We start from the raw sequence: 144,179 nt of genomic DNA, 5'->3' as shown, positions 1-144,179 counted from the left end.
AGTTTTTGCTTTTGTTCCTTATGCTTTTGGTGTCATATATAAAAAATCACTGTCAAGACCAATGTCAAGGAGCTTTGCTCCCATTTTCTTGTAGGAATTTTATGGTATCAGGTCTTGTGTTTAAATCTTTAATTCATTTTGAGTTAATTTTTGTGTATAGTGTAAGGTAAATGTCCAATTTCATTTTTCTGCATGTGATTATCCAGTTTCTCAACACGATTTGTTGAAGACACTGTCTTTTCCTCATTGAGTGTTTTTGGCTCCCTTGTCAAATAGTCATTGACCGTAAATGTGGGGAGTTATTTCTTGGCTCTCTATTCTGTTCCATTGGTCTATGTGTCTATTTTTATGCCAATATCATGCTGTTTCTATTATTGTAGTTTTATAGTGTAGTTTGAGATCAGTAAGTGTGATACCTTTGGCTTTATTCTTCTTTTTCATGATTGCTTTGGCTATTCGGGATGTTTTGTGGTTCCATGTAAATTTTAGGATTGTTTTTTCTATTTCAGTGAAAAATGCTATTGAAATTTTGATAGGGATTGTGTTGAATCTATAGATGGCCTTGGTGTATGGACATTTTAACAATATTAATTCTTCCAACCCATGAACATGGGATATCTTTTTTTTTTAAGTTGGCACCTCGGCTAACAACTGTTACCAATCTTCTTTATTTTTTTTTCCTGCTTTTTCTCCCCAAATCCCCCCAGTACATAGTTGTATACTTTAGTTGTGGGTCCTTCTAGTTGTGGCATGTAGGACACCGCATCAACAAGGCCTAATGAGCGGTGCCATGTCCGTGCTCAGGATCCGAACCGGTGAAACTCTGGGGGGCCAAACCAGAGCACATGAACTTAACCACTTGGCCATGGGGCTGGCCTCAAACATGGGATATCTCTGATTTGTTTGTGTCTTCAATTTATTTTATCAATGGCTTGTAGTTTTCAGTATACAGATCTTTCACTTCCTCAGTTAAATTTATTCTGAAGTATATTTTTTGTTTTTGATACTAATGTGAGTGGGATAGTTTTATCTCTTTTTCAAATGCTTCATTGTTAGTGTATATAAATGCCACCGATTTCTATACGTTGATTTTATATTCTGCAACTATTCTGAATTTGTTTATTAGTTCCAACAGTTTTTTGGTTGAGTCTTTAGGGTTTCTAGACATAAGATCATATCATTTGCAAATACCGACAATTTTACTTTTTCTTTTCCCAATTTGGATGCATTTTAGTTCTTTGTCTTGATTAAGTGCTCTAGCTAGGACTTCTAGTACTATGTTAAGTAAGAGTGATAAGAGTGGGTACCCTTGTCTTATTCCTGATCTTAAAGGAAAAGCTTTCCATTTTTCACCATTGAGTGTAATGTTATCTGTAGGTTTATTGCATATGGTCTTTATTATGTTGAGGTATGGTCTTTCTATACCCAGTTTGTTGAGGGTTTTTACCATGAAAGGGTGTTGTATTTTGTCAAAAGTTTTTTCTGTATCTATTGAGATGATCATATGATTTTTATCTTTCATTCTATTCATGTGACATATCACATTGATTGATTTGCGTTTGTTGAATCATTCTTGCTTCCCAGGGATAAATCCCACTTGGTCATGGTGTATAACCCTTTTAATGAGTTGTTGAACTTGCTTTGCTAGTGTTTTGTTGAGAATTTTTGCATCTATTTTCATCAGGAACATTGGTCTATTGTTTTTTATTCTTGCAGTGTTCTTATCTGGCTCTGGTATCAGAGTAATAATGGTGTGGTGAAAGGAGTTTGGAAGTGTTCCCTCTTCCTCAGTTTTTCGGAGGAGTTTGAGAAGGATTGGCATTAATTCTTTAAATGTTTGGTAGAAAGCCATCTGGTCTTGGACTTTTGTTTGTTGTGAGGTTTTTGATTGTAGATTCAATCTCGTCACTCATTATTGGTGTGTTTGGATTTTCTATTTTTTCCTTGTTTAGTCTTGGTAGGTTGTATGTTTCTAGGAACTTATCCATTTCTTGTAAGCTATCCAATGTTGGCATATAAGTATAAAAGGATCACAAGAGATCCTTTGTATTTTTTTAGTATCAGTTTTAATGTCTCCTCTTTCATTTCTGATTTTATTTATTTGAATCTTCTCTTTTTTTCTTAGTTAGTCTAGTTAAAGTTTTGTCAATTTTGTTTATCTTTTTGAAAATCCAGCTCTTGTTTTATTGATTTTTTAATTGTTTTTCTGGTCTCTATTTCATTTATTGCTATTCTTTCTTTTCTCGTTCCTTGAGGTATGAAGTTAGGTTGTTCATTTGAGATCTTTCTACTTTCATAATATATGCATTTATTACTATAAACGTCCCTCTCAGAACTGCTTCTGCCACATCCCATTGGTTTTAGTATGTTGTGTTTCCACATTCATTGTTTCAAGATATTTTTTGTATTCCTTTGTGATCCCTGTATGACTCATTGGTTGTTCAAGAGTGTATTGTTTCATTTCTACATATTTGTAAATTTTCCAGCTTTCCTCTTGTTGATTTCTAGTTTCAAACCATTGTGGTCAGAAAAGATACTTGGTATGATTTCAATCTTCTTAAATTTCCTAAGACTTTTTTTGTGCCCTATCATATGGTCTATCCTGGAAAATGTTATATGTGCATTTGAGAAGAATGTGTATTCTGCTTCTGTTGGATGGAAAGTTCTGTAAATGTCTATTAAATCCATTTGGTCTAATGAATGGTTCAAGTCCAAAGTTTCCCTATTGATTTCCTGTCTGGATGATTAATTCATTGCTAAAAGTAGGATGTTGAAGTCCCTTACTATTATTGAGTGTTGTTTATTTCTCCCTTCAGATCTGTCAGTACTTGCTTAATATATTTAGGTGCTCCAATGTTGAGTGCATATATCTTTATGACTGTTATATCTTCTTGATGAATTGACACATTTAACGTTATATAATGACCTTCTTTGTCTCTTGTTGTCATTTTTGGGTTAAACTCTGTCTGATGTAAATATAGCTTCCCCTATTTTCTTTCGGTTTCCACTTGCATGGAATATCTTTTCCATCTCTTCACTTTCAGCCTATGTGTGTTTTTAAAGCTGTAATGAGTTTCTTGTAGGCAGCAAATAGTTGGGTTTGTTTTTTTTATCCATCCAGTCACTCTGTGCCTCTTGTTTGATGAATTCAATCCATTTACATTTTTAGTTATTATCCATATGTCAGAACTTACTAATACCATCTTATTATTATTTTTTTGGTTGTTTTATATTTCCTTTGTTTCTTTTTCACTCTGTTTCTGCCTTTTTTTTTTTGAGGAAGATTAGCCCTGAGCTAACTACTGCCAATCCTCCTCTTTTTGCTGAGGAAGACTGGCCCTGAGCTAACATCCATGCCGATCTTCCTCTACTTTATACATGGGACGCCTACCACAGCATGGCTTTTGCCAAGCTGTGCCATGTCCACAATGGGATTCGAACCGGCGAACCCTGGGCTGCCAAGAAGTGGAATGTGTGAACTTAACTGCTGCACCACTGGGCCAGCCCCTCTGTCTATTTTTGTAAATTGGTGATTATCCATGGTGATATGCTCTGTTTCCCTGCTTTATCTTTTGTGTAGCTACTCTAGCTTTTTGCTTTGCAATTACCACGAGGCTCACATAAGATGTCTCACAGATAAAACAGTCAATTTTAAGCTGATAACAGCTTAACGTCAAAAGTCTACAAAAGTTTTACCCTTTTACACCCCCTTTTAACAGTTTTGATGTCATTCATTACCTCTTTTTATATTGTGTATTCATTAACATGTTATAGTGATTATTTTTGATTATTTTAATACTCTTTTCCTCTGACCTTTGTACTGTAGTGAAGTGGTTAATATATTATCCTATTACAAATTAGACTTTTCTCAGTCCAACTGTATATTTACCTCTGTCAGTGTGTTGTATATAGGCATATCTCAGAGATATTGTGGGTTTGGTTCCACACCACCCCAATAGAATAAATATCACAACAAAGTGAGTCACACAAATTTTTTGGTTTCCTAGTGCATATAAAAGTTATGTTTACACTATACTGTAGTCTATTAAGTGGGCAATAGCACTATGTCTAAAAAAGCAAGGTACATACCTTAATTAAAAAAATACTTTTTTGCTAAAAAATGTTAACTATCATCTGAGCCTTCAGAGAATCAATCTTTTTGCTGATGGAGGGGTTTGTAAAAAAATGGAATATCTGCACAGCACAGTAAAGCCAAGCACCATAAAATGAGACATGTCTGTTCTTCCATGTTTTCATGTCACTGATTAGTGTCTTTTTATTTCAGCTTGAAGAACTCCTTTCAGCATTTCTTGCAAGGTCTAGTGGTGATGGACTCCCTCAGCTTTTGTTTGCCTAGGAAATTATTTATCCTTTATGCATGAAGGATAACTTTGCTGGTTAGAGTATTCTTGGCTGGCAATTCTTTTCTTTCAACATTTTGAATATGTCATTCTACTCTCTCTTGGCCTGTAGAGTTTCTGCTGAGAAATATGCTATTAGCCTAATTGGAGTGGGGGGGGGGTTGCTTTGTAGGTTACAATTTTTTTCTCCTCGCTTCTTTTAGGATTCTTTCCTTATTTTTGATTTTTGACATTTTCTTTATGATGTGTCTTGTGGAACATCTTGTTGCACTGAGATAACAGGATTATCTATTAACTTGGTGAATTTGGATGTTCAATTCTCTCTTCAGGTTTGGGAAGTTCTCAGTTATTATCTCTTCAAATAAACTTTCTGCTCCATTCTCCCTCCCTTCTTATTCTGGAATCCTAATTGTTCTAATATTTATTCTTTTGATAAATCACATAGGCTTTCTTCACTCATCTTAATTTTTTTTCTTTGTTCTCCTCTAATCAGGTTATTTCAAAGTTCCTATCCTTTAACTCATTCTGTCTCCTACTGCGCATGTTCTCTATTGCAGATTTCATTTCACTCATTGAGTTCTTTAGCTCCAGAATTTCTTTTTGGTTCTTTTCTATGATTTTTGTCTCTTTGATAAATATCTCATTTTGAATCTGTGTTTTTTTATGATTTTCTTGAATTATATTTCTTAATTTTCTTGCAACTTGTTGAGTTTCTTCATGTAGAAGGAAATTTATGGCATTAAATGCTTATATTAGAAAAGAGGAAAATCTCAACTCAATAATCTCACCTCTATCTTAAAACCTGAGGGGGCTGGCCCTGTGGCCAAGTGGTTAAGTTTGCGTGCTCCGCTTCAGTGGTCCAGGGTTTTGCTGGTTCGGATCCTGGGCACAGACCTAGCATTGCTCATCAAGCCATGCTGAGGCAGCATCCTACATAGAAGAACTAGAAGGACTTACAACTAGAATATATAACTATGTACCAGGGAGGCTTTGGGGAGAAAAAGACAAAAAAAAAGATTGGCAACATATGCTAGTTCAGGGACAATCTTTAAAAAAAACAGAAAAGGAACCTTTTCTGGGGATGTTGAATGGTACTCAGCTGAAGAAATGAGGTGGAGCCTTTGCTGATTTCTGGAGCTTCTTTCTATGCAACCTTCTCCTTTCTGGCACTGTGCCCTGCAAATTCTAGCCGTTTGGCCTTCCTGAGCTGCTAGCTATATGTGTTCTACTCAGAGAGACCACCAGACTCTTCCTGCATTCTCCTCTACCTGTGCAGTGGCCTGGAAACTCTTGCTTGGGCAATTGCAGAGATCATCTTATCTGTTTCCCCTCTCTCAGAGGTCACTGCAGTGCTAGGTATCCAATGTCTGAAAATTACTGTTTGTTATATTTTATCTGTTTTTCAAAAGGAGTTTTAGGTTAGAGGGTAAATATGGTCTTTGGTTTCTCCATCTTTGCATAAGTGAAAATCCTATTAATTTTTAATAGAGAAAAGATTCTTCAACTTTGATAAAGTAAGAATTATTTGGGAGGCTTTTAAAAATGCTGATTCCTGGTCTCTACCCTATGGAGATCTACTTGGTCTGACTCTCTTGTAAAATTTGGGTATTTGCATTTTTACATAATTTTTTGAAGATTCTGCTGCAGATTGTCAAAGAATCAAAATTTAAGAAATGTCTGGATAAGGGGCCAGCCCAGTGGAATGGTGCTTAAGTTTGTATGCTCCACTTCGGTGGCCCAGGGTTCACGGCTTCTGATGCCGGGTGCAGACCTACACACCACTCAGCAGGCCGTGCTATGGTGACAACACATATACAAAATAGAGGAACATTGGGCAGATGTTAGCTCAGGGACAATCTTTCTTATGCAAAAAAAAAAAAAAAAAAGAAAAAAAGAATGCCTGGATAAGAAATTTGAGGGGTCAGCCCCACAGCCAGTGGTTAAGTTTGCACATTCCACTTCGGTGGCCCAGGGTATGCCAGTTCAGATCCCAGGCGCAGACCTACACACCTCTCATCAAGCCATGCTGTGGTGACATCCCACATAGAAGAGCTAGAATGACTTACAGCTACAATATACAACTATGCACTGGGGCTTTGGGGAGAAAAAGAAAAGAAATTTGAAAGGAAGTTGGACAGAGGAGTTAGAATCCCCTTGTGAGAATTATCCAAGAAAAGTTTTATAAGGCTATTCTATCAGCTTTCCAAATTAAGGTCAACATTACTCAAATGTATACGCTTTAGCCATGGATGACAGGAAGCCTATATACAAATGAAGGTTCAGATGAAACTACTTATTTAAATTAAGAAGGTTGTTAGTAACGTTTTTGTATTTTATGTGTTGCTCAGTTAGGATATTGTTTTTATGGGGCTTCATTTAAAAAGATGCCACAACCATATGGGTGTCTTTAATTAAACTTGACTTTTGATAGATTTTTATGTATTTAATTATACTCATCTATTACCAGTGGTGATAAGAAGGAAAAAATTAAAATTTTCTTTCTGATGAAGACATCAAAGATAAAATATTTTCAGTATTAATTAATAATCACTTGGAAGAATTACTAACATGAGCCTAGACAGTTATGAAATAATTAAAATACACAAATCACACTTCGTTTCATGGCTCATGCCATTGAATGCGAGACTCACTCATTAATGAGACTCATTCATCAAATGAAACGTCTCTGCTTCAATTTGATTACTTAACATTTTCCTCTCCTCTGTCAGTGTGTTTGTTTCAAGATAACTTTTAAAAGACTTGACAGATTCTGACAAAACTTGGAATATTCCAAAATTTATCCATAATCTTAAGTTTGATTTCTGGTTTGGTCTGCCACCTTGAAACAGAAGTGGTTTCTGACTTATTTAGCTTTTCAAATGGAGATAGCCATCACCATTTTTTAAGAGATTTCAATTAAGTTCTGTAGTTCTGTAGAAGTCAGAGAGATATCCTGTGCAATGTCAAGTCTATAATTTATAGCATCTTCAGTATTTCAAATAACACAGCAATTTTTCTTCTGTCCAAATGAAACACGGTCTCTCATCTTGCTTACCAAATTTTATCTACTACTAATCAGTTTGTTAGTCCCTTGACAACTTTAAAAAAATTAACCAGGTGTGGTGAACTTTCCAGTTATTAAGTTTTATATGAGTTGAATTTATAACTCATTCTATTTTCTTGATTTAAAATTGCAATCAATATAATTCATCAAATGCTTGTCATTTATATTTCTGAAGATATTTTGATTAAATTTGATGTTTGAGTAGATGTATGATGTATGACTAGATTATAAAAGCAAATATCATTGAGAAAAAGTTTCATTCTACAAATATTACCTATTACATACGTAAGCCCTAGGCAAAAACCATTAGTAACGAATATCATAAAACAATTTTTTATTTCTCAGGAGATTCTGTGATGCAGGTTAGTTTTGGGATCATAGAAGTTCAAAATTCAAAAGGACTTCAGAGAAGACCTTATAAAATCACACATCTGAGCTTTGGATTCCTTATACTCCATCCCTGCCAAACCGGGTTTGGACTTGAATGTCTTCAGTGACTTTTAACTCACTTCTTTTGAAGCAGTCTACTCTATCTGTAGCTAGTTTTGAAGTGACATTGATTCCAAATCAATTTCTCTGTAGCTTTCATACGTTGATTTCACTTCTCCATTGGGATCATACGCAACTAGTCCTGTGCCTTTTCCACATGAAAGTCCTTCTCCTGTTTTTAGAAACAGCGAGAAACAAAGAGAAACAATTCTCTTTGCGAGAGAAAACATTCCATTTCTTTCAAGTGTTCCACTAACATGGTTTCCCCATCCTGATTGCTTTCTATTGAATGAGGCAAAATGTTTGAAACTTTTATTACATCAAGGTCTCACAGATAATGGGAAAACATTTGTTGAATGAAGAATAAATGAAAAACTGAAATTTGTTGATAAAACAAAGCTGAAATACACAATAAGGCAAACAACCTGGTCTATAAATTGAATATTACTGCTAATTTCAGGAAAGGCAATTACTGTCTTTTAATGTTTTAACTTGGTGTCTGGGCAGATTTAGGGGAAGCTATGGGCAAATATTCATCTTACTCAATATACATGTTATAAAGTTTTAACTTCTAAATGCCGACCAAATTCAAAACTGGCTTATTGACTTAGTATGTACTTGGATATTCACAAGCCAAAAATTGATGAAAATTTTCAAAACGAATAAAAGTTTATAGCCTCATTTCAATTTTACCTACTCCTCTTCCAAAGTTAATATACAAATAAGACCTTTTATTGTGGCCTTAATGTGCTCCTCCAACAAATGTATAGCGCTTTGGGATTCAAGAATTATTAAATCCTTTCCATTTCAAATCATTTCCACACTTCTGTCTGAATGCTGAGGAAGGGAAACAGCCAATTCTCCAGAGCAGTGCCATTCGATAGAACTTTCTGCAATGATGCAAATATTTGATATCTGCCCACCTAATCTGGTAGCCACTGGCCACATGTGGCTATTGAGCACTTGAAGTGTGGCAAGTGCAACAGAGGAACTGAATAGTTTATTTTATTTAACTTTAATTAATTTAAATTAAAATAGCCATGTGTGGCTAGCAGCTACCAATGTGGATTGAGCAGCTCTGGTTGATGGCTTCTCAGATACCTTTCCCTCTTAGGTACTGTGTTCTAAGACGTATCAACTGTGTTTGGATTTTTTTCTCCCCAGTTAAATGTGTTTTCTTCCAAGTTACTGTCATTGTGCAAAAGAACAATTTTAGTTACAATATAAGCATTATAAGCCAAGGTGACTAAAATTTATTTTTTACTAATGGTCTTTGCTTATTTTGCACATATTTTTCAATTTTGTTTTGTAATGTTTCTCTAAAAATAAAACCCGTGGACCAGCCCAGTGGCGTAGTGGTTGGGTTCACACCCTCTGCTTCAGCAGCCAAGGCTCACAGGTTTGGATCCCGGTCACAGACTGACACACTGCTCATGAAGCCATGCTGTGGCAGGCGTTTAACACACAAAATAGAGGAAGATTGGCACAGATATTAGTTCAGCAACAATCTTCCTCAAGCAAAAAGAGGAAGATTGGCAACAGAAGTTAGTTCAGGGCCAATATTCCTCAACAACAACAACAACAAAAACACCTTCTTGAGTATCTCAGATCCAAGATATGGCTGTAAGTTCAGAAGTAGTAAAGTGGATATTTTCAAAGGGGGAAGAGAAAAAAGGGAAGAGAAAGAATTATTTTTCAAGTTAAAATGTCACATAAGTGATGAAAATTGCCTTCAATTTTAAAACCATTGTCTTAAAACAACAACAACAAACAACAGGGATATCTCAGATATCAAGTCTTGGGATATAAGTAATATTTGCCACTCTTTCAAGGTTGATCTATGCTACTTTGTAAATAAACATGTAGCATATGAAATACAGACAAGAGGAATAAGATTTCTTTGGCTCTCTTTTGAGTGTTCCAAGGACAATTGCAAAGACTTTTTCATGGAATTCACACTACAGATTTTTTTAAAACCCTAGAAATCTCAGCCTTGGAGATGTGGCAAGGAGTGTCCCGTGGCACTTGGCACGTGCAAAGGCTCATTGCTCTTCCTGCTGGAATTGTTCAGCTGACTTCCTGATGGGTAGCTTAACTTTAGATATCAGTAAGCAATAGTCAGAGAGGGAACTGGAAGGCCAAGAGCTGATGTCCAGTTGCTTAAAGACTTCACTCTCGCAAAAAGACTTACCATTACCATCTCTGGATCTTTGTTTATAATATTTCTTCTTAAAAAAAAGATCCACCCTCCCAGAAATAAAACCACACATCTATGGACAGCTAGTCTTTGACAAAGGAGCCAAGAACATACAATGGAGAAAGGAAAGTCCCTTCAATAAATGGGGTTGGGAAAACTGGACAGCCACATGGAAAAGAATGACAGTAGACCATTATCTTGCACATACACAAAAATTAACTCCAAATGGATTAAAGATTTGAATTTAAGAACTGAAACCATAAAAATCCTAGAAGGAAATATAGGCAGTACACTCTTCGACATTGGTCCTAGCCACATCGTTTCGTATACCATGTCTACCTGGGTAAGGGAAACAAAAGAAAAAGTTAACAAATGGGACTACATCAGACTAAAAAGCTTCTACAAAGCAAAGGAAACCATCAACAAAATGGAAAGACAACACATCAACTGGGAGAAAATATTTGCAAATCATTTATCAGACAAGCAGTTGATATCAAAGTATATAAAGAACTCACACAATTCAACAAAAACACAACCCAATCAAAAAATGGGCAGAGGATATGAACAGACATTTTTCAAAGGAAGATATACAAATAGCCAACAGGCACATGAAAAGATGCTCAACATCACTAATCATCAGGGAAATGCAAGCCAAAACTACAATGAGCTATCACCTTATACCAGTCAGAATGGCTATAATTACCAAGACCCAAAACAACAAATGTTGTTGGGGCTGGCCCCATGGTGCAGTGGTTAGGTTCACACGTTCCACTTCGGTGGCCCAGGGTTCACCAGTTTGGATCCTGGGTGTGGACCCACGCACCACTTGTCAAGCCATGCTGTGGAAGGAGTCCCAGGTACAAAGTAGAAGAAGATGGGCAGGGATGTTAGCTCAGGGACAGTCTTCCTCAGCAAAAAGAGGAGGACTGGCAGCAGATGTTAGCTCAGCACTAATCTTTCTCAAGAAAAAGAAAAAAAAAAGTAAAAAAAACAAATGTTGGAGAGGATGTGGAGAAAAGGGAATGCTCATATAATGCTGGTGGCAATGCAAACTGGTGCAGCCACTATGGAAAACAATATGGAGATTCCTCAAAAAACTAAAAATAGAAATACCATATGATCCAGCTATCCCAATACTGGGTATCTACCCAAAAAATTTGAAATCAACAATCCAAAGTAACATATGCACACCTATGTTCATTGCAGCACTATTCACAATAGCCAAGACATGGAAGCAACCCAAGTGCCCACTGACTGATGATTGGATAAAGAAGATGTGGTATATATATACCATGGAATAACATTCAGCCATAAAAAAAGATAAAATCATCCCATTTGCAACAACGTGGATGGACCTGGAGGGTATTATGTCAAGCGAAATAAGCCAGACTGAGAAAGACAAACACCATATGTTTTCACTCATATGTGGAATGGAATATAAACAAACACGTGGACAAAGGAAACAGGTCAGTTGTTACCAGGAGAAGGAGATGGGGGGAGGGCACAGGGGTGAAGGGGAGCACTTATGTGGTGACAGACAAGAAATAATGTACAACTGAATTTCACAATGATGTAAACTATTATGAATCTCAATTAAAAAAAATAATTAAAAAATATATCCACCCTGTCGTTCAGTCAAGCTCAAATGTTACCATTTATATGAAGCCTTCTCTGATCATGTAAATTGAAGCACTCTCTTTCTCCTCACTTCTATAGTACCTTGGCTATACTATTCATGACCCTTCCCACATACTATTTTCTTCCACAAGCCATCTTCTCTAGCAGTATGGGAGGTCCCTGAGGCAGGGTTTACATTTCAAGTATCTTTGTGCCAATGCCTAGTACTTAGCTCATGGTAAGTACTGATCTGAAGCCACCCTCATCTTTGAAATGGAAATGATAAGCCACCAACTTCACATAGTTGCTGAATACTGTTGCTGCATAAAAAATTACTCCAAAACTTAGAAGTTTAAAACAATGATTTTATTGTGCTCGTGAGTTGTGGGTTAGGAATTGAGACAAGCTTCATCTGGGTAGTTCTCGCTTGGAGTCACTCCTGCAAATGTAGTCAGATGTTGGGAGGGGCTACTAGCATCTAAAAGCTCAACTGGGCTGGATGTCCAAGTCGGCTCACTCATAGGGTTGGCAGTTGACCAGGGCACAAATATGTGGCTTCTCCAATGTAAGGGTAATCAACTTTCTTACGTGAAAGTTTAGGGTTCTACAGGCAAGGTTCAAGCAAACAAAATAGAAGCTCCATTGCCTTTTATGACCTGGCCTCGGAAGCTCACTGTGTCGCTTCTAATATACTTTGTTATTGGAAGTGGTCACAAGCCCACACAGATTCAAGGGGAGGGGTTTTAGACTATATCTCTTGTTGGGGATGGCAAGTTCACATTGCAGACGAGCAAATGAGATGGAAAATATTGTTGTGACCATCTTTGGGAAATATGATCTGCCACATACAAACATGCAAAAACACTTTGGACCCCAGAGAGTTATGGCCATATTCATTCATATTTTACCTTCTTTTTTATCACACAGCCTCTGAAATTTGACCTATTCAGTTCCATGCCAGGCCTGATACTTATCCAATGAGTTATGTTCAAGGTCTGTAGCATCGAATGCTAATTTGGAGGAATTGGACAATAGTCCTTGGCATTTCTTTGAGCTTATCGACTTGCTACTCCATTCTTCCTTCTTTGCTCTGATGTCTCACTATTCTTATCTGTTTTGTTGACTTTTCATCAAGGTGGTTCCCTATTCTATATTTCTCCTCATTGATACTCTCAAAGCATCTTCGTCTTCTCATCTCACCACAACTAGGGAACTTATAGAAAAGACTTTAGAACCTGTAATATTTGCAACAAAATTTTGAGTTTCAGAAACTCCTACAAGCTCTTCACAATGTCTGGTGATAAAGATGAATCAATGGTTTTTTGATGAATATAAACATTTCAACCTTCGTAGCAGAAGGTTAGTTTTAATTCTTCAATGTCCACACTGGTCCTTGTGTAGAGTGTGGGGTTGTTACCTTAGCCAAAACCACCCTAGGTGAGATGATTTTTGTTTTTGGTTAAATGAAAGAGAGAGCCAGAGAGCAGAGAATGCCTCCTTTTCCTGGGGATGCAAGGGAGTCCCAGTCAAAGTACCACAGGAGAGTATTTAATACTGTCAACCCTGAGGAAATATTTGTTATATAAATAGTTAAATATAATCAACATTCACCTGGTGCCGATCATGTACTAGATAGACACTAGTTAGTAGAGGCAAAGCAGTGTCAGGAGCCAGTCATCAAGCTAGTTGGGAAGAAAACACTTAATTGCAGAAGAAGACGACTAACAAAACAATTCTGTTCTTTATAAGGTCCAAAGCTAGTGGTACAACCATAAATTATGATCTTGGGAAAAGTGGACGGAACTAGCATTCTTAGGATACCTTCTGTGTGCTAGTTGGTTGACTCACCTATCTCACCAAAACCTCATAACAGTGCTACAGGAGAGAAATGGAGAAGGGAACTGAGGCAGCAGAGAGGAGCATGAAGGGTCCAAAGTCATGCACCTTGCAAGGGGAAGAACCAGAACAGACTCAGGCAGCCAACATCAATGTCAACTTTCTTTCCCCGGCTCTGACCCATATCCTCAGGACAGCAAGACTTCCTTTCCTCTTCTTAGAGATCCTTTTCAGCTTAATCTTTGATGCTATCACATGACTGGAGATAATTAATGGGTACTTCTATGCTGTTGATTATACCTTTTCTAAGAGACTATCTGATGCCCAAATTGACCAGGATTCAATTTTTCCAACGGCCACTGGAGGGCTCCCTACTGTAAGCTTTATACACAATCACCAGGTATTACTTAAACACAATTTTTTTTGGTTCTCTCTGAAGTTTGATTAATTCCAGACCTTTGGGAGTTAGTGAGTGACTATGTCACTCTTAAAAATGAGGGATGAATAACATTTGGCTAGAACCAAATTGAGTCAACTTTGGGCAGAGGTCATATAAGGATCTTGCCACACAGTTCTTTATGTAGCCCTGGGGCTAGGCTGCCCATACTTTGTTTCTCAAGCCATGAGCCCACACCTAATTCAATCAGTGCACCTGCACTCTGACCTACAGCACGGCATCTACATTATGCTTTCCTCGCTGACCACAAACTTCTTGCTTCCCTCTACGTTGGACTCTGTCCTAAGGGCTGAGGCCTCAGCCAAAGCAAGGATCTAATTTGCTCACTGCTGGAGCCTTGGAATATTTTTCAAAGTGGGCCTTCAGGCTCTTTGCCCCTGTGCTGTCTTAAAGCAAGCAGAGGCCCATAAGAGGCATCAAAGAAGTTCCAGTTCTCTCTCAGACAAAATGCATTCTCTACTTTCTCCAACTTTTCTCTGCTGGTTAGTATGTTACCTTGAGTGGTGCATTTACAGTTTAAAATACAGAGAGAGAAGGAAATGTTGAGCACAGTATAACATATTGTGATGGCAGAATTTTATATCACAGTAAGACAAAATTTGGGGGCAGACTCAGAGCCCTTCAAAATGTACCGAAAAGAATGACAGACTATAGTATTTGGCTGTTCATGGATACTTGAACTTTTGAATAACGATTTCAGAGGGTCTGTCTTGCTAGAAAGTTGTTTGGAAACTAAAGTGGAACTTTAGAGACTTCTCAATGAAAAACCCTGTCGAAGTTTAAACAAGAAATTGTTTCATTAAAAAGTAAATCACCCCAACTGTGGATTGATTTTCAACAGGATATTGGCTTCCATCAGAGGAAATCAGGAGAGAATAATGTTCTTCACGACAAAATCAGGTAACACGAGAACTAGTTACCTGCTTCCCTGTTGTGTCAAGTCAGCAGCAGCAGACAAAACTTGAGAATGATGGAATGCTAAATATCAGGTTCATTATCATGTTCTCAAGACCAGAGCCCCAATGCAAAGCATATCTCCAAGTTGACCAACCAAATGCGAAGTGTCTATTCATCTGGAGGTAATTGGTCTACTTAATCATTTAGTACCCCTATGAGTCGAAAACATTGTTTTCACTTTAGAGATGGAAGGACAGAGGCATAGAGCAGGTAATAATTGACTCTACCAAACTGTGGTTGATGGTAATGAAAGTGGCTTAGTTTATGTTTTTTGCTCATGAGTACTTAGTGTTAAGTAACCAGGTCCCACTGATATTGTGCTTTTAGTCTTCACCCCCCTCCAGTAGTGGCTTTAGATGCTTGAGGCCTTTTGGCAAGAGACCTTTATAGGCAAGATTAGATAGTAGGCTTTCCCAAAAAATCCTCTAAAGTGGTTTAATGTTCTGAATCACAAAAGTCAGAGACAAGACCACGAATCAAAACCTGAGACTAGAGAAGACAATTCTACTGGCTCAGGTTTGATTAGTCCAGTCAGAAGTCAGGAAAATACCCACCAACCTATAAGCTTGACAGTAATTTTCCACCCCAAGGGATAGTAGTCAGCAGCAGCGTCTATGTGGTTTGGTTCTAATGACATTAAATTGCCGACACTAATCTCCTCAGCTTTTATCTCAGAAAACGCCACCCTCAGAAGTCCAGGGTCTGCAGTTCCACCCACGGCCTGGATTCTGGGATTCAGCTTGGGTGGTACGTAGAATAAGTCCTACCCTGGCTAGACCCCATCTGCTGCCTGAGCCACCGTCATCGCTAAGTAACCGTAAGTGGGAAGGCCTTTAAGACATGGTAACGACCTCTGCACCAGTCGGTATTAATTCTTTAATTGACTAACAGAGGAAATAGATATGTAATAGTCAGAATTTTAGCCTTATCCTAGGTTCAATTTAGGCTAATCATCAGTCTTTGTGGAAAATGCCTATGTGGGTTTTTCTCGGTAAGTGCAGTCAGCAAGTCTGAACAAAACCCTCACATGCTATGTGACACAGCCGTGTTTGGCCTCATATCTTGCAACATTGCATGACCAAGAAGGCTTTGGTGGTGCGCTGGGCCAAGTGAAATTGGCTCAATGGCAAACACATGCCTTTATGAAAGAAAATGGAAATTTCTCAGATGGAAATGTCTGAGAGAATTAGGTACTCCATCTTGAACTTGAAAGAAAACTTATACTTCTCAACCATCATGGGCAGAGAGTAAGGGAAACATTTTTCAACAGAGATAGAAGGGAAAGTGATCAGAAACTATCTGTATACAAAGCCTATACACACTTAGACAAGTCAGAGAATAATTTTTGTTGCTTCTTCGCGCTGCTTTATCATAGCATGGTTGGACTGTTTGCTGGATAGAGAGACACAAAAGATTAGAATAACCCCAAAGAGCTTCTTAGCTCTTACAAGATCCATGGGCTTAGATATAGAGATCACACTCCTTTGATGTATTCATGCTTTTAGAATCACATGCAAAATTAATGTTAACTCTGAGCCCAAGATCTAAAATCCGGAACGGTGCTGTTGCCCATTAAATTAAAATAAGGCACCAGGTAGGATAAAGAAGTTTGTGAATTATATGGTGTCCTCTGCATTTCCATTAGAGGGCATTCTTGCTTCACAAATTCCTGGATTTTCTCGCCATCAGAGAGCCTTTTCTTCCAAGGCAAGTCTGCGTGATAGGTGGTCTAAACTGGCAAATGGTATGCCGAGCAAGGTAAGAGAAGTTGAGAGGAAACAATATGGCATTTCTTTTTTCCTGCTTTCAAATCAGAAGTGCATACCCAAGGTTAGCAGAAAGTGGCTTGGGCCAAGACTGTTTTCCTGGGAATTTTTTCATTTCACAGACCTTGTACACAGTACTTCCATGGACAGCCGGAGCTTTCCCTGGGGGAGACTGAAAGGGGAGACAGTTGATTTTTCAGAGAGATTGTGCAAATGCAGCCAAGCAAACAGGAAGGTGCCTTGAGTCCTAGACGGGGGCCTTTCCTCTCGATGTGCAGTCACTGGGGCCCTGTGTGTGGGGAAGGAAGCCAAGACCAAAGCAAACGGAGCACCTTCTTCAGCATTCTCCATCACCAGTGCTGCCTCTCCAGCCAGCTGCTTCCCTGATCCTGATCTGATGGTAGCATATATGTTGTTTGTGTGTAAGTATTCACGGCTTGTGTCTGTGAGGAGTTTAATACATGGACACATCCCTAAATGACTACTCAGAGCATGCACATGGTACCAGAGTAATTTTTAGAGTGCTCCAGTTTTGGAGTATGAAACGCGGGGAATAAAGTTGACAAAGAGGTTGATGCTTCCCCTGGCCACACTCTGAACGGGGGAGACACGCAAGGGAAGTTATGGTTTCTGATGGATGGTAAGCACCCTGCGGACAATACATATATGTATTTATATGTATTTGGACAAAGTTGCTCCCTTTCATACAAGGGATTGACAGCTCTGTATCCTAAAGAGACAGGATGGTACTCCGCTGCCGGTGGAAGATGTGTCTCTAAAGCTGTATGTCTCAGTTCAGATTGCTGTAACAGAGTACTGGGGGGCTTGGAAACAGCAGAGGTTTCTCAGGGTTTTGAAGGCTAGAAGTGTGAGATCAGAGTGCCAGCACGGTGGGCTGCTAGTAAGAGCCCTCCTCTTGGCTGCCGATGGCTGACTTCTTGGGGCATCGTCACATGGAGGAAAGGGAGTGAGGGAGCTCTATGGGGTCCCTTTTGTACGGGCACTAATCTCATTCATGAAGGCTCCACCCTCATGACCTAATTATTTCCTAAAGGTCCCATCACCTACTATCACATTGGGATTAGAGTTTCAACATATGGATTGGAGGAGGACACACACATTGGACTATGGGAGAGCTTGGTGGGGCGAGGTCATAGGAACATTTGAGCTCTGCCTGGTCACCCTCAGGTGGCTCATTCCAGGTTTCTGTTCACCTCTCATGGATTCCCCACACACAGGAGGATTAAGTCAGACAGCGGTGAGGATTCTTTATCAAGGAGTTGGGTTGGGAAACCAATCTGGGAGAAGGGGGTGCACATAGGGGATACAAGCTCTCCTTCACTTTGGGGCTAAGATTGCCCCAGACTTGAATGGAAAAACACAGTTGCATACTGCCATGATGAAAAGTGTTTAATTTGGAGTGGTTGCAGAAAATCATGTCAAGACAGTGACAATAAAGTTGTTTTTATGAGATTCTTAAAGTACAATGCTGAGAGAGGACTGATGAATCTGGGGAGAAATCAGATGACCAAACTTGTCTCTAATGGGCTTAAGTTAGAGACCCCAAGCAGGAAAATAAAACCTGCAGCAGGAGGGCAAGAGGACAGGGCCTGAGAGCAGCCCCCTTGGCAAGACCCTGATCCAAAGTAACGGTAGTTATAGACTTGGGAGGGGAAAGCCTTGTTCTTCCCTGCAGCCGTAAACCCCTGGTTTTACAACGAAGCTCCTGGCCCTGGTTTTCATTTGGGGCTCTGCAGCAACAAAGCACCTTTGGCCCAAATCTCTCACTTTCTATTTTTAAAAAATCAAGGATTTAGGCATAGAGGGGAGCCTATAATTTACCCAGCATTTGAAACAATCAAATCCACTCCAAGGCATGGACGAAGCTCAGACCATCCTGCACAGGTTTTGATGGTCCTACCGAAGCATTTAAAGTTTTCTTTCACGTACAGCGTAATCACCACAGTTCCCTTGCTGAGTGCATTTTAAATCTCACATAATGTAGCATAGAAGTGGGGTGTGCTCATGGATAGAATGTGGAACCCAATGCGAGGCTCTGTTTATAGGCCTTCAGCTTGCAAAACATGAGATGGTTTGCCAAGTTTAGAACCCCCTGGAAACCTGTGGATTTGGAACTCCAGATAGAATTCCAATTTTTTTTTGAGGTTCGAGTTCTTTTAACTTTTGGCACAAATGTGACTTCCTGTTTCTAAGAAAAAAAAGCTTTAAAAAGTTCCATTAAAAGAACTCCTAAGAAGCCCTGGACATCCAGTGGTTTTCACAAAACAATATTTTGATGAGTTAAGTGTAAATGTATCAGAAACATATGGATTAAATTTCCCTTGAAACACGCAGAGGTTTGAAAAAGGAGGGGAAAAAGCAGGCCAAACACACTTTAGGGTTTTACTGAACCCAAAACATTTGAAAAATACTTTGAGGTGTTTGAGTAAGTCCAAACCTACAGTGCTGGCCCACCCGGGATGGCAACAGCAAACTTGAAGCCAGGCAGACACCCATTTCCCAAACTCTGGTGGTATTTGTATAGGCAAGGAAACACAAAGCTCATGGTGCAGCGCTGCAACCCGGAACCAAAGCTCGGGTTGTCCAAACCTCCTTCAGCAAGTATTTCAGCTCTGAGCGATGCATAAGGAAGCAGTTGACTATGCTTTTGTGGGCCTCATCACAAAGCACCATTCCTCATATATGATATTGCAATAAAATGGAGTCACATTTAATGAGAACTAACTGAAGCCTCTACTCCAAACTTTAATTGGACCAAGTACTAGGAATGGAGCTGTTCCCTCAACTAGATCTTCCTCTCTCTCTCTCTCTTTCTCTCTCTCTCTCTCTCTCCAGTCCAGCTCCTGCTTTGTCTCTTCCGGTCTTGGCTGAAACTAGAAGCAAGAAGTCTCAAAATCACGCTCCAGGAAACGTGTTCTCACAAGACTTCCAGCTCCACTCACTGAAGGCAGAAGTTCGAATAGGGTTCGCAGAAGCGCCACAATTTGGAGGCGTTTTGGGGGCCAAAAACCTTTCTTGGGAACCACCCACTTGTTAAGGTTGACTCTGGGGCGTGTGGATCATGCTGTGTAAAACAATTGCCTTGGAAAGGGATCAAGGGACCCAAAGCAGTGTGGCAGCCGAGAAATTCAATTTTTCCAGTAAACCAAGAATCCCCAGAGAGAGAGGAAAGACATTTCCCCTCTTTTCCCATCTGTTTGCTTTTTAGAAGGTGATGTACGTCTTCTCCCTTTGCTTCTCAAAGATTCCTGTTTTCAGCTGTATACTATGCTCCTGGGTACCTAAGACCAGGCCATCTTTTTGTGGATAAGAAGGGAAATAAAAGACTGAGAATATATCCAGTTTCTGTGATGTGATTCTCCTAGTTCTGGCCCCCTCATTCACACACAGGCTTCCATCATCTCTCTGTAAGCCTTTTAGGGGATTTCCAGCAGTGGGACTATTTATTGGTGGGTAAGTTCAAAAACTGGAAAAGCCGGAAGCCAGAGGTTTCAGCCCTTCCAAGGTCAAAACAGATTTGAACTAGCTTTAAAGACATGTATTTTAGTTGAAAGAACATTTGGCTGGGCATCAAAAGACATGGGTAGAAGGCTGGCCTTTGTTTTTCCCATAATTAAGTCACTTATACTATTAGTTCCTCAGTTTCCCCACATCTCAAAGAGGATGCATGTAGATATTACCTGAATAATTGCTGAGAATAATATGAAATGCTTCAACCACCTTGAGGGCAAGGCTGTCAGATTAAAAAAATTAATAATTAACTGCATTACACAAAGCCTAGAATTATGGTGAAATCAAGTATTGCAGTGAATGTGTTAGGAAAATTGCTTCCTTCTTATCTCCTGGTAGCCTACAACTAATAATAGTAATTATTTATGTGGCACTTGCTATGTGCCAGGTATTTTCAGTGTTTTGTGCATATTAACTCATTCAATCTTCACAACAATAGTAATAAGTAGGTTCTTTTATTATCCTGATGGAGAAACCAAGGCACAGCTAAGGCATTTGCCCAATCTGCCAACACAATTTTGGCAGACCCAAGCTTTGAAATGCAGCAATAAACCCCAGAGGCCATATACTTAACCTCTATAGAGTTAAGAACTTTTTTCCTCAGGCCGGAAGATTCCAACCCCACTTCTGAGTTCTCTGATCTTGAAAATATCCTCATGAATTTTTCTCCCTCTCATGTATTTTACAAGCAAATAATTATGTTGAAGTAAAGCAAAACATGCACAAGATCATTTCCCTGTAATTTGCCATCTCAGTCCGCACTGCCAACGGAGACTTCCTCAAACAAACACGCTTTGTCTTCATGTGGAAAAACTACTGTGTGGGTTGATATAAAAACCTATTTTTAAAAATGTTTATAAGGGGAAAAGAGTCTGTCTCTTTTAACTAACAGTAAATCTATGAAGTCTCTGGAAAAGCAAGGAAAATGTATAGATACCTATTGAAGTGGGTGTAGCAGTCAATTCCGAGGAAACTCTCAAGGTGAGCTTGGAGTCTTGGAGGCAGGAAAAGAGAGCTGGAATGTCTGGTTTCATCAAGAGAAACTTGTTGCCTGCTGCATAGGTGAATGTGGAGAGAGAGCGTTCTCTTATGATAGAGGCTGGTGTCTGCAAGCTTTTCCCACTAGCAAAGCCCCAACAGAAGCAGGAGGGAGCATTCAGGAATATTTGGAGCACAGAGCATGTAAACTGAATGGTGTGCGTGTAGGTATCGCTCTCAGGGAGAAGAAAGGCTTCTGCCAAACAGGGCTTAAGCTTCAAGGTGCTGCTGAAGCCCTGTAGCCCTGGAAGGCTATTTCAACTTTAAAGAAAGGCTTGTGGTGAGTTTTGTTTCTATGGAAAGAAAGCACTTGGATGAAACAGTAATTGCAAACTATTTAGTGAAGGAGATACCAAATGGTATTTCTTTTCCTTTTACCCTAAATCGTGTATTATTGTCTCAGTTAGCAGCTAGAAAGCAATGAGTGTTTATGCTTATGCTTATTTTTAATTAAAAGTTTATTCTATTTTAAGAAAAACAACATTGATTGGACTAGGTACCATAATGTGAGACCCACTCGTATGGCCTGAGGAAAGCCTTCCCCAGCGATTTTTGAGATTGTGTGTGAAACACCATTGTTCTGCTGGAGGAACCTATTTGAATTTCAGATTGAGCTTCTAAGAAGACAGTAACATGTTCAGACTTACCTTAAAAACAACAAAGAGTACCCTGATGATTATTGTCTGAATTAGCAGTCTTTAAAGGTAGAGTGGTCTGCTTGACGTAGGCTGAAAATAGGGCTGGGCAATGCTCTTCAGCACTCACCCTTCTCTTCCCAACAGTATACTTCTCTTTTACCTCATTATATTGTTCTCTTCCATTCCCCTTTTAGGATGGCTGTAAGAGAGTGCTTCTCAAACAATTCACCTGTGCTTCGTGTGAAAATGTAGATTCTGAGCCCATGGGTCTAGGGTGGAGCTCAAGATTCTGCATTTCTAACAAGTTGCCAGGTGAGGCCCATGTTTCTGGTCCAGGGATCATTCTTTGAATAGCAAGTAGACCATGACCAACCTATGTGTCTGTGTGTGTGTGTGTGGGTGTGTGTGAGAGAATGGTTAGTGATTGTACTACTTGCCCAATTTTTCCTCCTTTTTTCTAATATGCAAATCTAAAAGTTAAAATTGAAAAAAAAAAATCTCAGTTCAAGTCCACAAACATCCACTGGATTAAAGCAGTCAATCCAAGAAACAAGAAAGGGACAGGAGCCTAAGAGAACCGAAGCTCAGTTCTCACTGCTGATCAGTGTGTAGTTGGGCTTTCATGCTTGTTTAATAACTGTGTTGACAAGGTAAGAGATCCATTAAAGTTACTGAGGGCATTTGCAGCACAGAACCCAGATGCTTTCCTGATATTTCTCCTCCTACCCCATCATTAATGGGGTTAGCTCCCACCTCCTCAAATCTTCCAAACGCATTTCCCATTAAATTAAGTCCTTGGGATAGGGGACCCTGTTTGTACCTAGAGCTAAAGCCCCAACTCTGTCCTCACACATAGAGTTATATTGCCTTAGTTCTGTCTGATGGACATTTACCAGTTGACTCTCATAGAATTATGTCAGTCCTTTTTATCCCTAAGCAAATTCAGGGGTTCAAGTAAAGGGCAAATTATACTTTGATCCAGCTTCTCTTAATTTGCTCAAAGATGAACTGAGAAAACATTTACTCAATTTTTCCACTTTCATTTTCTTTCTCTCATTCTTAATTCATACTCTATCCTCTTTTTCCTATTAATAAAAACAACTGAGAGCATAAAAAATAATCTGTGCAAATGGAATATGTTATTTTATCAACTGTCGACCAGTGAAGAGACAGGCAGACTACATTCTGTACATACTGTTTCAGGAATAGCGCCATTGGAGCCTGAAGGCAGCAGAGGAGAATCTTCCCTGGAATTCTTAGGCCCTGAGGTATACTCACAGTTTATTTAACATCTTGTCTGTTGACAAACGGTCAAGGGACTGTAAGGCCATAAGAGTGGGGCAGAGAGAAAGGAAACAGGGACAGATGAAGTAGGGTGGAGGGTAGTCCTCAAGTTGGACTAAGCATCACAGAAAGGGAAACAAAGATGCTTTGTATGATACAAATCATGATCTGGAAAGACAAAAGAAGGGAATAGGGACAAGTAAGAAGAATAAAGTTTTACAACTTGGCCTCAAATGAAGCTGAGTTGAAACACACAATTTTGGCCAAAGATTGATTATGTAAAGAGAAAAGTCTTTATTGCTACAGAGTCCACAATTAAAGAATTAATTTTCTAATGAGAAGAGAGCTTAGACTAGGAGTTCTTTAAGAACGCCTAGGGTATAAAAGAGAAAAGTGTTTCCCAGAGGTGGTACAATCCTACTTGCTGGGGCCTGGGAAGGAAGGGAGAATGAGGGAAGGGGATGGAGAGAAGGTGCTGCTTTTGGAGTTTGCTCCTGCCCAAACCTTCTGTAGGAATTCAGACTTATACAGGGCACTATGGTTTTCTAACCTTACTGATTGCTTTCCAAAATCTCCCTCCATAGAAGACACGTGTAACTGAGCTCTGAAAAGCAAAGCATGAAAGGGAGGTCCACTCGCTTAACATTCCAAGTTCTCCTCCTAGGTCAGGTTGAGGTCACATTTGCAAATCAGAAAAAAAAAGGAAAGTTATTTTTTCACAGCCTTTGTTTAAAGTAAACAGTTATTTTTGACTCTTTTCTAAGTTTCAGAAATAGAAAACATCTTAGAGGCAATATGATTTTATGCTCTTATTTTATAGGTGACAGAGGGGGAGTACCTTGTTGCTGGTCACATAGCTGGTGAGTGATTAGGTTAGAACTTGGTTATTATTCCTTTTTTTTTAAACTCTCAGCACAATATACTTTTCCCTGTGCTTTAAAAACATGTATCCACTTTCTTTCAGTAATATTTTGCTTAAGTATAGAATGAAGTCATTTCTCAAACAAGAACAGGGTTAAAAAAGGAAGGTGCATGTAAAGGATGCTTCTATATGTTAATGTTGCTTTTCAAATAGTCATGTTTTTAGGGGACACTTAGGGCTCTCTAGCAACTTTCAGCACTCCAGCTGGCTCACTGATTTGCCTCAGAGAGTAATTAGGAAATGATAGAGAAAGAATCAAGGCATCGGTTTTGGCATGTTTCCTAGTCACTCAATCTCTCTGTGTGTAGTATGACATTCCCATTGGTCACTCTGACTTCAGAAAGGATTTGAGCTTGTGTGCTTTTTATTAGTTTGGACGTTCATTTGCAGTTTGTTACCTATGACAGCAGCTGTGGGAATTACTCCTGATGAGGACCACATCCATTAGGGGAGAACTGATCAATCACAGGCACACTGTCCTCTGCACAGAGCAATTAGGCCCTGGGGATCCCAGTTAGTACTCCAACTTCGAGATCACTTTGCTGTTTCCCCTCCAGCAGATTCCAGCAGCAGATACAATCTAGAGCCTCAGAAGGCAGGGCTGGAAACTGAACGACAACTTGGCTGTCAGTATCCTGGGCTTGAACCTGCTCTGGCATGGGTGAGGATAAGATGACCTCATAGTCTTTTCCGTCTCCAATTTCTGCGAACCATTGTTCTTGGGAATAGATGATTGAATAGGCCAATACATATTTGTGTTTGCCCACTCTGCTGCTCCTTGTATTTGTTATATTTTACTTGGTTACCCTGGGAAGAACAAATACATTATGTAAGTCCAGAGATGCTCAGAGGTCAAAATCTGCAAAGGGCAGAGTTTGAGGAATGTGGTCAGGAAAGAGAGAGATGGCGACAAATAGGAAACCTGAGCTCACAAGTGCTGTCGAGATGTTCCCAGAGCAAAGTTTGAGGAAAAGTACCAGGATGTGATGTCTTTTGGTGCAGTGGAAAGAATATAAATATGGAGACAGAAGTCCTAGTTTGAACTCTGATTACTGGCTTCTAATGATTTCAGGTTCCACATAGATAATGGATTCAATAATAGTTACCCTGCTTATTTCAAGAGGGCTGGTTTGAGAATCATGTGAAAAAATATGTCTGTGAATTACAAGTGTAAAGTGATGTATAAATTAAGGATATTATTATTTAATGAAGTGATTTTTATGTTCAGAGTTGAATAAAAAAGTTACTTGTACAAAAAGCTATGCCAGAAACGGCTGTGTCTTCTGAAAGTAATTTTGGGAGGAAGGACAAGAAACTGACAATAGCAAATGAAGTTTAATCAGTGCACAGGAAGAAAGAGAAGTGAAACCTCAAATGTTCTCATCTTCTGGTTTGCTTGGCATGTAAGCCAAAGGACATTTCAAAGTCTGAGAAATATTGAAAATCACCATTGATCTTTTTCTTATGATGAATGACTCCTAGAATTTTTTTAAGTAATACTCTAAATGGTCTAATATTCAAAGCTGATTGAAATAATGTAATTCAATATAGATTTTTTCTGAGCAGATTCTATGTGTAAGACCATGACCCAGACGTAGAGGGAAAAAACCATTCCCTGCCTTCAAGAATTGCAATTTGAAAGGGAAAAATGAGTTCACAAATACCTCCCATGTTTTCCAGGGGTTAAAATAGGATCAAAATGATTCTCACATAAGAGATTTTCTTTGGCCCTATTTACTCTCAAATTACTCATTGGTATCCAGGAGTTGTATTATGAGTGACCCACTTGCTAAATCATTGGCCACCATATTGCAAATACCATTTTTGTTCTCTCTTATGCCAGTTCATTATGGTAATGTCTCCTGGCTTTGTCAAAATCCACTGAGTCCCCTGCTACTGCTGGTCCTCAAAGGTGTCTCCCCTACTGGTCTCTGCTTGAGGTGCCACTACTGCCCATAAGTGCCCCTACTGGCACTAGGACAGCACAAGTAACATTGAATAAATAAGTCAGACAGGTGTATAAACAAAGTGTAGTAGGAATGCTTAGTAAGAATGTACTGATTCTGCTCAGCTAGGGGAATGTGGAGGTGTCATGGAATGCTCTCTCTGAAAGAATACATTTATTTTTTATATGGAGCATGAATAGATGTCAACAGACGGAGAAGGGAGAAGAGCATCTCAGGATTATGGAACTGTATGGACAAAAGCACGGAGACGTAAGAGTTCATAAGATCTAGTCTAGGAAAATAAAGTAAGGCCTTCTTGCAAAAGCAGCATAATAGGGTATTAAGAATAACAAAAGGAAGCTAAAACAGGGGCCAACAGTGTCTGTAAAAGATAGGATGTGCATTTCTACTTTTACTCCATTTCCTTTCTCGTTAAACAATAAAGAGGATTTCACGCTGACTGTAGTCCTGAGATAGAAAAGGGCCATAGGAAAGGAAGGGAGCACATTATCAAAATGCCTGGACACCTAATTACTAAGAGCTCAGGAACCATAACTATAACCAGCAAGTCACCTGCGATAGCAAATACAACTAAGCTCAGTGTCTGAGACTAATTTAAATTGAAGTCTCTTCACTATGGCCCATGAATATCTAGGATTCATCAGTGCATTTGTTAAATTGGATTTTCAATACCACTACATTTCCCAAAACTTTGAGTAGTTTCAATTGGAGCTTCTGATTAAATATGCAGAAAACACTCAGGTTTTATTCTAAGGCATAACAATTTGTGTTGAGACCCATGGTCCTGTAGACATACAGTCTTTACCCCATGTAAAGCAATGTCACTTCCTGGCACCATCCACTGTCGTATTAGGACAACTTGAAGGCAATATTTTTGTGTAAAAAAAGAAGACTGTGTCCTCTTTCGAACCACAGATTCTTATGGATTTCTTAATTGATACTGTGCTCTGCTCCCACGTCTCCAAACCACTCAACAGGAGCATGCATATTGATTTATACTTTCCTTTATCTACTTCAGCAATGCTGTTCTGGTTGGGTTTTTTCTCTTGCTTGTTAGTGTATATGATATCAGTTGACTTTATGTTAAATGATAAACTCTAAGAGAGTAGAGACCAGCATGACACCATTTGAAAACTGGCTATGAGTTAATGCTTTTAAATGATGGTAATCATAGCGATGCTGTCTTATGCTCCACATCACCCACTTTGGTAAGTCTGCATTAAAAAATGCACCTTTTGGAGCAGCAGATGATTTGAATTCTCCCAGAAATTTCAGAGACTGTCAGACTTCTCTGCTCATGTGCCCCCAAGAGAATTTCTCATTGTCCTCTCCACTAGACATACACATTATTATAACACTTTACACAGGTCAAAAAGAGAATGAAAATACAAATAATGAAAATAGTGTTGAGCGCATACTATGTGTTAGGGTCTGCACTGAATATTTTCTAGAGAGACGACATTTATTCGTCCTGGTAACTGAATGATCCCCATATTAAAGACACAGAAACTGAGGCTTTGGATAGGTTAAGTAAATATCCCAAGGTCACATGGTGAGAATGTAGCAGGGCTGAGACTCGAACCCAAGTCTGTTGGCTCCAACATCCATGCTCTTCAGCAGGGACACTCTGAGTCTCCTCCATTCAGAAAACAACCAAGTTGATCTGTGACTGAGGACAGGGCCAGGGGTTCATCTCTGTGGAGACTGGAGCTGCTTATTATTCCATCTTCTTTCCAACGATGTGAATGATAAACATAGAAATTAGCTCAAAAGACTTCGGGATGATGCTATGTTAGCACATTGATCATAATATCTTGGAAGATTGTTTTTAAAAAAGAGAAATATATAATATTAATAATGGAATGATGGTTAATAGGAAAAAATGCAAAGATTGAATCCAAGCAATAAAATACAGAACAGGGAATGACTAATTGACACAAGATAATCTGAAAATGATCTGGGAAACAAAATATGTATTGTATCCTCTTTTTTAAAAAGATGGGAAAAGAAAAGGAAAAGAATAAGACAGCCTATGGCATAGGATTGAACAGAGAGAGACTGGGGAAGTGAGCTTTTGCTCATAGACTCAGAAATGTTAAAGCCTTTACTGACAAATAAGCTGCAAATTTGATTTGCACTTAAAGGAAAGACAGGGAAGTTAAAGATGATCTAGAGAAAAACTACCAAAAGCTAAAAGAAATTGAAGATAGAAATTGTGGGTAAGCGTTAATGGCATTTGAGTTGTTCAGTTTAGAGAAAAAGATCAAGAGTAATAGTCACTGTGTACCTAATGTCATTATAAAAACTGCGTTCTTTTTGTTGGCTTCTATTTTTGCAGAGGGCAGAAGGATCAGATTGTGTTTCAGATTTACCTCATTTTAGGCAAAGAAGTTTTCTTTTCTGAAAAATTGTATGTAAATCAAGAGTTTTTAGCAAAATCAAACTATGAGCTAAAGAGCAGGAGGAATTCCATTAATGGATTCAAGTCTGAAAGAAATTAAAACCCTCAATTATTCTTTTCTATGGCACTGTGAACAAACCACAGGGTCCCCCTACTTTCAACTCCATTCCCTCTAAAAAGCCTCTGAGTGAGTTCGAGCTATGACTGACAATATGAATTTCTCTAAAGCAATTGAAATGGAACAAAACCAGAATATCAAAATACTCTTCAAACCCAACCTGACCTGACCTGATATTTTTCACTTGGTTTGAGTCCCTGGTGTAAAAAAAAAAAAAATTTTTTTGATTCATACTTTAAATGCACCAGAGAGCTCTTCTATTTCAAAAAGAAATATTATGGTGGATGCTTTAGAAAAAGAAAGACTTTTGTGAAATGAATAATCACTCACTGATCTATTTGTTTTGAGAATGTTGATGTTGGGGATCTGATTTACTTAAGTTACTTGATTATCTATAGGTTTTGATTATGCTGATGCAGCCAAACTAGGTATAGATAAAACTAGTTTAATTCCCATGCTGACAACTATATCAATAAGACAACCTTGACGATTATTTTACAATAAAAGTTAATTATATAGATCGGTTGAAAAATGGCATGATTTAATCTCTTTTATAGAGAGAGAAGTCTGGAAAATTGACATCTTAGACTCTCCATGCTTAAGAAATTTCAGGAACTTCAAGAAGTCAGTATTGGCCCCTTCATTTTTACAGCTCTGCGTCAGTGTGCATTATGGTTATGCTCATAAGATCTGTGTGCTAGCTCCTTCCCCCTTGACCACAGGAAGACTAGGCAGCCCTTCTGGAGAGTGGCCTCAGCCAAAGAGTGGATGCCATGGTTGGTTTTCCTTTACCTCACCACTGGGATCCTTCTTAATGCTTTCTGGAACTCGTTCCCTCAAGCTTGTGTCCCTTACTTCTCATGGAAGCAAAATATTGCATTTATTTTTCCTAATAAAAATGAAAAGGGCCCTCTATGCCACAGTTTCTTGTTCTTGGTTTCTGTTTCTTTGAATTTGATTCCTTGGTGGGGTCCTGGGGGTATCAGAACCTCATTATTCCTTAAGTTTTGAGTTATACTTAGAGGCTAATTTAAAGCAGCAAGGGGCATGTGCTAGGAGGGGTGGGGGTGGGGGTACTTAAGGGATGGATAAGTGTCACTTCTTTTCCTAAGGTGTGAAGCCATTTACCCTTATTCCCTAAAGGAGGACATGTAAAAAGCCACTAATAGAATTTCCCCTTCTGTCCATTTCATTCCTTCTACCTATTAGTCTAGTGACAGGTCTGGATCCCCAAGGAAATCATTGGGGGTTGGGGAAGAATTGGCTACTCAGATATGGATTAGGCAAGAAACTTAAAACCGAGTGAAGAAATGCAATCTGAGAATTTTCCTGGCCCTGAAAAAAAGGGGGGGCTGTTTTTAAAACAGAAACACAGATACACATGGAGAAGATATCAAATTTTACTGCCAGATAAATGACATTCAAATTGTCTATGACAAAGAGATCTTGATTCCAAAATAAGCTGTCTGATCTTGGACAAGTTATTTAAACTTTCCATTCCATGTTTCCCTAACATGATCAATTAGGAATTATCTTTCTTCAATAGTATTATTTTGTAGATTAAATTAAAATATAGAAATTGGCTGTTGCAATACCTGAAGCGTAATGGACTCAGAGAATATTAGTTTTCTTCCTTTTCATGAACTTCTCAGTTAAAACACACAAGTGTATAATAACAATTGCATCATCCACTCAGTGAGTGTCACTAAGTGACTATTAAATACTAGTGCTTTACATATTTTGCCTGTATTGTATCATTTAGCTCTCCCAACAATCTGTGAGATAAATGTTATCACCTTCTTTTTACAAATGAATTAATTGAGACACAGAGAATGTAAGTAACTTGCCTAGAATCTTACAGCTGGCAAATGGTAGAGTCAAGATTTGGACCCACACACTATAACACAAAATGTTATTACACTCTTTTTTTTTCTCAAGCTGGCTAACCAAGCATGTACAGTTCCCTTCAGAGGAAAGCTCTTTAGCTCTACTTTAGATTTTATCAAAGAGAAAGAATATCTTTTACTCGATGATCAAGAAGATTGATTTTTTCTTTTCTGAGTTGCTTTAACAAACCTTAAATTTTCTGGGTAATCTAGAAAACATCTGGTCGTCTCCTCTGTGAGCGTCCTGATTGTTAACACTACACTGTAGTAATATAGTGTATCTTCTTTCGTATCTCACTTTTTTCACTCAATAATACAGTATATTTGTGAAGTTCATCTAAGTTATGCATATAACTACAGCTCGTTTGTTTTTAACAATAAATAGTCTCCCTGGGAAGAATGTACCATAACTGGTCTTTTGGAGAGTTTTCATTGTGGAGCTATGATGAATAATACTGCTGTGAATATTCTTGTACTGTCTTTTGGTGCACATGTGTTTGCGTTTCTGCTGGAGTAGAAATGTTAAATTGTAAGCTATGCGTATGTTCAGCTTTAATGGATACTATTAGATTTCCAAAGCGCTATAAGCTTTGCACTTCCACCGATGAGTTCCAACTCTTCTACATCCTCATCAACAATTCTTATTGTAAGTCTTTTTCATTTTAGCCTTTCTGGAGAGTGTGTAGAGGTATCGCATTGTGGTTTTAATTTGCATTTGCCTAATAACAGTGAAGTTGAGCATTTTAAAGTGTGTTTATTGTCCATCTGTATATCTTCTTCTGTGAAGTGATGTTTGGTCATTTTCTACCAAACGAGCCATCTTATTGATGTGTAAGACTTCTCTGGATATGAGCCCTTTATTAGTTGAAGGATTGTAAATATCTTCTTTCTGTGGCTTGCCTTTCTCACTCTCTTAATGATGTTTTTTGAGGCATTTAAGTTTTTAATTTTAATGTAGTCCAATTTATTAATTTTTTCTCTTCAAGGATAATAAGTCCTGGTTAAGAAATCTTTCCTTTCCTTAGATAACGCATACACTTTCCTATATTATATTTTAGAACTTTATTGTGTTGCCTTTCACATTTAGATCTATAATCTACCTGAAATAGATATTTGCATGCAATTGGAAGTAGAGGATGTTTCATTTTGTCCATATATATATATATATATATATATATATATATATATATATATATCCAATTGTCCCAACACTACTTCTTGAAAAGATTATCATTTTTCCATGGTTATGGAGTGCCACCTTTGTCTTCAGTCTAGAGTCCACAGAGGGGTAGGCCCATATAGACTCTTTGCTTTTTTCTATAGATTTGTTGATCCTTGAGCCAACATCACATTGTCTGAATTATTACCGCTTTATAGTAAGTGTTGATATCTGGGAGAACAAATCCTCTTACCTAGTTTTCCTTCAAATAGCTCTCAGATAGCCTTGGCTTTCTTAACCTTTTAATATTAATTTTAGAATCAGTTTTTCAAGATCCACCAAAATTATTTTTAAAAAATGCTTTAAGGGTCTGGCCCCGTGGCAGAGTGATTAAGTTCACGCGCTCCACTGCAGGCGGCCCAATGTTTCGTCAGTTCGAATCCTGGGCGCGGACATGGTACTGCTCATCAAACCACGCTGAGGCAGTGTCCCACATACCACAACTAGAAGGACCCACAACGAAGAATATACAACTATGTACTGAGGGGCTTTGGGGAGAAAAAGGAAAAAAAATAAAATCTTTAAAAAAAAAAATGCTTTGAGATGTTTGGGGGGAATTGCATTAAGTCATTAAGATCAATTTGGGGAGAAGTGACATCTTAATAATAATTCTTATTCCATTATTCCGATATTCTTATTCCATTATTCCAATAATAATTCTTATGCCATTCATAAACATGATATATCCATCTATATTTATTTAGGTTTTCCTTGATTTTTGTGCTATACACTTTTTAAATTTCTGTGTAGAGGTCTTACAAGGCTTTCTTCAGATTTATTCCTAGAAATTTGGTAATTTGATACTACGGAAAATGACATTTTTTAAACAAATTCAATTTCCCTTTTTGGTAGTTGCAATCGAACACAATGTAATTGATTTTTTGTATATTGACCTTTATCCAGAAATTTGGAAAAAACCACTTGTAATTTTGAATTTCCCAGATAATCACATCATTTATGAATAATAAGAATTTGGTTTCTTCTTTTTCAATTCTTAAACCTCTTACTTATTTTTCTTATTGCCCTTTTCTTTCTAACACTTCCACTATGTCTTTGAGTAGATATGGTGATAGTGGACATCTTATTCTTGTTCATGATCTCAAAGGGAAAGTTTTCAAGATTTATTACCATAAAGTAAGAAGTCTGCTGAAGGATTTTGTAGATTAAGGAAGTTTCCTTATATTCCTAGTTCGCTAGGAATTATTTTTAAGTCATACATATATATTGAATCTTTTCAAATGTTCTTCTGCAAATAGTGAGATAATAATTTTTTCTCCATAGTTCTCTTAATGTGGTGAAGTATACTGATTGATTTTCTAATGTTAAGCCAACTTTGCTTTCCTTGTCTAAACCCAGATTGGTCATGATGTATTAAGCTTGGTGTAGCTTGCTAATATAGTGTTCAAGAATTTTGCGTCTACGTTCTTGAGTTAAATTTGTCTGTAATTTTTTTTCCCTCATGGTGTCTTTCTCATTTTGTTATAAAGGTTATGCCTGGTCTTATAACATAAAAATGGGAAGCTTTTCCACATTTTCTTCTCTCTGTGTTTGTGTACAAATGACATCATTCTTTCCTGAATGTTTGCTAAAATTCATTGGTAACCTCTCTTGGCCTGGAGTTTTCTTTGATTGAAGATATTTATTTACAGGATTTATATATTTAATAGTTATAATATTGTTTACATTGTTGATTCTTTCATCTTTGGTAATTATGCATTTTTAGGTAAGTTGGATTTTTTAGGAAATTTGTTCATGTAAATTTCCAAGTTCATTTTCTTTAAATTGTTCCTGATTATAGTGATCATATAATTTATAATCCTACTGAGCACTTTTGAGAGTGAGAAAGGTAGTATAATGTTTGAAGTATTTATATATTTACCTAAAATTGATTTTATTTTGATGTACTTACGAAATGATTTTACTAAAAGTCTATTTCCAAAGATAAAAGCCTTTCTATAAAATATATATAGCATATCTATTTTCATTAACACACAAAACTTCTTTATATTAAGTACCTAAACATCATAAAAAGACCTAGAAATATTCGTTCTTAGTAAATATGCATGTCACTTAATTAGTTTCTTGGCTGTAATTGTAGCTGATATTACTGTATCACTGATATTTTTCAGAAGAATATATTTTCTACAACATTGTCTTACTTTTTAAGTTTTTTCATATGGTTGCCTGCAGTGTTTTCAAAATTGAATTTTATTTTCTAAATTTGAAATTGTTGATAATTTCAGTTGATTTTTCTTTGTAGATCAAAATATTTTTAATTGAGAGCACACTTTTTCCACAGGTGCTGAGTTACCTCAAAGCTCATACTAGTTTCCTGGAATAAACTGTATTATTTTTTTCATAATGAAATGTATAAATATTTCAGTCCAAATATTTTCACAGGTTCTGTCTTTTTGCTTCAATTCAGAGTACGTTTCTTTGAAAAATATTTTTGCAAGGCAAAATTCATCAAACGAGTTGACTATGGCTGTGATTCTTTTGAACATTCGCTAAATTTATATGCTGCAAAATTGTGGGCCTTTTCAATTTCATTCCATTCCAGTTCAGAATATAAATTTATCCAATTAGAAATAGGAGCTCCATCAAAAGATTCTTATGACAAGTTATCACAAATCTCAATTATAATGTTTCGATGTTAAATCTTCTATAATCTATACCATTGAGTTCTCATGATTTATTTCTCCAGTTTTTCCTTGTTTTGAAAGTGATACATTTACATTTCTTTCTGTCTGAAAGCTTTGTTACTTAGTTGCAATTAGTAACTCTGAGAGCTGAAGTTTTGTGTTGTTCCATTTGTTGAATACTTTCATTAAAGATTTCCAACAGATTTTGAGGAAAATTAAACCAAATTTTAGAAGTCTTGTTTATGAAGAACTTTAAAAGCATTGTAGGACATTAAGGTTGAACTATTAAGGTGTTCTCCTAAGGCTCCAACATTTATCACATCTCATGGTGGGTGGCAAAGGCAGATTGTGTGGCAAGGGAAAAGATATATATTTAATTCAATATCAAGTTCATCATAAGATTTTTATGATTCATTGTTAAAATTTACATATATCTGTAAGTACTGACAACTAGAGCTTTTATTTCAATTAGTAGAATATAGCATCTTCTTTGGATGTGATTATGAATTATATGTGTAACACAACCAATAATTAAGACACAAGTTGGAAATTCAGTAGGAATATTGTCTTACATTGGTCTCACGCTTCACCAAAATTTGTAGTTTTAATACAAAACCACATAATTTTGTCTTCAGTGTTGAACTTTTAAGTAAAATTTACAATAGAATTTACAAAAATATTCCATTTTGACTTTCAACAGAATAAACTCCCAAGAATTTGATTCTGCATAATTGAACTCCCATGCGTTTGACTATGTGTAAACAGCGGAAGCATTATTGAATTAACTGATTTTCTGTTTGAAGCATCTGATGACACAAGTATAAAGCGAGTGTTTATGCATTTTGGAAGTTACTGAACTAATGGAGCCAATGTATTCATAGCCATCCACTTTTCAATATGTGCACTAGAAATCTTATATTAACAACATGAGTGGAATTAATTTAGAACAGTCATTTGATCTAAATGAAAAGTCATACTTCACAGAATGATATATAAATACACCTTCTGCAGCTGCTTTTGCTAATTTTTGCCTTCAGGAATAGTCTTCTCAAAATAACTATTGATTTTCAAGTAGAATATGGACACTTTAGCAGATTTATGTCCTCTTTTTTCATGTGTGGTCAGGAACAACACTATGACTCCCATGATGAGCGGTAAATATAAACTGATATTTTGCGTAAGTCGCATGTTTATCAGCGACATCCTGGAGAAACTAAAATTCAGTACTTAATTTTCCCACATGTGCTTTTTTAAAATTCAGAGTATTTATTAGGAAATAAAAACATTATCTAACAGTAAAAGAAGCATACAGTTAGAGATTTTTACTCCATTCAATAAATGACAAAACATTATAGCAAGAGAGTTTCCATTTTTCTAGTCTATACACTTTATGGCAGGGCTGCACAGCTGTTATCTCACATAAGTTCTTCACTTAGCCTTTAATTTCTCACAGACTCCAGCACTGGCAGCTGGCGGTTTCATGCATCTCCTAGGTCGCCGCAGGAGTCATGGCATAACTCACCAGAACGCCAAGTAGCTGAGGGGGGCAGTAATGTTGAATAGTCTCCCATCTCCACCAGAGCCCATAGTCAGCGGGGGCTGCCCCTCCTGCAAAGAGAGACTAATTGAATCAGCGAGTGTCTTGCTTGCTGCCCCTAAGGGAGGTGTCTGTTTTAGGGTCAGCAAAAGAGTGGCAGGTTATCATCTGTCGTCTTCAGTTTTATAGTGAGAACGTTGTTCGCTGAACACACATCTCATATGCCACTAGATATAGCAATGGCAGAAGGTGAAAGTACAGAGAGGGCGTCTACCCAATCCATTCAGGATTATTTTACTGCAAGTATTGCAATTAATACTTTGTAACAAAAGGAAAACTCAGGTGCTATACAAAGCAGTTGGGATACCAGGTCAGAAGGTGTAAACTGAGGCATGTAGTCATTCTATAAATAATACCCTGATAAATTCTTTCTTCCTTCTTCCCTCCCTCCTTCCCTACCTGCCTCCTTTCCTTTTCTTTCTTTCTTCCTTCCTTTCTTCCTTCCTTCCTCCCTCCCTCCCTCCTTTTCTTTCTCTCTCTCTCTGTTTCCTTCCTTCCTTTCTCCTTTCTTTCCTTCCTGTATTTCTTTTCCTCTCTCTCTCTCTCTCTCTCTGTCTGTCTCTCTCTTTGAAAAATTCCAAGCATATACCAAATTAGAGAGAATAGTACAATGAACTCTAATGTACTCATATCACAGCCTCAATAATTCTCAACCCATGACCAATTTATTTCATCTATATTCTGCCCACTACTCCCTTCCCCTGGATTATTTTAAAGCAAATCTCACACACTATTTCATTACATCAGATGATTTTCACTCAGGTCACAATACTTCCAAATTTCCATTTTAATTTTTTGACTCATATTCCGAAATGTTGTATTTTCTATTTTTATTGAGCAAGACTCTTTTTTTTTTTTTTTTTTGAGGAAGATTAGCTCTGAGCTAACTATTGCCAGTTCTCCTCTTTTTGCTGAGGAAGCCTGGCCCTGAGCTAACATCGTCCCCATCTTCCTTTACTTTATATGTGGGATGCCTACCACAGCATGGCCTGCCAAGTGGTGCCATGTCCGCTCCCGGGATCCGAACCGGTGAACCCCAGGCCACCGAGAAACAGAACGTTCGAACTTAACCGCTGCCCCACCGGGCCGGCCCTGAAATGTTGTATTTTCATTTTCAGTTAGATCAAAATATTTTCTAATATTCACTGGGATTTCTTTTGACCTATGGGTTATTTAGAAGTGTACTTCTTAATTTCCAATCATAAGAGGATTTTTCCAGCTATCTTTTTATTGTTGGTTCTTAGCTTAATTGCAGTGTAGTGAGGAACTATATTCTGTATGCCTCAAATACTTTGAAATTGGTTGAGATTTGTTTTATGTCTCCCCTCATTTCTAACTGTCAATTTTTCTAAATATCCCATTTGTGCACAAAAAGAATATGTATACTTCAGCGGCTGGATGCAGTGTTTCAGTCAACTAATTAAATTGGTTGATCATGTTATTAAAAATCTATATCCTTACTGATTTTTTCTTGTCTGCTTGTTACATCAGTTACCAAGAATAGTGTAAGTCTCTCTCTATAATTACGAACTCATTTATTTCTCTTTATTTCTGTCAACCTTTCTTTATATATTTTGAGGCTATGTTCTTAGGTGCATGAAATTTATAATTAATATCTATCCTTGGTGAATTACGCTTTTCATCATAAAGACCTTTTTTATCTTTTCTTAAAGTTTACTTTCTCTGATACTAAATAAGCTTAACTGATATGCCATCTTTCTTTTGGTTAGTATATACACGATATAATTATATAATTTTTTCATAATTGTAGTTTCAACCATTCTGTACCATCATATTTAAATGTGTCTCTAATAAGCAGAAGACTAGTAGGTTTTTAAAATCCAGTCTGGAAGTTTCAATTAATTGGAGCATTAATCCATTGAAAGTCAAAGTAACTGCTTTTACATTCAGTTTTAGATCTGTCACCTCATTCCAATAGAAATATTTGTTTTATCTATTCTGTGTTCCTTTGTTTCTCTCTCCTTGATTTCATATGGGTTAAATATTTTCTTCTATTGCCTTAGGATTTATGTATACTCTTCACTATTGAGACATTGATGAAAAGCTGTGGGGCACAGTGTTTTGAGTTTTCCAACAGATCAACAGTTTAACTTAACCCAGTTTCAGTGAGATGAGTAGCTCAAAGCAAATGAAGAAATAAACAGTAAGTGGTGCTTCCTGAACACTTGAGCGAGAGGGAAACAAGGTTAGGCCATGACAGTGTCTAACCTTGAGTCTCAACCAAGTTTCTTACCGGGATTCAGACACATCTGATCACGTTTAGCAGACACATCACTATATTATCGAGGTAGCAGCACAAACACTTCCATGAAGGCATCGGCCAGTAAGGATTAACTGTACTGAGCACCTGTGATTCTGTGGATCGTGTGGGCTTCAAAAACACATGATTCACGAAGGATCTGGAGCTGACGAGAAAGGTGACGGATATCACATTATAGCTTTCATTATGGTTCTTAAATGCCATGACACCTGGAAAACAGGAGAAATACAAATTTATGGGCTCTATTTATGACATTCTGGTTTACTAGACCAGGTTTGTAAATGAGCTCAGGCAATTCTTCCTGGAGAGTTATAGAAATAACAGAATAGAGCCCCCTGATGGTTGCCATTGCAATGCCAATGTGCTTAGCACACTATGATGACTTATTACCACCAACCAGCTAGTCACCAGCATAGGGAGTGGACTTTATTCAGAAAAGAGCTTTGCATCCAGAGTAAAGTGCCAGAACTCCCAAAGCCAGGGTCTGTAATCAAATTAATTCAGCTAAGACTCAAATCAAGACCTTGTCTCCATGAAAACTAATTAACTGTGTCAAATTTAGCCTCTAGAAATTGTGCGTTTCTCTTATGTGATTTAAGCTACTATGATTTATATAAGTTGGTAGTTTTGATACTGCTTTTACCATCAATGAAAAATATTTGCCCATTACATTAAAGCTCCATTAGGCATATAATATGTGACACTATAGCGAACATACAATTTCTCATTAACCTTCACCACAATATTATGGAGTAGGCACTATAAGGAAACTGAGGCAGAGAGAGACTAACTCAACTATGATTACAGAGCCAGTGAGTAGCACAGCGAATGTTTGAAGTCAGGTTCGTCTATTCCAAAAGCTATGATTGTTCTAACCTACAACACTGCCTCCCTTAATCATGAGAATTTATGAACATGTTGGGAAGGAAAAGTTGTGGTATGGGATTTCTTTACAGACTAAATTGAGTACATTCACCTCTAATTTTTCCCTGCCAGTATTTATCATTCAGGGCTGGACCATGGCTGTTACAAAAGATACCGAGCTTGGGATGGATAAGGTTTCACCATAAAAGCACTGGGGAGATTTGAAAGAAATTTAACTAGGTTTCTGAATGCTATGCACATTTCTTCAAAACTGTAGGATACATAAATCAAGCATGGATCTCGTCTGTAACAATTAATTCATTTGAAGATGACAAAGAAAGCTGTGAGTCTCAAGAATATAATGTTACATGAAGACAAGAGAAGCACTGTTATTTAGGGCAAAGAAATTAAAAGCAAATAAAATGATGCCCCAGAGCCAAAAGGTATGAATTTAGTGGTAAAGAAAAAGAAAAAAAAAAGAGAAGAAAAGATGGAGAAAGAGAGAGAGAAAAAAAGGAAAAGTAAGTAGAGCAAAAGAGTCTAATCCAGCCTTCCTCCATGGCAGATGTCCAGGGATTTAAATATTCCTCTTTGTAGGAAGTCAGTAATATTTAAATATTAGTTTTTTCCACTTATAAGATGAAGGGAAAAGCTTAAATTGTTTTTGTTTTGTTCTGAGGCTATGTCCCTATGTAGTTACTGCTGTATAAGTAGTAATCTTTCTTTTGTGTATTCCTCTAAACATAACAGTACTTTTCAACCCTTAGCAGATTTAGAAATGTTTTGTAGGGTTAACTAGAGCCTGACTCCACATATTGCAGAAAAATTGAAGTCTTCTTCCTTACATCAAAAATTGAGTTAAAAAAAGAAAGAAAGAAAGAAAGAAAAGATGACAAAATAATGTAGGAGAAGCCTAGAGTTAAACATTCACTGGAGTCACCAGCTAATGAACTTGTTTAAGAAATGAATAGCTATTTCTTCCCTTTGTCTGGTCTTATTATGCATTTATTAAAATGACAGAAGTCTCCATGTTCCTTGAACCCTTCTTTTATGTTGATGTCTTGGTGATGCAATAGCAATACGATAAATCATCTGTGGAATTCAATCTGGTGTTGCTAAAAATCACAGCGGCAGGTACATCAAGCTAGGCAGGTGGCCTGTTTCCAGAAGTTGTACAATAAAGGAAATGAAAGAACTGGGCAAAAACCAGGAAAGCCATAATTCTCAGGCTGATTAGAGGCTACAGGTCAAGCTGACCCTGTTGTGGCCTAGCCTTGTTTCACCTTTGCTCGTGTTCAACAAGCACCGCCTGCTGTTTATTTCTTCATTTACTCCAAGCCACTTGCTCTGCTGAAACTGGGTTAAGTTAAAACCATTGAGTTTCTCTTGGAGACCTCCGAAAACTGTGCCCCACAGCTTTTCATCAGTGTCACAAATGGGACTGCCAATGGTAAAGATCTCTCAGGGAGAAACATGTCATCAAAAATTGCAAGTTCTCAGTCACACCTTTTAATGAAAAAAAAGTTCCTCCTCCTCCCCCACCCCAGCTTCTGCTCTTAGCAGGGAACTCTTTAAATAAAATAGACAAGCTCTAAAATCTCTGCAGGATTTCTCTGATTCTTGTCAGGACTGTGTTGCCCACTTTCAGCTATAACATCTGGTATTCTTCCCGGTCCCTGGTGGTCTTGGCAGAACCTCATGCAGGTTCCCGTGCCACACACCCATGGAGGAGATTGTGGGGTTTGGTGGTTACAGAGAACAAGCCAGAGACTCTTGCGTTTTAGTTTCTGCCGAGCAACTCAACTCTCTGACCCCGCAGATGAGTCACTTGGGTACCATTGACTGAAAGGGAAAATTTGGGGGCAAATATAGGAACCTTCTCTGAAATCCAGATGCTGTTTGTGAGCTGTGTTTTCCCAGATCAAATAAACAAGCATGAAAAGCCGTCATCCAGGCCCCATGGAAAAAATATTACGTGCCACAGATGCTTTCATGGCTAGTGGGTGGCTAAATTACGTTCTTGTTTTGTCTAAAGGCACTTGAGTATACAAAAAAAATTACATAGCAAATATCTGGAGTCCTGGCTCTCTCAAATTATGAAAACTACTAGTCTTATAATATGTTAGTGGCAAAGAATAAACATAAATTAAAATCCAATTTTCCGATAAAACATGTTGCTTGTGTATTGTAGAAAAGCAAAAGCATCAACTCAAAACATTTTGATGTCCTAGACCATTACTCACAGTAATGCTATTCTGGAGTCATCATTGTTAACTGTTCAAATGAAAACTTGAAGACCCTCAGGTTTCTCAGAAGAAAAGCGACACATGGTTTGAGATTTCTTGTATGACATTCAATCTTGCTGGAAAAAAAAGTCCCAGTAAATTCCAGTTTCTGCTGAGGGTAACCGACATTCAAACTCTTTATCTAAGGATGCTTTCTTTTAGAACTTTTGTTGGGTTTGGGCGTTTACTTCCCTTCAAATGTGAAGTTCCAGAATAGATGCTCTGGAAATCCCCAAAGAAAGCCAGACTCAGTCATCCCAACCTTTCTTAATTCCTGTTTCTTCCTTTTCATCTTCTCAACCAAACCCTGGGGGAATGTAGTTATCATTTCTGGCAGCTCTTACCTTTTCACATATTGGAAGAAATCTGAGTTAGGCAAATTTTGTCTCCTCTGGCCCTTCCTCTCCTTCTCTTTATTGTCCCAGGATGCTCCTTGGTTGAAAATCTTTTTTGCTGTCCGTTGCCAATCAGATCGGGTGTTCTTTACTTTTCCTTCCGCTATCGAGAAACTTCTCTGAAGGCCTTTGAACATCAGCCAATCAGTGTGCTATCATCTTAGCAATTGTATTAGTGGAAGAAGGTTTGATATAGAAGTGACATAAATAAAAGGGATTAGGAGGGAGATACACGGAATGATAATCTTGAGGTTACCAGTAAGCTTTGAGAGGTAACTTTTCCCCTCTAGGACCTATTTTCCTCACTGGTAAAATGATGGGGTTGGATAAGATTGGATAAGATGCTCACAGACTTTTCTGAGCCCACTATATTAGTCAGGGTTTTCCAGAGAAAAAGACTAATATATATCCTACTAATCATATTAAATATATATCTTACTATTTAATATATAGGATATATATTTAAATATATATTAAAGTAGGATATATATTTAAAGATATATTAAAGTAGGATACTTTATATATATACAGTTGTATATATAGAGAGAGAGATTTATTATGAGAAGTTGGGTCACAGGATTATGGAGGCTGAGAAGTCCCACAATGTGCCATCTACAAGCTGAAGACCCAGGAAAGTATGCAGCGTAATTCAGTTCAAGTCCAAAGTCTGGAGAACCAGCAAAGCCAATGGCATAAATCCTAGTGTGAGGTCTGGAGAAGATGTGATAAGATGGCCCAGCTCAAGTGGTGAAGCAGGAAAAAAAATGAGCTCCACCCTCCTTCCTCCACTTTTGTTCTCTTCAGGCCCTCGATGGACTGGATGATGCCCACCCGACTGGGGAGGGCAGTCTGCTTTACTGAGCCCACTGATTCAAATGCTAATCTCATCCAGAAACAGCCTCACAGACAACCAGAAATGACGTTTAATCAGGGCACCCATTGGCTAGTCAAGTTCCCACTAAAAATCGACCACCACCCCCACCTTATAATGCTTTAAGAATTTTTTTCCCTTTTCAAGTAATTTATGTGCATTTTAAAAGTGGCTTTCTGGAAACTTTTCCTTAGAATTTGCCTTCTATAGAATTAAATTCTCCATGGTGAGAATTTAGGACCAGGTAGGAGCTAAGAGTAAACCCCGGCAGAGATTTCTGGGTGGGTAGGGCCATTTGAACTTCTGTAAACCATGTAATAAAATAATAAGTCCAGGCATATCTTAGAGATATTGCTGATTCCACTCCAGACCACTGCAACAAAGTGAATATCACAATAAAGCGAGCCACACAAACTTTTTGATTTCCCAGTGCATACAAAAGCTATGTTTACACTGTACGGTAGTCTGTTAAGTGTGCAATAGCATTATGTCTAAAAAAACAATGTACATTCTCAAACTACTTTATTGCTAAAAAGTGCTAACCATCATCTGAGCCTTCATCAAGTGGTAATCTTTTCGCTGGTGGAGGGTCTTGCAAAAAAACATTATCTGTGAAGCACAATAAAATGAGGTATGCCTAAACATTTATTAAGCACTTCATATGTGCAAGAATTATCCTGTGATTTTGAAGTGTGTTAGCTCATTTTACCCATTTATCAATGACACTGTGAGATAAATAGGATTATCACCATTCCGATCAGAAACCTGAGGAACAGAGGTTGCATAAGTTGCCTCAAGGTACACAGCTGGCAAAGGGCAGAGCTGAGGTGTGAACCCAGGCAGTTTGGCCAGGAAGTTATACTCTTTAAAAATGCTGCGCTGAGGAAGTCCTCACGCAGGGTTCAAATACTTTGCTGATCTCTCTTACAAAATACAGCAAATCTCATTGTAAAACCACCTCTTCATCTATAGACGCCACAATATTACCACTGGTCCTAAAATTCTGCTATGAACTACAGTCTCATTGATCACTTCAATAAGCACGCAAACCCTCCATCTAGTCTTCTCCAGTCTTCTGTGCATGACTAACAACTAGCCATGAAAATGTACTCGTAGTCCAGGGTCAAAAGCCCCAGGTCCTAAATGTAAAGTCTTTCCCTGCACTGTTTCCTATGCTTGTAACAACTTGCCCTGATGTATCTGCCAGGCTGAAACACCCTTTTCTTCATGCAATCTCTTCTGATTAAAGCAGGGAGCTCTCATTCACTCATTTGACAAATAGTTATCAAGGATTTACCATGAACTCAGTACCATGCTAGGAATAGGAGAACCATGTTAAGTAGGATATACAGTCTTGTACTCACTAAGTTTAAAGTCAAGACAGGGAAACTGCCCAAGAAACAATTAACAACACACAGTAACCAGCTCCCCGTGTGCTAGAGACATAATAAAATTAAGCTACATAAGCTCTTCAGGTTAAAATGCGTTTTTCAAAAAAGCAGGTGTGAAAATTCTCATTGTAATCCTCTCTATTCCTACAATTTTGTATTCTTTTATAGAATGAGTAATTTTAAAGATAGGGACACAGTATACATACCCAAATGTGCACTTTTGTGTGCAACAGGTCACTAGGAAAATGGCAAGTGTCCCCCTCCCCCGTCTTGTATGCTCTTCCTCACCTTCACTGAAAACTCTGGCACACCTGCATTGTACCACAGGCCACGTACGCACTGATTAATTTATTCTGTGACTTCTGTACACTTAGTTTAGGGATCTTTTCTGTTGAAAATGATATCAAAATACTTCATAAATTTTCCTGGGATTACAAGATATTAGGAATAAGAGAGAAGTGTTTGACGACTCTAGAAAAATCTTTTTATTTTTCTGAAATTGGCCTTGAACTTCATGGATCCAGACAGCAACGACTTTCCAAGTCTCCCTATATAATTGACTCACACAAAGCCTATTTTTAATTTTTAAATTTTTATTTATTGTAATTACTGATTTTTAAAAATTGATGTGAAATTCATCTAACATAAAATTAACCACGTTAGAGTGTACGATTCTGTGGCATTCACAGTGTTGTGTAACCACCACATTTATCAAGTTCCAAAAGATTTTCAGCACCCCAAAAGGAAACTCTGTACCCATTCCTCATTCAAAACCCCCCATCCCTTTCCTCCCAGCCCCTAGCAACTACTAATCTACTTTCCATTTATATGAATTTGCCTATTTTGGATATTTCCAATGAATGGAATCACATCATGTATGACCTTTCATGACTGGCCTCTTTCACTTAGTATAATGTTTCAAGGTTCATCTATGATGTAGTACGTATCAGTACTTCATTCTTTTTTATTGCTGAATAATATTCCATTGTATGGATATGACACATTTTGTTTATCCATTCATCCATTGGTGGACATTTGGTTTGTCTCCATTCTTTGGCTATTGTGAATAAGACTGCTATGAACATTTGTATTCTTGTGTTTGGACACATGTTTTCTCTTTTTTTGAGGTATACTATACATTATTCTTAACTGTAGTCAGCATGCTGTACATTAGGTCCCCAGAACTTATTCATCTTATAACTGAAAGTTTGTGCCTTCTGATCACTATCTTCCCTTTTCCCCTATCCCTCAGCTTCCGGTAACTATCATTCTACTTTTTTACTACCAGTTCGACATTTCTTTTTTCTTTCTAGATTTCATATGTAGGTGAGATCATGCAATATTTGTCTTTCTGCGTGTGAATGCCTATATTTTAGATCTTCCAAGCATGTCTCATAACGAAAGCCTGTTCTCACTGCTTCTGGTACTCTCTCCTCACCCTGTTATCAGGCTAATTCAAATTCCTTTTTCAAGTCTTGACTTAGATGCGCTTTCCTCAGGATGACTTTTCTAACTCTTCGTCTGCCTTAGGTGCTTCTCTCTGTGTTTCCAAAACACCCCAGAGTAGCACCCTCTTACTCATCACTCTCTCCCAATGGAGTGTGAGTCCCTCGGACTGCCAAAGGATTGAACAGGATTCCAATCCTTAGCACCGCGCTGGCTCAGAGCAAGTGCTCGTGTTTAAGTACAAATGAATGAAGAAAATAGATAACCTGAGCGTCAGCCAGCCCTATGAATTTATCTTTTACTCTTCAAACATCTATCGATCAGTCACTCTTTCACAGCACTCAAATAAACATTGAGAATATACAGATTAAGAAGAAAAAAATCCTGCCTGTAGGGAGTTTACGATATAGCAGATGGAGGATTGTACACAGAGATCAAATATCGCTTAATATCAGCAAATAGCGATAGATCATCTTACTCTCTTAAATCTCTAAACTCAGGAAAATGGTTTTGTTTACTGAGCAAAGAATGATCTGAACATAAGGGTTTAGGCACAAGACCACCTACTGAGGGAACAATCGGAGTTTCATGTGATTATTTAGCTGCAATGATGTTTAATTAAAAAACCCAAGTATAGAAGATTGCTCTCTATGTGATTATTTAGCTGGCATAAAATTTAATAAAAAACCAAGTATAGGAGGTTTTCTTCCCATTTGAAGCTTTAGCAAAGATAATTTTTATCCTTCTAAATCATCAGGAAGTCTGTTCTCTCATTTCTGGTAGCTCTTATTATCTAGGATGGGACAAGATGGAAAGTTCACAAGCAGAAGTAGAAACACCAGTCATGTCCTTGGCCCCAAAACAAGTCAGTTCACCTGGCAGCATTAGACTTTGTCTCTATTTCGCAACTAGAAGGGGGAACTGTATTTATTCTCTTCCTACTGATTTTGTTCCACTCTCAAATGACTCCGGGAGAAGATAAAAGAAATAAAAATCTTATGTTTGAGCGTTGGCCACACAGTTCACTCATTATGCGTCCTCAGGCACTTCACTTCTGTGGGATCTCAGGTTCCTCCTCTGTTACATGAGGTGAGCAGAGTGGCTCCAATCAGGTAGGCGCACATCACCTCGATGGTTCGCGGGAGCATTCTCAGGCTCTGATTCTGACTGGCAGACACGTATAGGGCCGCCAGGTTAAGAACTCATCTTCTGGAACACAGAATTCCAAGGCTTTGCAAGACAGGTGGCCCAACAGCAAGAACCTGGGCTTTGAAGTCAGACAGACCTGGGTTTGAATCCTCAGGCTAGAACTTACTAGAACTTATTAGGCTAGTTATCCTTAGGGAAGTTATGTACCTAGAATCTGTAACTGCATCTGTAAAATGAAAATACTATTTGTACCTCACGAAGTTGTCATGAGAATTAAAAGAAAAAAATAAATGAAAAACTGTTCCATAGTTCTCAATAGAAGGTTGTATCCACTCCCCGTCTCTGCAAACATACCCCTCGCCACTATATGGGCAATGAAGATGGGCATCTGGCAGGACCAGAGAGGGTCAGAGGAGGCACACAGGGCTGTGGTGCTCTAGAACACCATCAGGCACCCGCAACCAGGAAAATTTATTTTCAGTGACTCCAGCAAATCAAAGGTAGGCTTCCCCGAAGTGGGACTAGATGGAAAAAAGTCTCAGACAAAGGGACCTTGGTTGGAAATACCCATTTCTAGGCATTTGTGATGCCAGCCATAGCTGGCTAGACTCCCTTTTCCAAGGGGAACTCCCTCCACGATGGCTTAGGGAAAAAGTCCAGACTTCACCCGTCTCTTTCCAGAAAACAAGAATCTCTCAGTTTGTGTTTACGAGAAGATTGTCGGTTTCACTCCAGCTGAAGGTGAAAAGAATGTCACCCTCCTCTCAGCCGAGCCGAGCCCAAAGAATTTGCTGAAGGTGTGTGGGGGGGTGTTTCTCCCCGGGGTGCCTGCGTGTTTGTATGTGGGGGGCGCCAGGCAGGAGACACAGTGGGAGAAGGGCCTCAGAGCTGGGATTCGCCTCGCGCACTCGTACACTGCGTATGTTGTGCATGAGAGGTTGGAAGTCGAGCCAGAAATAATTCCCTCTTGAGACAGAGCAGGGCAGTTCCTACTGGCTCGGTCAGGGGGTGGCTCCCCCTTCATCTGTCCTGGAGGAGACGCTGTTGACAGATTGCTGGGGTCCTTTCAGTTTAGACCTCCGTGTCGAGAATGTGTAGGGGATGCTGGCGAGGGGAGGAGAAGGCTTGCTCGAATGTGAGGATGGGCACACTGCCTCGGTGGGTAGGACACCTGCTGCTGCTTGGAAGCTTCACGAGCAGCCGTGGACCATCACGGGGGGTTGAGAGGGTTCATAGGTGTAATCTCAGGTTCTGACTGGATGAGGCCACAGTGGCAGACTTCTTGTGTGTGTCCCAAATGTGTTTGTTCTGATCAGTCCCCTGTACTTTTTCCCAGTAGAAATATGGCTGAGAAACCCAGTTATGGAGAGTGGAGCTGAGGAGGCATAATTGGCCCTATTATGATACAACTGTTGGTTGGTTCCATTCCTACTCTTGGAAAAGTGGATCGAGGAAGACATCATGGAAAGAGTAAGCCAAAGTGAAAACTTGTGGATTCTCTGGGCACAACTATTTTGACTCTGTGGACCTAGTTTTAATATGGGATTCTGGGGTAAATAATGTGTCCTCCGTGTTCTAGATTCAGCTCTCCTTACTGTCTTCCAGCTGTTTGGAGCTGGAGGGCCATCTGTATCCCCACTCCTTTATCCACCAACCCACTGGATCTCTGTTCAGTCTTTCTAGGCCAAACTGAACCTAAAATGCAAATGAGCTTCCCTGTTGTCATCCTTAGTAATCATATATTTTACCAAATTTGAAAGTAGTGAGAATATTATTGAGGAAAAGAGGTGATGAAAATTTAATTTACAAACAACAGCAATAATAATAATAATGATAACCCCCCTCTGATGAGCTGGACTCTCCCTTCTCATTTCTATGCTACTGTAGCTCTGGTTTGGCTGGCCTCCTTGGCTTGGCAAGCCGAACCACTTCATCTCCCGCTTCTCCTGTTGGCTGAGCTCCCATCCTCCTCTTGGCTCCTGTAGCTCAATTCCTGGCTGGCTACGCTGATCCCACATAATATTTTACGCAAATTTATATGAACCCCGTTACAAAGCTTAGCAAAGAGGCACTGTTTCTTTTCCCTGATAAAATTAATCATTTATAACTTAGCTCTAAGAAACTAGTCCAACTTGTGGGTGCTTAGTTTTTGCTCGTAAGAAACATTCCCAGCCCTCCACCAGAAGAAAAAGATTTCCCATTCCCCTGGCCTGCCTTGGCCCCCCAAAGCGCCGTCTACTTTGGAAATTCCCACCAGTCTTATTTAGAACCACACTCACCAGTTGCCTGGGAATTTCTCCCAGAAAGCTCCTATCTACCCCACCCCTTGGGGCTTGACTTCCCACAGACCCCTGGGTGGTTTAGATTGTCGTCTATATCAACAACATGGTAAACTTATTGTGGCTGCCCAAGCTTCTCCAAAGAGTTGTGGGAATCATTTGTGAATTACTTCTTTGATTTCTCTTAAATGAAATTCTGTTTTTACTCATGTTAAATGACTGTTCCCAGAGTACATTTTTTTTAGTGGCATTGTTATATTTAGGAGGAAGATATGCTCTCTGGTTCTAACAGAAATCAATGAAACTACCAAACTCTGGATTTGCAATTAGGGCAATGTAAATTCAGCCAAAATGCACCTCTGTCAGGCCCCGATGCCTCATTAATAAAGAACGTAACTAATTTTTCACCACTAAAGAGAAAATCTAAGGACTAGGCTATATGTTTCGGCACATACATGCAGCCTCCATACATAGACCATTTTAGGAAAACAGAATAGAATTTCCACGCTCTTGTTTTCTTTAAGCAAAGACAAACAGTACATTGTAGCATCTAGCACCTCAAACTTTTCAACAAGTCAGGAGGAATGGAAAGAGCATCTGTGGATCCAGTCACTTTTCTCAAGCAGCGTGGGTGGTGGTGGGTTTGTGTGCGTGTGTGTGTGTTTTCCTATCTGGCGCTAGTGAAGGGTTAGTTGACTATGTTTATAGCTCCAGCTTTGGGAATATAATTTCTGCCCTTCATCTAAACATCTAACTTTTTTTTTTGTAGCAAAGAGTCATGGCAAATATACACTCAGGGAAGCTTTCTTCAAGTGACAATAAAGCAAATTGGGATGAATATCACTTCCCAGGTGAACGACCAGAATCTCAATGTATCATTTTAAAATAAAACATCTAAAGCTCAGAAATATGGTCAGATTTGTCCAAGTCACACAGCAGTTTAGTAACAGAGTTAGGACTAAGGTCTAACTTCTTCAAATTTCTAATCTAGTGATTTGTTCTTAACTTTATTTACTATCACTCTTTGTCCAAAATGTTTTAGGCAGCGTTCCAGATGCTCAAGCTCTATCTTATAATTCTTCCCACAAGAATTCCATATTATATTGCTCACAATCTTTTCATATTACAGTGGTCTCTCAGTGTCCATGGGGGATTGGTTCCAGGGCCCCCATGGATACCAAAATCTGCAGATGCTCAAGTCTTTTATATAAAATAGTGTGATATTTGTATATAACCTACTCACATCCTCCCACCTACTTTAATTAATCTCTAGATTACTTATAATACCTAAAACAATGTAAATATTATGTAAATAATGGTTGTGTTGTTTAGGGAATAATGACGAAAAAGTTTGCACATGTTTAGTACAGGTGCAACCTTTGTAGGCCTTTTGATCCACGGTTGGTTGAATGTGTGGATGTGGAAGCTACAGGTACAAAGGTCTGACTATATTTGCTAAATAGGAAGGGAGTAAATAGGTGTTTAAACTGGCATCTGCCGAATGGCCTTGTTTTAGTTAATGCATATGAAACAGTAACTACCCTATATGAGACAAAGTGGACACACATACACAAATTCAGGAATCAGCACTCAGGACTCAGTATCTCAAAAAGAACAGGGTTGGGGGCCGGCCCAGTGGCACAGCGGTTAAGTTCCCACACTCTGCTTTGGCGGCCTGGGGTTTGCTGGTTCAGATCCCGGTGTGGACCTACGCACCACTTGGCAACCCATACTGCGGTGGGCATGCCACATATAACGTGGAGGAAGATGGGCACAGATGTTGGCTCAGGGCCAGTCTTCCTCAGCAAAAAGAGGAGGATTGGTGGCAGATGTTAGCTCAGGGCTAAACTTCCTCAAAAAAAAAAAAAAAAAAAGAGGAACAGTATCCATGTGGCCAGGTTCTACAAGTAGTAGGTGGAGTAAAGGAGGATTCTCGCAAAATTGACTTGAGAAGATCAAGCCTTTGATCTTTTTAAATGAGCTTTTTATTTTAAAATAGGTTCACATTTATAGAAAGGTGGCAAATATAGCACAGAGTTGCCGGGCATCCATTGTGCCCTATTAAGATCATTCATTAATGTGATAAACTTGTCACAACTAATGAACCAATATCACAGCTAATATCATTCTCAATGGAGAAAAACTGAAAGCTATCCCTCTAAGAACAGGACATAGATAAGGATGCTCACTTTCACCACTTTTAATTTAACATAGTATTGGAAATCCTAGCCAGAGCAATCAGGCAAGAAGAAGAAATAAAAGGGATCCAGATTGGAAAGGAAGAAGTAAAACTGTCACTATTTACATGACATGATTTTATAGATAGAAAGCCCTAAATGATCCACCAAAAAAAACCTTTTAGAAATAATAAATGAATGTAGTAAAGTTGCAGGATACAAAATCAACATACAAAAATCAGTTGTGTTTCTATACACTAATGAAAAAGTAGCAGAAAGAGAAATTAAGAATAAAATCCCATTTACAATTGCAACAAGAATAATAAAATACCTAGGAATAAACTTAACCAAAGAGGTGAAAGGGTTGTACACTGAAAACTGTAAAATATTGTTGAAAGAAACTGAGGAACACAAAGAAATGGAAAGATATTCCATGCTCTTGTATTGGAAGAATTAGCATAGTTAAAATTTCTATAATTAAAGCAATCTACAGATTCAGTGCAATCCCTATCAAAGTTCCAACAGTTTTTCACATAAATAGAACAAAGAATCCTAAAATTTATATGGAACAACAAAAGACCCCAAATAGCCAAAGGAATCTTGAAAAAAAAGAACAAAGCTAGAGTTATCACACTCCTTGATTTCAAAATATACTACAAAGTTATAGTAATCAAAATAACATGGTACTGGCACAAAAATAATCACACAGGTCAATGGAACAGAATTGAGAGCCCAGAAATAAACCCACACATCTATGGACAGCTAATTTTCAACAAGAGATCCAAGAACATGCAGTGGAGAAAGGAAAGTCTCTTCAATAAACGGTGTTGGGAAAGCTGGGCAGCCACATGCAAAAGAATGAAAGTAGATTATTATCTTATACCATACACAAAGATTAACTCAAAATGGATTAAAGACTTGAATGTAAGACCTGAAACCACGAAACTTCTAGAAGACAACATAGGCAGTATGCTCTTTGACATCAGTCTTAGCAGCATATTTTCAAGTACCACGTCTGACCAGGCAAGGGAAAGGAAAGGAAAAATAAACAAATGGGACTCTATCAAACCAAAAATCTTCTGCACAGCAAAGAAAACCATCAACAAAACAAAAAGACAACCTAACAATTGGGAGAAGATGTTTGCAAACCGTATATCAGATAAAGGGTTAACACCCAAAATATACAAAGAACTCATACATCTCCACAACAAGAAAGCCCAACAACCTAATTAAAAACATGGGTGAAGGATCTGAACAGACATTTCTCCAAAGATATACAGAAGGCCAACAAGCATATGAAAAGATATTCACCACCACTAATTGTTAGGGAAATGCAAATCACAACTACAATGAGCTATCACCTCATGCCCATCAGAATGGCTACAATTAACAAGACAGGAAATAACAAGACTTGGAGAGGATATGGAGAAAAGGGAACTCTAACACACTGCTGGTGGGAATGTGAACTGGTGCAACCACTATGGAAAACAGTGTGGAGATTCCTCAAAAAATTAAGAATATAGCTACCATATGATCCAGCTATCCATCTACTGAGTATTTATCCAAAGAACATGAAAACACAAATGTGCAAAGACATATGCACCCCTATGTTTATTGGAACTTTATTCAGAACAGCCAAGACTTGGAAGCAACCCAGATGCCCACCAAGGGATGAATGGATAAAGAAGATGTGGTATATATACACAATGGAAAACTACTTAGCCATAAAAAAGGATGAAATCCAGCCATTTGTGACAACATGGATGGACCTTGAGGGTATTATGCTAAGTGAAATAAGTCAGAGGGAGAAAGTCAAATAACATATGATCTCACTCATAAACAGAAGATAAAACAACAATAAACAAACACATAGAGACAGAGATTGGATTGGTGGCTACCAGAGGGTAAGGGGGAGGCAGGAGGGTAAAAGGGGTGATTGGGCACATGTGTGTGATGATGAATTGTAATTATTCTTTTGGTGGTGAACATGGTGTAATCTACACAGAAATCAAAATATAATGATATACACTTAAAAAAAATAAAGGCTGAATAATATTCTCTTGTTAAAAAAAAAAGAAACACGTGTGATACTAAGTAGTTTAGCCATGATTAGTCCAAAGATATATTCCTAAAAATGAGAAAGTCATATTTATTCTGCCTGGATTCGGGCTAGTCTTGAAATTTCTACAATAACTTTCAATTACTATTTCTTTGAGATGAGTGCTTTTTTTCAGCTCTTCGATTCAGCAGGTAAAGGCCTCATCCATAACTATTTTTCAATTATCTAGTACTGTATTTGTAATATTAGCTAAGTAGTAAATATTATTGTCCAGAAATTTTCCATAGAATAAATCCACTTGATGAAGGCAAATGTACTCCTTAATAGCTTTATAAATCTACCAGTCATGGCTTTTGGGTTAGAGTTAAGGAATAAAATAAGTTTACAGCCTATACATTTCCTTTTTCTTGCCAGTGAAATTGGAACAAGGAGGAGTTTCTTTGGTTCCTGAAGCATGTTTATAAACCTCTTCTAAAATGCAAGTAATTTATGATTGAATGTTCCGTGCCATACAGTGATGTACCCATCTGAAAATAAAATAAAATAAAATAGGTTAAAATTTACAGAAAAGTAGAAAGATGGTACAGAGTTCCCATCTACCCAGCATCCAGTGTGCCCTCTCGTAAGATCTTACATTACTGTGATAAACTTGTCACGATGAATGAACCAATATTGATACATTTTAACTAAATTCTTTTTAACTAAAGTCTATATTCAGATTTCTTTTTTGTTTTTACATATTATTCCTTTTTTATCCCAGATTCCCATCCAGGATACCATATTACGTTTACTGGTCATATCTCCTTCAGATCCTCTACACTGTAACAGTTTCTCAGACTTTCCTTATTTTTATGACCTTGGCAGTTTTGAGGTGGACTTGTCAGGTTTGGTAGAATGTCATTCAGTTTGGGGTGTCTGATATTTTTCTCATGATTAGAAGGGGGTTATAGGTTTTGGGGAGGAAAATGACAGAGCTTAAGTGCCATTTTCATCACATCTATCAAGGATACACATTATCAACATGACTTAGCACTGTTGTTAACTTTGAGTATCTGGCTGAGGAGTATTTGTCTGATTTCTCCTACTATAAAGTTACTCTTTTCACCTCTTTTTTTTTTTTAAAGATTTTATTTTATCCTTTTTCTCCCCAAAGCCCCCTGGTACATAGTTGTATATTCTTTGTTGTGGGTTCTTCTAGTTGTGGCATGTGGGACGCTGCCTCAGAGTGGCTTGGTGAGCAGTGCCATGTCCGCGCCCAGGATTCAAACCAATGAAACACTGGGCTGCCTGCAGCAGAGCGCGCGAACTCAACCACTCGACCATGGGGCCAGCCCCCCCTTTTCACCTCTTTTGATAATATACCCTTTGGATAGACATTTGCTACACACAGTCTACATTTAAGGGATTTAAGGGATAGAGTGTGATGCTCTGTTTCCTTGAGGGGGCTGTATTTATATAAATTATTTCAGATTTACCCTTGATTTTAAATCACAATATATATGTAATCACAAGAAACAGTAACAGTACATTAGACCATAAAAAAAAAGGTAAGATGTGAAAAGGTCTCAGGAAATACCTAGTTCTGTTTTCTTGATTGAGTGAGGACTGTATTGAGTAATTTGCATAGTGCAACTCACATGTGGTCAGGTTAAATTGTCAGCATTCATTATTCATTCAACAAATGCTTTTCTGGTGCCCATTCTTTGTTTAACTCTGGTTTCCATCATTTGAATTCAAAACCACACTGTGTGGCAGGTAAGAAAATTGCCACCACTCTCACTCAGTTTTCAGATGAGAAAGCCATGGTAGAAAGTTTTTCCTGGGTGTTATTGATCAAACTATGAAGAATACCCGGGTTTCTGGACAACAAGTACAATGCTTGACTATTCTCAACAGTGTGGTCTTCCTAACACCACTAAACAGAACAGAACAGGCTGTTTTTATTAAATATTTCCATGGGTAATCCTTATTTGCTAAGCCATACCTGCCACTGAGAAGTCAAGGATTCAGCTTAAAGTTTTATTTGGCTCATCCTAGGATTCCATCTCCTCCAGCCACAACCTCCTCCCCATCCTTGCCCCCACCTCTGTAAACTCTTAGGCTGGCTCTGTCTAGATTCCTGCTACTGAAAATAAGTAGTGTGTGGACTACTTGAGTCTTGAGTGCCTACTGTTTAAATATATTATCAATGTCTTTACTAGGAATCTGTTGCTGTAGAACTTTAGTGTTCTTATAAGAGCTCAATTTATTCTGACATTTTACAAATCAGTCCAGTGGTCTTTTAGGAAATAATGAATATCTCCTATGCACATAGCATTGTATTAAACATCGTAGAAAATACCTTCAAAGCAAAAGGAAGAGATTACAACAAGATAAATGGTACTGGAAGGTTTATGATCTGGAAATTGACAAAGAATAGGAAAATTCCATCTTTTGAAAATGTAGTTCTCACAGTAAAGAGAAAGATAGAGCTGGTTAAGAGGGATGAAAATTGAAGGAAACACGAAGGTAAACTGAAGAAGTCTGGCTAGAATAAGCTAGAATGATGGGGTTAAACTGTGAAAGAATGAATCCTTGAAGATTAGATCTAACATCTTTACCTATTGGCATAATATTCATTGTCACACTCAGATTTTTTCCCTTCTCTTCCTAAGACTTCTCGTGAATATTCCTTCATAGTAAACTACTATAAAGTATTTGACACCCGGAACAGTGGTGGTCCCCTGGTCCTCTTTGGAGTGGTTTAAGGCAGACTCAAAATCTATATTCCTCTTCCTTCAGGGTTTTAGGAGCAAAAACTATCCAAATTCAGATTCATCATACATTTATTTCTGAAACAACACGTTCACATTTTATAGAGCAGGCATAGAGCATCTCTGTCGTTTCTTTAGCTCTCCTAATCTTCACGTTATTTTGGCTGCTTTTGGTCAGACAGGATCCCCTCAGCTAGCTCACTCAGTATGCAAATATTCACTGTGTAAACATTTCCATTATTCTGTAATCATTCTCTTTTTCTCTCTCTTGGTTGTGTTTATTGACCTCAAAGGCGATTAATTTAAAAAAAAATTTAAGACAAAAAGAAAAATTTCTATCACTTTGTTGGATCCTTGTCCCATGTGCTATATAGCAGGAGAAGGAGAGCGGAATAACCAGACTTCAGACTAGAAAACACTGCACTGAATCAGCCCCCTACCCTATAGCATTTGGATGGTATGAATGGGATCATTTAATGATTTGGCAGTCAAACTGGAAGTCTTAATGTCACTATGACTCAGGTCTAGCAAGAGAGGAAAGAGGTTTCAGCAAAGGAAAAAGACTATGGAACAAAACAGTATCTGTCATGTCTCTTTTTGTCCACAAATCAGTTTTTCCCTGTTGTTACCATGTAGTCTGTCTCCTAGCCAACGCATTTAATGTAAGACTTAGATTTAGGCAAAATAACTAAGTGGGCTTTTCTCTTCTTTTGTTTTCAGAGTAAGAATATGTTAGAAAAGCCAAGAAGTTTCAAAAGAAATACTGCTCTCTTTCCTTATGTCTACTGACAAAGAGAAGAATAAGTCAGAGCTCAGGGCTCTCTGATCTGCTTGCCAAACAACTTTAGAAAGATGGAACTTGATTCTCCAGGAAGTTCAAACCTCAATCCCTCTATCAATATTATGAGAAATTCTGTCAAAGTCAACTCTTTATCATCTGGAATCTATAGTTATTCTAAAATATTGTCTCTAATTTAAGAGAACTTTGCAAATGAAAAGGATGAAAATCCTTTATTTCAAACATAGAAAATAAGCACATAATAAACCTGTAAATATGATTTGTCCTAAATGAGAAAGATCATCATGATAGAAAGGTTTTCAAGTTACTAAAGATTATAATATTTAACACAAGATCGATTTCTATAATTTCCCTCATTTTCCTTGCTCTCCTCTGCATATCGGGAAAGACGAAAGGAATTAGGATGGAAAAGAATGACTTACCACAGAGAAAAATACCTCCTGTCGTAACAGAGGCCCAAGGTCTGGTTAAAGGTACAGTTGGAAGAAAGAGGAAAGAATAAATTAAGGGTACATTTAAAGCGCAGTAATGATGGGAAATATTAAAAAAAAATCATCCCAGTACTTTTGTCTTGTGTCCTGGAAGACTTGTGTTATTAATAAGAGGAGAAAAAGGAGATGGGACGGGAATAGGGTTACTGATTGGAGGCAATAATGGACCATCAAAATGGATGCATGTTGCAAGCAATAATCCCGTAGAAGAAGAATTCAGATGAGAAGCCAAAGTTAAAAAATTAGATTTTAGAATTATCTGCATAGAGATGATGATTGTAGTCATCAAAGTGAATTAAATCATTTGAAAAGTTAGAGGAGTAAGAAAAGAGCTGATTATGAATTAACATTAATTTATTAATAAAAGACTTCAAACCACGAGAATTATATGAGTAATATATTTTCTGTATTTCTAACCATCTTTGTGATCAACAAGTAGGGAGACAAGCTAATGCTTTCAAAGTTAGATTGCTATTTTTCTTTTGAGTGCTCCCAAATACATTAGGCAAAACAGGATATTTTCCTTGAGCCTTAAGAGGATTCCAATGTGGAGAATCTGACACATGCTGAAAAATGGATGAAACTTGAGGACGTTACGCTAAGAGAAACAGGCCAGTCATAAAAAGATAGATACTGTATGATTCCAATTACATGAAGTACTTAAAGTAGTCAGAATCATAGCTACAGAAAGTAAAATGGTGGTTGTCAGGAGCTTAAGGGGTGGCAATGGTCGGTTATTGTTTAAAGGGTAGAGAATTTCAGTTTTGCAAGATGAAAGGAGTCAGTGGAGAAGGATGGTGGTGATGGGTGCATATCATTATGAATGTGTTTAATACCATTAAACTGTACACTTAAAACGGTCAACATGGTAAATTTTATGTTACGTGTATTTTACCACAATAAAAAATTTTTTTAAAAAAGGATTCCAGTGTGATTGGATGCAAAGCTTCCAGAACCAGGGCTTTTGTGGTATCCTTAGGGGACGTGGTAATTATTACATCCGCTGGGTCAGATCTGGCTGAAGAAAGACCTTCAAGAAAAGTTTGTCAGAACATGAAAACTGTGTGTCAAAGTCCTGATGGTCGTCACCCTCAAGACCCAGTATTATGAGATGAAAAACCCCTGGACTAGGATTCAAGGGTCAGGAAGTTTTTCTCACTTTCTCACTTTTTCTCACTTTCAAGCTTGAGGAATTGTTGAGGACCTTACCCAAATCAGGAGTTGCTTTAATAAGCAGTAAGATAGAAATTTCAGGATACCAAGAGACCAGTTAAAGATTTTTCCTTTGACCCTTTCTTCTCTACCCAAAACATTATTAAACCCCATTCAGATATTATCCACACAGGTTTCATTTGAAGTCTGAGCAGAGCAGTCCTAGACTTCTCCCTATTCCTGTCTTCTGGTGGGTGGAGAACAGAGACAACTGGATAACCTCTTCAAAGTGGTGGTAGGAGTTTGAGCATGTCCTGAATTCTTTGATTATATCTCCTTTGAATCTAGTGGAGGGTATTGTAACCTCCACTCATGATTCTGTTACTTATTTGAGGCAGGTTCCATGGGTCAGTTACTCTCTCTTCTCTAACAGCCACATTAAAAGAATGGAAGAAGCGTTACAACTTTTATTTGTTACAATACTTGAAATTTTCTTTCTGGAAAATTAACACACAGATGCTACTGTGCCTTGCTTGGTGGGTGGCAATGGGGTGGGTTTCAGACCTACACAAGAGAATTTATCCAAGAATCTCCTAGAATGGTGTGCCAAATCAATAATTCCAATGTGTTCCATAGGCCAGTGCCACCCACTGCTAAGTTTTTACTGTTACATAATAAAAATTTAAAAAGAAGCAAAATACGATATATATAAAAATATATATCTATACACATATTTTAAGTAAATACAAATATAAATATACATATATGCCTTTGTATAATTTTTAACTGTCTTTTTTTTTAGGAGGGCTGTCCTTTATTCTAACACTATGTCCTTCACTTTTGGGGTAAAAATGTCCCCTTTTTAAAATAAAATTGAAAGGCTAATGCTCAGTGTTGCATGTCCCTTAAGTGTGTGGCTTCTAGGCTCACATTTTTTTGGGTTAGAACATTACCTTTGTCATCTGTTAGCTGTGTGGCCTTTGGCAACTCAGTTAACCTTGCTACTCACCTCATAGGGCTGTTATGAGGTTTAAATGGGATCATTTGTTGATTTAACAAATAGCTATAGTGCCACTCTGAGCCAGACATTGCTCTAAGCACTTGACAAATATTAATTTACTTAATGTTCATAGTAAACTTATCTTTATCTCCTGGGTAAGGAAAGTGGTGGACCAAGAGGGAAAGTGATGAACCAAGAGGCTAATTGGTCATATGATCATATCGCCACTAAGTGACAGAACTGATATTCTCATCACGAAAATTTGACTTCACAGTCCATGGTAAGTAAATGGTACAGAGTGCGGTGTTGATCATCATCATAATTATTGATGAGCCTTGTTTTTTTTTTCAAATGTCTTCATTTGGCAAAATACTAATTTTGCTACCCTAAGTGGCCTCCTTAATTAGTTTTAAAAGTTTAATAGTCCAGGAAATTGAAAATTCAAGAATTACTCAATTTTATATCATTTCTGAGTCTCTAAGTTTCCTCATCTCTAAGGTGCAAATAGTGCTTTCTGGCTTCTGTACTGCAGTGGATTTTTGTGACGATTAACTGAGGTAAGTGAAAATATTTTGAAAAATCATGATTGTTTTGATCAACATTGAAAAAGACTTTTGACTTTTGTCTGCTGTAGGGAACTACTGTAAACGGCAGTGCGGTGAATGAGAGGCAAGTTCCTCTGGCTGCCTCTGCACACGCACACACATACACACTCACAGAATGATGAAAACCCCTTCAGTTTGTCGGTTTAATGACACAGCCGGGTTTCATGCTGTTTTACAAAATACAGCACAGGTTTGAAAATCTTTGGACATCACAAGGTACATAACTGCCACCTTTTTAATTGGGGGTTAAAAAGTGGGCATAAGAACCAAGGAATCTTAAGTCGCTCTGTGCAAGACAGTGGAGCTGTGGGGAGCGGAGCATCCAGGCTGCAGATATTTGCACAATTTTACTAGTACAAACACCCAAGGTACCAATGCTTTCATGGAAATTCTGGCTGTGTAACTGTATTAACATTGGCTTAGGCTTGAGGCTATTTTCAGAATCCTTCGCAAACTTACAGGAAGTACCTTCCCTTTTTATTTACATTAGGTATTGTTATTTTTAAGTATTGCACACGCCGGAAGACTTGTTTCCTTTGCCTCCACTAATCATCATGTTTATAAAATCACGCATACATGAATGATCATGAAAACATATAACAATTTGGTTGAGCTAATCTGAAAAAAAAACACACCCAACTCTCACCTGATTGAGATGCTAGACCTGATGGCTCTTTCTAGCAAAGCTTGAAGGCTCACAGACTTGGTTGAGTAGACTGACCCCCCACCTCTGGGCTCCAGCATGAGCTGTGGCAAAATCAATAAACAAATAAATAAAGTAAAGTAAAGACCAGAGGCTCCGTGGAGAGTTGGGGCTCCCTGTCTCTTTTATGAGTAATGAATGTGGCAACCACAGAGACTTGGAAAAGACTAGGTTTCTCAAATCTGCAAGCTGACTTTCAAGTAGGTCAGTGCACGATTACACAGACTCACTGGGGATGGGGGATCAAGGAATAAATAAGAAGAGGGGATTCAGTCAGAACAGCAGGGGTCTTGGAAAGGAAGATACGATAGGAATTACTGTAAATCTGCCCTCCCTCTCTCCTGAAATTTGTATGTGTTAACGTTTGAATCCCTAGGATTTGTTGTGCAATGTGACTGAATTTACCAGCCAATCTCTTGAGAAGTAAGACAACTTGTGCCCAAAGAGGCCCACCTGACAAGGCCATCTGTCTCAAGCCTGGTTTACTGTCCTGGGTGGTCCCAGGCTCTTGAAACGGAACATCTTTCTCTTGAGAAATACACATGAAGCAAATAGAACAGAAGGTGGCTCTTACACACCGGCCTCGCCACTCCATCCCAAATCTTTCATGTTTTTTTAAATGGGGGTGCTCTCATGCGTCAATTCCGTATGTGCCTGTTCAGGAATGCCGGCAAAAAAAAATGTCAAGAGGGAAGAAAGAGACACTGGAGGGGCCCAGAGAGCATGTGCAGATCCAAACATGAGTAAAACAACTATGATCATCTTAGTGACTGTGATCTCTCTTCTCACAACTCAGTAGTCAATCTTCAAGCTCATGGGGGGTTAGAAAGACAGAAATGCCGCTCCTTGTTCCATGTAAAATAGTTGCTATTCCATAATACCATCTTTTTCTGTGTTTACAATAAAAAATATCTTTGGGACACTGATATGTATCTTAATTTGTATGGGAATTGCCTTTTCACTAGTGCATTCATAGGAATCAAGAACAAAAAGAGGATTTATTTTTTCTCACATTTGTTAAAAGAGGCTCTTGCTCATTTCTATACAGAATTCATGATTGCCTATGTAATGGGTCACTCAATTTACTCTCTGTATATTTAAAACATTTATGACTCAAGGAGCTGTCAATAATTCTTCAAGGAAGAGAACAATGTACGTAAGGGTGCTGCTTCTTCAGGTGGAAGTCAGAAGCTGGAAATTTGTATAAGAGGGAGCCAAGCTGAAACTATACTGCAGTTCCCTTTAACTCTTCAGGAGTGACCAAGACTGACCAGGCCTTTGCTCTGTTCTGGAATCATGTGTAGGAGCCTGGGTACAGGAAGAATCTCTGCTTAGCTGTACTAGTCATGAAAAAGTTTATTACTTGCTCATCCAATAAGAGGAGCCCTGGGAGCTTAAGATGTAAAGAAAAGAGATAGAAAAAGAAATAGACTTTTAAAAACTTCCAAGTTATGAGATTAGAGAGGATAGACGAATATTGGAAATTGAATAGGAAGAAATGAAGTGAAAACCTATCACAATACAGTGACTCATCTGGCTTTGATTTTTTTTTTCCATTTAAATGTATCATCATACACGCTCTGCTTTGGCCGCTGGGGTTCGGTTCCTTGGTGTGGAACCATGCCACTCATCTGTCAGTAGCCATGCTGTGGTGACACCTCACGTAGAAGAAACAGAAGAACCTACAACTAGGTACTGGGGCTTTGGGGAGATTAAAAAAAAAAGAGAAAGAGGAAGATTGGCAACAGATGTTAGCTCAGGGTGAATCTTTTCTAGCAGAAAAAAAAAAAAGAACACAAATAAACAGAGATTGGTTCTTTAAAAAGACCAATAAAATTAACAAATCTGCGTTAATACTGTTATGAGGAATGAAAGAATAGTCATTAAGGCAAATTCTGTAGGCATTACAAAGGCAATATGATATTACTGTGAACTTTATGCCAATGAATTTGAAAAAGTAGAGGAAATGGACAAATCCTCAGCAAAACTCAATTTAAAAAAAATAGAAGGAAGAAATAGAAAATCTGAATAGCCATATAACTATTAAAAGTAATTTCAGGATCACTCAGATGGCCTCACTAGTAAATATTGCCAAATATTAAAAAAGGAACAAATGCCAATCTTATGCAAATGTTTCCACAGAAGTGAAACAGTGGGAACACCTTCTATTTCATTTATGAGATCGGCATAAGCTTAATCCCAAAACATGACAAGGACATTACAAGAGAAAGAAAAATTATAGTTCAATCTCTCAAAAACATAGATGCAAAAATTCTAAACAAGTTGTAAGCAGTGAAATATAGAAAAGATAATACATCATAACTTGGTTTTATTCCAGGAGTGCAAAGTCGTTTAACATTGATAATCAGTCAATATATTTAAATGCATTAAGAGAAGAAAAGAGAGAAATCATATAATCTTCTCAAAGGTGCATTTAGTGTAATTCAACAGCATGTCAAAATTTTCTCTGGAAACTGGAAATAGATGGGAACTTTTAAATCTAATATAGGGGCACTATAAGTATCATATAGCAAACACATATTTAATGGTGAAATATTGAAAGCTTGGTCTTGAGATTGGGAAGGAAACATGGATGCCCACTAACATCACTTCTATTCAGCATTGCAATGAATAAAGTCTTAGACAGTTCAGTAAGCAAGGGCAAAATATTGAAATGTATAAGAATAGGAAATGAGAAGTAGAATTATTTAGAGATGACACAATTTTGTAGGTAGAATATCCAAAAACATCTATAGAGAAACTACATTAGAGTCAGTTTGGCAGTTGCTGGACACAAGGTCAATTTACAACAATTAGTTGGACTTCAACAGACCAGTAACAAAATGAGTATAGAAATGCAAAGTACCACGAAGAGCTATGATAATCTTGAAGAAGGAAAAGAATAAATGTGGAGGAATTACACTATTGGATATCTAGACTTATTGTAGCCTATGGTAACCAAAACTGTATAAGATTAACATAAGGAGAAATATACTGACCAATGGAATAGATTAGAGAGTCCAGGAAGAGACTCACACATTAGATTAATGGCAAAGGTGACAAAGAGTGCCATGGGAAAAGGAACTTTTTTCCAATAAATGTTACTAGGCAAAATGAATCCACACAAACACACGTGTGTACATACATATCTTAACCTCTATCTAACATCAAAACATAAATCAATTCCAGATGGATTCCAGATCTAAACATAAAAAGGAAGGCAAGAAGCTTTTAGAAGAAAAATATAAAGAGGACTCCAAAAGTGCTAACCATAAACAAAAAAGAAGTATATTATTGCTTTAGTGTTAAAGACGTTTATTCACTAAAATACATCATTAAGAGAGTAAAAAAGCAACCTGTAGAGTGAGTGAAGATAATCACAATATCTCTATCTGACAAAGAACTTGTACGTACAGACACATATTTTCTGAATATATAAGAACATGTGAAAACACTTACAAATCATAGGACAGACAACTCAGTAAAAAATGAGCAGAAGACTTGAAAGGGCACTTCACAAAAGAGACTATCCAACTGGCTAAATTTATTAGTTATGATAGAAACCTAAGTTAGGACCAGCATGGCTAAAATGGAAAATATCAAGTGTTGACAAGGATGTGGAGCAATTCAAATTTTTGTACACTGCAGATAGAAATTTTAATTAGCACACCATTTGGAAAACTTTTTGCAGTATCTGCTAAAGCTTAAAATATGCATAACATGACCCAGCAATTCTACTCTTAGGCATGTACCCAACAAAAATGTACTTACACCAAAAACTAAAATGTACTAGAATGCTTGTCCCTGCTCTATTAGTTTCCAAACCTGGAAATTACCCAAATGTCCATCAATAAAAGAATGAATAAAGAAATTGTGGTATATTTACACAATGGAACCCTATATAGCAAAAAGAAAGAAAAATCTAGAACTTCACACAATATGGATTTGTCTCACAAAAATAATGGTGGGTAAAAGGAACCAGACGTAAAAGAGTATTATATTATTTCATCTATAGTTATTCCTTTTATGTAATGTTCAGAAACAGGAAAAATTAATCAAAGTGGTTAGAAGTCATAAAAGTGGTAACCTTTGGGAATGGGGCAGATAATAATCAGGAGGGAGCAAGACAGGGTCTTCTGGAATGCTAATAATATTTGGTTTCTGCATTTGGACTGTGGTTATGTGCTTGTGCTCACCTGTGACTATTCACTGAGCTGTGTCCTTGTGATTCCTGCACTTTTCTGTATGTACGTTATACATCATTAAATTAGTGAGTGATTTATAGTCCATTCTAAACTCCAACAAATTTTGTTTTCTCATAGAGATTTTGGCTAAGTTAATTAAAATAAAAGTTGACTGATTTATGCATTAATTTACAAAACGTTTTTGCCACACCTTTAACGATGAAACCTATTTCTTTTTTTTCTGCCAAAGCAGGATTTTCCATTACTGCCTGCTGCTATTGCATTAGAAAGTTGCCATTTCAAACACTACTGGAAGGTTCCATTTCTTCTTGGAACCTACTTAAATTACACATTTAGAACCTTTTAATTACCAAAAAGTCCCCTGTGCCCTTTGTCACTTCTCACTTAGCATCTTTAAATTTAGGAAAAGTTGCGTCTTAGAGTTTATTTTTCTGGAAAATGGGCATAGGATGTCAGGGTAAGAAGCTTTTGCACTCTCTCATATATCTTCGGATTCCTTAGAATTGTTCCATGGAATTACGCATTCTAAGTGAAAGAAGGAGAGCTGAGAGAGCAGTCAGGACAAAATGGAGATTAGTTCTCTGAGATACCTCTTCATGTGCAACCAAAGCTGCATAACAAAAAATTGATGTTCTCTCGGGATCAAATTTTATGAAACAAGCCATTTACCGAAGACGCTGGGAAGCTTCTCCTTCTGACCTTCCAAAAGCCACTACAGCAAGGACATTTCCATCCAAGGGGCAGTCTTGTCAGAGAAAGGTCAAGTGTAGCTGAAAGCCACCGTCTTGATGAAGCATTTCCTGATTTCTCTACTCATAATTAATTTCTTCCTCTACTTTAATTCAATACACTTTGTCAATTTTCATTTTTATCTTTATATTCAACCAAATGATATTTCCCCCCTTAACCAAAATGGCCTCATTTTCCCTTTTCATAAAAACTGGGTGTTTCAAGGATCGTAGTAGCATCATACTATTATGCTTTGTCTGATATTGCCCAAACCTTCCTTAACCAGCATGTTATTTCAACTTCCTCCTTACACTACTGATAAAGAATTCTTAGACTAAAATAGATACCTGTATACCCATGTTCATAGCAGCATTATTCACAATATCTGAAAGGTGGAAGAGACCCAAGCTCCCATTGAAAGATGAGTAAACAAAATGTGGTATATACATAGAATGGAATATGATGCAGCCTTAAAAAGAAGGGAATTCGTCATATGCTACAAGGTAGATGAAACTTGAAGACATTATGCTAAGTGAAATAAGCCAGTCACGAAAGAATAAATATTGTATGATTCCATTTATATGAGGTTCCTAGAGAAATCAAATTCACAGATACCGAAAGTGGAATGGTGATATCCAGGGACTGGCGGGAAGAAGGAACAGAGGGACAGAATTTTACCTGCAGACAATAAAAAAGTTCTGGAGATGGACACTTCTGATGGTCACAAAACAATGTAAACGTACATAATGCTGTGGAACTGTATACTTAAAAACAGTTAAAATGGCAAATTTTATGGTATGTATATTTTACCACAATAAAAATTTTTTAGAAACTTAAAAAAAGAATTTTTAGTGCTTTGGTTTTTAATCAGTTTTATTCCTAATATCTTATTCTGCCTGCCCCCATCCTTCTGTCTCATGTACTAACACATGCCATGCGTTTGACTTTAGACGACATTTTGGTATATTACCCAACACAAAGGTCTAAACACATTACCTAAGGAATCTAGAAGGGCACTTCCTTTTGGTGAGAGGCAATGCCTCAGAACAGAGAGGTTTACTTGTTTTAGCCCCATAAAAAAAGCTATTTTGCCCTGATGAGTTTTTGGACAATGAGACAGAACAGTCTGAAACAAAGAAATAGTGACACTAACATTATAGTTGGAGTCACAGGAGGCCACCCAGCTCCCTGCTTTAGAGCCCAGAGCAAATATGTCTTTAGAAATTAAAGGGTGCCTCATTTTCTGAATATATATGACCATGAGAAAATTAGATTGCCTCATAGAAAATCTCCTTAATTTAAAAAATTAAATTCAGGTTCAAGGGAAAAAATAATTTCTACTGTATTTTCTAATTTGTCTTTTATTTTCTGTTAAAAAGTACATACAATCCTTGGGGCTGGCCTGGTGGCATAGTGGTTAAGTTCACGTGCTCCACTTCAGCAGCCTGGGGTTCACAGGTTCGGATCCTGGGTGCAGACCTACACATCACTCCTCAAGCCATGCTGTGCTGGTGTCCCACATACAAAATAGAGGAAAATTGGCACAGATGTTAGCCCAGTGACAGTCTTCCTTGAACAAAAAGAGGAAGATTGGCAACAGATGTTAGCTCAGGGCCAATCTTTCTCACCAAAAAAAAAAAAAGTAAGCACTGTCCAATTGCTTTGTCAATCTCTGTTTTCTCTCATCCTCTCACTCTCCTTTTCATGCATATAGCTCCTTAGAACTCACAGAATAAATTTCAAACTGTTTGTTATAGAATATAGGGTTTATGACAATCTGGCCTCAGACCGTTCTTCTTACCTTATCTCTTAATACTTAATACTTAATCCAACACATCCTAGGTTCACTCCAGTCATATCACACCAGCCACCTGTCCGAACTGGCCATGGTACAAACATCATTCTGTTCTTTCTTTACATATGCTATATCCTCTGATCAGAATAGCTTCCCACCTTCTCCCTGTGACAAATCTTTATCTGTCTTGGAAACGGTTCAGTCTTCACCTTCTCTGTGAAGTATTCTGTGCTTTTCCCTCCTATGGCCAGTCAGTTACCTATCCCTCTTTGACGATCCTTAGTGATTCTGGGACCTTCTGCATAGTTCTACTGCAGTGCTCATAGCACATGGTAGACATTGTCTACATGTAGGTTTCAGCTTTTAGACAAGAAGATTCTCCAGCGTGGTATCATAATTGTATTGCCGCACCTGAGGCAGTGCCTTAGAGTGGACTCTCAGATGCTTGTTTGAATACGTGAATGAATAATGAATGTGTGAAAAATCAAGACATAGACATTCATTATTATAAAACTCACAGAGAGAACATAGAGGCTTATGTGTCCCAGGACAGGAATGAAGGTAAAGTTTATTTCTAACTGAGAGGGTAGCATTTTATAGTTACTGGTTGAATGTCAACGCCACTTACAACTCAAAATCACTTACTCTGCTTTGTATCTGCAGAGCAGGCCATACCACCATTACACACAGGAGTGCTGTGAAAATCAATTCACATCAGTTAACTGCTTCAAAGTTGAAAGGTAATAAATTGTCGTCACTATATAAAATAAAAATAGTGTTGTCCTCTAGCAATTTTTTTTTTAGAGAGAAAAGAATCCCTTTCTACATAGAAAATGTGTGGCAGGAAAGTAAATAGAATTGTTTCCACTTACAATGCTTTCAAGTTATATCCCTGGAGCCATTTGGCGTGAGATATAAAGGTGGAAAGAAACAGTTTTATGCACATGCATGCTCACACACAGTACACTCTCTTATGTAAACCAGGCAGTGACAAGTCACTTGGATGGCTAAATCAAAACTGGTCCACCAACAAAATTGTGCACTGTGTTGGAGAGCATTAGGGCTCCTGGGTTTTAAGGTTTGCCTTGGCTGGAATTCATTGTAACACCACCCACCTCTCTCCAGTTGCAATATTCTAACCAGGTCACCTAGATTCTGTGAAACAGATGTTCATTGAAGAGAAAAGGAAATAGGTGGTGTCCATTGAAAAGTGATAGCCATGGCAGAGGGGAAAGTATATTTTTACCTGCAACACAAGCTGAATATTACAGAAAGTTATTGGTAGGGTAGAATTCCTGGCTCTCCAGGAATCTGCAGCACTTAGTAAGCACTTCAGTATACTGAGAGGCAGGCAAGCACAGTGGTGAAGCGCACAGGCTCTGGGGTCAGACTGTTTGGCTTTACCTCCCAGCTCTGTTCTTCCTAGCCATATGTCTTTGGGTAAACTACTTAATCTTTATTTTCGTTTTATCTATAAAAGTGAGATAATAAAAATACCTACTTCATATGGTTCTTGTGACAATTACGTGTGTTAATACATACAACGGGTTTCAAATAGTGCCTAGTGCTGTTCCCTATTATCACAATGACGGTCTTTATGCAGAGGGACACCTTTGGTGATGTGGGTTGCCAACCGAACTTAGCCTAAAGTTCTAACAAGAGAGGAACAGTGATGAGAGCTTCATCAATGGGCTAGAAAACCCAGTCAGTCCTCAGTGCTAAGAAGGCTTGCACTTAGAAAAGCCAGGAAGGGAGAAGGCAAAAACAACCAAATATAGAGCCTCAAACCTTCCTTTGATATTCCAGAAGTTGCACTTTACAAAAATGCACCACAGGCTGTGCACTGGTGTAGCCCTCTGCCCTGGAACTAACTAGGCATCTTCTTAGCAATTTGATAGAGCTGTTACTTGGTAATGCTTGCATTCAGCTTTGGGGTTCCAGATTCTTTCCTTGAATCTTACTCCTCTGCACCTTCATGACCTTTCCAGACTTTCACTCGTAATCTATTTCTTTCTGAAAGAATTTCAGTGAGGGTAATCTACCTGTTCAAGTTGTCTATCTGTTTTGTGATTCAATGAGTGTGTATGTTACACATACCACTTTCTGATGTCACATTGCAATATCTACTAAACTAAGTCACTAATTGGCAGGAGTAGGAATTAGCAATTTGGATCCAGAAGCTTCTCTTTTTACAAACTTATTTTTAATGAATTTTCACTAATGTGAACAAAGCTACAAGCCAGAGCATAGCTTCAGCAATCTGTCACTAACAGATAGGAATAGAAGCTGTGTGCTATTTCAGCCTTTGTCTCTGACAAGTTGTTTTGTGTTTGTATATATTCTTACATGTCTTATGAACAAGATTAACTCTACCATATCCAATAAATACAAAAGCAACAATAGTTTCAAAGTGCTAGTTAGAAGAGGAATTTGAATTTAACATAAAAATAAGTGATCTCTTCTGCATCTGGTTATGATGGAGTAACTGGTGCCACACTAATCCTCCTCTGTAAACAGCCATAAAATGGACACCTCACCTCTCAACATGAGGCAACTGTGTTCAGGCATTGGCAACAGGCAGCACAAGACAGTAGTCCTTAAGAGAAAGGAAATCCACAAGGTGAGACCTATGATTGCCTCAGTTCTGTGCCTTTATGCAATTTCCTGAGTGCAACACAGGAAGCTGGAATCCAATCAGATACACTGGTTCCTCTGGGCTAAAGAAGCAGAGATCGGAGTCCAGAGAATGTGGCAGAATCTGAAGAGAAATTCATCAAAAAGGGAGACTCCAGAAGTCATGTGGGCTTCCAGTGGGTCTTCGGCTGCAGGAGGCCTTGACAACTACGGGGTAAATATCTTGATCTTTTGCATCTCTTCCAGTTCATTGTCTTACTAATTTCCTTGAAAATCTAGGAAATGGTTTGTCTGTGATATTCTCTTATATCCTAGGTAATTCTTCTGAAGTGTATTCATCTGGTTTTTGCTTATCATAGTCTTTGCCGTGTTCTCATTTTGTTGAATATGTACCTAGGTCTTACGTTAAATTCTTCCTGTTAATTGCTTATTTTGCAATATCTAATGTTCTATCTAGAACTGCCATTTGCCCGAGAATAACATGGGCCGGGGTAGAGAGGGTGATTCAGATCAGCAGTGGAGTCTGTCACCTCAAATCACTTTCTCAGTGTGCTTGCTGTGTCTCTCTCTGGAGAACGGCTCTGTTCATCTTCTTGGAATTCCTTCTACATCTCCCTTAACACACTTTGGAGTGAGCAGATTGCTCAGCCAGAGGCCAAAATGGCTCTTCCTGAAGCTTAGTAGTGCCAAGTTGTGCTGCTTGGTGACTTAGTGTTTGTTTTCATTCTGATAGTGGATACAAATCTAGTTGGCTACAACTTTCCTTCTCTCTCTCTTCTGTTTGGGTTGAGCTTAGCAGTCTAATTAAGAAAAATCAAAGATGGTGTGACTCTGTCCTACATTATTCAGACTCTTCTTTCCTACCATTCTATGTTTTGGGGTCAAATTTCCATAGAGTGGTTTCAAAGTTTTTCCTCTGGCACTCCCCAAATTCTAGTTTCTGTCATAAAAGGGAAAGAATTGTTTGTTGAGTCCAATAGAAATTAATGTATAGGATTGCATATAGCTCTCACTTTTAAACTCCCTCAATTTGATGCTAATTTTCACAGATTTTTAAAACTTTTGAAAATTCATGGTTTGGTGTTATAGTCATCTCCTACTTGTACTTAAGGAATAATTTTTTCATTTGTTTCTCATTTTTTAAAGTGAGTCAATATATACTGTTTAAAATTGAGAAATTTAAAAAAAGATTTTCAAGTATATTATTTAAAGTTATAAAGCTAAGCAGTAACGGAACTGCTTATCAGGAGAATAAAAGAAATACATACAGAAATAAAAGCAAAAACTGTTAAGTGTCTAGAATTTAGATAAATAAAGAAAAGAAGTGGTAAGAGAGAAATTAACATAAAGTAAGATGATAGACTATAAAATAAAATCACACATAATAAAATGACTAAATATATCTACTATAATAAATATAAACTGAATAAATTTTTAAGAAAATTCTTAGCTTAAATCAAAACCCAAAGCCCAAATATAGATTATTGATGTAGCAAAAAATTGGAAAATATTTAACATTGATATGGTTTATGACAAATAAATATCATGCTCTCATTACGGAATATGCAGGTATTAATAAGAATCCATGTATGTGTGTACACATACACACACTGATATAAAAAGTGGGTGAATATAGATTTAAACATATATAATTAGCCCTATAAGCAAGTTGCAAAACATATGTACAAAACTGACTTCATTTAAGTAAAAAACTTGAATATGTGCATTTTAAATGTTTGTATAGTCATGGAAAACATCTGAAAAGACATATAATATTTCCTTTGGGGAGCAGAATTTGAGAAATTGTGAAACGGAGAGATTTTATTTTTCACTTTTTAGAATTCTGAACTGTTTATAATGTTCATATATTGCTTTTATAACAAAAATGTTTTAAAGAGCTACCACATATATCAGATTCAAATGATGAATTGTCAAATATTTTGCATACAAAAACACATTCTTAGTCTATGCCAAAAATCATTGACACATAAAACAACTGAAATGCTTTAAGCAAGTTGAAAAACACCATTGAAGTTGCATTTCCAGGAGAGTGCTGATTAAATGTTGGAGAAAGAAGTTGGGGGAACTGCATGCGTGAAAGGAGAACTTGTGATTTAAGGCTGATATTCTTAAATCTTCTGCTTGACTCAAATACTCAAATGAGAAATATGATTTATGAGTCAGAAAACTGGAGTACAGAATATCAGGTTTTTTGTTTTCTTACTGATGAAGTTAAATTAGATGCTTGTGCCCAAGGGTGGACTATTTCCTGTCTTTTTCCTTCAATTTGAAGTCAAGACCTTGGATTGACCTGTCCACGTGGTCATTTTAGTCTGCAAAGCTAGGTATCTGTGCCTTGCAATCCCAGTGACTAAAAAGAAAAGAGAGGCACAGGTCTTCAGACACGTCTTAGGAAGGCAGCTTGGATACAGAGTAAGGTCTAGTTACCTGGATCTGAAGAGCAGAGCAGAATGCGTCCTTTCTATGGGCAGGCAGGTACAAAGTATAGAATCCACAGGGTTGAACCACGAATGATGGCTCCTCTTTTTTACGGGTGGGGCCATAAGTGAGAAGACAAAGAGGATAGAATTATTTCTTGAATAATTTCCCCTCTTTCTCTAAGAATGTGATGAGTAAGGAATAAGTGTGAGCTGGAGCAGAAGGATCAGGACAGTGAGCTCCAATCACTTTAGAGGCTGCAGTGTCCTCAGATGCATAGCAGACTCCTGGGAGGAGAGTGGAGCATCTCAGAGGCAACTGAGGACAGAGGGTGTTTCTTCAGCATAGAACAGGGGTTCTTGTGGAGCGAGGACTGATTGGCTCACTGGAATGGGGGCACATATAGTTATGAAGCTAAGACTTTGTTTTATAAAAAGGAGTTGAAAATTTTTAGCTATTTTACTCTTAGAAGAATAAGCTAATGGTTTAAGAAGTGCATTTGCAAGGTTTACTGATTAGAGTTTGAGGTTTGCCATTCAGAAAAGGCATTCGACCATATTCTGTAAGTATTTTTTCTTTCTTTCTTTACTTTTTTTCCCCTGTCTGCAGGTTTATAATAATAGTCCTCTCCAAGTTTTGGGCTAGATATCATTTCATTGATAGTTTCAAAAGAAGTATGTATGGCAACTATGGAAAATGCTCTGTGAGTCACATTTATTATTCAACAATATCAAGGAGAAACTAATGGGCATTTTATGAAGGAAGATGACTAGAACATTGCGAGTTTTCACCTTACAAATTACTTTAGAGTGTTTCTTCCAATTTCTCATAGTCCATCCTTTCTCCTTCTTTTCTTCTAGCTCTCTGAACTATGATGATGCAATTGGAGAATTTCTGGATCTAGCAGTATTGTGGATCAAAAAACTTGAATACTAACTTGCTACAAACACCCCAAAATGCTAAATCAGTTACAACACCCACTATTTTAAATGTGTAGTTATGTTTGTAAGAAAGCAAAACAAATCCCATACATGTGAAAGAAAACAATCTGAAAATCAGGATAGGGAGCTCATTACCTGATGCCAAGTTTGCTAATAGAGTGAGAAGTGGAGTTTGTGTGGAGTGTTCTCAGGCTTAATAACTCATAGGCTTGAGTTCCAATCCCTGTATGAGGACAGAAGATGGTGGCCTTGAAGCTGCACGAGGCAGGGAGATGGAACTAGAAATTCACACAATCAGGACTGTAGAAGAGGAAACTAGAAAAAACAGTCTTCCACTAGCACGAGTTGGTGACAAGGAAGTTTTAGATCTGTCAGGATCCAGGGTAAAAAAAGTAACAATACTTAGGAAACTAGGAATAAAAGGGACCATCCTTAAAGTGACATAGGGAATCTATAAAAATGTCTAGAACGATCTTCAGACTTAATGCTGAATTTTTTTGTAAACTTCACTTTAGGAGAAGGATATCAATACCAGCACTTACTGTCATTATTAGTCATCATAGTGAGGAGGAAAAAAGGTACAAGAATTGGAAATAAGGAGCTAAATATATTATTTTCACATTCTATGATTTTCTTCATAGAAAGGTCTAAATAACCTACAGACAAATTACTAGATATAATAGGGGAGTTTAGCAAGGTTGAAGAAAAAATAAATAAGAAAGAAACAATTCAAAAGAAAAATGGGCAAAGGATTTGAACAGGCACTTTACTAGAAGAGGAAACACAAGTGGCCAATAAATATGTTGGAAAATGCTCAGCCTTATTAGCAATCAGGAGAATTCGGATTAGGACTCTGCTGAATTATGATTTCACACCTACTTGATTGGCAAAAAACAAAAGGTCTGATGAGCTAAGGAGTCTTCCAAGCAGATTTCTGAAGCTCTTTTGTTCTGCATAGTTCCCTCCTTTCTGGAACTCTGCCCCAGAACTTGTTACCACCTCACCCTCTCTGAGCCCCAATCTGTGCTTCCACAGTTCAGCGAGACAATCAAACATCCTTGCAATGATTCTCCCTGTTGTGCAGAGGGAATGTGCCTCCAGGCAGAAAGTTAGCTGGGGCAGTCATTGGGCTCTTGTTTTTTCCCTTCTCTCAGGCATCACAGTCTGGGGCTACCTGTTGTCCAACACCTGAAAACAGTTGTTTCATTTATCTTGTTCGGTTTTCCAGTACTTGCAGTAGGTGAGTAAATCTGGTCCCTGTTACTCTATCATGGCTGGAAACACAATTCCTTTGTATCATGCAGGGGAGAGTTCTGAGAAAATGAAGCAATGAAGAAAAAGGACTTCCAGGAATCTGGACAGAGGTACCCTTGAGTCCTTCCTGATACTAAAGTATGCATGCATAGGGTAGAACCCCATGCAGTTGGGAAAAAAACGAGCAAGGACCTGTGAACCGAATGGTTCCAAGAACTCATGCAGGACATGAAATTTCAACCAGTCAAAGTTGCAAGTCCTCCCTGGTCACTTTAGGGCATTTATTAGAGACCCAAGGTGGGTCAGATCTTCTGAATGAGATGAAATCATCCCCAGTAAAGGGATACTCTGGGAAGGGTTACTCTGGACCTGCTCTGACAAAGCTGAAAACAAGGCTCAGAACAGATCAACCTAACTTGCAACTAATTTTGCTACCTATAAAAACAAAGTCCAACAGTCTGTAGAGGAAGTCAACAAAATCCAGACATTTAAAAAATGTACCATTCACCATGTCTAGAATCCAATGAAAAATTGTTACACTGTTAAAGCAGAAAAATGTGACCCAGAGTTAGAAGAGAAATCAATGAATAGAAAAAGACCAAAATGATGAAAACAGATGGAAATGCTGGAATTAGCAGACAAGGATGTTAAAATTATATTACAATATATAAAGGAAAATGTGAGCTGAATGAGAGAGATGGAGATATAAAAAAGAACCAAATGAAACTACAGACATGAAAAATAAAATATCCGAAGTGAGAAGTTCACTGGATTGGACTAATGGCAGATTACATTCTGCAGAAGAAGACATAGTAGTAGAAACCAACCACAACGAAGCACAGAGCAAATAATTTTAGTACATCACTGTGTGTATATACATTATATTGATAATTTTAATATATCAAATCCTGCAGTATATATATATACACACAAATCCATATAGAATGCATAAGTATATTATACATATATGCATATAATCCATATATAATATACACAAATCCAGCAATATATATATATATATACACACACATAAAACATGGCATTCATCCCAAGAGTGCAAGGTTGATTTAACATTTAATAATCAATTAATGAACTTTGCCATGTTAATAAAAGGAAGAATAAAAGTTATAATATCATTTAAGTAAACGCAAAAAAAGTAATTTAGGGGCTGGCCTGGTGGCATAGTGATTGGGTTCACATGCTCCACTTCAGCAGCCTGGGGTTCAGATCCTGAGCACAGATCTACACACCACTCACCAAGCTTTGCTGTGGTGGCATCCCACATACAAAGCAGAGGAAGATTGTCACAGATATTAGCTCAGGGACAATCTTCCTCACCAAAAAAAAAAAGTAATTAAAAAAATTAACCCTCAATCACAATAAAATTTTCATCAAAATAAGAATAGATAACTTTGTGAATCTAATAAAGCGAATTCATGAAAATTATAAGCTAACTTCATAATTAATGATAAGAAACTGAAATACTTTCCCCTAACTTCAGAAACAAGGCAAACATATTAATTCTCAACACTGCTATTCAATGTTGTATTGGAGGTCCTAGCCAGTGCAATCAGGCAAAAAAATAAAATAAGATTAAAAGGCATACACATTGGAAAGAAAGGGAGAAGTAAAGCTGACTTTATTTGCAGCTGGCACAATCTTTTGTGAAAAAAAACTTCAGGAATCATTAAAAATCTACTAGAGCTAAAAATGACTTTAGTCAGGTTAAAGGAAACGAGGTCAAAATACAAAATTCAATTGCATTTCATTATATTAGCAATAGGCAATTTGAATTTGAAAATAAATATAACATATTAAAATATGAAATAGAGAAATTAACAAATATATGCAAGAAAATTAGCAAAATATATGCAATTCTAAAAGAAAACAGGAGAAAATTTTGGCAAAATTTGGGCAGGCAAATTTTTATAAAGTCAAATATAAAAAGTATGATCTACAAAGAAAAAATTATAATATGGACTTCATCAAAATTCCCAATTTTTGTGCTTTGAAAACACCACTAAAGAATAGAAATGTAACCACAAAAAGGGACTTTCTACCCACCGCAAAGACAAGCCAAGAGTCCAGAGGCAAAGTGGTAGGAGAGAAAGGGTCTTTTTATTACTTGCTAGCAAGGGGGAAGATGGCCGTCTAGCATCCTAAAGAACCTTCTTAAAACTACGGAATTTTGAAGTAGTTACATAGAGAAAACGGGTTGAAGTAGGGGGGTCTCGTGATGTCATCCATCTGATGTTGGCGTCCTCGAGACTCCAGATCATCCCTTCCTCTTGTCACTAGTGACGGATACCAGCAGAAGGCTTTCTCCTGGAGTTCGTTACATCCCTGGGAAAACTGAGGGAACAAAGTTATTGCCTTATTGAAATAGGGAGGTCTACATATAAGGCAAGGCTATAAAAATAGGAGAGCATGTGTATTTCTTACAAGCAGGTATGTACTTATCTAGGAACATGCAATGTAGAGTATTGCTGACAAGGAGAGGGGTGTCTCATGAATCGGGGTCATTTATAGTCCTGACATGGTTCCTTTCGATAAGATGGCTTCCCTTATGCTAACCTATGTTAACCACTGGCTGGATTTATCTAGCTATTTAGGCAGCACTAACAGAAAAGCAAGTTAAAGAACAAAATACTTGTTTTCTCCCAGTATAGATTAGTAAATTGTATCTAGAATTTACGAACTACTTACAATTCCTTAATAAGAAGACAAGCAACCAGATTTTTAAGAAGAATTTGAATAGACACATCATAAAATAACTATATGAAGGCTTAAAAGCACATGGAAAGATACTGAATATCAATATTCATCAGGGAAATATAAATTATATCCATAATGAAATATCATGCATACCTATTATAATGGTAAGGTTAAGAAGACTGACAATACCAAATTTTGGCAAGAATATGGATAAACTGAACTTCTTATTAATTTCTGATGGGAATGTAAAATAACACAACCACTTTGGAAAATAGTTTGGCAGTGTCTTATAAAGTTAAATATGCCCAGTATATTAAATATAGTTAAATGACCCAGTACTTCTAATCTATATCAACCCTAGAAAAATGAAAACATGTCCACAGAAAAGATTGTTCACAAATATTCACAGTAACTTTATTTATAACAGCCCAAACTGGAAATAATATAAATATCCATCAACAGGTGAATGGGTAAACAAATTGTGGTATATTCATACAATGGAACACTGCTCAGCAATATGAAGGAAGGAACTCTTGACACACACAACAACATCGATGAGCCGTAAAAACATTACGTTGAGTAAAAGAAGACAGAATAAATACTGTAGGTTTCTATTTATATGAAACTCTAGGAATGATAAACTTGAAGTATAGTGATAGAAAGATCAGTGGTTGCCTGGAGCCAAGGATGGGGTAGCAATTTACTTGGGAGGGCACGCAAGGGAATCTTTTGGGGGTGATGGAAACATTTTATAAATGATTTTGCTGGTGGTTACAAGTACATATGCTTTGTCATAACTCAGACTGTATCCTTAAAATGAGTAGATTTTATTGTTTATAAACTATGCCTCAATAAAACTTGATTTTAAAAGTCTTGATAAAGTCAAGTGGGGGAGATAATTCATGGTTTCGATTTGCATCTCCCTGATTAGTAATGATGTCGAGCACCTTTTCACATACCTGGTGGCCATTTGTGTGTCTTCTTTGGAGGACTGTCTAGTTGAGTCCCTTGCCCATTCTTTAAGTCAGCTTATGAGATATCACCTCACACGAGTTAGGATGGCCATTATGAAAAAAGAAACAAAAAATAATGAACGTTGGCAAGGATGTGGAGAAATTGGAACCCTTGTATACTGTTGGTGGAAATGCAAAATAGTGCAGCCTCTATGGAAAACAGTGTACATTTTCCTTAAAAAAATAAAAATAGAACTACCATATAATCCAGCAATTCCACTTCTGTGTATATGTCCAAAAGAACTGAAATCAGGATCTTGAAGATATATCTTCATTCCCATGTTCATTGCAGCATTATTTACAATAGCCGAGATATGGAAACAACCAAACTCTTCATCGACAGATGAATAGATGAAGAAAATGCAGTATATAAATACAATGATGTATTAACCTTAAACAAGAAGGAAATCCTACCATTTGCAACAACTTGGATGAACCTGGAAAACTTTATGCTGCGTGAGATAAGTTAGTCTCAGAAGGACAAATGCCATATGATTCTACTTGTATGAGGTATCTAAAATAGTCAAACTCATGGAAGTAGAGAATAGAATGGTGGTTGCCAGGGGCTGGGGAGTGGGAGAAATGGGGAGGTGTTCAATGGATATAAAGTTCCAGTTCCGCAAGAGGAATAAGTTCTAGAGATCCTCTATACAATACTGTGATTACAGTTAACCATACAGTATTGTGCACTTAAATTTTTTTTTAAATGTAACTTTACCAAAATGGTAGTTTTCTTTTTTCCTGCTCTTTTCTCCCCAAATCCCCCCAGTACATAGTTGTATATTTTAGTTGTGGGTCCTTCTAGTTGTGGCACGTGGGACGTCACCTCAGCGTGGCCTCACAAGCGGTGTCATGTCCGCTCCCAGGATCCGAACTGGTGAAATCCCAGGCTGCAGAAGCGAGCACACAAACTTAACCACTTGGCCACGAGGCTGGCCCCTGTGCACTTAAATTTTGTTAAGAGGGTAGATCTCATGTTATATTCTTACCACACACACAAAAAGATATGAGGAAACTTTTGAATATGATGGATATGTTTATTACCTTGATTGTGGTGTTAGTATCAAGGGTATATGTATAAGTCCAAACTCATCAAATTCTATACGTTAAACATGTGTATTTTTTTTGTATATCAATTATACCTCAATAACACTGTTAAAAAAGTCAAGTGGCGGAAGATATGGATCAATGGGAACATTCATACACTGCTACTGGGTACACATTTTTACAACCATGTAAAAAATAATTCAACATTATCTTATACTTTTGAAGATGTGCATATCCCTTTACCCAACAATTACACTCTAGGGTAGGTACCCTAAAGAAATCTTGTCCTAAAATTCACAAGGAAGAGTCAAAAACAAAAAAAAGCCAAGACAATTTTGAAGGAAAAAAGGGGCATTTGCCTTATCAGATATCAAGACCTACTACAAAGTAATGATATATATATATATATACACTAAACTATTGTGACATTTGTGCAGAAATAAATCAAAACACAGAATAGAGAACCTAGAAGCAGTTCCCTGTACATATGGGAAATGGAATATGACAGGGGTGTACTTAGTAGTCAGTGGAGAAATAATAACTGTTGTTGTATATATAATGCACACACATACATATGAATGTGTTTGTGTGTGTGTTTTATAAATTTATAAAGATCTTATTATTTGCCAGGCACAGTTATAAGCATTTTTATATATTAAGACACAGTCCTCATAACAAGTCTGTGAAAGTACACTACTTCAAAAAATAGCGACATCAGGCATGCTTTTCAGAGACTCAAGATAATTTACTAGATTATTTAAGTACAATCTTGACCATTTATGGCTCATGTGAAAACCTGAGTGAAAAGTTATATTTATAATTCCTCAAAAAAGAAAAAAGACTTAAAGAAGTCTTTAAGACACCTTTTTTGCCCTATAAAAGATGATTGTTTCCTACATGTAAACATGCACACATGCACACTATTTGCAATTAGAACACTTTCGTTAGGACTTTTAACATAATATATATGATTGCGTTGAAAATAGTTGGGCAAAGGAGAGAGAAAGTAGGATATTCCTGTAAGTAGACAAAACCTTAAAAACATAATAGCTATTTTTGTTGAACATTTTCTACGTGCTAGGTATTTTCTGTAGATTATCTCAGTTTCTGTGTTATAAACATTAACACAGAAGATCAATAAATGTTACTTGACCTTTATAAATTTGGTGAGTGAGCTCTCTTATTATGAATTCAAAATCTGGTGAAAAGAATATAGACAAAACACAGATGTAATAAAATGAATTAACTATGTATGTTTCATCATTAAACTTATAACCAAAAAGATGTTTAGATTCTAAGGCTAGACTCGTTTAAGTGGATCTAAATCAATGGAAGAGTATGTTCTCGAGGAGATGAATTTTGATGAGTGCTTAAGTGCTTTTAGTAGGAATGATCAGTCTGTTCTAAGTACGTGTTTCCGTTTTTGTAAGGAATTAGATCTAGAGAATCATATTCCTGGCTAGGCTGGATGTGTGAGCAAAACTGACTAGGAGGTAACTACAGTTACCTGGTATAGGATAAAATAATAGAATTCCTTAGTCAAGATTGAGGAACTAAAATCAAGATTTCATATTTCAGCCAATTGGCGAATCTGGTGCTCTTAGGAATCAGAAAAATAATTAAATAGATGCAGGCAGGAAGAACTGCATGGAAAAATCTTGAAGAGGGAAGAAGCTGGGCATGGGGAAACAGTACAGCGTGGTGGGTGGGAACAGGCTCTGGAGTCAAACGCCCGAGTTCAGATCCTGATTCTACCACTCACTAGGTGTGTGACTGTAGGCAAGTTTCTTTCCTTTAGTATCTCAGTTTGTTCAATAGCAAAAGTAAGAGAGTATTAATGCCTTTTTCATACTGTTTGAAAATTAGTGAGAGAATCTATTTTAAGCAATTATAGCATGCCTAATACATAGTAAACACTCCATAAATGTTAGTCATTATCATTAATATTATTTTGGCTTTCCAACAAAGAGTGCTGATAAGAGATAAGACAAAATGATTGCTTTAGGTTTTGAATATAATCTGATCGTGATTCAGGTGAAACACCAACTTTAATGCACACATACACACCTGCAAGCCAGGGAGAGGTGACAGTTGTAACAGTGCAATTGTGAGACTGCAGTAAAGGTCTGGTTCACAAAAACAGCGTGGTAGGGAGCAGCTTGAGAGGTATTATCAGCCAAGGAAAGTGTTGGGACTTGTCAGTGAGCCAGAAGTACTTTGAATTATAAGAATTTAGAAGAGAATGTTATGAGGAGTGTTTCAACATGTAACAATTCCTGACTTACCATTCCAGTGAGTCATGCTGCGCTTATTACACTGGGGAGTGAGGGGTGTGACGCCTGTTCACATTCTTGCACATACCGACCTGTTCACTCACAGAGGATGGAGTGTTCACGGACATAACCTCACTCAGGCCTGTGTTCCTTCTTGCAGAGTTGCAAACCTTACACCAGTGGTCTTCATCTAGCTTCAAATTATGTATTTCATGCACTTTTTCTAACCTACTTGTGGCTTCAGATCCTTACTTCATCATTATCTCATACTGATCTTGTAGCCAATTGAAGGTAGTAAGTATTTTTTCACACAGTCACATCTTCTTCATCCTCAACTTATGATTTCAGAAAAGTCTTTAAATTCTTCTGATTATACTTTGGTTTGCTAGATTTTGCCCGTCAGTCCTACCAGTCTGTTGAGACCAGATGCTGTCATCCAACAAATTTGTTATCTATTCTGGTTGTGGGTTCTCAGGATATCTGGTAAACATGCATTCAATGACTGCATCCATGCCATTGACAGAAATATTGAAAATAATAAGATCAAGGACAGAGCCCTAATGCAAGGTACTATAGAAATCCCTCCAGTTTCATTATAGTCGAGTACGGCATAATGATATTTTGGTCAACGATGCTTTGGTCAACAGACTGCATACACGATGGTGATCCCATAAGCTTAGTACCATATAGTCTAGGTGTGTAGTAGGCTACCATCTACATTTGTGTAAGTACATTCTATGATGTTCATATAACAATGTAATTTCCTAATGACTCATTTCTCAAAATGTATCCCCATCATTAAAGGATGCATTAATGTAATTTAATAGCATGCTTGTGATATATACTCTAATTGGTGATAGATAGCAGACTATATTATTCACCCAAGTCAAGGGATTGTGTAATCAGGGAACTATGTGCAGTCAGGGAGTTCAGGCAAAATCCTTTAAACTGAATTCTGCAAATATGGCTCTGATACTTCTCATTCATTTTAATTGTTCAAATCCAACAGGGCAGGGTTATAGCTTTAGGGCTATTCTTCCTTTGAATCATAAACCTGTGTTTTTAAAGAGTAGACAGGAGTTCCTATAAATTATTTATGTGGGTTTTTCATAGCTCTAGTCCTGGGAGATTTTTGGTTAAAACAACAACAGGAGTTTCATAGTCAAATATATTCTAGAGATGCTACCTGCTGTAGAACTCTTAGAGTTTTGCCTTGCATGTTACCATCATAAAGATTTAGAAAATCCCTCAGTGAAGATGGACTCGCTTGACTATGAGATGCCTGTTCACGAGACGCCACTTAACATTTCAGGGAATGGCAGTTGTGAAGCATGGGAAAGAGAGCCTTAGGGTCCTGTGAAACAAGGTGTAACACTCAAGGGAGAGGCCCCCAGCATCATGTGGGGTGGAACGCCATCATGTCGAGGAGCGTAAATCCTAGGGGAAGAGAAAGAGAGCTCTGGGCCTCTGTTCTATTGGTTCTGTTCCACTGCACTCCGCATCTCCAGCACTCAGTGTTCTTCCTCACTGGTTCTGCTAGTCCCTGCAGAAGAGTGTGGAGGACAAGGATGGCAACCATGATTCCAGATAAGAGAGTAGAGGAACTACAGTCAGTCCTAGCCCAAACTGGAATCTTCCTGAGTGGAAGTGTCTCCATAACAGAGAACAACAATTTGCTGTGAAATACAATGTCTCTAAAACGTGCGACTCGTGTCATGTTCCCATGGCTGACTGTCAATCATTCTGTAAGGGGTACCCAAGGTGGCACAACCTGTTCTCTGGAGTGAAAGGAAAGAAAGATATCATTCTTATTTTGTGCATTTCCCCCACTCTCTGAAAGTCCTTTTCCTATCAGAGTGTCAGAGATAAAAAGAAAGAGAAGGACAGGCTGCATTTTGTTAGTTGTCTTTGTGGGAGGAGGAAACATTGAGGAGAAGCATGGTGGGTCCAGAGAAGTGAGGCTGGCCTCTGCTGTATGTAAGCCCCGACTGATGACTGCATCTTCACCCCCTCTCCCTGAGAGTGCTGGGATCATGGGGTTATGAGAATGTCAAGACATGATTTCAGTTTTCTAATTATCCAGGGGTTATGTCAGCCAGCCAAACAACACACTTCTGCGCCTGCCTCTTTGCCCGACAGCTGACCCTGACAGCAAGACCACCCTCCTTCCAGCATAAAATCAAATCCTCCTATTTGCTCATCCATGACTTCTCCCACACACTGAAGAGGCCAAATGTGTTTAGTTACCGGAGATTATTCTGTAATCCAGTGGGCTACCACCCTACAGGGACTCCCGCTGAGATCACTGTGTTCAGTTCCCTTTCAGAAGTCTGTTGTGATTTTAATCCATGTTGTCTCAAAAGTGAAGAGTTCAAGGTTTTCCCCTTAGCTCAGATATTAGACCGTATGTCAGTGACGAGATGCTTTCAGCAGCACCAGCAATCATGTTCCCAGACCCCTAAACAATAACTTTTTAAAAGTTCTACCAATCTCTAAATATATGCATACTCCCACCCATTCCACCTTCTTTGCCTCCTGTTTTTCTTGGCAGGTGTTGGTGTTGGGTAAATACTCCTTGCACGGAGGTGCCTGTCTGTCAGGTTCCATGGAGAGTGAAGAAAGTGCTAAGTTAATGAATTCAGGATTGTGTCTGGCAGAACGTGTGTTCCAGTCCCACGGGGCACAGCTGGCATCAGGTTAAAACAAAACAAAACATAACAATGAAGTAAATATGCAGTCCTCAGAAACCTGAGGTTAAAACAGAAGTAAATAAATGTCCTAAGTGTAAATATCCCTAAAACCAAGAGGTGTGATGAAAGCGGAGAAAGAAGGACCAGAAAGAAACAAAGTAGTCATAATAGGGCAATTCAAAAAATACTTAAAAAGCAGCAATAAGAGGTTTTCAAAACGAAATGGGTCCAAAAATGTACAATGTTTTAGGTCTTGCCCTCTAAGTGTTGTCTGATGAAGGCAGCAGTAATGAACCGCAGGGAGCAGAGCATCGTCATGCTCCCGGAGCTGCTCCAGGCACGCCTCCCCTCAGTGTCTCACTCTCTGCAACGCGGTGGCCCGCGCTTTAAAGAAAACGCAGGATCATTGATTGTGACCATTTCAAGTAGGTCTGCAGAATTAATATTTTCCAAGAATTCCATGTGATTTCAAATTATCCCAATATCCTTGGTCACAATATCTATTCAGTTAAAGAGGGGGAGGGCAGGGACATTTATCTTGTTTGTGCATAAACAGGGTTAATATGCACAATAGCAGAAGACAGCATTATGGAGAAGATAATGAAAACTTCTTTGGATATGACATTTTAGATTTTTAAACAAAAGAAAAGTAACAGAGTGAAACTTTGAAATGACATAAAAACAGAAGGAACTAACTTCTTAAAAACCTATTGATAATTGGACATACACATCCAAGATTTGTACAAAACAATGAATACCATCAAGGTGGTACCAGCAGAAGATTATAATATTTAAAACTCTAATAAAGTACTAAGTCAGGGTTCCATTTAGCAGAAAATCTTTCCTTGGAAAAAATGAAACATTCTTTCTGAGCGTTAGAGTTCCAAAAATGTATGGTACTGTGACCTCCTCATAAAAAGCAAAAGCATCGCCTTCTATGTGAGCTCTTCAGGCAAACAGATCAGACGATCACGTCTAAAGATGTTGGTGGTTGAAAGTGAGAACCATTTAATTCTCTGTACTTCTACAAAGTGGTGGAAGGTTTTGTCTACCCAAGCCATCAACAACAAGCCTTTCTTTGCCCAAACCAAAACAACAATGACAAAAACTGCTGATGAACAAGCACAAATCCTGTGTGCAATTAATCTCAAGAAATCGATGTGTTCATTGGGCACCTTATCATCCCTGACTTCTCAGCTTACACTTGTATCTCATGCCTCACCAGGTATCAAGTACGGGGTCACTTTAATAAATAAAATATTTGCTCAGTGAACAAACCATAACAGGGCAGAAAGCAGATAGTAAGTAAAAACACTCATCTTTTTTGAAGACTTGAAGTTAAGGCAACTGAAGGCAAAAATTTCCAGGGGAAGAATATTTGGCATTTTGGTCTTGACAGTTAATTATTCGAGAGGTCTTATGACATTACCTGTGGAAGGTTAGAGGGTGTCCCTCTGTAGAAGATACAGAAGAGTCCCTAGAAGCCACAATGGCCGATGTTGAGTCACCTTCCCAAAGACGAAGGCTCCTCTAAGATGTTAGAGGGGGTTCATCCTGAAAATCTATTATAAAGGGATGCCAGAGGGTGAGTATAAGTTTCTCTATCTGGAGGACAAAAAGAGTGGAACTGTCAGGGGTCTTTTTGCAAGGATGTCAGGGAACTGCACAGGAGAAACCTGACCTCAAGGGCACCTGGTGAGTCACTGGGAAAACTTAGTCCCAGGACAATAAACTACTGGTGAGATTAAAAGGAGAATTTTGGGAACAGCAGAATATCTGTTACTCTATTTTCCCAAAGGCTTATAAACGCTGACCCAGGTAGGACTGTATGGATAAAATTGCTATAAAATATTTGAGTTCAAGGTGATGCTCTTTATGTACTAGTGTAACAAAATGAATATAAAGGATTTCTTCCTTCCCTTTACTGAGGGGATTATAGCAGCACACTGGAAGAAATAATAGAAGAATGGATGGTGACCACAAGACATGACTGAGGACTTGAAGCCACAGTTGCCTACATCAAGATCACATTATTTCACTCTTCAAGTTTGCCTAGTGGGTTCCCACCAAACTCCAAATAAAGCTGAAACTCCTTGCTGAGATGAACAAAATTCTATGCACTGACCTGCCTCCCTTCCCCTGCCCTTTCTCATCAACTCTATCTCCTTCCACTCTCTCTCCCTCTTTCTGCTTTGGCCATTATGACTTTCTTGCTGTTTCTCAAGCAAGTCAAATCTACTACAGCCTCTAAGCCTCCGCATTAACTTTGCCTTCTGTCTGGCCTGCTCTCTTCCCAGATCTTCATCTGGCCTACTCTCTAATTGCATACAGGTTTCTGCCTAAATGTCACTTTCTTAAATAGGCTTTTTGTGAGTTCTGGACCCCAAGAGGATGAATTTGATTTGGGGTAGGGTTCCCCTGTTCTGAAGGTTGAGGCTAAATCAGAGTTCTGCCCAGTGGTTAACAATATCTCCATCATGTGCTGAGACTAGTATGGCTGGGGAACCATGGTCATCACAGATATCTCTCAGGTTCAGATTGTGATACGTTTGTTATTACAACACTGTTCAGCATCATGATTTGAAGGTTCTCTGAGCTACTGTGAGTCTCTGCAGAGCTGAATGCTGGAAAGTACTCTAGCAAAACTCTTAGCATTCAGAAGGAATACTTCAAACCATGGTAACCTGATCATTCTGAAAACTAAGTTTCTAAGAAATCTACCAAGCCATATAAGAACATCTAATAGTCGTGAAATCACCTTTGAACACGCACTCCAAGACATCAGAGTATAGACGGATTTCCTTGATGTTGTTACCAAATAGTCATCAATACTGAAGACTATCTGGGGCATAGAAAAATGAGTCTACAAATAAAAATAAGTCATCTGACATCCAAAATTTGACAAACAAGCAACTATGTTAAATCTCTTTTCTCTGTGATACAAAATAATAATAAAATTAACAGAAAGAGAACAGAGAATGAATATTTTTATCTCCTTTATCCTCAAATACCATGAATGTACACTGTAAAAAGATTTAATGCAGATGGGAAAGCATCTTATTATCAAATTTTCATTTTAAGAATGTGCTTTCAACTTTGGAATGTTTATAGGCAAGTTTGTTTATCTAAAGTAAATCCTACCCCAGTGAATTTCCTACAGTTACTACATTGCTAACTCATTTAGTACCAGGCATGACTAACTCAGATCAGTTTAATAAGTCTTGGCAGTATCAAGTGGAAGAGATGGAAAGTGATACTATCACAGTTTATAAACAAAAAAGGGGAACAACTGGTGTTACATGAATCTGTTCACACTTAAGAGTGCCAAGATTTTTTTTAAGTTACAATGCTGATCTTTGTGATAGTTAAAGAATAGACACCAGCTGCCCGGGTTTTCATTCATCAGTACCAATGAGGTGGGGTTGCAAGTACAGGTGCACACGGCAGGAGTGCACACATGCCCAGGATGTCAGATTCTCGCTCTGCTCACGCAGGTGAGATGTATAAGAGGGGAAATATTCTGGGTGCTCTCCTCAAAATTCATGGAACACAGAGCCAGAAAAAGGCCTCTATCATCATAATGTAACCATTCTAAGTATGGGCCATGTAATGAGATGGGCCCCAGAATGAGGTTCTAAGTAAACTGTAGTGACTCATCCAGAACTATAAGTTGTAATTTAGGAGGAACATAAGCACCTGGGTTTGTCTCAGATCCTTCTTCTGAAAGCTCCACCTAGGCAGTGTTGATTCCTTATCATGGTATTTGTCCTAAAATAGTCTTCTTTAAAATATACATGACTTGGAGAGATGGCTGATTCTAGAATTGGGACAGGGAAAATCCAAGATGAGTCCGGAGCATCCTGTGGCACAAATAAGTAAGCATGTGCTCAAAAACCAAAAGGAAAGTGTGATGGTTGGCAATCTATGTTCTTAAGGTGATGTCATAGATTATGAACCATATCTTCAAGGCACTGCCCTAGAACCACCATCCCAACATTTTGCCTTTTAGTAAATAAATGAGGGGCGTGAAGTGGTGTTGTTTCCCAAGGTCAGGTCAGATTGGCTGCACAACCAGAAACTTCTAAGATAAATGTGCTCTTAAACTGAGCTGAGTTGCGTTATTTATGGACCATTTACACATAAAAGATGCCCCTTATAGCTTATTGGACTTCTGAGTATTTCTCTAGGTAAGGAATGTGCTACCAAGATTAACAATCGAGACTACTGTTTGGCATTGGTTATGTTCCAGGCACATATGGCTATGGTTGTGTTCCAGGGACTTCTATAGGAACAAGGCCCAGTCACCCCAATAACTATAACCCCACTCTATAAAGCAAAAGGAGTCAATGCGCTTACCTAGGCTTTGCTTCTCTCTATTGTTGAATTTCCTCTTTTGCTGGTTTTGGTATTTTCATTTTTCATGATTTATTCCCTCATTTCAGTGAAGCATGTCCACTAGACATCTCTTGAGAAAGGAGGAAAGGGAAGTAATTTTCAAATTTGCCTGTCTGAAAATGAATTTTTTTCGTATTCACATATTTGATTAATAGTTGAAGTGTCAATTATTTTAACTGAAATTACTTAATGATAAGGTTAAAACACACCTCACAATTTTTAATGCATTGCCTCGCTGTCTTCCATCTAGTTTTGTTAGACTGAAAGCCGTGCTGCTTGTCTTTTTCGTCACGGTATCATTATATCTCTAGAAGTCTGTAGAGATCTCTTTACGCCAAGTATTCTATAATTCATGTTTTTAGGGTGCCTGGGTGTTGATCATTTTCACTCATTTAGCTGGAATCTCGTGTCCTTTTGGTCTGGTAAATTTTCTATTTTATCTTTAATAATTTACTTTTCTTTGTTTTCTCTACTCTCTTTCAGGATCCCTAGTCATCAGATGGTGGGCCTCAAGAATTGGTCCACTAATTTTCTTATATTTTACTTCCAATTTTCTATCTCTTTATCTTTTTGCCCTGCTTTCTTGATGATTTCTTCAATTTTATTTTTCCAAATCTCCTATTGTTTTTATTTCTGCTATCATATTTTAATTTTCCAAAGTTCTTTCTTTTTCTGTTTTTTTCATTTTTATAATACCCTGTTATTTTTTTGAATTAAGTATTATCTTTTATTTATTTAAATATATTTATCAAAATTGCATTTTTTTTTAAAGATTGGCACCTGAGCTAACATCTGTTGTCAATCTTCTTTTTCTTCTTCTCCTTCTTCTCCCCAAAACTCCCCCAGAACACAGTTGTATATTCTAGTCGTAGGTCCTTCTGGTTGTGGCATGTGGGACGCTGCCTCAACATGGCCCAGCGGTGCCATGTCTGTTCCCAGGATCCAAACCAGTGAAACCCTGGGCCACTGAAGTGGGGGCTGGCCCCCAAAGTTGCATTTTTAAAGTTGTCTATGTTTCCTGTGTTGCCATGTTTCTTTCAAGGTCCTTACTTTCGTTTGTTTTGGTCTCTGTATTTTATTTTTACTTTTCACAATGAGCCCAAATGGTGGGCTAATCCATTAGGGGACCTCCAAACATCAGTATCTGTAAGTCTTTTCTTTAAAGCTATTCCCTTTCTCCAAAGAAAGCAAATTCTGCAGACGATGGAATTGGGAATGGTGTATCCCTGGCTGCCAGCATCGTGGAAGCACAAGGACAAGACACCCTTCACTCTGGAACTTTCCTCTTAGCCCTCGTTCAGTTTATACCTGACCTTCTTTCTACTGTTTTTGCCTCTTTCATTCTCTTTGTCTTTTTGGTTTATATCTTTTAAAAAATTTCTTTACTGTCATGACTTGAGCTTGTGGTCCACCGTAAAAATTCACCACGTTTAACCAGTTTTAGCTCCCCCTTGGTGCACAGTGCCTGGAATACCACAGATTCTCGGTAAATGTTAGCTGGGGGGTGGCTTAGAATCACAGTCATTTTATTGTGAAACAACGGGAGAGAACAGTCTATTCATTAAAACTTTTCTTTGCTGAAAAACAGATATTTCCTCAGACGTAGTAGAATTTTTCTATTAAAAGAGATGAATTGTGTTCCTGCCACATTTCCAGCACAATATCTAAATTTAGAATTTCAGTCACATCCCCTGACCCCAACCATGGTTAGACTGAGAGCTCCTCGAGGGCAGGCTCGTGTCTGGCTCTTTTTTTTTTTTTTGGTCTGGACATAGTTAGCTCCTAAAAAAACGCTGAATGAAATTTTCCTTTGGATAAAAATGAACCTGGTCTAAACTGATCTTAATCATAGTCTAGTTTAGTAGCTTGGCAATAAGATATAGGAATCAGCAACAGTCAGACTGACAAATGCCCCAGGCAGACCAATGGTTTGTTGTTCTGAGCAGGCCTTTTCAAAGCGGTATTTTAAAATTTTAGCTCACTTTTGTGTGGAAGAGAGGCGATATTGTGCATCAGAGGGTGAGGTAAGAGGGCCAGAGATGGCAGTGCCTCTTCTGGTTCCAAACTTGCAGATCCCACTTGATTTGTCCTTTTATAAGTGAGGCTCTGCTTAAAGAAAGCTTTACAGTTAACTAGAGAGCCATTTGCAAATTATTTCAGATACTCTCTATTGCATCAACACGGTTCTTGGAAGTAGAATACTGCTGGTGCTGGTGCTGGTGAGGATTCTTACAGCTTAGCCCATGTGACTCATATGGTTCTCTGCCTAAAAGGAGTCCACATATATTCACTTTTCTCTATCTCATTATCTGTCCTGTGCGTCTTAGAAATTCATGCCCTGGGTGATTGCTTAACAAGTATTACCCTTAATTCAACTTTAGTGAATGTATATCTATATTGAATTTTTTTTCTTTAAGTTGGAAAACTAATGTTGGAGACAAGGAAAGAAAAAGGATGTTTGCCTTCATGATCTTGGTGGGGTCATTTCCATAGCAATTCTATTGTTATAGCCTGTCTGAGTAGAGTCTTAGTCTTAAGACAGTTTTATGGTTACTGAGCGGAGACTAATTCAGTATTGTGGTCCTAGTTAGAATGACGCTAGAGGTGTTATCTCAAGTTATCATGTCTTCGACTTGGTAACTCTTGGCAGATACAACTCTCGGCTTATCAAGTTAGGTTTCTTTGGACTAGAATAATGGTCGGAAATGAGACCACAGTGAGGGTAACTAAGCAGCAGCTTTAAAAGTTTTGCATCTGAAGCATATAGCCAGATTTGCTCTTTGAATCTCAGACAGCTTCGCAAGCAGGGATATGAAATGTGGAATTTGAAATATGTGTGAATGGTGGTGTCCTCTTCCCAACACAAAGCTAAACATGGTTTTATTTCATTTTCTTGATGTTTTCACCTCTGGTACAGACTTCTCGTTCCTCATACATTGTGCTTAGCCTAGAGTAGGATCTGCCTTCAGGCAGTCACTATCTTGGTGTCTTCTTGGGCAACTTCTGGATGTTAAACCACTTTAGATGAACTTGGTTGTATTTGCTTACACATCAGAAGGCGTTGCTACCTGTTTACACATCATTCTTTTTTTTTTAACCTATCATTCTTGATTACTACTGTGTCTAAAACCATCTTCTCTGGATGTCTTATTTTTTCCTTTCTTCTTAGAACATTGATTGGTTTGGGTCCTTCTGGGCCTAAATATATCCTTAGTATTGGCAAGATTAAAAAAAAAAACAGACATTTTTAGTAGTTATTCCTCAGAGATACTCTACTTTATTGGTATAAAAATTTGATGTAAAATTAAGGGAAAATCCCTTAAAAATGAGTCAAAATAATTATCACATATAAATTTACAGATACATCCTGCAGAAATTTTAAAATTTTTGATATTTATTGCGTTATAAAACTTAAAATGGAAAATAAGTTAGACAAGCTTTCGTATGTGTACTAAAGAAAATTTTTAGCTTTCTTGACATAAATGTAAATCGAAGGTTTTCTGTCATCTTATTTGAAAGAATCTGCACAATGAAGGTTTTTGCTTTCAGTCCACAAAAAGAAACCATAAATCTCACAGCAATTTGTTACTGGTATTGGGGGATCCCTAATTAAGTTATTCCACACTGAAAAGGTAACTCTAGAAAGTAAGTCAGAGCAAACATTTTCACATGCTGACAAAACCAGAATAAGGGTAAGGCCCTCAGGGATGAATAAAGGTCTGATTTCTTTTGTAGCTTGTCCAGAGATCTGACTGGAAGGAGAATTAATATACAGTACTATGCTGATGGTAAATACATTATTATTTTTATTGTTACCCACAATAATAAATTTATTCATTGCACTGGAGAGACTATATAAACGACCAGAAATAACCACTTCAAGGAATTACTGCAATGCTGGGAAACATAAAATAGAAAATTTGCAATGAGGTGTTTGTTCCAGAACACACATAATTCACATCAAAGACATATCTTTGTGGGTTTTGCCATAAAATCCAACTAATGAATAGCACTAAAATAGTTGATCTTACTATCAAGCACCTATCAGCTGCCAGGCACTGTGTTAAGTGCCTCGTCTCGTTCAATCCTCACAACAGCCTAACCATTATTATCCCCATTTTACAGATGAGGAAACTGATGCTCAAAGAGTTTAACTCCTTGCTACTCAAAGTGTGGTCCAGGAGCAGCAGCAGCAGCGTTACACGGGAGCCTGTAAGAAATGCTTAAGGATAGGTGCTTTCCTAGAACTGTTGAATCCGCCTTATCATTTTAACAAGATCTCTGGTGATTCTTATGTGAGAGTAGCACTGGCTTAAGTAAGTTGCCCAGGCCATGCATTTAGATGCTAGCTGAGCCAGGACTTAGTTTAGTCAGTGTTAGTAGATAGCAGGCTCTAAAATGTGTATCCTGGGAAGTAAACAATAAAATTATTTTGTAAATTAAAAATAAAAAAGGGGAGTCTGTGAATGGGCATTGTGCAGGGCACACATAGGTCAATTCAAGGTAAAGGAGGATAACTAGGGTTGCAGACCCTGGAGGAGTCCCTCTGCATTCACAGCAATGTGGTCCTGACTCTGGGAGCAAGTCACATCAGTTTCTCCGACAACTCCAAGTGCCTGCACCTCATAGTCTCTATCCCCTCTCCCTTCCACACACAGGGAAGGAGGAGTCAGAGGAGGAAATGCCCTCCTTCCCCTTGCAGGGGAATGGTAGTCTCCGTAGTTCCTCATGCAAATTCTGGCAGGTCTGGCCACCATGGCACCAGACATGCTCAGACATGTCCAAGCCACCTCAATGGAGACAGCTTAAGCTCTCAATGGGACTGCCTTCCATTAACGAGGAAGATGGGTTCTGCAAAGATTAATGTTATTAAAAATGAGAGAGGAGACACTGCTGTGTTTCTTCCTCCCTCCACATGCCTGTGAGCTCTGGGCAATCCTTGTCTCTCTCCCCTGCAGGCATGCAACCTGCAGCCCCTAGGAGGCCGCCTCCTCTCCTGAGACATTTTGCCTGCCATTTCCAAAGCTACATGAGATTAGGGCCTCGACCTGGCTTTCCTGACTCCAGGATGATGTGGTCAAATGGGGCTTATCAGGGATGCCCCAGCCACCTCCTTGCTGCGACTGTGCCTGACTCAGCACCGAGGAGATGGGACTTCTCCCAATGACGTTTTTCACATTTGCCAAGACATCTCTAATCTCAGGGGATATGTGAAATCAAGACACCAGGCAATTGTGTATGTTTGAGTTCATTTCTTATCATTAGGGAAAGGAGTCTATAACCAGAGACAAACTAAGTACTGTAAAATGAATTATTGCATTTAATTTAATCCTAACAGCTCCTTTGTGAGATAAAACCATTTTTAGGTGAGGACACCAAGGCTGAGCTAGGCAAGTTAAAAAATTAGGTAGTTAATAATTAACAAGGTAGGAAACAATAAGTGTTGGAGAGGATGTGGAGAGAAGGGAATCCTGACACACTGCTGGTGGCAGTGCAAACTGGTGCAGCCACGTTGGAAAACGGTGTGGATATTCCTCAAAAAGTTAAGAATAGATCTACTGTATGATTCAGCTATTCCACTGCTGAGTATTTTTCAAAAGAATATAAAAACACAAATGCATAAAGATACATGCACCCCTGTGTTCATCACAGCATTATTCACAGTAGCCAAGACTTGGAAGCAAACTAGGTGCCCATCAAGGGACAAATGGATAAAGAAGATGTGATGTATATATACAATGGACTACCACTCAGCCATAAAAATGATGAAATTGGCCATTTGTGACAACATGGATGGACCTTGAGGGTATTATGCTAAGTGAAATAAGTCAGAGGGAGAAAGTCAAGTACCATATGATCTCACTCATAAGTAGAAGACAAAAACAACAACAAACAAACACATAGAGACAGAGATTGGATTGGTGGTTGCCAGAGGGGAACAGGGGAGGGAAGAAGGCAAAAGGGGTGTTAAGGCACATGTGTGCGGTCATGGATTGTAATTAGTCTTTGGGGGGTGAACAGGATGTAATCTACACAGAATTCAAAATATATAAATATGTACACCTGAAATTTATATAATGCTATAAACCAATGTTACCACAATAAAAAAGATCAAAGAACGAAATTTTAAAAATTAGGTAGCTAATTTATAATTTATTTATTTATTATAAAATAATTTAATTATTTATTTATTTATTTATTATTCTTTAATAAATTAGGTAGCTAAGAAGTAATGCAGCTAATCAGTGGTATAGGCAGGATTAAAATTCATATCTGGCTGCTTCCACACCTCGTCAGAGTCTTGTTACAGGTGTAGACATTGGCTCGAGGGACTGACGGGCTCTATCTGCTGACGGGGCATTTTTGTGAGTACGTGCCCTTATCCTAAGGTAGGAAAGAATAAGTGACTCTGAGCTTAAATGAGGGAAATGAAGTACGTGGTGTTATCCTATCCTCCCTACACCTATAGAGGCTGTTAACCAAGTTCATTTACAGATTGGTGTACAGGAACCCCTACGAAACTGCTCGGTGGGCCCCTGCTGTGGGTAGAAGTCCGAGGTGGTGCTTAACCATCCCCACCTAACTGTCAGTAAGACTCAGAAAAATAGTATGGGCCCTGTGAATGGTGTTGACAGAAGAATGTGCTGCCGCTGCCAAGGGGAGGCCATGCCAACAAGAGCCACCATCATCGTGACTTGGTGATGAGACATGCCGGGGAATGTGTCGCCAGCAACAGCTGCCTCCACTGAGAACCGGTTCCTCCCCAGGCCATGTGGAAGCTGTACACTGGCACCACCCCTGGGAGACAGTCCAAGGCCACCTTTGGGAGCCCAGAGAGCGTGTAGCCAGGGGAGACCTGGCTCCCTCACCATTCTCAGCATGAGTCACATTTGTCAGGATAGAGTTTGTTGATCGTTCAGGAAACTCCTCAGTGAGAATGAATAACAAATTCCCAAATGAAAAACTGGCAGGATCAGAGGCACTGAAACTTGAGGTTTGGGGAGACTCCTGTGAGAGAATTTGAATTCTGACTGGGTTCCTTGGCTGGGGAGCGCCTGGAAAAGGAGGGTTGCACGTTATCGTTTGCCATTTGCTTTGGGACATCTGGCCAACAGCTGTTTACAGAAAGTCATCTTTTTTAAGCCTTGGGGGTCATTTCCTCACTGCGCAATGATTTTTTCCCTTAGAATTGATCTTATCCTTCTGGCACCTCCATCTTTCTGACATCTATTTTTGAGGCGTAACCTAATTCTTTCCTGAAATTTCTGGATGTTTCTCTGAGGTTCTTGCCTTGCTCTTTATTTTCAAACACTTTTCTGGGAGTTCTATTTACATGACTTTGCTTAAGGGTCCCCAGACTCCTCTCAATCAACTGTGTCAGCCTGTCAGTGCGGGCCATTCTTTCATCATTTCATTCCTGTTTGGGTCTTGTCTTGCAGCTCCCTAAACGTTCTCTTCATGTCCCCACCGCCCAAACATTTCACTCTTCACCTTCACAGAAGAACACCCTCAGCGATGTTTACATATAATAAGCTACCTTTTTCCAGGGCTTGAGAAATTCTCTAGGAACAACTTAGTCATTTGTGGATGCTCCTTGAAACTCTATCGTTCTGCTGAGTTTCCAGGTAATTACTGCTAACTGCAACGCTTGTGGCCTAAGAGAGCCTTGGATTACCTTCTCCAAGCAGGCCAAGAACATTCCCATGGCACTAGGCAGAGTTTCCGAGGGTGGGAGGTTACTGCCAATCCCTCCCTCACTGAAATGTGACACAAAGTGCTGGTTGTCCCACAGGCTTGGTGTGGAGACTGAATGACGCAATGTATCAATGTATTAAGGTATATTAACAAATACGGCACAACGCCTGGCCTCCCTTCCATTAGCATTATGTGTCTTTGATGCTAAACGTGTTTGAATTCCTTTCACAGCATCATTTGCATTCTAACCTACTTTGACTCTCTTGTGATCAGGGGGCCCTAAAGGGATGATTTTTATGAATTTGAAGTCTTTGCCTTGGATATATAGATTATTTTTCCTAACAAATTGCATTTTTGAATTGACTAGTACCTAGATAAATCAAGTTTCTGAAGTTGTCTTTTTCTGATTTGTTTTTCCTTTTGTTACACAAAAAGGTTGCTGAAATATGTACTGAATTCTCGTTAAAGGCAACACCTCCCTATATTCTCAGATGAATATGCTGTAAGGAAATGAATTATGTATTTTTTTTTGGTAAAATGATTTCAGTAATTTTTTTTTTGACCAAAACTCTTTTCTTGGGCCAGTGCGGTGCATAGGGGTTAAGTTCCTGCTCTCCACTTCTTCAGCCCGGGATTTACTGGTTCAGATCCTGGGCATGAACCTAGCACCGTTCACCAAGTCATGCTGTGACAGCATCCCACATATAAAATAGAGGAAGATGGGCACAGATAGTAGCTCAGGGCCAATCTTCCTCTGTAAAAAGAGGAAGATTGGAGGCGGATATTAGCTCAGGGCTAATCTTCCTCCAAAAAAAAGTCTTTTCTTATTACCTTGATGAAATGGTGTAAGTATCATTTCTTCTCTCATTCTGATTTACTTTTTTGGTTGAGGGTAAAAAGATGATGTATTCATACTTAATGCTGAGATATTTTATTGCAGATATTCCAGACTAAACATGCTTTAATTATTCTTTTATAGCTCACTTTAAATTTCAAAATAGAAAATATGTTTTAAAATTAATCAGCAACTGAATATGTGCCATAAAAGAGCATCTGAGAATGCCAAGACTAGGACAAGACTCAAGGAGAGGTCATTATTATTTAATTATTTTAATCAATTAGTCATTTAGTTATAGCAAATATGGATAAAACAATAGATTACAAGGATTAGAAATTAATTCTTTTCCCCTAAATCAGGACTATTAATCTTTTCCAGCTTTATTGAGGTATAATTGACACATAAAAATTGAATATATTTAAGGTGGACAATGTGAAGATTTGATGTATGTATACATTGTGACATTATTACCACAATCAACTTAACTATCCATCACATCACACAGTTAACATTTTTTGTGTGTGTGGTGATAACACTTAAGATCTACCGTCAGGAAATTTCAAGTATACAATGCATTGTTCACTGTAGTCACCATGTTGTACGTGAGGTCCCCAGAACTTATCCATCTTATAATGGAAAGTTTGTACCCTTTGACCAACATCTACCTATTTTCCTAGTCCTCGGTCCTTGGCAACCACCATTCTACCTTCTGCTTCTAAGACGTCTGCCTGTTTAAATTCCACATATGAGTGAGACAATGCAGGTTTTGTCTTCCTCTATCTGGCTTATTTCACTTAGCTTAATGTCCTCCAGGTTCATCCATTTTGTCACTCATAGTGGGATTTCCTTCCTTTTTTATGACTGAGTAATATTCCAGTGTATACGTAGTCATGTGTAGCTTAATGACAGAGATAGGTTCTGAGAAATGCATTGTTAGGCAATTTCATCATTGTGTGACCATCATACACTGCACTTACACAAACCTAGATAGTATAGCCTACTGCACACCTAGGCTATATGGTATAGCCTGTTGCTACTAGGCTATGAACCTGTACAGCACATTACTGTACTGGATACCACAGGCAATTGTACCATAATGGTAAGTACTTGTGTATCTAAACATGGAAAAGGTACATTAAAAATACAGCATAAAAGATAAAAAAGGTTGCATCTGTATAGGGCACTTACCGTGAAAGGAGCTTGCAGGGCTGGAAGCTGCTCTGGGTGAGTCAATGAGTGAGTGATGAGCGAGCGTGATGGCCTATGGCATTACTGTACACTGCTGTAGACTTCATAAACGCTGTACACTTAGGCCACACTAAATTTATAAAAAAATACTTTTCCTTCTTCAATAATAAATTAAGCTTAGCTTACTATAACTTTTTTACTTTATAAGCTTTTTAATTTTTTTTAACTTTTTGACACTTTTGTAATAACACAGGTTAAAACACAAACACATTGTACAACTGTACAAAAATATTTACTTTCTTTTTATCCTTATTCTACAAGCTTTTCTCTAGCTTTAATATTTTTCTTTTACCTCTTAAACTTTTTTGTTAAAAACTAAGACACAAACACACACATTAGCCTAGGCCTACACAGGGTCAGGATCATCAGTATCTCTGTCTTTCACCTCCACATCTTGTCCCACTGGAAGGTCTTTAGAGGCAAAAACACACATGGAGCTGTCATCTCCTATAATAACAATGCCTTTGTCTGGAATACCTCCTGAGGGACCTGCCTGAGGCTCTTTTTGAGGAGGTGTCACTCTTTCAGTAATACTTCCATGGTGGTTCGTATAGTTTGTTTCCTTTTTTCATCATAGATTTACTTGTAATCAGATAATGCACCATGAACGTTCCTCTCTCTTAATGAAAACGTTTTGGTATTGGGGTCCATGTTTTTAAACATTTTAAGGATCATGTTGAGGTCTGCAGAAGCTTCTGCTAAACTTTTCATTTCTTCTCCTGCAGTTTCCTTTTCTCTTGCTTCTTCTTCAGCTGTGCATTCCTGTTCCAGTTCCAACCATTCCTCATTAGTCAATTTCTCAGGAGTCACCTCTAGGAGCTCCTCAGTGTCATTCTCATCCACACCCATGTTAAAGCTGTCTGCCATCTCAATGACAGCCGTGTTAATTTTCGCAACCTCCTCATCCTTGGCAATTCCTTTGTAGTGCTGGATGAATCTCTTGAGTGTCTACTTCCAGACGCCATTCATCCACTCCTTGGTGACATTACCCCAAGCCCAAGAAAGATTCTTAAAGCAGTCATAGATGTTCTAATTCTTCCAGAATTGCATCGGTGTCTTCTCAGTGTCTTCCTCAGTTGCAACAATAGCCTGGGCAAAGATCCTCCTCAGGTAGTTGGCCTTAAAGGCTGCCATTAGTTGGATCAAAGAGGTGGTGTTTGAAGGGAGAAACACCACTTTGATATTGCGATGAAGATACCAAAAAAAGGAGGATGTCCAGGAGTATTATAAACAATAAGCAAAATCTTGAAGGGTATGTTATTCTCCAAACAGCATTTCTCCGTTTCACTGGCATAGCAATGCAAGAAGCAAGAAAGTCCAAGACGGAATTCCTCTCCTTGGAAGAGAACCTGAGCCATCCATGACTTCTTATTGCTCCTATAGTACACTGGCAGTGTGTGCTTATTGATGTGTTTGAAGGCCCTGGGGTTCTCAGTGTGCCAGATCACAAAGGGTTTCAATTTGTAGCCTACAACATTGCCCCCAAACAGGACTGTTATCTTGTTTTAAAAGCCTTGAAATCTGGCATTGATTGGGCCTCCTTACGGATGAAAGTTCTTTCAGGCATTCATTATAGAATAGGGAGGTTTCATCCATATTGAGTATTTGCTCTGGCAAGTAATTTTCCTTCTCAATCAGCTTACCTAGAGATTCCAAAAATTCTTTAGCTGCCTTCACATCAGCACTCACAGACTCACCACTCACTTTCACATGATGTGATGAATAACAATCCTTGAATCGTTTAAACTACACAGAGCTAGCAGTAAATTCAACATGGTGGTTGGGTCCAGCCTTTGCTTTCAACATCACAAATAAACTTTTTGCCTTGGGCATGACTTGTCATGGTGCTGAGTGGGATACGCTTCTGTGTCTGGTCTTCAGTCTAGGTCATTAGCAGTTTCTCCATGTTTGACATAGGCCCTTCTTGAATTTTTGTTTGTCTCATTGCATTCAATAAAGCAGATCCTTTAACAGCTTCTGCCACTTTGTTCTTGTTCTTCAAGTGCATAGCTATGGTGGAATGGGACATGCCTGACTGGTGAGTATCACTGATTTTCACCTTCATATTCCTTAATCACTTTTAATTTTGTTTCCAGGTCAATCACTTGACATGGCCTTTTACTGGCAACTTTAGCAGTGGATTTTGTATGCTTAGGGGCTGTGATGAACAAAACAACACAAGGTTAAATCAAGTACAAGAGAAAATGATGTAATCCAAAGAAGGATTTAACATGAGATTATGAGGGTGCTGCCAATGTAATACTGTTTTACAGTCAACTTTTTTTTATAGGTAGAAAGAGTACACTCTAAAGTAGTGATAAGTATAGTATATTAAATACATAATCTGGTAACAAGGCTGTTTATTATCATTGTCAAGTAATATGTACTGTACATAATTGTATGTGCTATCTTTTTATATGACTGGCAGCACAGTAGGTTTGTTTACACCAGCATCACCACAAACACATGAGTAATGCATTGCGCTACAACGTCACAAAGGCTACAAGGCCACTAGGCTAGAGGAGTTTTTCAGCTCCGTTATAATCTTTTTTTTTTTTAAAGATTGGCACCTGAGCTAATAGTTGTTGCCAATCTTCTTTTTTTGTTCTGCTTTTTCTCCCCAAATCTCCCCAGTATATAGTTGTATATTTTAGCTGTGGGTCCTTCTAGTTGTGGCATGTGGGATGCCACCTCAGCATGGCCTGATGAGCAGTGCCATGTCCGTGCCCAGGATCTAAACCAGAGAAACCCTGGGCCAATGAAGTGGAGTGCGCGAACTTAACCACTCAGCCACAGGGCTGGCCCATGCATTATAATCTTATGGGACCACTGTCGCATATGTGGTCTGTCACTGACCAAAATGTCAGTGTGCAGCTATTCAGGTCTTTTGCCTATTTTTAAATTGGATTATTTTACTTCTTTCATATTGAATTGTATACGTTCCTTATATTATTTATATATTAACTCTGTATCAGATTTGTAAATATTTCTATTTGTCTTTGAAGTCCAAAGTTCCCACAAAGGCACTTTTGTCCATGGGTGACTACCAAATTATTGTTGTTGTGGGAGGATATGAGTGGGACACCTCCTATTCCGCCATCTTGCTGACATCACATCCGTGCTTATTAATTTGTATACTAGATAACAGCCTTATATAATTCAATAGATTTTTTTTCCATCACTAAATAACAGGCACAAATACCTGACAACTCTGGTTAAAGAAGATTGGAGGTAGGGTTAAAAATGAAGGGGGAAGCTGGGACTAACATTTATGGTACTGTGATAGAGTTGATGATCCTCTCTCCATCCCCTCCAAAAAAAAACCAAAATTGGCAAAACAACCATTTTTTATTGATTACAGATGGGCAACAAATTGAGAAGCATTTATTGTTGAAAAACTCTTAGAGTGTCTGGTACGAATGTGGGAGTCTATGGCCTATTGGCTAGGGGTTGCTTCCATCCCTCTTATGACTCGATGATAATGTGGTTTTAGTAGCTTGGGATTGGCCTCAAAACTTGCAGCTTTGTAACCAGAGGTGACAGGCTTGATTCACAGCAGGGGACGGAAACTCACAGCTTTGTAACATTGCTGTATTTGCTGAAATTAAGTCAACAGTCACCTGAAGTGGATTGTGATAAGATTATGATGTTAAAGATTCATCTTGGAATCCCCAGAGCACAGAAATCTCAAAGATACAGGTAATAAAATAAAAGGGAGGAGGGGCCGGCCCCATGGAAGTTTGTGCACTCTGTTTTGGTGACCCAGGGTGTGTGGGTTCAGATGCTGGACGCGGACCTAGCACTGCTCATCAGGCCGTGCTGAGGCAGCATCCCACATAGAAGAACTAGAATGCCTTACAACTAGGATATATAACTATGTACTGGGGCTTTGGAGAGAAAAAAAGAGAGAGGAGGATTGGCAACAGATGTCAGCTCAGGGCCAATCTTCTTCAAAAAAGAAAGAAAGAAAGAAAAGAACAGGCTTGTTGACAAATACATAGTTAAAAAAAATAAAAAGGTGGGCTCGCCTAGTGGCATAGTGGTTAAGTTCGCACACTCTGCCTCGGGGTACAGGTTTGGATGCTGGCGTGGACCTAGAACTACTTGTCAAGCCGTGCTGTGGTGGCATCCCACATAAAATAGAGGAAGACTGGCACAGATGTTAGCTCAGTGGCAATCTTCCTCAAGCAAAAAGAGGAAGATTGGCAAAAGATGTTAGCTCAGGGTCAGTCTTCCTCACAAAAAAAAAATAAATAAAAAATAAAAGAGAATTAAAATTACACACAAAAATTAGTTTAACCAGAAAGAAGTCAGTAAAGGAGGGACAGAAGAACAAAAAAGGTGTGAGACATATAGAATAGAAATACCAAAAGGTAAATGGACACTCCAGTTAAGAGGCATAGAGTGTCACACTGGACAAAAATGATACAACTGTGTGCTCCCTATAAGAGATACACTTTAAATCCAAGGACACAAATGAGTTCAAAAGATGGAAGATACACCATGCAAATAATAACATAAGCAGCAATTGTAAGAAGGCTATATTAATAGCCTACTCATGTATTATTGCACAGTTTCTCTGGATCAGAGATTTGGGCATGTCGTCAGTGGATCCTCTGGTTGGGATCTTGCAAGAGCAATCCAGGCATCAGTCAGAGCTGTGGTCTCATGTGGATCTCAACTGGCGAAGGATCTGCTGCCAAGCTCATTCAGGTTGTTGGCAGAATCAGTTCCTTGCAGTCATGGGACTGAGAACTCAGCTTCTTGTGGGCTTTTGGCCAGAGACCACCTTCAGCTCCTTGCCACGTGGGGGTCCCCAAAATGACCCCTGGCTTCCTCAAAACCAGCAGGGGAGAGAGAGTGAGACTCTGGTAAGTTATTGAGCAATTTGACCCAATTGACATATATAGAAAACTCTCCCCAACAACAGCAGAATACACGTTCTTTTCAAGAACACATTGAACATTCTCCAGGTAATAAATTCATGATGCTATAAGCTGCTAAGTGAGTGGATATTTGTTATGATGCGGTAGATAACTTATACAAAGGGAAACTTCTTCAGCTTGATGAAGAGCATCTATAAAAAGTCTGTAGCCAACATCACACTTAACGGCAAAAGCTTGAATGTTTTTCCTCTAAGATTGGGAATAAGGCAAGAATATTTACTCTCACCACTTCTATTCAACATTGTACTGGAGATTCTAGCCAGGGAAGTAAGGCAAGGAAAAGAAATTAAAGGCATATAGATTGGAAAGGAAAAAGTAAAAATTTTTATTTGCAGATGATATGATTATGTAGAAAGTTCTGTGGAATCTATAAAAATTTTTATCTATTACATGATTTTAGCAGGTTGCTGGATACAAGATCAATGATCAATATGCAAAACTCAACTGTATTTTTATATATTAGCAATGAACAATCCAACAATGAAATTAAGAAAATGATTCTGTTTACAAAGAATATTCCTGTTGGGGTGAGGGTGGAGAAGAGACAGACAGACAGACAGAGAGAAAGAGACAGCGGGAGAGAGAGAGAATGAGAATATTCCTCTAGAAACTGGAAGAAGTTTGGGAGAGTGGTTTGAAACAAAGTTATGGAGGGCAAAGGAGGGTTGGGTCATGAAGTTCCTTTGCAAGCTATGTTAAGAAGTTTGGATATTAGCCTAAGAACTAGTAGAAAATATTTGAGGGTTTTGTGTTTTTGTTTTTTTTTTTAAAGATTTTATTTTTTCCTTTTTCTCCCCAAAGCCCCCTGGTACATAGCTGTATATTCTTCGTTGTGGGTCCTTCTAGTTGTGGTATGTGGGACGCTGCCTCAGCGTGGTTTGATGAGCAGTGCCATGTCCGCACCCAGGATTCGAACCAATGAAACACTGGGCCGCCTGCACCGGAGCGCGCGAATTTAACCACTCGGCCACGGGGCCAGCCCCTAGGGGGGTTTGTGTTTTTAAAGAAGGAAAATAGAACATTTCAACTCAGAAAGATCACTCTGGCTGATCATTCCAGACTGAGAAGGACAAAACTGGATTAAGAGAGACAGTTAGGATGCTATTGCAATAATCCAGGCAAAGAGAGAGTTAGAAAAACTGGAAAGAAGTGGTCATATTTGAGAGCTGTTTTGAAAGGTAAGCAATCTGAAAATGATTGGGTATATAAAGCAAAAGTATGAGTCAATAACAAATATTCTTGGTGTTTTCTCATGAATGCAGAATTTCCTGAGAAAGTTGCCTAGATGATGGGCTATGAAAGTTTGTTCCAAGCAAGGTCATATTTCCTCATGGAAATTTCCTCAATCTCTTCTACCTGGTTGCCTGCAAATTACAGTCCTCACCTGTGTCAGTGGGGTTAGATGAACCTTAGGGTTCATTGTCTTCCAGTTGTTCTATCCATTATGGAAAGTGAGGTATATGAAGTTTCTAACCATTCTGACTGAATTAGCTATTCCTCTCTTCAATTCTGTCTGTCTTTGATTCATATAATTTGGGGCTCTCTTGTTAATAATTGTTATATCTTCCTCATGTATTGACCCTTTTATCATCATCAAATATTCTTTGTCTCTAGTAACAATTTGTCTTAAACTCTATTTTTACTGAGTTCATAATAGTTTGCATCATTGTGACACTTCAGTTGTATGTTTTTTCTCGTCCGCCACCATATAAGTGCTCTCCTTCACTCCCTGGACGCACCCCGAACCCTCCTTCCCCTGCTAATCACTGAAGTGTTTTCTTTGTCCATGTGTTTGTTTATATTCCACATGAGTGAAATCATACGGTGTTTGTCTTTCTCAGCCTGGCTTATTTTGCTTAGCATAATATCCTCCACGTCCACCCATGTTGTTGCAAATGGGATGATTTTGTCTTTTTTTATGACTGAGTAGTATTCCATTGTGTATATATATACACCACATCTTCTTTATCCAATCATCAGACTATGGGCACTTGGGATGCTTCCAGATCTTGGTTATTGTGAACAGTGCTACAATGAACATTGGGGTACGTTTATCGCTTTAGATTGTTGATTTCAAGTTGTTTGGGTAGATACCCAATAGTGGGATAGCTGGGTCATATGGTGGTTTTATTTTTGGTTTTTTGAGGAATCTCCATACTGTTTTCCATAGTGGGCGCACCAGTTTGCATTCCCACCAGCACTGTATGAGGGTTTCCTTTTCTCCACATCCACTCCAACACTTGTTATTTTTAGTCTTAGTGATTATGGCCATTTTAACAGGTGTAAGGTGTAAGGTGGTATCTTAGTGTAGTTTTGATTTGCAGTTCCCTGATGATTAGTGATGTTGAACATCTTTTCATGTGCTTCTTGGCCATCTGTATATCTTCTTTGGAAATGTCTGTTCATATCCTCTGCCTATTTTTTTCATCAGGCTGTTTGTTTTTTTGTTGTTCAGTTGTGTGAGTTCCTTATATATTATAGAGATTAACCCCTTGTCAGATAAAAGATTTGCAAATATTTTCTTCCAATTTGTGGGTTGTCTTTTGGTTTTGATCCTAGTTTCTTTTGCCTTGCAGAAGTTCTCTAGTCTGATGAAGTCCCACTTTATTTTTTCTTTTATTTCCCTTGTCTGAGAAGACATGATATTTGAAAAGATCCTTTTAAGTTCGATGTCAACGTGTGTAATACCTATATTATCTTCCAGGAGTTTTATGGTTTCAGGACTTATCTTCAAGACTTTCATCCATTTTGAGTTTATTTTTGTGTATGGCATGAGATAATGGTCTACTTTCATTCTTTTGCAAGTGGTTGTCCAGATTTCCCAACACCATTTGTTGAAGAAACTATCTTTTCTCTATTGTATGTTCTTGGCACCTTTGTCGAAGATTAGCTCTCCGTAGATGTGCAGTTTTATTTCTGGGCTTGCAGTTCTGTTACATTCATCTGTGTGCCTATTTTTGGACCAGTACCATCCTGTTTTGGTCACTATGGCTTTGTGGTACATTTTGAAGTTAGGGATTGTGATGCCTCCACTTTGTTCTTTTTTTTTAGGATTGCTTTAGCAATTCGGGGTCTTTTGTTGCCCTGTATGAATTTTAGGATTCTTTGTTCTATTTCCATGAAGAATGTTCCGGGGACTCTGGGATTGCATTGAATCTGTAGATTGCTTTGGGTAGTATGGACATTTTAACTACATTTATTCTTCCAATCCATGTGCATGGAATCTCTTTCCATCTCTTTGTGTCATCATCTATTTCTTTCAGTAATGTCTTAGAGTTTTCATTGTATAAATCCTTCACCTCCTTGGTTAAATTTACCCCTAAGTACTTTATTCTTTTAGCTGTGATTGTAAATGGAATTGTATTCTTGAGTTCTCTTTTTGTAAGTTCATTATTAGAGTATAGAAATACAACTGATTTTTGTAAGTTGGTTTTGTACCCTGCAACTTTACTGTAGTTGTTAATTATTTCTAAAAGTTTTCCAATGGATTCTTTAGGATTTTCTATATACAAGATCATGTCATCTGCAAACAGCAAGAGTTTCACTTCTTCACTCCCTATTTGGATTCCTTTTATTCCTTTTTCTTGCCTAATTTCTCTGGCCGAAACCTCCAGCGCTATGTTGAATAAGACTGGTGAGAGTGGGCATCCTTTTCTTGTTTCTGTTCTTTGAGGGATGGCTTTCAGATTTTTCCCCATTGAGTATGATGTTGGCTGTGGGTTTGTCATATATGGCCTTGATTATGTTGGGGTAATTTCCTTCCATCCCCATGTTGTTAAGAGTTTTTATCATAAATGGCTGTTGGATCTTGTCAAATGCTTTTTCTGCATATATTGAGATGATCATGTGGTTTTTATTCCTCATTTTGTTAATGTGGTACATCACATTGATTGATTTGCGGATGTTGAACGATCCCTGTGTCCCTGGTACAAATCCCACTTGATCATGATGTATGCTCTTTTTGATGTATTACTGTATTCAGGTTGCCAATATTTTGTTGAGGATTTTTGTGTCTATGGTTCTTTAGTGATATTGCCTTGTAGGTTTGCTTTTTTATGTTGTCCTTGTCAGGCTTTGGTATCAGAGTGATGTCGGCCTCATAGAATATGTTAGGAAGCATTCCATTTTCTCTGATTTTTTGGAATAGCTCGAGAAGGATAGGTATTAAATCTTCTCTTCAAGTTCAGTAGAATTCCCCAGGGAAGCTGTCTGGTCCTGGGCTTTTATTTTTTGGGATGCTTTTGATGACTGTTTCAATCTCTTTACTTGTGATTGGTCTATTCATACTATCTATTTATTCTTGATTCAGCTTTGGGAGGTTGTAAGTATCTAAGAATTTATCCATTTCTTCTATATTGTCCATTTTGTTGGCATACAGCTTTTCCTAGTATTCTCTTATAATCGTTTGTATTTCTGTGGCATCGGTTATTTCTCCTCTTCCATTTCTAATTTTATTTATCTGAGCTTTCCTTCTTTTTTTCTTTTTAAGTCTGGCTAGGGGTTTGTCAGTTTTCTTTATCTTCTCAAAGAACCAGCTGTTTGTTCCATTGATCCTTTCTATTGCCTTTTTTGTTTCAATTGCATTTATTTCTGCTCTGATTTTTATTATTTCTCTCCTTCTGCTGACTTTGGGCTTTGTTCATTCTTCTTTTTCTAATTCAGTTAAGTGCAGTTTGAGATTATTTATTTGGGATTTTTCTTGTTTGTTAAGGTGAGCCTGTATTGTGATGAATTTCCCTCTTAGTACCACTTTTGCTGCATCTCATATGAGTTGGTATGGTATGTTTACATTTTCATTTGTCCCCAGATATTTTTGATTTCTCCTTTAATTTCTTCTGTTGATGCAAATAACCCATAACCAATCTATAAATAAAAATTGGGGTGAGTTTTTTCTGAGTCAAACTGTGAGGACCATATAGCCTGGGGCCTTCCTTCCTAAGGAAGGAAGGGTACCAAAGAAGTAGGGTGTACAGAGTGGTTATGTACCCTCAAAGAGCATGTTTCACATGATTGAAATGTCCCTTTTACAATGGTCATGAGACTGCTCTGTTGGCACAGCAACTGACGGACACAGCAGATAGTAGGTCTGCTGTCTCCATGGACACAGCAGGGTGGCAGGTCTGTTGTCTCGAGCTGGGTGGTCACAGGTGAGCACAGCAATCAATTCCTAGTCTAGGAAGAGAAGCTTATCCTTAAGGAAATGCTGATGTATGGAAAATTGCATCTTCATCTTAAGGGCATTTGTTCTTGTCATAGAAAATTCTTAAAGCGGGTATATAGTGCATGCTCAACAGCCATGTCAGGCCCTTTTGGAAAAACAAAGTCAGGCCAAATTAGATTTACACCAGATGGCTTCTTCATATACTCCAATACATCCTATTGCTTACCATTTCTATTTGTCACTTCAAAGATCCATTGGTTGTTCAATAGTATGTTGTTTAGTCTCCAGATCGTCTTTGTCCCTTTCTCAGCTTTTTTCTTGTAATTAATTTCTAGCTTCATAGCATTATGATCACAAAAGATGCTTGTTATTATTTCAATCTTCTTAAAGTTATTGAGGCTTGCCTTGTTTCTCAACATGTGGTCTATCTTTGAGAATGTTCCATGAGCACTTGAGAAGAATGTGTATTCTGCTGTTTTTGGATAGAGTGTTCTATATATGTCTATTAAGTCCAACTGGTCTAGCTTTTCTTTTAATTCCACTGTTTCCTTGTTGATTTTCTGTCTGGATGATCTATCCATTGATGTGAGTGGAGTGAGGTCCCCTACTATTATTGTGTTATTTTTAATATCTCCTTTTAGGTTTGTTAATAGTTGCTTTACATACTTTGGTGCTCCTGTGTTAGGTGCATAGATATTTATAAGTGTTATGTCTTCTTGGTGGATTGTCCCTTTGATCATTATATACTGCCCCCTTTGTCTCTCTTTATGTCTCTTATCTTGAAGTCTACTTTGTCTGATATAAGTATTGCACCACCTGCTTTCTTTTGTTTACCATTAGCTTGGAGTATTGTCTTCCATCCCTTCACTCTGAGCCTATGTTTGTCATTGGAGCTGAGATGTGTTTCCTAGAGGCAGCATATTGTTGGGTCTTGTTCTTTAATCCATCTTGCCACTCTGCATCTTTTTATTGGAGAATTCAATCCATTTACATTTAGGGTGATTATTGATATATGAGGGCTTAATGCTGCCATTTTATCACTCGTTTTCTGGTTCTCCTGTATTTCCTTTGTTTCTTGTCCTGTGTCCTTTGGTCTACCAATTGAGTAATGTAGTTTTTTATGTTGGGTTTCTTTGCTTTCTCCTTATTTATTATTTGTGTCTCTGTTCTGCTTTTTTGTTTAGTGGTTACCATGAGGTAGTCCATTTTCTGATGGCCTCTTATTTCCTTAGGCTAAACTGATTCAGTCTCCTTCCTCTTCTCCTCCTATGTTGTTTTTGTCATATCTTATTCCATCTTGTGTTGTGAGTTTGTGGTTAAAATGAGAAGATTGTCTTTCTTTTTGGTGTTTTCCTTCCCTTTATCTTTAATGGTATACTTGAGTATTTGATAACCTGTTCTGATAGCTACAATTTTCTGATTTTGTCTACCTATTTATCTCCTTATTCTATGCTTTATAATCCCTTTCTCTCTCTCTCTCTCTTTTTTTTTTTCAGGTATGAGGGCCTTCTTGAGGATTTCTTGTGGGGGGTGTCTTGTGGCTATGAACTCTCTTAGCTTTTGTTTATCTGGGAAAATTTTTATTTCTCCATCATATCTGAAGAATATTTTTGCTGAATAGAGTATCCTTGGTTGAAAGTTTTTGCCCTTTAAAGATTTGAATATGTCATTCCAGTCTCTCCTAGCCTGTAAGGTTTCTGAAGAGAAATCCACTGAAAGCCTGATAGGGGCTCCTTTGTAGGTTATTTTCTTCTGCCTTGCTGTCCTTAATATTTTTTCTTTGTCATTCACTTTTACCAGTTTCACTACTATATGCCTTGCAGTAGGTCTTTTTACATTGACATATTTAGGAAATCCGATAGCCTCTTTCATGTGGATTTCCATCTCCGTACTCAGGTTTGGGAAGTTCTCTGCTGTTATTTCTTTGAACAGGCTTTCTGTTCCATTCTCCTTCTCTTCTCCCTCTTAAATACCTGTAATTCTTATGTTGCATTTCCTAATTGAGTTGACTATTTCTCAGAGACTTTCTTCATTTATTTTTAGTCTTAGTTCTCTCTCTTCCTCTATCTGGAGCATTTCAATATGTCTATCCTTGATTATGCTGATTTGCTGCTCTATGATGTCCACTTGAGTGTTCAGGGAATCCCTATTTTGTTTTGTCTCATGCATTGTGTCTTTCATCTCCAACATTTCTGATTGGTTCTTCTTTATAGTTTCAATCTCTTTTGTGAAGTAGCTCCTGGATTTGTTCAATTGTTTCTCTACATTCTTTTTTAACTCTTTGAGTTTTTTGATGATAGCTATTTTGAATTATCTGTCATTTAGATTACATATTTCTGTGTCTTCAGGACTGATTTCTGGGTACTTGTCATTTTCTCTCTTGTCTGGAGATTTAATATAATTTTTCATACTGCAACAGGCCATGGCTCTGTTTTTCTACAACCTGGTATAATTGATTACTGTTACTACCTGTCATTGCTTGGTGGGAGTCAAGAGCTGTGTATTTTGAGCCCTCTATGTTCCACCAGTATCCCAGGCACTGGGGCTGGTGCTGGATGGGTGGATGGAGGGTGGGATGCTTTCTTCTGTGTGCTCTTGTGAGCTTACTCACTCTGCCCTACCTATCTGCTCCCCTGGGGTGTTAGCTTGATGAAGTCACCTACACAATAGTTTTCATCTCGGTAGGGACCTTTCCCCTAGGCTGCAAAGGGAACTTAGGGGTCTTTAATGTTGCCAATAATGGGTGCTCCCTCCCCTCTTTCCTGGATTGCAGTCTTTTGAGGAGGGAGCAAAGTTTTCTCTTAACCCATTCCACCTTCTCTGAGGAGGGCTCCAACCTCTCCACCCTCCAATGCATGGCTGCATGGGTCTCTCAGATGCCTTTTGTATTGCGTGGACATCCTCTGTTGGAGTATGAATTTCTGTTTCACTGTATTATGGATGGGAGAGATCACTGGGAGAGCTCACTCTTCCATGATGATGATGTCACTCCAGTATCACTCCTTAAACTCTATTTTTAATGACATGAGTATTGCTACTCAAGCTCCCTTTAGGTTGCTGTTTTCACACTATATCTTATTCTATCATTTTACTAGCAACCTATTTTTATCTTTAAATATAAAATATGTCTTTTGTAGACAGTATATAATTGAAGCATAGAGTTAGGGAAGGGGAAATTGGTTTAGGACAAGTTAAAATGCCACAAATCTCACTGTTCTTAATGAGACTTGGCCATTTTTATTGGGTAAAGTCTCCTTTAATTTCTGTAAGTCTTGGTTAATTTTAAGAATTCTGAAAAGGCTGATTCTGACAATTTTTACCAGTGTTCTTATGGTTCTTATGGATGAAAACTTTTTTAAAAGTTTTACTCCACCATTTTCACTGATGTAACTGTGTAATCTGATTTTTTAAAATAGTCTATCAACCTAAGATACTAAGATATTCACAAATGACTAAAAACGAGAAACATTAGTATAATATTGGAAAGACATAAATAATAATTGAAAAGCCTGCATGCATGTTTTGTGATGACTGCATTATATAATGGTTGTTGGTTAGTGGTTCAAAACAGATTTTTAGAGAAAGGGCAAAAGAATCTGCTCGACTTATGAGAAGATTTGGAATGTTTTCTAAACCTGTGTACTTTAGTCAAGACATAAGCTCCTTTTCCTTAAATGAACAACTTTATTCTCTTGGGAATTAAGAGGTCTCTGAGAATACACTACCCTTTGCTTAGAATGGTATCTTTCCTTGATATGCTTGACTATCTCACCCTTGTTTTTTAGAACTCAAATTAGACATTTATCTCTTCAGGATGCAGTCCCTGACAACTAAGCCCACCCCGGTCAAGCAGTTCTTCGATATGTTTCCATGGCATCCTGAATTTATATCGTTATAATAACTATCACACTAAATTGCAATTGCCTCTTAAATGTCTATATTCCCCAATAGACTTGAGTTTTGGTGAGAGTAGAGATAATGTTCATTACATTTCTAGCACCTACAAGACAACTCAATACATATTTTTACTTAAAATAAGTTGGGACATATTAGACCAAAAAAAGCTTTCTTATTTTTGGCGGGGGGAAGATTAGTCTTGAGCTAACATCTGCTCCCAATCCTCCTTTTTTTGCTGAGGAGGACTGGCCCTGAGCTAACATCCATGCCCATCTTCCTCTACTTTATATGTGGGACACCTACCACAGCATGGCTTGCCAAGTGGTGCCATGTCTGCACCCAGGCTCAGAACTGGCAAACCCTGGGCCGCTGAAGCAGAATGTGTGCACTTAACAGCTGCTCCACGGGGCTGGCCCCCTAAAAAAGATTTTTTAAAAATCATTTTAAAATTCTATTTACCTACCATCTTTCACATCTCTTTCTTCTTTCTCGCTCATTTAATGGGAATAGGTTGATAATTCCTGAGGAAGTCCTTGAACTCTATAATTAACCCTTTGCAAGAAAATGATATTGCATTATTTTATTCTGATATAGCTAATTAACATCACTGGAAGAGTTTGAAAAAGAAAAACCATTGTTTTTGTAGGTTATTATAGAAGTTCTCTAGACAGGAAATTATTTGGGGAATTATTGCCAAAAAGATCCTAATTATAAGACACATACAGTGCATTGCAGAAAATACCATATGCTCTTTTGCGTTTGAAACCTCTGAAAAGCATTTGATTGAGAAAAGTCCACTTGCAGAGGATCACTGGAAAAATTACACATCAAAGAGGAGCTATTTTTACCATACAGAAAGTGAATGTCTAACATCATAATCTCTATGAAGAATCAGAAAACTAAGTGATCCCCCAATCTCCCATGGCAAACTCTAACCATGGGCTCGAACCATTTCAATTATGTTTATTTATTCATTCAATAAGTTTATTCATTGATTCAGTAGACTCATTCATTAAATAACAGTCTAGGTACTGTGATAGACCCTTCGAATTATAAAGATGAATGAGACTGGTTTCCTCCTCTGAGAAATTTACATTCATGGAGGAAAGACAGATAGGGAAATACACAATTACTGTATAATGTGATAATTGCTCTTACGAATTCATGTGCAGGAGCCTATGGAAGTAGAAAGGAGAGAGCACATAATTTGGGCAAGGGTAAGAGGAGACCTCGTAGGATATATATTTAAATCATCTTGAAAAAAAAGTATGAGTTATTCAGCTGTATAAAAGAGGGAAATATTGCACGTGAAGGTTATAGAAAAGAAGCAACGGAGTATTAAAATGTGATCTTTCCTATTCGAGAGTTTTGGATGATGCTTCCAAGCTCAGAATAATAGGTGTTAAAACCCTGCACATTCTAAGATAGGTGTTAGGTCTTCCATTAAGGCTCATAAAGGTCCACCAATTTGACTACTATCAGTCTTTGTGATAGACATTATTAGTGGTCTTCTCCTCCTTAGACAATAAAAAGACACATATCAGACCATGCATTTAGGTGGGACAGTATGTGTAGTTCTTGTCAATGAACTACGGTTAGAAGAAACATATCTCATGTCTTAGTCCATTCAGGTTACTGAAACAGAGGATCATAGACTGAGTGACTTATAAACAACAGACATTTATTTCTCACAGCTCTGGATGCTGGGAAGTCCAAGAGTCCAAGATCAAGGCACCAGCATGGTTGGGCTTGGATGAGGGCCTGATTCCTGGTTCATGGCAGACTGTCTTATTGATATGTCTTCACATGATGGAAGACTGAGGGATCTTTTTGAGGCCTCTTGTATAAGGGCACTTATGCCATTCATGAGGGCTCCGCCCTCAAGACCTATTCACTTCTCAAAGACTCGAGCTCCAAATACCATCATATTGGGCACTAGGATTTAACATATGAATCCTGGCAAGACACAAATATTCAGTCCATAGAATATCACTTCCTGATTAAGACACTGAAGAGCTCTTTTTTCTCTCCTGGAGAGAATCTGGAGACACATTTTGAAAGAATGGAGTCATCAAGTGGTTAAATTTCCATCTGCTGCTGGATGCAGCAACTTGCTAGGTATAGGTTTCCAAGCTTGAGATGGAGGATTGGAAAAGTTATAATTTGAATCAAAGATCGAAACCTTCATACAGATTGGATTGGATTTTTTAATACCTGAAACTTGAGAATATTTGTTGATTTAGGAATGGTCTGAAGAAACTAAGGGGTCAGTTCAAGATTTTATCTAAGTGCATTTAAGTACATTTCAACAGAATAGTTTTTAAAAGGAAATAGTGGCAAAGAATAAACACTGCTTGTACCTTACTGAGTCAATGCCTGCAATCAACTAGTTACAGCAATAGGGGAGTGCTTGGTATGCATGGGAATTGCAAATAATTTGTAAGCTTGAAAGTAGCCATTGAAGAGATTATGAAAAGCCTCATATATATTGCTAAGGAGTATATAGGGAGTGAGAATGAGGTTTGGCTCTTAGGAGATCACTTCTTGAGCAACTTGGAGTTGGATTAGAATGAGTTAAATAGTAGGATGACCAGTCAGAAATCTCTTGTAATCTTCAAGGTGAGAGCTATGAGGGCCAAAACTAAGGCAAGAAAATAATGAAATAGGGAGAAAGAGATATTTGGGAGGTGGAATATAAAAAACTTGATTATCAATTAAAGATAATGTATAGGAAGAAGATTTGTCCATCATGCCAAGAATTCTGTCTTAGGATGTCTACTACAATGGAGAACATCTATGGAGGAGCAACGCAAGTAGAAGGAGGATTCAGTTTTGATTGGATAAGTGATGTGTGTGTTGCCTCTGGAACAACTAGAGCTAGATATATAGATTGGGAGTCAAAGAGAGAATTCAAGAGAGAGATCAGAGTTGGAAATCTAACTCCATTTGCTTTTATCTACTATGGAGCCATGGATGTCATATGACATAGTCTGAATGAGATGCAATTGGAAATTTGTTGTATGGCGAGGTTCCAGGAAAGAGCTTACATCCTTGATTGCAAAAGATATGGATTTTGCTGTCACGTTTCTTGCCCTTCTGCCTTTTGTCACTCCTCTTTCTTTCTCCTACCTGGAATGAGGTCATGAGGCTTGGAGTAGCACAGTAGCCATGTTGTGTTCATTGGCAACAGCAGAAGGGTAAAGACTGTAAGCTGGGAATTGGGGAGCAGAAAGATGGAAGGAGCCAGGATCCCTGTTGGCATCACTAAAACACCCTGAACTGACTCCCTCTGGATTTCTTTGTACATGAGATAAATAAACCCATAAATATATAATCCATTATTAATGAGATTCTATATTGTAAATAGCTAAATACAGTCAAAACTGATATAGGAATCATTAGTTCTTAGATGGTAGTTGAATAAGATCATGATTCTAAATGCCCAAGGCGCTTGACTAAGCATTTGGGAGATATTAGCTTGTTTGTGACAATCTGCATATGTTGAGTTCCCAGGCAAGCCAAGAAAATGAAGAGTTGTGTCACAAAGGAGCAAGTGAGTGATTGAAGCAAATATGCCTGAGAGGTCAAGTAAGGCTGCCCTAGTTTTTCAGTCATTTACTAAACTCGTTCTATAGACATATGTCAGGCACTCACAGCTCAGTGAGTGGCTCCTCTGGGGCAACTGCAAAGGACAGAGATTTTCCTACATGGTTGTCTTCTTGATTATTGCAATTGCCTTCTTGGTGATCTTGCTGAAATCTACTCTCACTCTCCATCTTTGTTTTTATTTCAGTCTCTTAACTTCCTGACTTTGGGGAGCCCTTAAGTCTGGGACTGAATCTCCATTGCCATGTGTGCTTCAAAGTCACACAAACGACATGAGCTCTCTTGGTTTGTGTGATAAAAGGGGCTGTTGTGGATTCATATGTTGAAATCGTAGGGTCAGTGCAGATGTAATCAGCTAGGAAGAGATCATACTGGAGTAGAGTGGACCACCTAATCCAATGTGACTGGTGTCTTTATAAAAAGGGGAAATATGGACACAGGCACACACACAGGGAGAACACCATGTGAAGATAAAGGCAGAGATCAGGATATTTCTACATGCCAAGAAATGCCAAAGATTACCACAAAAACACTAGAAGCTAGGGGAGAGACATGGAATGGGTTCTCCCTCACAGCTCTCAGAAGGAACCATCCTTCTGACATCTTGATCTCAGACTTCTAGCCTTTAGAACTGTGAGACTATAAATTTCTTTTATTTAAGCCACTCAATTTGTCGTACTTTGTTATGCAGCCCTAGCAAACGAATGCAGAAGCTGCTGTTTCTTTCCCTTGGTCCCAGTAGAAATAATTCTTTCTCTTCTGTTTTTGACCTGTCCTATTCTCCTCAGACAGTCACTTCCAGGATCTCTTGGGATCTCCCTTTCTAATCAAACCTCCAGGGAATATTCTCTATGCTACCTTCTTGAAGTGATCCTTGTTGTTTTCATATTTCAAAACCGAAAAGTTCTTAATGGTCTTCCTCTTGATGATTGTGTTGGAAAGGTTGATTGGATCCATTTTTTAAAGTGTGAATCAACATTCATTTATCTCCTTACTTATTCTACTGGATTGGCAAAGGGTACGTGAAAACGAACTGCCATGAAGATTTTATGGTTTTGATGAAACATTTATATTCAGGATTAAAATGAAACATTTAGTTTCAATGCCATCCCTTTTCTATTTAGAGAAGTAATAGAGTTTAGCTGCTGTCAACTTTCACTAAACAGAGGGTATGTTCTAAAAGAGGAATGGTAGAGGGGTGTGGGAGAGGAAGTTTGTGTTACATTTTGGAGTTTATGAGGAATACTGTTTTAGATCATAGAGAACTAGATACAATTTGGAAGGGATGAGAAAAAAAGTTAAAGGGTGGAATATTACTGTACTTTATTCCAAGAAAGGATATTCTGTCCTCTTTAGAGAGCAGCATGATTGAAAGAGGGGTTCAGCCAATGGCCAGCTGCATTAGAGCAATACCAGAAACAACCTGGGCTTCCACACCCTGTGCAGGGCCCTGCCAGGCCACAGAGTCATTTTGGCCTGTTTTCATGTGGATGTTTCAATCACTCATAGAGAGTTGCACTGGAGGGGAGTAAATGCCAATCCATCTTTGCTATCATTCAACTTAATTCAAGCCACATTTATTAAATGTTTCTATGTAGCGTGCACTTGCTAATTGTGCAAAGATGAATAAGGTTTGGGCCATGCCTTACTCAGTTCACAGTCTGATGAGGGACATCAGAAAGTCTTCATGTAATATGTCAGACTTGGAATATATCAGGAACAGAGATCAAGTCATGTTCTTCCTTGTATCCCCACAGTGCTTCTCATAATGTAGATCTTTGGTAAAAATTAAATAGTACAGATACTTGTAAGGTGCCTATTGGCATGTAGAAGAAAGGAACAATTAGTTCTACTGGGAGATATTAAAGAAAGACTCAGAAACGAAGTTATAATTAGATTGGGACTTAAAAGCTATTTACAACTTCACTTGGTAAAAAAATTGGGAACAAAGTGTTCCTGGTTGAGAGACTAAAATTCATAAGGACAAGAACACAAGCGAGCATGACTTGATTACAATGAATTAATAGTGATATTGAATAAACACTTAATTCATTATGGGTGATCCATCATTTTATTCTTACAACAATACTGTGGGATGAGTACTATTTCACATAGTACACAAACGAAAACATGATGGTCAAACAGCCACCAAGTATCAGAGGCAGGATTTGAACCATCAGCCCCTCACTGCACAATATTCCTTGGAAGAAAAAATGAGGAGGGGATTCTGATGGTTTTTAATCAGGCAAACGGCATGTTCTGGTTTGTTTTCAGCCAGGTGGAACAAAGATTGGAAGGTGGCAGCTTTCTGCCAAGATACTTAAGCCAAGTTCAACAATCAACTTAGAAAGCACACACCTTTGATGCTCTAATTCAATTAAATCAACTTGAAGGAAGGCACTTGGTTTATACGATCTGAACATACAAGTTGTCAATACTATTGAAAGTGGAAATAATCTATAGTAAACTTATATATAGTAAGTATTTTAAATTAACGTGAGTCACATGGACATACATTTGGATATAGGATTTTTAATTATCTCCACCTTATTTTGTACCTTTATCCTTCAGGGCCTAATTTCAAAGTCAGGCAACCAAATACAGAGAAGTCAAGGCCACTTTTTTTGGAGGGTCTGATCAGAGGTAGAAGTTTTTAAGTCTGCATCCTCAAACATAGCATTTCCCTTCCAAAGAGGCCTGCACTTTATTGTCCTAAGTGCCATTTTGAAATAATTACTGTGCTCTTCTTTTGTTCAAAGGCCCAAATGCTTCTATTTATAAGAAGCAATTCTAGAGGATATTTGGCTTCTGGATGTCAAGAGCTTCAGAAGAAACATATTTTGGGGTGCTTTCAAAATTTTAGTAATGAAATAACTGTTATTACTTCCCTCTCTGCCTTTCACCTTCAGCTCACTGTGAAGTCAACTTTATTGTTCCAGCTGAGCAGCTTCCTACGAGTCACTGTGGCTCAGTCAGACCCTCAGCAATCACAAGAACGCAAGAGGAATTAGAGATAATTAGAGGTGAAGAAAATGAGAAGTCTATTCAAATGTATTTCTAGCAACACAATAACCAAAGTGGTGACTAGAACTTTCCAACAGGCAAACTTTATTGGGTTAGTTATTTCTTAAACTATTTGTCTTCTTTCAGATATTGTTTTGATAGTCTGGCTCTATTCTCTCCAGGGAAGGAAAAAGAATACTATATGGAGAGTTTTTTACATATCCTTTATTCTCCCTAAAAGACGGCTGATTTTAAAGCTATGTTAGTACTTTTCATATTGTTGCTGTTACTATTGCTATTGATAATGAAACACTCCATTAATATGACACTCTTTAAAATCACACCTGGCAGGCAGACATAAATGAGAAGACAGAACGGCTCAAAAATTCTAAGACTGAGTGGTAAACACTAGTAATTCCTAACCAGGGGATCGGTGGGTGAATGGAAGGACTTAGAATAAACTCTGAGTTATCTGCTATTTTTTCCTTAGAAGAAAGAGGCAATCTGAAGTTACAAAAAGAAAGGCAGTTATGTGTTATTATTTTGTGCCAATTTAACAGTATTTTGACTAAGTAAGGAAAATTGTGACCACTTATGTTTCATTTCCACAAAGGCAAAGACAGCATTTCCTAGAGTATGATTTACAGAAAAAATAGTTCCTTGGGACAATAACAGGTGCTCCAAGGAAAAAACATAAGCTAAGTTTTTACAAAGGTTTAAACAAGTTAAATGGGTCTCTTTGGAACAGGACTTCTTGGAGTTTTTAATATGCCAGTATTCATTGTATAGTATGTAGCATTTCCAGAATTTGTCTTACTTTTTTTATGGAGGAAGTTTCAGGACTAGTGTTCCTCAAAACACTTTAGAACTCAGAGTGAAAGGTATTTCAGGGGCCAACCAGTGGTGTAATGGTTGGGTTCACATGCTCCATTTGGTGGCCTGGGGTTCATGGGTTTGGACTCCTGGCACAGACCTACACTGCTCATAAAGCCATGCTGTGGCAGAGTCCCACAGACAAAATAGAGGAAGATTGGCACAGATGTTAGCTCAGGGCCAATCTTCTTCACACACACAAAAAAAGGTATTTCCCTTTGGTATAAAAAATGGCTTCATGCTACCTCATGACATTAAGGTGTTATGCCTTTGGTATTATACAGAAAAATTACTTTGGCTATACGCATACAACTTTTTCTCATGTTCCCCTTAGAATCTGTAGGAACTAACATCTCATTCAAATTCAGGGAGTAGAAGATATGGCAGCTAGCTGGTGCTTTATTTAGATGGCTCCACCAAATGTTTTATTGTATCTGCAAACATAGTTCATAAATATCTAAAAGGTTGCTATGGTCTTTTGCTAGCAATAGCCCCTGAGGGAAGGACAAGAAATAATTAAAGCTGGAGGTTTAGAAAGAATTTTTTAAAAAGGCAGATCAATTTACTGAAAGACGATGTGCACTCTGCCAATATGGGAGGTTTGTCATTCAGTTTAACTTACTTTTATTGAGATCTCACAAGTGACCTTATACTATATTTTAAGATGAGAGTTTTATGTTGGGTGATGTGATTAAACAGAAAATGGCAATTACTAAAAATCTTTGATCAGGAAGTCTGATGTTCTCTTTGAAATCCTACCGGTAAATTGGAACCCCAGCCATTCCAAAGACAGAAAATCATTGTGGCAAAATGAATGGGAAGACTCTTGTTATTTGATAACCATTTCCCTTAGAACTTTGCTAAAAATACATTTTATTCTTTCAGCTTTCAAGGAGATGGTATGGACATTATCAAAATCATTATGATTTTAGAAGTTGATCCGTTCCCAAGGAGTAACTGAATTTCCCAATGAAATACTCCCTAAATAAACATCTCTTATTGCCCAATGCATTCTGCAAACATCTTTAGAGGCTTTTAAAATTTTATTCTGAGGTCCTTGATGAAATAGCCATGTATAGTGTTGAAATCGGTTCAGTAGAGTGAAGGTCTTAAGAATAATCATATCTCATAATCCAGAAGTCCCTGGCAGGAGTGCCTCCTTGATATAGTCTTCCTCATTCCTCCAGGGTAGTTTATTGCTTTTAATGTATTTTGGAAAATATGTGAAGTACTTAAACCACTTCTATAATATATCGATCCTCTTCTTTAATACTACATGCATTTGAGAAAACAGACACTAGACATTTTTTTCTGTTTTTCTTGTATTTGAGGTTGATTTCAGAGGCTTTTCCAGAGTCCATACTGTAAACAGACATATATGTTCAACATCTTATACTCAGCAATACATATTATACTCAATATCTCTCTGACAACCTTGTATGAGCACTGGCTCCCAATCTGTCACTGGCTTTCCAATACTGGTAGTGTTATTACCCCATCTTCCACAAGACTTACTGGGCACCTATTTTTATGTCTGCCCAGTTGTTATTCACCCCTATTCTTTGACGGTTTAGATGAATTCTATGATCACAAATTCCAGTTTAACTCAACAAGCTATAGTCATCAAATATGCAAGAAACAGTCCAGGCCTTTGGACAATCCTGTAGTAAACCATTCTTTCCAAGAAAAAATTCAAGAGAATTGCAAGAATGTTTCATGAACTTAATGAATGGAATAGCAGTAAAATACAACAACAAAAAAAAAATCAGGCTCAGAGTTTCAGAATGTTAGAGCTAGAAAGGAAGTTAGATATTGTGTAACTCAACTATCAACTCACAGAAAGAAAAGGAGCCTTCCTGAGATTAAAGACTCTTTAGAAAAAGTTACACCATCCATTGCAAAGGTCTCTTGTTTCTCCGTCTAGCGGATTTTCTATAGATCATTTGACTTGCTATAGTGTATTTGCTATTAAACGACTCTGCCTATGGTTCTCCACCCGATTCCAAAATTTCTGGAAGTACTCACTCAAAGAAACTCAAAATTATTCAATGTTTGTAATAACACTATACCATAGGATCTATTGGCATAGATGTGTGTTCTACCTAAGTTATTCTGATTAAGCTTGGAGAGATTAGCCTATACAAGATTATACTTTACAAGAATAGGCCCTTTTTATGCATTCTCCTGAGAAGAGTTCTTACTCTGCCTTTATATCCTGGCCAATAGAATCCTGAGAAAAGTGTTATTGGATTCACTCAAGTTCAAATGCTATTGGTTAAAAACAAGTGTGGCTAGGCTGTCAAGACTTTATATGACTTTAAAAAGAATTAAAGCATTATTGTAAAATGTTCCACTGTTAACCTAAACATAGATGATATCTAGAGGTATCACTAGCTCTGTGATGCTATCGGTCACCGTCAATCCCACCTCACTAGAGAAGATGAAACACTTAACTAAGAATGGGAAATGTCTCTCCAGGTTTGGGTCCAAGTCTTCTTTGTCATCTCTCATACTGATTCTCTATTATCCACGGATTCCCTTTCAACACCATATATGTTTTTCGAAGACTCATAGTGAATCACAGTGTTACATATCAGATCCTCCATCATTCTTTCACTGAATAAAGATTTCATAGGTGTCTATACGTGCTGAAATTGGACCAGGCAGTGGAGATAATATAAGGAACACGTTAGGCGTGGTCCTCATTCTCACGGCCCTCTCCTGCTGGTGACTGTATCCTTTTTTGACATATATGGACTGTAGAGAATTACTGGGTTTTATGCCTGTAGTTGCTCAATGTTTGGTTATCATCAGCTCTTTTTTGTTGTTTCAACTATTTTTATTCTTATTTCATGCTGTACAGGCATACTCAGTATGGAAATATTGGAGGTTTACTCTCTTCTTGTGGGAATGTATTCATATAATTCCTATTACCAAATGCTTCCTTTGATAGATGACTGAAACCAATAGAGTTTTACAGATCTTTCTGACTTTCAATAGCAAGAGAACAGTCCAAGTTGTATGCTGCTTGACCCATTTCCTTTCCTACTCTATGTAAGTCCTTTATATTATGGTTATATTCTGTTTCCTAATATTATTTCTTCTTGACTACTGATGAATGTAAGAGTTGAGTACTTGCTTTCGTATTAGATTTGTTATTCAAAACATTATTCTATATGTGTCACTGCTATCTGCACATAGTCAACTCCTAGTCTAACCTAACCCATCACTCATCAAAAAACCAGTCAAAGAACTCACTCAATAAAGATAAATCTTTGGAGGCTGTGGTTTCAGAACAACATCAAACCAAAGTGAAGGTTTGTCTCTAGTCTTCAATGGAATCACAATTTTCCTTATTGGATCTGCTATGAATGTTATATTTGGTTTCTGGTGGTATCTCATTAATGTCATCTATGAAGCATGTTCTACATTAGACAGGGTAATATGAACAACAAAAAGGGGCCCTAGAATACCGCCAGTATATTTATTTTAAAACAATGACTATAAAATCCCAGAGGTGCCATTTTGTATAATAGTGGTCTGGAGACAAAGCTTATCCATCCTGGAGTTTTCATAACTAGTGAAAGAAAGCAAGGCATTTCCATTAATCATGTAAACAAGTGCTAAGCTTGTTTGTGCATGCTCACAATAGAAAGTTTTATATAAATTTGTGCACAAATTGTGTGACCCTCAGGCTCCTGGCAAGTTGCTATTGTAGCCCTTGGAAGTATAGAACTTGGACAACTTAAAATTTACAGCTTTTTCTGCTGGGCTCCGTTTCATTGACTTTTCTTTTTTGTGGTCTCCTGGGGACTTGATGCCTGATTCTAATATGCACATTTGTGATCTTATCTCTCCGCTTGAGAACCCCAATGAATGAAATAACAAAAGCAAGTGAATTAAATTGTTGAAGTTTAAAGGAAATGTTTTGAACTCATTTTTCCAATTTCAAGACTTTCTATTAAGTTCCTTGAAAACCTTCATTTGCTAATAATTATGTAAACAGAACAGTAAAGAGATGGACAAGTTCTCTTACTTTTAGCTGCCTTCTATTAAAATTTACCTTTCAAAATCGTTGACCTTGTAAACACAAAATTTGTCTTCTCTTATTCAAAGGTCACTTATCCAGCAAACTCTGCTAGCTGGTTTTCAAGTACCTGGAAGAATGCCTACAAAAACAGTCAAAATTGATTTTACAGTCTCTTTGCCAAAGGTCCTGCACTCCATCCATAAAACAGACTCTGACAATCATTGAAAGCCCATTGTACTCATATTTCACCCTTAATTATAATGTATTTAATTAATTTGTTTCCTGGTTCACACCAAGTTTGGATGCAACAACTCAGAAGAAGCAGTTTTACAGCCAGTTCCCCTGATTCTAGGAAGCAGTGTCATTTGACAATCCGATAACACAATGGGAGAGGGAAAGCCAAAAGCAAAAGCAAAAATAAAAACAAAACAAAAAATTGGCTTAAGAGTGCCATTCTGAGGACAATTGCTATGTGGCCAAAAGCTCTGTTCACTTAAACAACCCATGAGATTATCAAGGCCTCACTGTACAACAAAGAAGTGGATTAATTCATTCAACACACATTTCTTAAGAACCTAATAGGTGCCAGAGATTGGGGAAGCAAAGACAAGTAAAAGGTGGTTCTTGCCCTTAAAAATATGATAGTTCAGCTGGGAAAGCAGAAACATAAACAACAATGGTAGAAAGAGATAGAAAGTACAATGGGAGTATAAGGAAGAAAAAAATTGATCAGTCTTGAAGTCTTAATGGATAAGTAATATTTGAAGTTGGTCTTAAAAACCAATCAGGGACTTTCCAAATTGATAATAGGGGAGTGGATATAATAGAAAGAAAGAACAATATATGCAAAGGCATAAAGTAACGAAAGAGGTTTTGTGTACGGCAGGCAGAATTCTAAGATGGTCTCTAAGATTCCCACCCTTGCTAAACAGGCCCAGTGTAATCCCTTCCCCTTGTGTGTGAACAGGGCAGGCCTGTGATTGTGATGGCTATCATTAACATGATTATGTTGTATTATTGTGAAAAGAGATTTTGCAGATAGAATTGAGTTCCCTAATCAGTTAATTTTGACTTAATCAAAATGGGAGATTATCTTGGGTGGATGTGATCTCATCAGATGAGCTGTTAAAAGAAGTTGAAAGACTCAGAGAGAGAGAGATTCTCCTGCTGGCCTTGAAACAGCAAACTGCCACCTTGTGGACAGGGCCTGTGGTAAGGATTTGAGAGCCCCCTCTAGGAGCTGAGAGTGACCCTAGTCGTAGTGGCCCCTACAACAGCTAGTGATAAAACAGCTACCTCAGTCATATGGCTGCAGGAAAAGAAATTCTACAAACAACCCAAAGGATTTCGGAACTGGGTCTCTCCATGGTTAAACTTCCATATGAGGATTCAGGCGGCTGATAGGCTGATACCTTGATTTTACCTTAGTGAGACCCTGGCTGGAAGACTCAGGTAAAACGTGCCAAAGTCCTGATTCACAGACACTGTGAGATAATAAATGTGTCATTTTAAACTGCTAACTTTCCGATTTGTTTCACACCAATAAGAAAATACAGCATTTGGGGGGAATAGAAGTTTAAAATTTCGGGATGGACAAGACAGAAGGAGACTAGGGAAAACTAATTAAGAGTCTGCTACATAATGAAAAGAAGTCTGAATTTACCCCTTGGGTCACAAGGACTCATTAAAAGTAATTAATGTAAAGAGAGGCAATAACAGGTTTACATTTTAGAAAGTCAATGTTGGCTTTGAACAGGAGAGAAGATGGAGAAAGGGAATCAGACAGTCCTAAAATAATCCTAATAAGTGATTATGCAAGTTTATTGAAAGGCAAGGACAGTAGTAAGGAAGTAGAAGGAGAAGATTAGAAAAATATTTAGAAGGTAAGATCAACATGATGACCAACATGAGACCAACATGAAAGAAAAAGATTAAAGGAGAACGATTCCAAATTTCCTTCCTCAGTGATATGAGAACAGGAGAAGATAAACAATTAGGGAGAGAAGTTATTTTGGATTTAGGACGTGGCATGTTTGAACTGCCCGTAGGATTTCCAAGTGATTAAGAAGGAGCAGCTCATAGTCCGTTAAAAATATAGTTCTGGACTCGAGAACAAGGTGGAGGCTGGAGATTTCTTTGGGGAGTTATCAAAAGAGTTGAAGGCATGGGAATAAATGAGATCATCCAAGAAGAATATGTACTTTGAAAAGATGATGGCAGATTAAACTCTGGGGAACATCAACATTTAAGTGTAAGTACAACAAGAAGAGCAGAGGAAGAAAATAAGGAATTGTTATCATAATAGGAGTAAAATCTGGAGAAAATGGTATCATGGACTCTAAGAAGGAGAAATTTTCAAAGCAATGAACATTGCCAAATGTCAAAAGGCAAACAGAGTGAGCATTAAGGAAGAGTCTTTGAATTTAACAATAAGAAAGTCCTCATTGGCCCTAATAAGAGCAGTTTGTCCTTACAAGAGGGTTTCAAAGGAATGGTGGGTGTTGATACCACATTGTGGTGGACTTTAGGAATGAGTGGGAAGTGAGACATAGTGGAGTACAAGGACCACAAGGCATTTGTTTCAAGTAGCTGGGCAACAAGAGAAGAAGAAAATTAAGGGAAAAGGACACTATCAAAAAATTGCACAGACAACCCATAGAATGGGAGAAAATATTTGTAAATCATATATCTGATAAGGGACTTGTCAGATATATATATAGAGAGAGAATATATAAAGAACCCTTGCAACTCTATAGTAAAAAGACAACCTAATTAAAAGTGGGCAAAGTATCCTTATAGACATTTCTCCAAAGAAGATATACAAATGGCCAATAAGCATACGAAAAGATGCTTGACATCGTTAGTTATCAGGAAATGTGAATCAAAACCTCAGTGAGATACCGCTTCACACCCTCCAGCATGGCTAGAATCAAAAAGTCTGATAACGTGTTAGTAAGGATATGGAGAAATTGGAACCCTCATCTACTGCTGGGGGGGAATGTAAAATGGTGCAGCCACTTTGGAAATCAGTCCGGCAGTTCTTTAAATAATTAAATATAGAATTGCCATATGACCCAGCAATTTCACTCCTAGGCAGACACTCAAGAGAAATGAAAACATATGTCCACACAGAAGTTTGTACACAAGTGTTTATAGCAGCATTATTCAAAAGAGTCAAAGGTACAAACAACTCAAATGTCCATCAATGGATAAATGGATTTTAAAAAGCTGGTATATCCACACTGGAGTATTATTTGGCCATAAAGAGAAATGAGGTACTGACATATGCAACAATATGCACGAACCTTGAAGACACTATGCTAAGTGAAAGAAGCCAGTCACAAAAGACCTTGTACTACGTGATTCCATTCATACGAAAGTCCAGAATAGGAAAGTCGAGAGACAGAAAGTAGATTAGTGTTGCTTTGGGCTGGAGGGAATGAGGGATGATGCCAAAGGGTGGGGACAGTGATGGCTAAAGCATACGAGTTTCCTTTGGAAAGTGTCTAAAATTTACTATGGTAATAGTTGCATATACCTGTGAAAATGCTAAAGCCATTAAAATAGTACACTTTAAATGGGTGAATTGTATGGTATGTAAATTATATCTCGATAAAGCTGTTTAAAAAAAGAAAAAAGACCGGCGCAGTGGTTAAGTTTGCATGTTCCACTTCAGCAGCCTGGGGTTCACCACTTTGGATCCTGGGTGCGGACATGGCACCGCTTGGCAAGCCATGCTGTGGCAGGCTTCCCACATATAAAGTAGAGGAAGATGGGCATGGATGTTAGCTCAGGGCTGATCTTCCCCCAAAAGGAGAAAAAAAGAAAAAAGAAAGTAAAAGGAGTAATTCAAGGTAGATAGGGTCAAACGGAACATTTCTTTTAACTTGTGAGAGATTCCAATATGTTTGAGCTCTAAGAGAAAGGATTTGGTGGCTATTCATAGTGATTGATGCTCACGATGATAACTCTGAATCATCAGAAAAGGTCAAATGCTGTTTAATATATAATATCTTTTAGAAAGAGTTCCAGCAAAAATATCTTGATGACATTTACTCCTTTGAAAGCTAAACTTGCTTTCTTTTATTGGAAAATTAATTTGTAAAGAAGATACATTCCCTTACTGATGATGGACAAATGAGGTGTTACTCTAACTAGAGGAAGAATGGTTACCAAAAAAGTGTCTTTTTAAACTTTATTTTTTATTTCTGAAGTTTTGAGGCACTTTTGGGGCTATGAAAAAAGAAAAGGAAAAACATACCAAATCTTATGATTCTCATGCAATTATTAATAAGATCTGTATTAACCTTTAGCTGTCTGGCTCCTAAGTAGTAAAGGTTTTATAGTCACGCTGCATACCTGTCACACTGAAACGGAGTAAGAATGGAAGTGCCACTGGACTCAGCTTTCCAGCTGATGAATACTTATCTAGGATAATTTCTGGTCCTCCTTGTGTTTTATCCAAAATGTTTGCCATCACCATTTTGTTTCTTTTTTAAAATTGTGTTCAGCATTATTATTGCTTTTATTTATTTATTTTCTACGTAGTACTGTATTGCTCTTCGATGCCTGCCGTTGTAGCATCTTGCCTGGCTATTAAAAACAGATTGTTGAACACTTTCTAGCAAACCCCCAGACGATCTACGTGGATTTATTTGTTTTAAAATGTATTAAAATTCTCTGGATACAGATTAATTTTGTTTGCTCACTATTTTTTATTGTTTCACCTGCTATTGAGTAGAAACTGCAACTGGAAAGGTTTTTGTTTTGTTTTGTTTAAGTTACCAAGTTCTATCAGAATTATTTGAAAATGCCTAAACATTTTTTACTGGAATGATCTGCTTTCAAACAACCCACCACCCTCAAGAGGCGATTACTCACACAAGGTACCCAGATGTCTCGGGCAACGAGCGGATATTCAGCATCTTTAAGGAAGGGCAAGAGTACTTTGGAACTTGGCAGGAGCTCAGCCCATTAAGGGAAGAGACTCCCCACTTCTCTGTTGATGACCAAGGAAAACGGTCTGCTGGATTCCGAGTGTGAGAAAAGGCAGCTGAGCCTTCTGCTGATGGACTAAGCCAGGCAAAACAACTCGCCCGGTCCTGCGAAGGCGAGCCAGATCAGAGCGTCCTGTGAAGGGAAGTCCGAGGGGGACAGCGATTCATTTCTGGGAAGAGCATAACGAGAGCAAACTGCATAATAAATAAGAGCTGTTTTTCTCTTGATTTGGATTAGAGCTTCAATGTAGAGATCAAGTGGTTTTACAAGAAGAAAAGGAGAAGGGTCTCTGGTTTAAATAAAAGTGATGAGTTTCGATCTTGTACCTATTTAGGGAAGAAGGCTTGAGAGAGAGAGAAAAAAAAAAACTCTTAGGGCTTTTCTGTAATTTCCTCATGTCAAGTATGAAAATGGGCCTATTCTGCTTTTCCTCCAAAACTCACCACATCCATTCTCCTGCCTTTCTATCTTGAGACCAGAAACTCCAAATAAGCTTCTTTTGGTGTCTTCAGAGGTCAGAACAGTGGATAAGGACTAAAACAGACCTGAATTCTGGAAAAAAATTTGTTATCCAAAGACACAGATCCATTAGTCTGAAACTATATGCTGTCAATATTTTCAGGAGAATGGAAAAGACATAGACTTTAGCCTCCAAAACATTTCATTTGAATCCCTGTTCCCTCATTTAGTAGCTGAGTGACCGTTAGCCTCCTTAATCCTCAGTTGTCTTATCTTTACTTTTCTATTTCCTCATCTGTAAATTACGGATACTAATACTATTTAACACTGTTTAACAATCAACTGAGATATTCGTGAAAGCTCTTTGCAGGTTGTAAAACATTATATTTATGCTAATTGGAAAATATCCTTGAACATCATTCATTTAACTTTACAAAGCCAGCATTTGAACATAGAGTTATATGCCTCCAAAGTTTGACCTTTTTCTAAAATTGCCCTGTTAGAGAACTATAAATAAATAAATAATAATATTTATAAATAAATATTTCCAACAGGCAAGACATTTTTCTTTAAGAGATACCAAACAGAATCAGACATAGATACTGCTTTCAAGGAGCTAATAGTTTCTTATGGAAAACAAGACATGCATTCAAATATTTACCCTCATATCTTAGAAAATGATGTCTTAAGGATGTTCACTCAACTAATTGTTTGAGAATCACCTACTGAGCATCTGTAATGTAATAGGTACTGTGCTAGACCCTGGGGACAGAGTGATGAGCAAAAATGGACATGGTTCTGGTCATTTTGGAGCTTATTGTCTAGAGGGGGAAGAAAGATATTGATCAAATAAATGAAAAATCACAACATTTATAATGGCTGCAAAGTAGAGACACTTATAAAGTATTAGATGATTCAGAGAGAAAGACTACTTCCAATGGAGGTATAGAGGGCTACTTCTAAGAAAAAGGTTAATCGGAGCTCAGCTTTTGAAAACAGGTAAGATTTGGATCTACTGAAAGTTGTCTCAAAGAGGACACAGACAGCACGAGCCAAGGAACAAGGTTAATGGAGTGAGTACTCAAAAGTGTTTGGAGGAATTAAAAGTAAAGCCATTTGCCTAACATAAGCGAAGATGATTAGAAAAATAAAAATTGGCAGGTATGTTGGAGCCATATGGTGAGAGTTTTGAATGCCAGGTTAAAGAGTTTGGATATTATTCTGGATCTATAAAGAATCTCTGGAGGTTTTTGAATGTAGGGACATGATCAGCAATATGCTTTATGAAATAATTTGCCGAGACTGTGGAGGATGTATTGGGGATGATGAGGCAGTTAGAAGAAGAGATGCCAGTTAAGAAGCTACTTCAGCAATGAGCTACTTGAGGACTGAGACATGGAAGGTCCAAATCAGGCAATTAGCAAGGGGAATGCAAAGGGCACTGCTGTCAAAATATTGACCGATCTTGATTGTGGAAACAAGGACCATAAGGAACCATTAGTAAATATATGGAAAAGAAAAAAATCATCTGCAATTGGCATAACATTTTTTTTTTCTGAATGAAACATACTAGCATTGCATACATGTTAACATAAAACTTTTGGACTTCAATCTGCTCATCTATAAAATAAGGTGAATAATAGTCACTTGAATGGAAAGTAATAACAAAGTTTTTTTGTTTTCTTTTAAAGATGGGCACCTGAGCTAACAACTCTTGCCAATCTTCTTTTTTGCCCCTGCTTTTTCTCCTCAAATCCTCCCAGTACATAGTTGTATATTTTACTTGTGGATCCTTCTAGTTGTGGCACATGGGACACCGCCTCAACGCGGCCTGACGAGCAGTGCCATGTCCAGGCCCAGGATCCAAACCGGCGAAACCCTGGGCAGCCAAAGCGGAGCGCAAACTTAACCACTCTGCCACGGGGCCGGCAACACAAAGGTTTTATTCAATAAAGCAAATAGACACATTAGGGTCCTTCGTAGAAAATGGATGACCTAGATTCACCTATTCAAGTAGAGAATGTCAGGGCTAGATAGAAGCTTAGTGACCAGGGTAAGCAAGTTAGGAAGCTGAAGTCCAGAGAGATTAAAGGACTCAAATGAGGCCAAATAGCTAACGAGGCACAGTCCAGATGTTCTGCTTCTCAGGCCAGGGCCTTGTCACTACTTCACACAGCCTCTTACTTTTAACACTGATGTTTATTTAGGAAAATGATATTCTCATTGCAACTAGGCTTGCTCAACCCATAATGGCTGTACACTGTTCAACAGAGGCTGTGAAGGAGAGATTCCTTCTTACTTTGGATGAGAACAGCCGGGTGTAGGCTGTTTCAGCCAGGGCTCTACACAGATTCTCTGCTGTCTCCATCCTAGGATTCTGTCCTGTGTCTGAGAAAATTAGCTGATGGGAAAAGCCACAGAGGACTGAGAAGCCACTCAGGAAAGACCTCATTCCAAGGAAAAGGGAAGCCAAGAAGCACTCATTTGGATCAGGTTGCACAAACCAGGTCTGGGAGAAAGAATGCTGCCTGTGGCCTTATCACTGTTGGCTTCCATTTGAGTCACTGAGCGAAGGGACTGACCCAAAGAGCAGATAAAACTCAAAAACTGCTGTTTCTCTACTATCTCTGTGAGACGTTGAGAACAGAAGAACTGTCATAGGCAGCCTCCACGGCAGTGGGTTGCCAGCAGTGGCAGTGGCAGTATGTGTTGTGTTCGCAGAGTGCCAACACCTAGTCACAAACATCAACTCTCTTGGTTTTGATCATTGACGTGACCAATGCAAATAGCAGCAGCAGCAGCAGCAGCAAATATGCCTCTGCTTGGCATTTGGTAGCTTATGTCACTTTTACTTTGGCACCATGGTAGGGAAGAAGAGGATACAAATGAAGTACCAAGGGTATTTGTGGGAATCACGTAGGGAACTCCCAGAATTCTTAGTGTGGAAAATTCAGGGGGATGAATTTCCTACAGAATGAGGTGGAGGTGAGCAGGTAAATTCTCTTATTACCTAAGATTTCTTCTGTAGGTAACAAACAAAAATGAATTTAAACCTGCTATTTTTTATTATTATTATGTTTGTTCTTTTGAAATAGCCTTGGTGTCTGGAACATTGTTGGGGCTTGGTCAGCTGGTGGGTTTATATTTCTGAGTTATCACAGTTTCTGTAGAAACAGACCTCTGAAGAGCTGACCTGTTGACTCCTCAGATCTACTGGTGAGTTTTGTGGAAAAAGTTAAAGACCATTTGAACTGACTGTTTTTCTTTTGCTACATCTCAAACAAGTTTTTGTTCCATGTGTTGCCCAGTAGAAAGAGCACAAGGTTAAGAGTTAAAGACCTCAGTTTTAGACTTATTGTGCAATATGACCTTAGGGAGGTTATTTACTTTCTCTGTCTGATGGCTTTATCTTTAAAAACAGAGATAGTCATCTCTACCTTAACTGATCTTTTTGGAATTCTCGTCAAATTCTGTTCAGTAAAATAAGATTTGTTTTAAATTGCACTTAATAACAGGAAATCTATCTTTCCATGAATATATGGGATTATTTCATAGGCTTTGCTGCAGTGTCTTCCAAACTGTGTTCGTCATAATGCTAATACCCGTGAGAAATTCCTTCATTAAATCAGTCAGGCAAATGCTGGATTCGACAAAGTTAAATTTAAGTCTCATTACTGAAGGACTTCTCGGAACCTTTAAAATACACTTTCTCAGTATTCAATACGGGGATATATTATATAGAATTTCTCGTCTAACCTCACTCAGGTGCTTCAGAGAACATAAATGTGAGAAAATCTGTTTAGAGTATCATTTGGATTTTTGAAATATGGTAATGGACAATTCACTTAGGCCCCTATTTGTCAAAAAAAGCACATTTATTAGTCTGAGTCATGCTTACTGATGAATATATTTGAATGATGGGAATTTTCAGTGCCTTTGGTTATAATAGTGAATTAGAATTGATTGATATTTTTAAATTGCCATTAATTTTTCAAGAATTGACTCAGGAATTCAGGGGCATGTAAAGGAAGGGAAGTGGCTTCTATCAATTTTGGTTAAACTTGGTTTGAGGCTTAAGATAAGACAACAAACAGATAAGCCACTTCTCTCTACAGTCGTCAGTTTTGAACATTTGGATTCTACAGGCAAAGCACTTTGAGCTTCTTAGATGCTGGGTGACTCATTACCACCCATGGCTGTGTTCTTAACTCTAAATGGGGGTATAGTACATGTCTACCCTAGTTATTGAGTGGATATCCTAATCATTGCCTATAAAAACACATGTAATGGCAGTAAGTCACTGAAAGCATCCATTTATACAACATGGCACGAATCCCTTAGATTTAATTCATTAGTCCAGAATATGGGTTCGTGATGTAAGTTGAGCCAATGAGAATCCCTTCTCTAAAAATTTTCAATTGAAATGTTAAGATTCTGGGCTTAATTTTCGCTTATCCCTTAATTGCTGTCACCCAGGCATAGTGAGCAGACCTGTTCACCATCAGGACTGGAATGTAGAGGAAAGTTGGTCTGTGGAGCATGGTAAGGATGAAACTGACATGTAAGGGAGGAAGAGCTGAGAGGCGGAAAGAGATTCCTACTTTCCGGTCCCTGGTTCTCTCGCCTCCTAGAGGGCCAGTGCATTTCTTTCTTGGGCACTGCAAGACATCTCTATATTCTATCACTTTTCCTCTAAAAATATAGGCATACCTTGGAGATATGGTGGGTTTGGTTCCAGACCATCACAAAAAACAAATATCTCACAATAAAACAAGAGTCACACAGATCTTTTTGGTTTCCCAGTGCATATAAAAGTTATATTTACACTCTACTGTAGTATATTAAGTGTGCAAAGGCATTATATCTAAAAAAGATGTATATACCTTAATCAAAAAATACTTTATTGCTAAAAATTGTTAACCATCACCTGAGCCTTCAGTGAGTCATACCGTTTTGCTGGTGGAGAGTCTTGCCTCGATGTTGATGGCTGCTGAGTGCAGGGCGGTAGTTTAGGGCAGCTGTGGCAATTTCTTAACTAAGACAACAATGATGTTTGCTGCATTAATTGGGTTTTCTTTCACAAAGGACTTCTCTGTAGTATGTGATGCTGTTTGACAGCATTCTACCCACAGTAGAACACCTTTCAAAATGAGTCAGTCCTCTCAAACCCTGCTAGTGCTTTATCAACTAAGTTTCTGTAATATTTTAAATCCTTTGTTGTCATTTCAACAGTCTTCACAGCATCTTTACCAGGGGTGGATTCCATCTCAAGAAACCACTTTCTTTGCTCATCCATAAGGAGCAAACTCCTCATCTGTCCAAGTTTTATCATGAGATTGCAACAATTCAGTCACATCTTCAGGCTCCACTTCTAATTCTAGTTCTCTTGCTGTTTCTACCACATCTGCAATTGCTTCTGCCACTGAAGTCTTGAACGCCTCAAAGTCATCCACGAGGGCTGGAAACTTCTTCCAAACTCCTGTTAATGTTGACTTTTTCCCATGAAGCACAAATGTTCTTAATGGTATCTAGAATGGTGAATCCTTTCCAGGTTTTCAATTTACTTTGCCCAGATGCCTCAGAGGAAACACTATCTTTGGCAGCGATAGACTTGTGAAATGTATTTCTTAAATAATAAGAATTGAAAGTCAAAATTACTGCTTGATTCATGGGCGGCAGAATGGACATTGAGTTAGCAGGCACAAAAACATTAATCTTGTTGTACATCTCCAACAGACTCTTGGGTGACCAGGCATATTGGCAGTGAGCAGTAATACTTTGAAAGAAATCTTTTCTTCTGAGCAGTGGTTCTCAACAGTGGACTTAAAATATTCAGTAAACCATGTTATAAACAGATGTGCTGTCATCCACGCTTTGTTATTCCATTTACAGATTATAGGGAGAGTAGATTTAACACAATTCTTAAGGGTCCTAGGATTTTTGGAACAGTGAGTGAGCATTGGTTTCAACTTAAAGTCACCAGTTGCTTTAGCTCCTAATAAGAGAGTCAGCCTTTCCTTTGAAGCTTTGAAGTCAGGCATTAACTTCTCCTCTCTAGCTATGAAAGTCCTAGATGGCATCTTTTTCCAATAGAAGGGTGTTTCATCTACCTTGAAAATCCTGTTGTTTAGTGTAGTCATCTTCATTAACTATCTTAGATAGATTTTCTAGATAACTTGCTGCAGCTTCTATATCAGCTCTGGCTGCTTCGCCTTGCACTTTTATGTTATGGAGATGGCTTCTTTCCATAAACCTCACGAAACAACCTCTGCTAGCTTCAGACTTTTCTTCTGCAGTTACCCCACCTCTCTCAGCCTTCATAGAATTGAAGAGGGTTAGGGCCTTGCTCTGGATTAGGCTTTGGTTTAAGGTTGGCTGGTTTGATCTTCTATCCAGACCACTAAAATTTTCTCCATATCAGCAATAAGGCTGTTTTGCTTTCTTATCACTCATCTGCTCACTGGAATAGCACTTTTAATTTCCTTCAAGAACTTTTCCTTTGCCTTCACAACTGGGCTAGCTATTTGGTGCAAAAGGCCTAGCTTTTGGCCTATCTTGACTTTTGCCATGCCTTCCTCATTAATCTTAATCATTTCTAGTTTTTAATTTAAAGTGAGAGATGTACGACTCTTCCTTTCACTTGAACACTTAGAGGCCATTGTAGGGTTATTAACTGGCCTGATTTCAATATTGTTGTGTCTCAGAAAATAGGGAGGCCTGAGGAGAATGAAAGTGATGGGGGAATGGCCAGTTGGCAGAGCAGTAAGAACACACACAACACTTATTGATTAAGTTAGCTGTCTTATATGGGTGCAGTTCATGATGCCCCAAAATAATTACAATAGTAACGTAAAAGATCACTGGCCACAGATCACCATAAAAAATATAACAATAATGAAAAGTTAAAATATTTTGAGAACTACCAAAATGTTACACAGAGACATGAAGTGAACAAACGCTGTTGGAAAAATGGTGACAATAGACTTTCTTGATGCAGGGTTGCCACAAACCTTCAATTTGTAAAAAATGCAGTATCTGTGAAGTGCAATAAAGCAAAGCACAATAAAATGAAGTATGCCTGTAACTTGAGCTTGTTTCTATTTTTCCAAACAACAAGTGAATGATACTGTTCAATACAAAATGATACAAAGCGAATAATATTGTTCCAAATACTGAAAATATGGTTTGTAAAACAAAAGGGTCAAGTTAAGACAAAGTATAACATAGTGGGAAATGCATAGCCTTGGGTAATAGACACCCCTGAGTTTGAATCCTGGCTATTCCAATTAAAGGATCCCATGGATAGTGGGCAATATTACCCTCTCTGAAACTCAGTTTCCTCATGTATAAAATAGGTGTAATACAAATACCTACTTCAGAGAGTCTGGGTGAAGGTTCCATGAGATGCATAAAAAGCTGAAAAAGCATGTAATGAGAATTCAATCAATGTTCTAGCTATTATTATTTATTCTCTCATGGAAATAACTTTAATCAGCTTGTTATCTTCATAGTTGTCTAATATCAGATTTTTGATAATGGAGTTGTTGATTTTGTTTGTTTGTTTTATCGTGCTTTCTTTTAAGGTCTGTGACACTGAAAAGAGACGAGCATGTAGGCCCAGCTGGGGCTCTACAGGGGACTCTGGGCAGCCAAAAGTTACAGGTGACTGGGAATGTGAAAAAAGAGGCCACACGTTTGACAAAGGAATACAGAAAGAAGGGAAGAAAATCGTCCAGACCAGTCTGGACCAGACCTGAAAATCGCTGCCATGACCTTGTTACTCAGAGCACTTTCCACACACTTACACTAAGGAGTCAAATCATCCCCTTCACTCCATTCTCCTCTACAAGTAAGCTCTGTCTTCAGGATTATTTACATGACCATCCCTTCTTCGCAAGGACAAGATGTCTATGAATTACACTGGAGTCAAATTGGCCTCGTGGAAACAAACTGCCCTTTTTCAGACAAGGGTCCATGGAGCTTATGAAGAGGGCAGAAAAAGCCTTAGGTTCTCTTCCAAATGCTCATGGTTCTGGGGGCAGGACCCGCTCAGGTTGTTTCCTCTAAGGCCCAGCCTTCCACGCTCGCTCCTGACCAGTAAGATTCAGTAATCCTCCTCTTGCCGTGCTCCACCACCTGTTTGGGAAGCCAGGGAAACACTGATGACATGACTTTAAAGAACGCAATTTTATTTTTGAATTTTTTCCATCAGGAAATGGACTGTTGTCAACTTACGTCTTTGCTTTTTATTGGTCATTTTCAATGAGTTTGTCTCTGCATCCGTTTTCATATGACCTGTTGGTTCTCTGTAGCACTGGATCTTCTGTTGGTAAAGGTAATTAGGTAGATGAGATTATTACTATTTCAGCAGGGAAAATAAAAGGACTTAAGCAAACCTGTTTGAGGGTAGTGCTTAAACTGGAGAAAATTCTCTAGATTAAAACAACAGAAGGGGAGGAAATGAAAACCAATTGGGGGGCTCAGAATTGGATCAAAAGCAGAGGAGTCTGACTCAGTGTGAAGGAAGGAAGAAGTGTAGACTGATCTGTGCGGGTCCATTTCTCCCAATGATGGCAGCTGGTAAAGGCTGCAGCCTAGCACATTCAAATATTGAATTCTGCTGTTTTTCTGAATTGGCGTAAAATAATGTTTCCTGGCTACGTGATGTCACTCTTCTTTCGTATAGGACATACAGAGGCTTCTTTCAGAGACGCCACAGGTTACATTCTGTGGCTGGCTATTATTTCCTATCATAAGTAAAAATATGCCCCAAATCTTAGTTAAAAGGGTAAACTACTTTCTGATAGCATGTTTTAATGCAATCTCTCATCTTTTGTGGCTCATTTTCTAAATTTATGTGACGGTCTCAGAAGGTCTCCTTGCTATACTCACACCTTACTAGTTCTTTCATGTGTTAATTAGATCTGTTAGGATTTTTCTAAATCCCTAAAACCATTTAAAGATGCTACTGAAGACTGGTCAATAATTCAGCTCTGGGTTTTTTAAATTACTTTCTCAGCTCTGCAATTTAGAGTCAAATGAAATTCGTTAGCACCTGTAAACTGTGTAGTTGCTTTATCAGTGACGTGGGATTCAGTTGGTGAACTTTGGGAGACAAACAATAAAATATTGGACTGAGGGAAATTCTCCTCTCCCCAACTTATTTTATATATTGAGTGGTAACCCCATGCTTCTCAATAAGCAAAAAACCCCCACCATATGTAAAGTGGGCTTTGGAAATGCTAATACAAGGATTGATTAATAAGTAACCTCATTAATTAAATTGATAAACTTGAGAATGGGTTCAAGAAGGTGAGGAAAAAGAAATGTGTTTTAAAGAAATTAGATGCATGCCAAAGATGGAAAATAGATTGAAAAGGCTTGAACCTGAAGAGCAACCACTGCAGGAAATTTATCTCAAACAAGAACGGCCAAGCAAGCTTAATTTCAACTTGTGGAACTTTCTCTTTTCACTTATGTAATATCATTTTCCATTATACTCTACTGGAATTGTAGAATGCAGAGCTCTTCTCCACTATCTAAACAAAGTCAAATAAATAGATTGAATAATAGTACCACAAAGTAGTGATTTGTATAATTAAAGAAAGAAAAAGCCACTGGTGAAGATCACTCCAACAGGGAAAGAATAAAGTCCTATGAAGCAGAAAACTAGAAAAGTCTTGAATTTTGCTTTGTTTTATAAGCCTAACCATAGATTATACTGCTGTACCTTTTTTTTTTTTTTTGGTGAGGGAGATTGGCCCTGAGTTACCCTCTGTTGTCAATCTACCTGTTTTTGCTTGAGGAAGATTGCTGCTGAGCTAACATCTGTGCCAATCTTCCTCTATTTTATGTGGGATGATGCCACAGCATGGCTTGACGAGCAGTGCTAAGTCTGCACCTCGGATCCAAACCTGCCAACCCTGAGCCGCCCAAGTGGAGTGTGCGAACTTAGCCACTACGTCACTGGGCCATGCCATGTTGTTCTTTTATAGAATGTAGTCATTCATTTGTTGCAGAGACTCATCAACTCCCAAATGGCAGACATTGTGGTAAATGCTGGAGGTATAAAATAATTAGACACATTACCTCATTTCAAAGATTTAATCATCTTAGGTGGGAGATGTACAAGTAAGCAATTTAATACAATAATCATATAGCAAGGATTGGTAATAGGAGCATAGAAAATTACAACGGAAACTCAGAGGAAGTCACTACCAGTTCAGCACAGAGGGGTCAGTATCATTTCACAGAGGAGCCAACAGTTGAGTCACAATTTGAGAGATGAGCAGGAGCTCACCAGGTGGAAGAGGGAGGGTGGCTTTTCTGGTGAAGGGAAGAGCTTAAAAGAAGGCAAACACATGAACGCATTTAATGCGATATGGCAAATGTGTGGCTGAAGCATGGCATGTATGAGGGTATAAATCAGGATGATAAAATGGAGTTGAAAGCATAAGTTAGGGCCAGAATGTGAAAGATGTTTTTCTGCTGTCTTCCTTAAATTGAGAATTTTGGACTTCATGTCTTATGCATTAGGATCTACCGTCTAGTTTTTATTTGTACACTTCCTAGTAGCTGAGAAACATGAAAAAAAAAAGTCTTAAAGGCTTACTTAACTCTTATACAACATAAAGACTGGCTTAGAGAAAGGCTAAGAAGTGATAGAAAAGGACCAGCTTACTGCAGTAACCTAGATGAGAAATAATTAGAGCTTGAACTAAGATTGTGACAGAACAGATAAAAAGATTCAAGATATATTGATGAGGTACAATTAATAACGATTGGTGACCAGAATCTGAATGCCATGGGTAAAAAACAGTCATAAATAACCCAAAGATTTCTAGCCTAAGCAACTGGATGATGTCACCCATCGCTCTGGCGTATAAGAAGGGAGCAAATTGTGAGAGAATGCAGTAAGTTCAGTTTTGAACACGCCCAACTGGCAATTCCTGTAGGGTGGTCAGATCGTCTGTCTTTTAGGCAACTAGAAATATGAGACCAGGGTTTAGAAAAACTAAGAGGACTAGGAATATTGTTTTGGTGGTCACTGGAATATAGGGGAAAACTGAAGTCATGGGTGTGGATGGGATTGCCCTGCAAGAGCATGGAAAGGGGAAATTGTCCTCTGCAGCTGTGGAAAGGAAGCCAGGAAAGGAGATAGAGGAAAAGGAGTCATCGTGACAGAAGAATCAGAAAAGAGCTGAGGGAAAAACCGTTTCAAGGAGGAGGGAGCAATCGACAGTATTAAATCAGTTAGAGAAATCATGTAAAATAAAGACAGACCATCTTTTTTGAAGCTGGTAATTACTGGTGATCTCAGTAAATTCAGTCTCATGGTCCTGGTGGGGCGAAAACCAGATTACAGTAGGTTGAAGAATGAATGGAGCGTGGGGGAAAAGCAAGAATCAATGATTTGGAGATTATGGGAAAGAGAGCTGAATCAAACAAAGAGTAGATTTAAAAGGAGGGAGAGACATGTTTATTGATGCAGGAGAAAACCCAGGGGAGAGGACCATTGAAGATTCGGGAGAAAGTAGTGCTGAGGGAGCAGAGTCCCCTCTCTTTACTCACACGCTTTTAAATCATATCTCCCAGCCTAAACTGCGGCTTTGTGGGGAACCGAATAGTAGCCAATTAAAAGTGAAATTAATCGATAGCAAGATCTACCTGGGTGGGGATAGTGTATTTTGTTTTTAAAACCAAAACAAAAATAATTGTGAACTTATGAACCATTCATCGTTCTTTTTTTTCTCCTCCACAAACTATTCAAGTTAACAGGGGAAAAATAAAGTTTCTAAATAAAGTCTTCCTCCAGGATTGCATTTGGGACTTGCCAAGCCAAACGAACCAAATCTTTTGTTTCTCTAGCAATCTTGCTTCCCAAGAAAAATACACCTGCAAGTATCGGGGGCCAGGTTTTCCCCACCCTCGGCCAATTTTTTTCTCTTTTTTTGCCCCTAGAGCAAAGTTAGAGGGCACATCTACATTGTGCTGTGCTCCCCTTCAGCCAAGAAGGTTAAGCAAGTGTAAGTTAAAGCAATCAAATAACTCTTTATTTTGGAGGTGAAGTAATTGCCCCCTCATTTGCCCCTGCAGATGCTCGGGCCGTGAAGTGATGCCTTCAGTGTATTCCAGGCCTGTACAGTTTGAGGGTTCTTGACAGTTCTGGCACAGTAGCATGCAAGTTACCATGTGTTAGTGCTTGTGATAATAGCTATTGTCTGTACCATCTAATTATCTCGTCTGGCATTCCACAATCAGTCATTCTTCCAGGGCTTGACAAGAAGCAAATTCTTCATATTTTATGTGCATCGTGGAGACACTGATCCCCCAAGTGTAAAACCCAGACACTTTATGTGAAGTTCTGGCATGTAGGCAGCCTTTGTAAAATTCCAAACTATGGAAACTTTACTCACTGTATTTTATTTTGGAAGTTTGGGGTTTAAAAAAAATAAAACTAAAAAGGGTAGAGCTCGAGATTATTCTGGTGTCTAGAAGTTCTTATACACCTAGATGTGGTTAGTTGGTGGTTAGTTTCTCTACCTATTAAAAGGAAAAAAGGGGCAGCTAATAATTTTTGTTTACTGTAGCGTGGGCACCTTGAGAAGTGCATCATTTGCCTTATTTATTTCTCACAACAATCCTAAGAGATAGAAATAAGCTCTCCTTGTTATGTACACTTAGAATTGAGGCTTAGAGAGGTGAAACAGTTTGTTTCAGATAACACAACTAGTGAAGGTTAGAGCAGAGAGCTGATTCCATGTCTGTCTTATAATTCCTAATACCTTCTTCTAGTACTATTTTAAGGTATTTCCTGATGTATATATGTACCACAAGGATCCAAAATATTGGATCTACACAGAAGTAGAGTCTAACAGCAGGAAAGAACCATCAAAGGATCCCATTACTCGTTGTATGGAGTACAAATGCCTCGAGAATCTCCCTAGACACTCACTCCCTTCAGCTCTGTGCTAGATGCCTTCACTGGCTCTGACATAAGCCATGTACGTAGGCATGCTTGAAATGCCTTCTCTTCTCTCCCTCTATCAAATCTTCCCTTCTGAACCCAGTTCTTCTTTTGCATGAAGCCAGCCGTGAGTGCACAAGTCCTTAGTGGACTTTTCCTTCTCTGCTCTGGTTCACTTAGAGTTCCAGATGCTTTAATTCACGTAAATTTATACTGCTATATATTTTTAGCCAGCTTCTTCCTGTTTGCCTTGTCTCCTTACTAATCTTTTTCTCTTTAACACTATCCAGTACTCGACATGAATTGAGGGCCTTAGCAAGGAAGAAAGTGCTCAATAACATTTTTGGATGAGTAGAAGTCCATTTGCTTGGGACAGACAAAGGGAGACAGAAAACTACGTAGGAAAAATTGTAAATTTTTGAATCGCGAAGCCAAGGCACCCACCATGAACGTGCCATTTAGTGTGACACAAACATACATTTTTGACAAGCTAGGACTCCCTTCTCTTGACTGCAGGAGACAATGGAGTCTCATCTGCTCCCTCAGCCTGTGTGGAAGCCCAACATAGGCCAAGACATCAACAGCTGTGAACAATGCGGTAGCAGGCAGACATCCCAGAGGAGAGTTTCTGGATATCATCCACTGGCATTCAGCACCCATTTCCAGCCTGTTGATATTCTCACATCACAGAGACCAGAAGTCTTAGAAATGCATTTCTCCAGACACCCCGCCCACAGACTTTCGTTACTATTTAGTGGTAACAAATCTTTGAACAAGATGTGAAGGCACCTCCACCATCAAGTTTCGACACCAATAGTGGTTTCCTGAAGTCTCTTGACCTAGGGGTGCAGCAGCATTTTCCTGACCCTTTGCACCAGAGAGGCAGGAAAGTTAGTGGCCCCTCTCCCAGTCTTTGCTCTTTCATCGCTTCCAAGAGTTTCCTAAGCACGTTTCCCTTTATTACATCCCTTTTCAGTCTGAAATACCTAGAATGGTTCCCATTTTCTTGATTCATACAGAAAAGGACTTGAGCTAGGACCTGAATCCCAGCTCTGTTCTCAACGAGAAAGGTTAAGAAGCAGTTACTTTTCTGATAAGTCAGATTCTTCTTTCCATCTCCATGCTGAGCCTTTTCCTCTATTAAAGTGCTGTGGACTGAATTGTGCCCCCTCAGTTCATATGTTGAAGCCCCCACCCACAATGTAATGGTATTTGGAGGGGGGCCTTTGGAAGGTAATCAGGCTTAGATAAGGTCATGAGGGTGGGGCCCTCATGAGAGGATTAGTTAGCAGCTTTATAATAAGAGGAGGAAAGCGATCTCTCTCTTCACTAGGTGAGGAGGTAGCAAGAGGACAGCTGTCTATGAGCCAGGAAGAGAGCTCTCAATAAGAACCAAATTGGCTACACCTTGATCTTGGGCTTTCAGCCTCCAGAATGGTAAGAAAATGAATATGTGTTGTTTAAGCTGCCCAGTCTATGGTATTTTGTTATAGCAGCCTGAGTAGATTAATATACAAGGATTTTAATTTGGAATGTGCTAAACTTATTTCTCTGCTCTCACTCCAACCCTTCCTATTACAATGGAGCTGCTGACACCTGCACTTTATTACTCACTAGCTAGACCAGAATAGCCACCAGGAG

The 144,179-nt window shown here is 38.2% G+C and overlaps 1 long non-coding RNA gene across 1 annotated transcript; it reads left to right on the top strand.

The window, feature by feature from the left end:
* Positions 1–70,112: 70,112 nt before the first annotated feature.
* Positions 70,113–138,715, top strand: LOC138924907 (uncharacterized). Its single transcript, XR_011440253.1, has 2 exons — positions 70,113–70,264; positions 137,155–138,715. It is a non-coding gene; the product is annotated as an uncharacterized lncRNA (long non-coding RNA).
* The last annotated feature ends 5,464 nt before the right edge of the window (positions 138,716–144,179 follow it).

The sequence above is a fragment of the Equus caballus genome, chromosome 6, assembly GCF_041296265.1.
Source record: "Equus caballus isolate H_3958 breed thoroughbred chromosome 6, TB-T2T, whole genome shotgun sequence".
Classification (NCBI taxonomy): domain Eukaryota; kingdom Metazoa; phylum Chordata; class Mammalia; order Perissodactyla; family Equidae; genus Equus; species Equus caballus.
Note: the sequence above shows the minus strand (reverse complement) of the source record. Positions and strands in the feature narration are given on the sequence as shown.